At 50.6% G+C, this 121,896-nt stretch overlaps 1 protein-coding gene and 1 pseudogene across 2 annotated transcripts; both read left to right on the plus strand.

Annotated features, from left to right (window-relative positions):
- Window positions 1-17,536: 17,536 nt before the first annotated feature.
- On the plus strand, window positions 17,537-120,350 carry SH3PXD2B (SH3 and PX domains 2B). Of its 2 annotated transcripts, XM_087429413.1 has the most exons (14): window positions 17,537-17,695; window positions 48,637-48,717; window positions 61,542-61,617; window positions 67,751-67,827; window positions 79,519-79,610; window positions 85,877-85,902; window positions 94,547-94,681; window positions 98,336-98,440; window positions 100,019-100,102; window positions 102,424-102,541; window positions 105,633-105,859; window positions 108,023-108,072; window positions 108,991-109,116; window positions 116,281-120,350. In XM_087429413.1, the coding sequence occupies exons 1-14, from the start codon at window positions 17,621-17,623 to the stop codon at window positions 117,820-117,822; spliced, it is 2,814 nt and encodes a 937-aa protein (XP_087285539.1). In that variant the 5' UTR covers window positions 17,537-17,620; the 3' UTR covers window positions 117,823-120,350. The 2 variants fall into 2 exon arrangements, with proteins under 2 accessions (XP_087285539.1, XP_004428577.1); XM_004428520.3 differs by lacking the exon at window positions 100,019-100,102.
- Window positions 48,864-48,977, plus strand: LOC147917198 (U6 spliceosomal RNA; annotated as a pseudogene).
- Window positions 120,351-121,896: the final 1,546 nt, after the last annotated feature.

The raw sequence follows: 121,896 nt of genomic DNA on the forward strand, positions 1-121,896 counted from the left end.
TCCCCCAAGACAAAAAGAATCCCCTCCCCAGGCTTGGGAGGAGTGAGCGGGTCTGCAGACCCCTGGGAGAGAAGGGACCTGCGCCCGCCCCTGAGCTGCCCCGTGTGGAGGGGTGGGGGCTCTGCGGAGACCTGGCGATCACCAGAGACCTGGATCCTGGCCTGGGCCGCCCTCAAGCCTCCCCAGAGATCCCGTGCCTCTAGCAGGGTGAGGACATGCTGGGCAGGGGACATGAAGGGACCATGTGGGCCAGAGCCATGAGCCACTCAGCAAGAACAGCTGGACATGACGAACAGAAAGAGCAGCTGCTGGGACCTCGTTCAGTGTGAGAGCCCGGTGGAGCCTGGGGCGGGGTCCCCTCAGAGCGGCTGAGATTAACCTACCCAACAGGCCAGCACGTTGGGGGCAGAGTCAAAAATTAAGTTGATTTAAGAAAATTAGGAAATTAGGTCTCTCTTGGACACTGACATCTGCGGCCTGAGTTTCATACCTACTACACTGGATTGAGTAAAAGGGGAGATTACAGGGACACTGGAGTGTCTTAAGTAATCACAGGGCAGCGCTGCGGTCGGGCTTCCGGAAGGATCTGAATCTGGCCTGAAAAGAAGCCAGAACTTGGTCACTTCCCATTCTTGCTTTTCTCCGCAGGTCTCTTCGATCCCTCTCTCTGCCCTTTCACATGATCCTCCATTCAGTCCCCGTGGCAGGAGATGCCACCTCACAGCCCCCGAATGGACCACCCTGTCCCAGCCTGGGGTCCTGGGAAAGCAGAGCCCCAGGCCAAGGGAAGCACTTTGCAGGAGACTGGGATTCAGGGAGCAGGTGGGGGGGGGGCGCAGGAGGGAGCAGTGAAGGAGGGAGAGCCATACAAAGATGTGTCACCAAGTGGCCAGGGCTTCAGGTGACCGGTTCCTTGATCCCACAGGCCCACCTGGGGAGCCATCCTTCTTGGCGAAGGGAGGACAAGGCATCTGTCCATTGACTGCCATCCCTCACTGCCCGTGCCCATATCAGGTCCCCATGTGTGAGCTCCTGGAAGTTTCCAGGCATCCTTCCCACCCCTGGGAGGGAAGCCCTGGGCAGGAAAGGAGGGCAGATGGACAGCCTGAGCCATGTGCTGTCAGGTTGCCCCTGCATGAAGCTGGTCAGAGCCCACACAGAACTCACCTGCACAAGGAGTTTCAGGAAGAAACAAGTGAGCCCAGATGCTCTGAGAGGGTGCACAAGTCCAGTGCCACCTCCTTCTGTCAAGCAGCCTATCCAAGTCCAGATGGAATATCTCAGTCACTCTTCTAAATCTCCAGGAATGAGGATCCATTGGCCTGGGTTTGGGCCAGGTTTCATTTCTCCACCCAACAGTGGCCATGTAAACAGAGTCACATAACAGAGCCAAACATAGCTGCAAGGGGCTCACTTCTCTGGGTTAGTGTATTAGTTAGCTATTGCTGCATAACAAATTACCCCAAAGTTCAACAGCTTAAAATAACAAGCATTTACTATCTCACAATTTTTGTGGGTCTGGAACCTGGGCGTGGCATAGCTAGGTTCTTTGACTCAGAGTCTCTCACACTCAAGACATCAGCCTGGACTGCAGTCTCATCTGAAGGCTTCACTGGGAGATGGTTCATGTCCAAGCTCAATCATGGGGCTGTTAACAGGATTCAGTTCCTCGCGGTCATTGGGCTGACAGTCTCAAGGCTTTGCTCGCTTTGGGTTGCCATGTGGACCTCTGCATAAGACAGCAAACAATGTGGCAGCTGGCTTCTTCACAGCAGGCAAGTGAGAGGGCAAGAGAGGGTAAGCAAGACAGAAGCCAGAATCTTTTTGCAACCTAATCCTATCACTTCTGCTGTATTCTGTTAGAACAAGATGCTAGGTCTCGCCACGCTCAAGGGAAAAGGATTACACCAGGATGTGGGATCAGCTGGAGTCAACTTAGAAGCTGCCCACCGGGGCCGGGCCTGTGGCTTAGCGGTTAAGTGCGCATGCTCCGCTACTGGCGGCCCGGGTTCAGATCCCAGGCGTGCACCGATGCACCGCTTCTCCGGCCATGCTGAGGCCGCGTCCCACATACAGCAACTAGAAGGATGTGCAACTGTGACATACAACTATCTACTGGGGCTTTGGGGGAAAGAAGAAGGAGGATTGGCAATAGATGTTAGCTCAGAGCTGGTCTTCCTCACAAAAAAAAAAAAAAAAGAAGAAGCTGCCCACCACGGCGAGGGAGACAACGGAGGGGGTCACTGGTTCTGGACAGACACCCCAAATGCTGTCCACCACACCTACCCTTCAGGATATCGAGGATTAGGGATACAACCAAGGATCTGGCAACACTCTTGTCACACAGAAGACACTTATCAAAACTGGCTGCCATTTACACGAGGAGGTGGGAGCAGGGCAAGAAATCAGACGGAAAGCTCAAGTAAGTTTATTTCAGGGAAAAAATATTTTTCTTCAATCATTCGAGACCTCAGACCTAATATTGTCTAGCAGTAGCCTGAATGAAGAGGGTTTTTACTTATAGTGCTTCTAAAATAACAAGAAGAAGAAGAAGAATTGCAACATTTTCCTTTCTTAAGGCAACCTCTGGCTACTCTTTCTCCTCCTGACCCTCACTTGGGCTCCTAGGGTTGATATCCATTTTATATAACTCATCTCTAGTCCTCCGAAGCACCCAGCAGAGGAAGTAAGCATTGAAGGGTTTGAATAGATACAGAACTGAAAAGAACCTTGGTCTAGGACTGCCACTTCCAAGAAGACAGAGGAGACGTATTTTCCCCTATTCCTCTAAGTGCAATTAAAATGCTGGATATCATATATAAGAAAACTCCAAAGCGTGGAGAGAAGAAGGCACAGCTGGGGGCCTCAGGACCCAAGGGATGACACAGTGGGGACTTCCCTGGGTTGTTTTGTTTTGCTTTTGTTTTGGTTTTGCCCCATCTATCCCAGACTGGATACTGGAGAAGCTAGCAACCCAGAAATGCCAAAGAGTGGACTAAAAATGCCCCACGAACAGCATGCTCTCTCTAGCCAGAAGAGGAGGAAAGGGGCAGCTTGGTAAGACAGAAAACTTTTGCACAATAACTGCTCTGCCCCATCCACACACCACAGAAAACACTGTGTCCCCACCCCTCCCCACACCAGCCACAGCCAAGAGAAGAGTGTAGACTTCCACTCTGGCCAGGCTGTGACAAGTCGCCCTCACATACACCAGAGTGGGGTCAGAGAGGCTGAGCAGGAAGCTGGGACCGTCATCCATGCTGGTAGTAATGAGGTCCCCCTCTGCGGTGCCAGTGGACACTCTGTGGAAGCCTGGACCCCACCCCAACCCCGAGGTAACAAGGTGCCCCCCACCTCCCCACTAGGGTGATGTCAGAGGAGGTTGTGGTGGAGAGTCAGGAGTTTACCACCACTGGGTGATAACAAGGCCACACACATACACACACACACACACACAGTGTCAGTGGAGGCCACATGGGGAATAAGAATTCCCAGTGCTGCCCAGCTGTAACCAGAAGACTCACCCCTTAGGTACAAACAAAATCTGAGTGGAAAACCCAGACTTCCATCCTCACTTGGCAGTAACGAGGCACAGCCCCCCTCACCCCCACAACAGTGTCAGAAGATACCTGCTAAAACCTAAGATTTAAACAAGATCCAGAGTCTTATAATATCCAAAATGTCCAAGTTTCAATCAAAAATCACTCATTGGGGTGGAGGAAATGAGGAGATATCGGTCAAAGGGTAGAAAGTTTCAGTTACAAAATTAACCTGTTCTGAGGATCTAATGTACAGCATAGTGATTATAGCTAATAATACTGTATCATATACTTGAAAGCTGCCAAGAGAGTAGATCTTAAATGTTCTCACCACAAAAAAGAAATGGTAACTATGTGATGGGATGGAGGTGTTAGCTAACATGCCGTGGTGGTAATCATTTTGCAATATATAAATGTATAAAATCAACACATTATACACCTTAAACTTACACAATGTTATATGTCCATTATATCTCAATAAAGTTGAAAAACAATTTAAAAGAAAAACAGTTTTTTTAATCACTCATTCAAGAACAAGGAAGATCTAAACAAAATGAGAAAAGACAATCAACAGACACCAACACCGAGACGACACAGGTGTTAGAATTATCTGACAGGGATTTTAAAGCAGCGATCATAAAAATGCTTCAAACAATTGAGAACAAGCTTGAAACAAATGAAAAAATGGAAAGCCTCAGCAAAGCAATAGGTGATATAAAGAAGAACCAAATGGAAATGTTAAAAACTAAAAAGTACAATAACCAAAATATAAAACTCAGTGGATGGGCTCGACAGTGGAATGGACAGGATAAAAGAAAGAATCAGCAAACTCGAAGAGGCAACAAGAGAAATTATTCTATCTGAATAACAGAGAGAAAACAGATGGGAAAAAAGGAACAGAGCCTCAGGTACATGTGGGAGTGTAACAAAAGATCTAATATCCACGACACTGGAGTCCTGGAAGGAGAGGAGAGAGAGAGTGGTGCTGAAAATGATTTGAAGAAATACTGGCTGAAAATTTTCCAAATTTGGCAAAAAATAATAATAATAATAAAAGTCTACAGATTCAAGAAGATGAGCAAATCCCAAACAGGATACACCCAAAGAAATCCACAAGACACATCACAGTCATTCTCCAAAAACTAAAGACAGAGTCTTGAAAGCATCCAGAGAGAAACACCACATTATCAATAGGGGGAAACAATCCAGATGATGGCAGAGGGGGAAACAATCCAGATGACGGCAGAGGGGGAAACAATCCAGATGACGGCAGAGTTCTCGCCAGAAACCGTGGACGCAGAAGGCAGTGGCTCAGCATTTTTCAGGTGCTGAGAGAGAACTGTCAACTCAGAATTGTATATCCAACACAAAATACCCTTCAGGAATGAAGGGGAAATCAAGACATTCTCAGATGAAGGAATACTAAGAGAAGATTTCACCAGCAGACCTATTCTAAAAGAATGGCTAAAGGAAGTTCTCTAAACATAAGAAATGTTAAATGAAGGAATCTTGGAAGATGAGGAAGAAAGGAAGGCACAGAAACAGCAAAAATGTGGGTAAATACAGTAGATTTTCCTTCTCCTTTGAGTTTTCTAATTATTTATATGATTAGAACAATTTATATAATTGTTTGATGGTTGAAGCAAAAACTCTAACACTGTCTAGTATGATTCTCAGTGCATACAGAAGGAATATTTAAGACAACTATATTATAAATGGGGAAGGATAGAGGACATAAAAGGAGTTAAGCTTTCTATACTTCATTTGAACTCGTAAAATGTTGACACAGTAGACTTTGACAACTTTTGTATATAATGTAATACCTATAGTAACCACTAAAAAAAGCCATACAAAGAAATAACACTCAGAAACACTGTAGATCATCTTTTCAGTAAATGGTGCTAGGACAACTGGATAGACACACTTGAAGGCTGTGGGGGCCTGGTTCCTCATCCGGCTGTTTTGCTAGTAGCTGTGTCACACAGCTGGCAAGATGTTTATTTGAGATGGATATCTTTTGAAATGGATGCTTCAGCAATCAAAAGCTTAATGTCATGCACTTTTACTACAATCAAAAAGCTTAATGCCAGGAACTTACATCACAACATGTCTCCAATAAAAATATATATATAGTCAAGAAGCCCATGAAAAGATGCTCATCATTCATCACTAGGGAAGTGCAAATCAAATCAAAACCGCAGTGAGATACCACTTCACATTCTCCACATGGTCATAATAAGAAAATGGAAACGAACAAATGTTGGTGAGGATGTGGAGAAACTGGACATTTCATACATTGCTGATGGAAATGTAAAACGTTGCATCCATTGTGGAAAACAGTTTGGCGGTTCCTCAGTAACTTGAACGTAGAATTACCACGTGACCTAGAAATTCCACTCCTGGGTACATATCCAACAGAATTGAAAACAGGTGTTCAAACAAAAACTTATACTCAGATGTTCACAGCAGCACTATTCACAATAGCCAAAAACAACCCAAACAACCCAAACGTCCATCAACTGATGAATGACTAAACATTCATTGTGGGATATCCATACAGTGGAGTATTGGTAACAGCTAAAATTAAAAATAGTGGCACTAACAGATGCTGGAGAGGATGCAGAGAAATTGGCTCTCTCACACATTGCTGGTGAAAATGGAAAATGGTATAGCCGCCACTCTGGAAAAATAGTTTCTTAAATAGGTACAAAACTTATCAGACTCTGAAGGTATTTCAACATCCTTGAACTGAAAGTTTCTCATGGAAAATGCGATTGCAGAGGTAGTTTGAAATCTGAGAGTGCTGAGCAGAAGTTTCCCAAAGACTTGCCCTCCCCGAGGGAAGTGAAGAGGAATGCAGCAGGGTGAGCTCTGGAAATTTTCTCCAAGGAGAGAGGGGGACGCCAGCCCCACCGGTCTAGCGGTTAGGATTCAGAGCTCTCACTGCCGTGGTCTGGGTTTGTTTCCTGTTCGGGGAACCACACCACCCGTCTGTCGGCTGTCATACTGGGGTGGCTGTGTGTTGCTGAAAGCTCTGCCACCAGGACGTCAAACACCAGAAAAGCCACCCATGGTGGACAGGTTTCAGCGGAGCTGCCAGACTAAGACAGACTAGGAAGAAGGACCTGGCCGCCCACTTCAGAAAAAATTGGCCATGAAAACCCTAGGCAGAAGAGCGGAGCATTGTCTGATATCACGCATGGTTCACTCTGCTGTCCACAGGCTTGCTGGGAGTGGGAACCAACTCCACGGCACTAACAACAAAGCAAGAGGGAAGAAGCTGGCAGCCGCCTTTCTTGCTCTGACTTGAGCTGGCTGCCCATACCGGGAATATTGAGGGAGCTGAACTCATTAGGGCACAAGCAGGGAGCAACCTGATTTTACTCCCACCACAGTCTTCAAAACCACTGCCAGGCCTCCCTCCCCCTCTCCCGGCCATGTCTCCCGAAGACCTGTAGCTCTTGCCCTCAGGGTGAGCTTTGTAGGGTCTTCCCAGGCCCCCGCCACCCCCTCCACTACTGAGGCCCTTTTCTGCCCAGTTCCTGGCAGTGGTGTTTCTATGGCTCCCCTCAGAGACTGCTGCCCTCAGGGTACACCCCTCGGCCTCTTTCCAGTGGGAGTGACCAGGCACAGACCCTCAGAGGCCCCTTGTCCTTGCGCAGGGGGCTTTAGGTGGCTGTAGCCCTGCTTCCTGCCCAGAGTGTGTCCTGCCGGGTTCTGGAAGTGGAGTCCATTGCCTCCTGAGCTCTCTCTCTCAGTTCTGCCCTCATGACCTGCAAAACCAGCTGTAACCCTTGGCATTTTCTAGCACAGAGTCAGGTATAGGGGCTCTGGGCCCCAACTATTCCACGAGGCCCAGGCCACGTTCTCCAGAGGACTCCCACCCCACCCCACTGGGGCCCTCCAGGGTCTGCAGTGCAGCAAACATGGGGTTGTTGGTGAGCAGAGAAGGAGATGTCAGCGTCCCTCCTGGCTGACGCCCCCACTCTCTATGAACAGCTGTCTTGAAGGTGACCCCTTTCTAGGTCTAAGGAGCTGATGGGGAGAGAACTGAGAAAAGAGAAGGGAAACAGAGCCCCAAACAACTCTCTTTAAAGAAATCCTCACTACCCCCTCCCAATGACTCTTTGGTGTGACCTGGGGTGGCGATGCACTAAGAGACACAACTCCCTCTTATCCCAGGTATTTATTTCTTCCCTGAGCCCCAAACACACACAGCTGCTCCACCCCTCCAAAGCACCGGCATACTGACGAGCATGTCTCTCTCCTCCTTAAACATCCTCCAAAGGCTTCTCTAGTACACTTGGATAAAATCCAAAACGCTTCATATGGACCACCCGTCAACCTGCCATATTTCATGTCACTCTCCTCTTCAACGGCCTTCTCACCATTCCTTGAATGTACCACCTCTGGACCTTTGCACATCCTGTTCCTTGGCCTGCCACCCAATCCAGCGATTAGATAAGTCCCACTTATCCATCAGCTCTCCACTTAAACATGACCTGCTCAGGGCAGCCAACAGACTGGACTGCTTCCCATCATACTCCTTCACGCACCAGTCACGGTCGTGGCCATAAGTTCGTGTGCAGCCATAGACATAACAGCATCAACTCTGCAGGAAGACTGCTTCAGTTCAAATTCCGGATCCGCCCCTCACCAGCCGTGAGACCTTGAACAAGTCATTGAATCTCTCCGTGCTTCAGTTTCCTAGTCTGCAAAACAGAAACAAAAATACTACGTACCCCACAGGCCTGTTGTGAGGACTGACTTGTTATATCTAGAGTGCTTAGAAGTGCCTGGCCCAGGCACTATAATGTTTGTGTAAATAAGCAAGTAAGTAAAAACATATATGTGATATTAATGGTAGGTTATATAGTAAGATTAAAAAAAAACAAGGCTAGAAACATTTTAAAATCTCCCAAAAAGCATCAAAGATCTAACAATATATGTGTTCCCAGCTCAGGTGACCAAAGAACTCAGGGCCATTTTACCTGGAGGTATTTCCCAGTCTGACCAGTTGAGAGGCTGAATGTCCTTTTGTCAGCCTCAGAGTGCTAGGTGGACACAGTATAGAAGCAGGGCCTGCCAAGGGCAGGGATCTCAGTAAACCCCCTGCACACTTTGGGCTGGGACTCTGACAGGTTGCCTTCTAGGGATAAGGGTGAATGTGAAGGGAGTGAGCCATGGAATAGATTGCAGCCTGGCTTTGCAGCATCAAGCCTGGAACTTAGGCTAAGGGACCCCAAAATTCTTTATAAAGAAAGATAATGTCATGTTAGGCCTCATACTATTTCTACAAATACTTTATCAAATAAAATGTCCAGGAAAACAAATCAAAGATATGAGGAGACCAGATAAAATGAACTAGAAACAGCAGAAACAACAGACCATAGAAATAGACCCATAGAATTCCAGATGTTGGAATTCTCAGACACAGACTGTGAAAGACTGTATTTTATAACACCAAAATGCCACTAATTGTAAGAGACAGCATTATTTTATGTTCTACTAAAAAAAAAAATTAGGCTGCCAATAGGTCACATTAGCCTCTTATTGCTTTGAAATTTATGTCATCCATGTCGAGAGATTAGGCAATTTTTCCTGCCTTCAGCTGCATTGCTTGGTGAACGATGGGCAATCCTTCACATGGTTTCAGTATCAAAATGCAATGCAGGGCTTCTAGCCAAGGGGGAATAACAGAGACCAGATTTACCCTCCCACCTGCGACAACTGAAAAACGGGACAGAATGCATGAAACAATGGCATTCAAGACATTGGACATCAGACAACAAAGGACAGTGGCTCCTGAGGGACAAGAAACAAAGGAGGGGAGCCTCACGATGCCTTGATCACAGCTCAGGGAGGAGAAACCCTGGCTCCTTCCCTGAGCTGCAGAGAAGGAGCTGGGAGAACAGTAGAAGCTAAGGCAGCTAGAGTTTGCAGAGCAAAGTACTGGAGAGAAAGATTCGCACAGAGAACTCCAGAGATCTGCAGCGGGTCCCCTTCAGGTATCCAGTTGAGTGCTTGTCAGCACAGGCATATGAGGAAACTATGCACGGCCAGGGAAGAACCACCCTTAAAGACCAGAGGGAAATGTGCACAGAGCTCACACAGGGCCCAGAAGAGTGCTTATTCCCAACAGCAAGAGTGGAAACCTCACAACTCACAGGGCATCACTTAGGTCTCTAAGAAGGATCTTGCCTTGTAGTGGAAAAAATTAACCCTCGATTAAATGCAGCCTGGTTATGCCTAAAAAACAGAAAGGCAAGAGCCAAAAGGATCGAACTATTTCCAAATAACTTAACTGCATCCCAGAACAAAGCCCAAAGACATTTACACGAATATAAAAATACCCAGCACCCAGCAAAGTAAAATCCACCATATGCAGAACCCAGCCACATCCTCAGCATCTCTACTGCTAATCCCCCTGTCTGGGCCCCCATCCTCTCTCAGCTGGATGGTTACAGTCACCCCCTAGTAGCTCTTCCCCTTCTCCCCTGGCTCCTGCAGTCAGGATAGGCTGGGTTATGCTGCAGTAAAATAACGCCGAAAAGCCCAGGCACTTAGCCAACGAGGGTATTGCTCCACACGCGCATTCAACACAGGTCTGGAGAGGGGCGCTGCTCATCTGTCTTAGTCCATTCAAGCTGCTGTAAGAAAATGCTACAGACTGGGAGGTTTATAAACAGAAATTTACTCCTCACAGTCTGGAGGCTGGGAAGTCTGAGATCAGGGTGCCAGCGTGGTTGGGAGACTTCTCACTGTGTCCTCATCTGGTAGAAGGGGCAGGAGAGCACACTGGGGCCTCTTACAAGGGTACTAACCCATTCATTAGTACCCTAATTAGTACCACCCATTTGGGAGGACCTAATCACCTCCCACAGGCCCACCTCCTAATGCCATCACCTTGGGGGTTAGATTTCAACATATGAATTTGAGGGGAACACATTCAGACCACAGCCTTGTCACAGTCTCTCCGGGACCCAGGCTGGCAGAGCAGCCACCTTCTGGAGCAGTGCCAGGCACAAGCGCAGGTGAAACTGCCCATTGGCCCTTCTGCCCGGAAGTGAAACACTTTGCCTCCGTTCACATTTCAGTGGCCAAGGAAGTCACACGCCCCACTCTGAATGCTAGGCTGTGGAAGACTACGATCCACACATGCGCCAAGAGAGCTGAATGTGTTCTCACCCCCGCAGACAGATCATGCTGCACCCCTCTCTCCATTTCCCTCAGGGTCATAGCCAGAGCCCCCAGGGTCCCCACAAGGCCCGGTAGAGCCTCGTGCCCCGCTGCCTCTCTGACCCCACCTGTCCTGCTGCCCTTCCCTGCCCGCTCCCCTCCGGCACACTGACCTCCTCTCTGTTCTCAGACACGCCAGCCACGCTCCCACCGTTGCACCTTCTGGAGGGTTCCAGCATGGAGACTCCCCTCCTTCAAGTCTTTACTCAAAGTCACCTTCCCAGTGAAGCCCACCTGTCCCCCAGCCCCAGCCTCCCAGTCCCCATTAGCCGGCACTGCTTACTTCTTCATAACGCTCTTTACCGTCTAACAGGCTGTCCAGTTCCCCTATTGCTTGCTGTCTCTTCCCCGCTACAACGTGTGAGCCACAAGAAAAAGGACCTTTACCTGTTAGTTCCCTGATGTATCCCAAGCACCTCATACAGTGCCTGGCACATATTAAGTACTCAATAAATACTTGTTTACCCAAGTGGCAAATACTTGTATAGATAAATACCAGTGAATACATAACCAGGCTCCCTGAGCTACCTGCACTTTGCAATCATGCTCTGATACACTTTATCTGGGTAAGCAAGGCTGAACCATAACCTTCATAAGCAATGGAACAAATTTATAGGGTAACCAAGCAGTTAGATTCTCCTGGGAATGTGGAGTATGGGGTGTGGGAAGAGTTGCAGACGATTAAACAGTATTGGGGTCGGGCGGCGCTTTGGCGGCCATGACAGGTTGCCACCTTGTGGCTGAATGAGGAAATGCACCCAGTCTGACTTGGGGAAGCCCTTACAGGTGGCGACCTCCACCACTGACCACACTTCCTCTTTCTGCGAGTTTCTCCAGGCTCTGTGAACAAGGTGGGAGTCCAGCTCGGCCCCCCCAGAGTCCTGCGGAGTATGTGTCCATTGCCCTGAAATGTAACCCAAAGTTTTTTGTGATCAATATGATCTTTCACGCACTCAGGCATCCATTGATTCATCCATTCATTGCTTCCACCAACATTAGCTGAGCAGGCACCAGGAGTCGGACGCTGTGGGGAAGCAGAGGCCCTGCCCTTCTTGTGGAAAGGACGGCCACTCATTTATTCAACAACTGTTGACCGAGAACCTGCTGGCCTGTGCTGGCCTTGGCCAGTAAGAGCTGATGAGCCACACGGACTGAACTCCAGGTGACAGAGCTGGCGTTCCGGGTGGCAGATAAATAAAAGGATGACAACAGTGACACGTGCCGTGGAGGAAATGCACATGGAGAGAGATGGGGCTACTTTAGGGAAGGCCTCGGAAGAGACGACATTTAAACTAAGGCCTTAAGACAGGAATGAGCCAGTTAAAGGAAAAGCATTCCTGGATGAGGGAACAGCATGTGCAAAGTGGTGAGTTTTCTAGGAATGGAGAGAAGGGCAGAGTGGCTGGAGGGGAGTATACTAGGGGAGAGGGATGAAATGAGCTCAAAAGGTCAACAGAGGCCAGATCCTGCCGCGCTTTCAGGGCTGTGGTGAGGACTTGGCCTTTATCGATATTATCTAACTTGCCTTTTCTAAAGATCTATCTGGCTGGGGATAGAGAACGGCTTTAGAGGGTGTCTTAGTCCATTCAGGCTGCTATAACAGAATATTATAGACTGGCCGGCTTATAAACAGGAAATTTATTCTTCACAGTTCTGGAGGCTGGGAATTCCAAGATCAAGGTGCCAATTTTGAGTCTGGTGAGAGCCCACTTCCTAGTTCATAAACAGCCATCTTCTCGCTGTGTCCTCACATGGCAGAGGGGCGAGGGAGCTCTCTGGGGTCTCTTCTATCAGGGCACTAATCCCACTCGTGTGGGCTCCACCCTCATGACCTAGTCACCCCCCAGAGACCTTACCTCCAAACTCCTCACATTGGGGGTTCGATGTCAACATGAATTTTGGGGTGACACAAACACTCAGTCTACAGCAGAAGGGCATCCACTTCATGGGGGGAGTGGATACAAACATTAAGAGGACACCAGTCCTGTCCTCAAGGGGGCTCTGCCTTCAGTGGAAAGAACATGGGTCAGGCAGCCCAGGAGATGTGAGTTCAGATCCCAGCTCCCCCACTTCCCTGTGCTGTGACCCCAGGCAACTTCCCTAAGCCTTGGTTTTCTCACTTGAAAACAGGGAAACTAATACTCACGATACTGGCTCAAGACAAGGTTGACATAAGCGAAGGCATGTTGTAGCAGAGAACCCCTACTGTAACTTTGAATGACCTCTGACTAAATAACCCAGCTGGATCTGCACCCTCCAGGAGCTCTAACTGCTCTGTAGATTTGACGACCCCTGCTTGTGCGTGCACCTCCCAGCTGCGATAAGAAGATAACGTCGTTCTTTTGAGTTCTTTAGGAATGTGATGACCCCCAAACAGGGAGTCTATGCTGATAGCCATCATCAATGAAAACTGAAAGATCTGGTGTGGCGACTCCCAGTCTGTAACGCCAGAAGGTCAACACTCCTAACCCCCTCCCCTATAACCCACCGGCCTACATAACTGCCCCCTTAAGATGGTTTTTTTCACACATTAGTCGGCCATCTTCCCTCCTGCTAGCAAGCTGTAATAAACAGTCCTTTTCATCCTACCATGTTGCCTCTTGACTACTGGCACGTCTTGCGGCGAGCAGAAGGCCCCACGTTGGGCAGTAACACTCACGCTGCAGATTTGTTGGGCGAATAAGATAGAGAAATGGATATGGAAGGTCTGGTGCTACGCACAGCAGCTGGTAGGTGCTCAACAAAATTCCCATTACCACACACACACAACATCCCTTCACAAAGAAGGGAAGAGACGGTATACACACAACCTGTAAGCACACAGGAGCTAGAGGTGAAAGCAGTACTAAAGGGACAGGTCAAGGAGGCCTTGAATGCCGACCTAAGGCACATGAACATCTGTGAGCAGTGGGAGCCAGTGAGGGTTTCTGGGCAGGGGAGGACTGTGAACACAGCTTCCTTTTAGGAGGAAGGTAATTTTGGCAGCCAGGAAGAGAGAGAGAGAATGTGAAAGGAAGGAAGTTGTGGTCTCCTACCTCTGGCCCCTGAGATGTAACTTGACCTAACCTCCTCCCCACCCCCGGGGCTCTGCTCCCAGCCTGGGTGCCTGGAACTTTGCTTTAAGCCTCAGGATCTATTCCACAGGACCGTGTGTGCCCAGCATCTAAGCATTCGCAGCTTTGGCCGTGTTCATTATGAGCATCTTGCCACACCAGCCGATCAGACAGCAGTCTCAGAGGGAAAGTCTCTCTTTCCAAGGCCCCTGCCTTTGCCCTGGAAACAAGCCTGATTCCCTCTCAGAGGCAGCCGATGGAGAGAGGCAGAAAAGGAGCAGCCCCAGCTTCCTGGGCCTGGCTGTCCGTCCTGGAACTGGGACTGGGGAGAAGTGCAGCCTGCCACCCCGGCAGACACCAAAAATCATGAGAAGACCACAACCTAATTCAGATTGATGGACTCCATGCAGCTCGAATGTGTACCCTCCTCCCAAATAAACCTGCCATACGGAGCTCTGCGGTCCGTTGGCTCCAGCATTGATTTTCTATGGTCTGCAGCTCTCAAGCTTGCAAAACACCCTTCTGGAACAGGAATTTAGAAGAAGGAAGTCAGCTAAGGCAGCAGATTTACCTTCTTCTCTGCCCTGTCTTCTCCACACCCCAATAAGGGAGAAAGCCAGTGTTCCCAGAAGCAGTGTGGACGGGGAAGCTCGGCATGAAGACGCCTCTAGGGGACAGGTGGGGACAGAAGCAAGCCCAGCCCTGGAGGTTCCATTACAGCCAGTGAGGACTCAGGTTAGAGTTAAGGACACGGAGATGGCTTCATTCATCCCACAAGAATGTCCTTGGGGCCTCTCGGTGCTAGTCTGTACCAGATGCTGGGGGATTTGAGACAAATAAGATCCATTCCAGCTCCGTGGGAGCCCAGAGTTGGCAAAGGAGTCAGATCTATAAGAAGGCAATTCCAGCCCAGAATGATGGCTGCGACAAGGCACAGTGGTAGCCAGGCAAGGAAGTAATTACATATCCGGGAGGCAGGGCTGCCTGAAGGAAGTGACATCCAAGCTGGGTTTTGATGGCCAAATAAGAGGTCACTGGCAGACAAGGTGGGAAAGTGAATAGCTTATGCCAAGGCACGTAGGTAGGAGAAAGCAGAATATATTTTCTTCTGAAGATGACAAGTCATTTCTATTCTGGGGATGTGGGGAAAACGGAGGCAACTGGTAGGAGATGAGGCTGGACACTCAATCGGGGGCTAAAAAGAGGGTCAGGACTAGGAAGGAGTGGATGCAGCTCATGGCAGAGTGGGGATTAAAATTAGGTTCAAAATTTGATGCAGGTTAAAGGGAGATATTTGGCTATATCAGATTGGCTGGTAACAAAATAACAAAAATACACATGCTTTACATTTAGACCTCAGAACATGCCTGGGAGGTCAGTGGCTATTCTCTTCCCATCCTACAGATGGGGAGATGGAGGTACAGAGAGGTCAATGACTTGCCCAAGGTCACGCACGTGGTAAGTGGTGGTTGCCAGGGGCTGGGGGTGGGGGAATGGGGAGTTAATGTTTAATGGGTACAGAGTTTCAGTTTGGGAAGATCAAAAAAGTCCTGGAGATGGATGGTGGTGATGTTTGCACAACAATGTGAATGTACTTAATGCCACTGAACTGTATACTTACAAATGGTTAAAATGGTAAATTTAACGTCACGTATATTTTACTACAATAAAAAAAAAAAGACAAAAGAAGGGCGTGGAGAGATGCAGTACTGCATCTGCTGCTACGGGCAGGTGGGGAGGAAAGTCCGTCTTCCCGGGCCAGACCTGCCGCTGCAGAAGAGCGAACACGCCCAGGGGGGCTGAGGACCCGGCTTTGCTGCTAAGTGTGTGAGAGGGCAGGTCTCGTGGCCTTTCTGGGAGAACCGAGGAAGCTGGCTGATTCACAGATTTCCTCCAGCGGCTGCCTCCTGCGGCAAGGCCTTATTAGGAAGGCCTGGCTCACGCAGAGGATGAGGCAAAAGGCACAGAAAAGCCAGGCCTCCACAGACTGCACATTTCCAAGTCCGCTGACTTGCGATCCTGCTTCGGGAGAATGTGCCTCCCAGGAATTATATCATGAGGGTCCAGCTTCAAACAGATGGCACCCTCCAGCTCGGTCAACAGGGAAGTTTACTAAGTCCGTTTACAAACGTGTGGCCAGAGCTTAAGGAACCAAAAGGGGATAGGCCGTTACCACTCTTAGCGGGCAAAGTGGCTCCAGGAACCCCAAGAGGGCTGACATGGGGAAGGTCCCTTTGGCAAGGACAACCCTGCAGGAAGGGAGCCCAGGAAATGAATGCCCAGACCTCTCCCTCCTCCTGCCCTCAGCCTCCTGCCAGGGCCTCCCACTGGCCAAGCCCAAGAAGAAGCCAGAAGACAGGGAGCCCATCAGTGAAGTCCGCACAGGCCAGCCTGCAGGGCCAGAGCAGGGTGGCAAGGACCTCGGAGGGGCAAATGGAGGGGCGGATTGAAAGTGAATCCAAACTATCCCGCAGCCTGCCCACAGCTGCTGAGAAGCATCCTCCCCTGACGACCCCACCCTCCTTCAATGGCTGACTTCAGACCCAGGGAGGGAAGGAGCCCAGGGCTCTTTCAGGCCTGGAGGGGTCCTAGTGGTTTGTTGGAAAGAGCCCATGTTTACCAGTGTGAGAGCACTGGCCAGGGCCTACACCTCCTATCCACGCACTGATGCGTCCATTCACTCAGACATTTGTTCAGCCAACACCTCCTGATAATGACCGGGTGCCAAGCCAGGGCTGGAGGCACCAGATGAAGAAACGTGGGGCAGCCCCAGCCACCCTTAGCTTCAGCTTGTGAAATACGCCTCCAGCCACAGAGCGATGGGTTCTCTCCTCCAGTTCTGTGTGCTGGAGGCTGCTCTCAGTCACCTCCTCTGTAATATGAGTCAACCTCCTCGTCCACCCAGAGTTGTGCTGAGGATTCAAAGAACATTTCCCAGCAGCAGTAGGCCCTGCACCTGGCCTGGAGTAAGAGCTCCACATTTGGGAATCAATGGCCTTGTTAACAAGCACCCATCCACCCCTCACTCATTTTCACCACCCTATTACCCTGTTTTGCTGCTATTGTTGCAATTATATTGTACTATACTTGCATTTGCTGCCGTTTTTCTCTCCCACTCTCCCCAGCTCTCAGTGTAAGCCCAGGAGAAGACGACACCGGCCTCGTGCTCCTCCCTGAATCTCCAGGGCTTGGGGCCGCCAACATTTATACTGTGGCCAGACATTGCCCGTGGCTCCACATGCGCTTAATCGTGAGGACAGCCCTGGTCGGGAGGCAGTAGTACCAGGCCCATTTTATAGATGAAGAAACTGAGCCCAGAGAGGTTAAGCAGCTCGCCCAAGGTCACAGAGTCAGAAGCGGCAGAGGCGGAATTTGACCAGTGAGCCCGGCCCTCAAATCCGGCGCCCGACGGCGGCTCACGGGGCGAGCGAGCGCTGGAACGAACCGACCAGTCAATCAGTGAACGCGCGGCGGATACGCGCCCGTCCCCTCCCCCGGCCGCGGTGGCTCGGCGCCGGGACAAAGACGCGGCAGAGGCCGGACGTGGGCCAGCCGGGTCCGCGCGGGGGCCGGGGGTGGGGCCGGCCCTTTAAGGGGGCGGGCCGGCGGCGCGGGGGGCGGCGCGGGGGGCGGGCCGGGGGTGGCGGGCCGGGCCGGAGGGCGCGCGGAGCGAAGGGCGGCGGCGGCGGCGGCTCGTGCTCGGCCCGGGCTCCGATCGCGCTCGGCCCCGCTCCCGGCCCGCGGCGCCCCGCACCCGCGCCCGCCCGCCCGGCCCCGCGAGGAGCGGCCATGCCGCCGCGGCGCAGCATCGTGGAGGTGAAGGTGCTGGACGTGCAGAAGCGGCGGGTGCCCAACAAGCATTATGTGAGTGCGCCCCACGCCCCCTCGAGCGCGCCCCGCCGGGGCGACCGGGAGCCCCCGCTCTGCACATCTGCCTCCTGCGCCCCGCGCTCCCCTGCGCTCCCCGCGCGGCCCCGCGCTCCCCTGCGCTCCCCGCGCGGCCCTGCGCTCGCGGCGCGGCCCGCGCTCCCGCTCCTCCCCCTCCCCCTCCCCCTCCTCTCTTTTGCCCCTTCTCCTCCTTCGCGTCCTCCCGCCGCGCCCCCGCTCGCCTCTCTGCCGCTCGTCTTCGCCTTTCCGCCTGCCCCTTGTCACCCGCACTCCCGTCCCGCCCGCCCGTGGAGGAGTCTGGCCCCCGCGGGTGTCGGGCGCAGAGAGACGGGAAGAGGGAGGGAAGGAGCGCCTGTTCTCGGGCCGCCGGCCCTGCCCGTCCTGTCTGAGACGCGCTCGCACCCGCAGTGCCCAGCCACAGGTAGCCCTCCAAGTTTGGCTCTGTCCTTACGGAGGAGCCAACCTGAGCGATGGAGCCCTCGGAGAACGGATCCTCCGAGTGCCTGCACCTTGAAACGGTTAATCAAACAGTCCCTGCCTCTTGTCTCCCATCCTTCTGTTTTAAAATGTATGAAAGTTTTCTCCTGGTATCTCCCTCTTAAATGGGGCTCTTGTTTCGAGCTGGGGAGGACTGGAGAAAATGGGCCAGTAGCGTCATTTTGCGGCTGGGAAGGTTGAGGCTCGAAGGGGCTGCAGGTTCTAGACCTGGGAGTTGCGTTCAGGTCTTCCCTGCCTCTGGGAGGTGGGCCTGGGGCAGACGGTGACCCGCGAGTGGGAAGTGGCTTCCACCTAGCAGCCTAGGAGCTGAATGTGGGGGTTCACGGGGCCCTGGGACCACTTCAGAGGTTCCGGGTGGAGGATGACGAGGATGTGGGTTGTTGGGCCCAGGGGAGGCCTTGGGGTGGCCTCTCTGAGGAGGGAAGGGGGCTGTGGTGTCTCTGGTGGTGAGAAGGGGGCAGTGGCAGCGGCTTGCTGCAGAGAAGTTAACCAGGAAGGAAAAAAGAGCAAGAGGGAGGGAAAAACCCTAACAAAGAAGTGTAGACAATGAATAGCAGAGGGCGTTGGCTGGCTGAATTCAGCTGCTTGGCCTCCCTGCGGTCCTCTTTGGATCTCTTTTCTTAAGGGGCTCGTTCTTATACAGCAGATCTACATGCTCTCCATGAGTAGCCTGTAAAATTCTGAAAGGAGATCCCGGGAACCCACTCTGCACTCCACCAGAAAGGGTGTGCTGTGTGAGTCTGTATTGTTATTGGCTGGGCAGCCAGTTACTCAGCCCATAGCCAGGCGGTGGGAAGCTATTTCCTGGACCTGTGGCATCTTTAAATAGAGTGAAGTTTCCCTCTATTCCAGGGCTGAGCTAAATTGTCTTTTTGTCTTTTTTTTTTTTAATTCATTAACTGTTTCAAATGCTGCCAAATCTTGGTTTCTTGTTTGAGCCTGTTAGGTGTGTAACTGAGTTGCCTCTTTGGTATGAGGACAGTTTTCACCAGCATGGCAACAGGAGAAAGCTTGCCATTCTCCATGCTGCATCCCGCCAGATCTGTGAGCTGGCAAAGCCAGAATAGACACCGCCACCAAGACCTGGGTGTCATCGTCCACTTGTCCTCTGCCGCCTCTCCCATCGTGTGTGACTCAGGCAGAGGTTCTTAAGCCCATTTGACGGATGAGGAAACTAAGGCTCAGAAAGGTCAGGTCCTGGGGCCGGCCTGGTGGTGCAAACGCTTAAGTGCGCGCACTCTGCCGTGTTGGCCCGGGGTTCGCCGGTTCGGATCCCGGGCGCACACTGACGCACCACTTGTCAAGCCATGCTGTGGCGGCATCCCATATAAAGTGGAGGAAGATGGGCACGGAGGTTAGCCCAGGGCCAGTCTTCCTCCGCAAAAAAAAAAAAAAAGAGAGAGAGAGAGGAGGATTGGCAGATGTTAGCTCAGGGCTGATCTTCCTCACACACACAAAAAAATGGTCAGGCCCTTCGCCTGAGGTTATAGTCAGGCGCAGAGCAGGGATGTAAATCCAAGTCTGTTGGCCCCAAAAAGTAGCATTCCCCCAGACCACACCACTTCCCAGATCCCACACCCCACAGTTTCCCTGACAAAGTCCACTTAGAACCCGGGAGATCTGCCATCATTTGTGATCACCCCAAGGCTTTTCCTTCTCTGCTTAGTCAGATCCCTCCCTGCCAGTTTTTTGAAAGTTCTGCAGCTTTGAGGGGCATCTTTCTAAGCTTTCAACCGATTTTTAGGGGCCCCTGGAGACAGGTCTCTAAATGTTAAAATATGGATTTGGGTTCAGATCTTGGCCTCACAGCTTGCTAGCTGTGTGGCCTCTCCGAGCCTCAGTTTCCTGAGATGTAGGATGGAAGTTATGGTGCCCGCTTCCTGGGGGAGGGCCCATGTGACTGGCAAGGTTGGCATTCCATAACCGTTAGATGCCTGCGTCCCCGCCCCGTGGTGTCCATGTCACTCTGGTTGGGAACGTGGTGAAGTCATCTGGGGAGGGATTTCACCAAGAACTTGTGTTTCTGCATGTAGGTTTCCCTACCCCGTGGTGTCCGTGTCACTTTCTTTTTTTTTTTTTTTTGTGAGGAAGATCAGCCCTGAGCTAACATCCGTGCTAATCCTCCTCTTTTTTTTTGCTGAGGAAGACCGGCTCTGAGCTAACATCTATTGCCAATCCTCCTCCTTTTTTTTTTTCTCCAAAGCCCCAGTAGATAGTTGTACGTCATAGTTGCACATCCTTCTAGTTGCTGTATGTGGGACGCGGCCTCAGCGTGGCCGGAGAAGCGGTGCGTCAGTGCACGCCCGGGATCCGAACCCGGGCCGCCAGTAGCGGAGCACGCGCACTTAACCACTAAGCCACGGGGCCGGCCCTCCGTGTCACTTTCATTGGGAACATGCCAAAGTCACATGGGGAGGGATTTCACCAAGAACTTGTTTTTCTGCATGTGGGTTTAGTCACTTTTGTGATTCAAGGGGGTCCCCTCCCCTCTATCCGGCCTTTTGGGTTCATCAAATGAAGAGGGGCAGTGGGTTGAACTGAAGCGTGAGTCATCCACAGGAACAGAAAAAATTTAGTGCCATGATGGCAGGGAATCTGAAACCCACCAGAAACTGCTAGTGACCCCTGCTCCCATTCTCAAGCCATACCTGCCCTGCCACTCTAGAAGGAATGGGCATGGAGGCAGCTATTGGCGTGGCCCTGGACTTTCATCCCATTGGGTATCCCCCTTTCTGAACCTGGCCCAGCCACCCTAGAGAGAGAGCATGAGCAGAGGGGTTGGACAGTCCTGGGCTCTGCCACTTCCTGCTGTGTGACCTTGGGCTGGTCGATTTACCTCTCTGAGCTTCAGCTTCTATAATCTGCAGATTGTAAACACTGCTACTTCCCTCTAGGGCAGAATTTCTCAACTCTGACACTGTTGACATTTGGGGCCGGACCTTTCTTTGTTGTGGGGGGCTGCCCTGCGCATTGTAGAATGTTCAGCAGCATCTCTAGTTTCTACCCACTAGATGCCAGTAGCATCCTCCTCCCCAACTGTGACAACCAAAAATGTCTCTAAACATTTTGAGGGGGGCAAAATCACATACACCCCTACCGCCAGCGCCCTGCCCCAACCACTGCATTAGAATATACACATCAGTTATGGAGAGTTCTGGTCACCATGCCCCCTGATTCCCTCCCCCCCCCCCCATTTGCAGCTACTTCGGCCACCACCTGCTCGTCCGTCAGTTGCCTTGGAGGGAACAAGTCACAGGTGCCACAGATGTCATTGGAGAACTGCACGTGGAGCTCAGGGCTGCCTGTCAGAGGTGGGCCGCCTGTCCACCTGGAATGGTGTCTTCTCCATGATCAGGGGGGCATTCTCTCCATGCCCGGCCCCAGCTTCCTTCACCTGTGGGCAGAGACATCATCAGTGGGCCCAGGGGCAGAGCCACAGGCCAGAGCTGGAGAACGCGGGGGCAGAAGCTCCCAGGGCCTCTGAGATCCCAGCGGTGGGGTGGGGGTTATTGTTGACAGCACTATCAGTGATGTTGTTTGGAGAGGGTGCCCTTGGAGCCGCCCCCTCTGTCGGAGGCAGAGAGGGGAAGACTTGGGGGGCTGCTGCCTTTCTCTGCCAGCACCTTTCCTGCCCCAGAGCCCGGGGCCTTCTGAATGAATGGAAAGGGGGCTTTCAAGTGTGACACCCTGGGAGACCCTTTCTGGCCAGGTTCTCTTCCGGCCTGAAGGGAGGAGGAAGGACTCCCTGTGGGTTTTAGGGGTTATATTTCGACCATCCCGTTTCCTGCACTAGAGAGGGATGTGCAGAAGCCTGGGGCTTGGAACAGAGTCTCTGGCACCAGGGCCAGGAGATGCTGCTTGCTCTGTCCTGAGCTCTTGAGATGTGAAGAGGAACAAGATGGCGCTAGTAGTTAGAACAGCAAGAATCGTAATAATAGCTGAAGTTTGATCCGTCCTCGTGGGCCGGGCACTGGATTAAGCTCTGTGTGTGTATTTAGTCATCACAACAGCCCTTTCATTATATTCACATGATGTTTCAGGTATACGGATACATAGGATAAAATAAACGCTGTCTGTCCACCATCCAGCTCTATCAGATCTTTATATTTTGCCTTACTTGTTTCAAATCATTTTCATTTTTATTTTTTAAGAAATAAAATATTGCAGATGTAAAGCCCCCTGTGTGCCCTCCCCAACACCCGCCCTCCAAAAATCAGTGTTCTGCATTTGGTATTATCATCCCCATGTGCATTTTAAAAATAGACTAATAGATGTGATTTTTTTCCCTTATTGGCTTTATTGAGGTATATTTTACATACCATAAAATTCACCTATTGTATGTGTACAGTTTGCTGATTTTTAAAATAAATTTATAGAGCTGCGTAACCATCATCACAATCCAGTTTTATAACATTTCCATCACCCCCCAAAAAGATCCCTTGCACCCATTTGCAGTCAATCCCCTTCCCACCCCAACCCGGTGCACCTTTTAATGTTTTTACCTTTTTAACCCTCCCCCAAATCTTGTATTGAATATTTTAGAACTATATAAAGACATTACACATTTGAAATCTATGTTGATCCATGTCGCTGCTGTTCATTTCCACTGCTGTGTAATGTTCCTTTTATGAGTATTCCCCTGTTTACTCCAGCTCCTACTGGGAACTTTTAGCGTGTTCCCAGCAGTTCACTTCCGAGTAGCTGCTTCCTTGAGCACGCACCTGCGGTGGGATTGCTGGGTCTCGGCCTTCATGCATCTTCATCCCCAGGAGCAGTGTCTGCGGGTCCCTTTGCTGTGTGTCCTTGCTGACACTCCAAATTGTGAGACTTTTTCGTTCTTGCCAATCTGGTGGATGCTGGTGCCTGTTTGCATGTCCCTGCTTGCTACTGAGGTTGAGTGTCTTTCATGCCTCTGTTGGCCATTTGAGTTTTCACCCCCATAAATTACCTGTTTTATCTTTTGCCCCTTTTTCAGTATATTGGGTTATCTTCTATTAATTTGTACAATTTATTTGTACTCCTAATCCTTCAGTAGTTACGTTAGTGTTCCCATTTTCCCCTTGAGACTGGAGGCTCAGAGAGGTGGAGGCATGTGCCTGAGGTCACACAGCAAGGGGTGGTAGCGTGAGGATTGAGCCAGATGCCTATGTGTCCGGGAGAGGTGGTGGCTCTGTGATCCCACCCCTGAGTCAAGGGACCTGGGGGGGGTCACTTCAGCTTCTGGGGCCCAGTTTCCCCACCCTGGCCCTTCCCTCATCTCACTGTTCCCTCAGCCTGGATGATGAAGCGCAAAGCCACCACCAGCCCTCAGTCGTTCTCGCTCCAGGGAGGCCCTGGGTAGATGGTGCCCCTGGAGTGATAGGTTGGCAGACCCTGTGCTGCCGTGCGTGAAACCCCTCTCTTCCGTTTGCCAGGCTGTAAGAGCCCAGGGGTCACTGTTCTGAGCAGCTGACTTTGCAGGGTGAACCACACCCTTATCGGGCACTACCAGCATTCTCGGCTCAGCCTATGGGAGGCCTCAGGCTGGCGAGCTCAGGGGTCTAGTTCAAACCATGAATCTGCTGCCCAAATTAGCTACCTTCTGTTTTCCAGCCACCAGTTGCCTCCGCCCAGCCACCCCTGGCACCCCCTTTTGCAGAAACATGCAGAGTAGGGCAGCAAACTTGAGTGGAAAGAACTGGGGTGTTTGAGTCAAAGCTGTCTGGGTTCAAGTTCTGCGTGGCCCTGGGCGACTCCCTCAACCCCTAGCCTTAGATTCTGCATCCGTAAAATGAGTGCAGTGTCTTCCCTCTAAGACCGTTGTGTGCTTTTTTGATAATGTTTGCACTCGATCTATACTCCACTCCTGCTGGGGGATCGGTGCCTGCTACGAACACATTTCTTACGGACCCACGGTGCCCTTCGTGATGAAAGGATCTGGCATCGAGTCCTCTTCAAGCACTCCTGAGCTGGGCAACCTTGCAGACGAGCTACCTGAGGGCCTATAAAAAGGGGGGAGTAATAATACCTACAAGTATAGGGTACTTGTGAAGATTAACTCCTGTTACCCAATACTGAGCCTGAGGCCTCGTGTGTAAAATGCACTCCATCAATGGTAGTGGTCATGAAAAATAATATTACTGATAATAATAGCCATGATCCAAATCTCTGCCTCTTTCCTGCCCGCTGCCCTGGGGGCATGCGACGTGCTGTCCGCGCTCTTTCGTTCTTGAGGCACTTATGGGGTGCCAGCCCCAGCTGACCCCTGGCTGCCCCTGGGATAGGCCCATGAGCAAGGCTGAGCCTTCCTACCTGCTCCACAGGGGGTTCTTATCCTGCACCCTTTCTCTGTCACACAGAGGTAGTGCCCTCAGGAGGCATTAAGGCTCCTCAGGTAGGTTTTTTAAAAATGACTGTTGCCTCCTTCTGCTTGAAAAACAGTGGCCTCACCAGCCACCTGGTGCCATCCTGATCCCCAGCCCGTGAGTGCAGGAGCCAGGCCCCTCACCTCAGCTGGCGGGTTGTCCTCAGTGGGAGATGTCCCAGCCTGCTTCTCTTACATCCTGGGCTCCTGCCGTTGTCTCAGGATCAGAGGGGCGGTGGGACTGTCATATCTTCAGATTACTTAGATGTCACTTTAGTTCAGCCTTTGAATCTGTGCCATTCCATGCTTCTGGTAGGCAGAGAAAGCCTGGCTTCAAATCCTCGCTCTGCCGCCTACCAACAGTGTGACCTCAGACAAATTACCTACCCTCTCTACACCTCAGTTTCCTCATCTGTAAAATGGGAATAGGAATAGTTCCAATTTCCTAGGGCTGATGTGAGGATTATATGGGCCTAGCATATGTGTAGGCTCTATAACTATAAGCTATATTAGCAGTGTACAAACGTGGTGTCATTTATGATGGTAAAAAGTTGGTATCCACTGAAATGCCCATCAGTAGAGAACAAGATAAATAAAATGTACTATATCCACAGGCTGGAATACTGTCAAAATGGTAAGAACGCGCTCCGTCTTGTGTCATGGGAATATTAAACAGTAAAAGCTGATTGCAAAACAGCATGCTCAGGCTGATTCCCACCTGATGACAAACGAGGGGTGAAAATGTGTGTCTGTGTAAGCACAGACACATAGCTGATAAAATGTGTCAGTTTTTTTTTGCTCATCTGTGCATTTCTCTATTTTCCAAATGTTCTGCAGTGAACACATATTCCTGTTTTTAGTAAAAATTAAAAAATAGCAAATGCTCATTTTAAAAAAGAAGCAGTGCCGGCCTGTGGCGGCTCCAGCTAGGGTCCCACATCCTGCCGCCCTGTCCTGTCCTGAGGCCGTGGGGTCTTCTAGCTCCTCAGCAAGCCTGTCCTCCCCAGGAAGGCGCCAGCTCAGGGACCCTTCCCTACTGCTGCCGCGGAGGGAGGTCTCTGGACACGGCCTTCCAGTCTGAGAGTCCAGACGCGGGAAGAGATGAGTTTAAAATAGCACGAGGGAAGCCCCAAGCAGGTGCTTTTCTAGTTAAAATGCTCCTGGCCCTGGGTCCAGGCCCTCCTCCTCTAGCACTTGCAGCCAAGTAGGGTTGGGAAGAATTGCAGGCCAAGTTCTACACTCTGTACCCCAGGGTCACAGGGGCACCAGAAAGGTTGTCCAGGTCAGAGGTGTGCCCCGCCCCACTCCCCTGGGCATTTCCTGCATCCCTGTCCCCCACCAGGAGGGGCACGGGAGTCAGCACGCAGCACAGTTACCAACTGCCGAAAAAGGCCCCGGGGACCGCGCCGTTCGTGTACTTCTCCTCGGGGACACTCGTATCCTGGTTGCAAGTCGTGCGTGCTTTTGTCCTTGGCGAAGGAGCTGTGGTAGAGGGAACGCTCTTGCTTTGCGTGACTCAGTTTTCTCCTTCCCCTTGGAGATGAAGGCCAGCTGTGGGTCACCGCAGCTGCAGGAAAGAGGGCCGCCGGCCGAGCGTCCTGTCAGCCTGGTGGGTGCAAGCGGTGAGTCGTGAGCACCCGCCCTTGGCCAAAGGAGAGAAGACCAGGCTCATTAAGAAGGCCATGTGGCTGGAGGGCTGCGAGTGTGGCTTCTGCGCTCAGAGGCTGCGTTCTCGGCTGGTTCTATCATTCGCTCACTGTTGGCCCTGAGCCTTCTCATCTGGGAAGTGGGTGGCTTTGGTGGGGAAATTAAATGAGCTTTGTGCAGAGTGCCTGAGGAGGGATGCTGCTTGGACAGTTATCCTTGGAGCTTCCTGGCTTGGGGTGATGCCCAGAAGCGGGGGCCCCTGGTCCCTTTCTCAGAGCCTTTGTTGCTGGGGTCAGCTGGACCCTGGGTGAGCTGGCATCCCTGCCCCCTGCCGTGACATGGCAACCGGCTGGTGTGATAGACTCAGGAGGCTCCATGGGTCCTGCACTGGGCCAGCAGGCAGGGGCTGCTCCAGCTCACTGCTCCGGGCCTCTGCCAGGAGCCCGCCGGCCCCAGCTTTGCCCCAGCCATCCTTCCTCCACCCCGTTCTCCAAACTACAGGGCGCTCTCTCCTCGTGCTTGCTGGCCCAGATGCAGGCCTGCAGGCCGGCGGGGAGCCCACCCCCGGGCCTTATTTGAGCGCTGAAGGGAGACGGGACTCGAGGTGCCTCTGTCGTGTGCATGTGGCGGAGCTCCACCGCCTGCGTCTGCGGGCCCGTCTCGGGCCACTCCGGGCTCAGTGTGGCCAGATTTACCAAATGAAAAGACAGGATGCCCAGTGAAATTTGAATTTCAAATAAACATTCGATATTTAGGACATATTTATACTAAAAAATTATTCGTTTATTTGAAATTCAGATTTTACTGAGCATCCTGTATGTTATCTGGCAATGCTGCCAGAACTACCACTTTCAGAACACAACAACCAAGGAAACTTCGTCCTTTGTAATATCGACAGTGTTTCTTGAGGATTCACTGAACAAATGTAAGTCCCTCCAGGGGTCAGGCACGTCTAAGCCTGGGATGATATACAGATCCTCGAACCCGGGATTCAGACCTCAGGGTGGTCAGTGTCCTGAGAGAGGCAGGTAGACGGGGCGTTTCTGGGCTGGTCTGGAACTGGGGGATGAGCAGAGGCCTGTGCCCTTGGGTTCTGGGGAAGTTGGGCTTGGAGAAGGCAGCACAGCGGAGGTGGCCCAAGGCTGATTACGGGAGGGATGTTGCCAAGTGGAGAAGGGCAGGGAAATTTCAGGAGGGCACAGAAGTGGAAACTCTGGCATGTGGCGTGTCTGTGAAAAGCAGGAGAGATTTGAGTGATGGAGATGAAGTGTGACAGGTACCTGGGGGCCAGAAGGATCTGGGGGTTCCTGACTGGGCCAAGAACATAAAAAATAGAAGGCATGGACCCTACCGTCAGGAAGGCCATGGCCCCAGTACACACAGGCTGGGGGCTGGGCTCAGGACCAGAGGTGTCCAAGATGGAAGTCACTGGAGGAGTTGGGAGGAGCTGGTACTCAGGGGCACTCCCCCCGGCTTGATGGGTGGGTAGGAAGGCCTTTCACAGGAGAAGGGGGCAGAGCACCTGTCCGGATGGAGGACCATGTACAGACTGTGAAGATGAAGCTAAAGAGGGAGGGAGGATGGGAAATATTAGAGGGGACTATGAAAGCCAGTAGGAATTCTGAAATTTGGGAGGGATTAAATAACTCTAGACTTGTTCTCAGGGCTTAATAATGATTTATTAATATTATTATTATTATAGAATTTAATATGCTATCATTTATTTGAGTGCTTCTTATGTGCTCAAGGCTTTTCATGATTTGTGTCACTGAATCCGCTCAGCAGCTCTGTGAGGTGAGGGGTATTAGTCAGGATTCTTGGGTTACAAGTGACAGAAATGAACCTGGCTGACTTAAGCTATAGGGAACGTGTTGGAAAGACGACTCTGGTAGAATCAAGGGGATAGCTCTGCACCCAGTCGTGGAAAGGACCTGTGCATCCAGGGAATGGGCACTACCAGTGGGCATCAGACCATCACCGGTGACAGGCAGCTGCTCCATCCCTCTGTCCTCTTGGCCACTCAGGAGTCCAGTCCAGGAAGTGAGTATCTGATTGGCCGAGCCGGATCACCAGATCATCCTTTGGCCAGGCAAGGGCCAGATATTGTGATAGACAGTCCCACTGAAATTGCAGGTGGCTGGAGGGGTAGGGGATAGGCAGTAGGATAGATAGTCCCACTGAAATTGCAGGTGGCTGGAGTCTCCCCTGGTAGGGGAGACTCAGGGCACTGTTGCTGGAAGAAGGGGGCGTGGAGCCTGGGCAGGTGGAAACAATAGATATCTGCTACGTGAGTAATGTCAATAGCCCATTTCACAAATGTGGAAACTGAGGCTTAGAAAGTGAAGTCTTTTGCCCAGGATCACACTCGGCTCTACTGTGTATCGTTACTGTAAATAGGGTACAGTCAGCTCACCCCCTAGACTTAAGGGGAAATGTTGCCTAAACCACGTAGGATAATATTTTCTATTCTGCTTAATTAAGCAGAATTGCATGGACCCCCTGCCTACGGCATTGGCAAAGAAAGCCAGAAACCCACACGGTGTCACCATTTCCTCCTCCCCAGCCAAGGTGTGAATCAGCAGCCTGTGGCTTTGGGCCATCCTTGGCTGCCAGTCGCACAGATGTGGGTTTATCGTCTGTCCTGAGCCAGGCCTGGCCTGAGGCCGGAGAGAGGCTGAGATGACCGGGCAGCCTTCGTCCTCATGGAGGTCACCATCTGTTTGGAACACGTCACCACAGCATAGGGGCTATGACAGACACTGGCAGGGGGCTGAGGGGACAGGGCAGGGGTCTGAGGCCTGGGCTGCCCATTCCCTGCCGGGACAGAGAGGTGCACTCTGAGCTGGGATCGAAAGGAGTTGGGTGCCGTGGGGCGGGGAAAGCCGACTAGCAGAGGCATTCTAAATATGGGTAGATTTCAGAAAGTCCTTGAACTTGGAAGGGGGAAAAGTACATCTTTATTCTCACTGACCTCCAACAGTCAGATAGCATTGCCTTCCATTGTGAATGAAGGCAACACCTGTTCTCAGTGATGTTAGTAACACCTGTGACTGTGTCACCAGTAGAAATGCAGTAGTATTTTCATACCACTCTACAGTTGTTGGTGGATCCCAATAGATCATTTATACTCATCACTGCCTCAGATTTGGGGATATTTGACCCACCGCTAGATTTTTTATTTATCACATTAATGAAGGTGTGCATATATTCATAATTTTATTTTTTAAAACATTTTATTACAATTCAGTATAATTAGTGTCATTTGGAATCCTTGTGCTTTATTTTATTATTTTAAATCATTCTGAGAAGGAGTCTGTAGGTTTCATGAGATTGCTGAAGGTGTCCATGGCAGAGAGAACAGATGAAAGACTTCTGGGTAGAAGTTTCAGAGTTGGGGCTTGGAAGCCAGGTGGCATGGGTCTGACCTGGCTCTACCAGTGACTGGCAGAGTGTGTGACCTTAAGTGAGTGACTTATCTTCTCTGTGCCTCAGTTTCTTCATCAGTAAAATGAAGGTAAGAGAAGTAGCTACTGTGGGCTATTTCACATAAAGGGTGTAGAGCAGTGCCTGGCACATAGAAGTGCTGAGTAAATAGTTACTTATTAGTATCATCTTTACCATCATGATCATCGCCATTAGCTGCCCAGTGATGTGCATTTTTGTGTGTGTGTGTGTGTGAGGAAGATCAGCCCTGAGCTAACATCCATGCTAATCCTCCTCTTTTTGCTGAGGAAGACCGGCTCTGAGCTAACATCTATTGCCAATCCTCCTCCTTTTTTCCTTTTTTTCCCCCACAGCCCCAATAGATAGTTGTATGTCATAGTTGCACATCCCTCTAGTTGCTGTATGTGAGACGCGGCCTCAGCATGGCTGGACAAGCGGTGCATTGGTGCGCGCCCGGGATCCGAACCCGGGCCGCCAGTAGCGGAGCGCGCGCACTTAACCGCTAAGCCACGGGGCCGGCCCCTGATGTGCATTTTTAATAAGCTGCCCCAAGTGGCATGACACAGGTGGTCTGGAATGACCACACACTCTAAATGGACTAGCCCAGGATGCACCCCCTAAGGTTTAAAGCAGTTTTCCCCACAGATTTATATATTTGGATATTCAGCAGTGTGGTGATTAAAACAGTGTTGAAAGGAGCCTACATGTTTATCATTGGAGGCATGATTACATAAATGATATATAGCCTTACAGTAGACTATTAAGGATCCTTTAAAAATAGTTTGTTCAAAGAATTTTTAATAAAATGGGAAAATGCTCACCATATAACACAAGTGAAAAAGACAAATCGTGTATACGACATGATCTTAATTTTGAAAAATACTTCAATGTATAGAAAAAAGGACTGGGAAGAAATAGCCCAAAGCCTCGTCTCCAGTGGTGGCAACGTGGACAGTTGTTAGGACCTGGGACTCTGCCGTCAGAATGCTTGTTACCAGCTGGATGGGGCAAGTTACTTGCCCTCCCTGGGCTTCGCTTTCCTCCCCTGCAGAGTGGACACAGTGATGCAGCGCAGCCTCATACGAGGCACGTCTAGACTACTGGTTGTTGCGAGCAGTTGCATTCTGTTTTCTATTGTATTGTATGGTTATGTACTATCCCAGGTTTCTCTAGAGGGGAGGAGACGGTGCAGGATGGCAGAGTCAGGAGAGCTTCCAGGAGGAAGGGAGAGGAGGGACCCGGCTCCCTTTGCTCCCTTGTCTCCTGTCCCGTAGACTTGTGTGTCAAGCACAAGAAGCGGGCAGAAAGGTCCCCCCAGGGGCTCGAGTTGAGACTGGGAGGAACAGTCTGCCAGACGAAGAGCCAGCAGGGCGTGGGTGCAGGGGTGGTCAGGGGTACCCACTGGACCTGACCATCAGGAACTATGTACGACTTCCTGCAGGAAAAGGGGCTCCTTGGTGGTACAAGGTTTGGAACCGACTTATGCACTTCCGCCTACATCTGGTGCAGGAATCCCTGCTCCCCTATGACACCCCTAAGAGGTGGCTGTCCCCAGGGCCTGAGAGTTCAGTCCCTCTACATTCTCACCCTGCTCTTTTCTCCTCCTCCTTCGTGTCCCCAAGCCCGTGGGACAGGAAAATGAGGCTGGACTTAGGGGAGGGGGCGGTTGTTTAGGGAGCATCCTAGACCATCTTAGTTGGCCTCTTTCTGCCTGTCGCCCAACCACGGCACCAGCTTTGATGCTGAGGCGCCCAGTGGACCACCCCATCGTGGCTTCCCTATGCTGGGTCTAATCATCTGTTAATTTGTCTCCTTCTATCCCACCAGGCCCCAAGTCCCTCCTAGTCCAGGGCCTGACACAGAACAGGTGCCAAGTGTGTTCCTTGAATGAAGCCATATCTGCCTGGGCCCTCTCAGTCCCGAGGTCCCATGATTCTAGAGTGATGGCCACTGACACCCTTCAGCTGAGTTGGATTCCTCGTGATGATCTCCTGCTGGCACCAGACCGAGCAGCGTGTCCCAGTGGTTAAGGCACAGGCTTTGGAGGCAGGCAGACCTGGCTTTGTCACTTTCTAGTTGTGCTATTTTGGGTGGGTTACTTAACCTCTCAGAACCTCAGTATCTTCTTCATCTATAAATGAAGGAGTCATCCCTGTACATGACCCATAGTAAACACTCAAGAGAAAAGTAACTGTAATTGTTAGCCTAGTCCAGTGGACACAGATGGAATCCTCTGTGCTCCTGGGATGCTATTAGGTTGAACCATATGAAATTGTCAATTTTTGACACATACAAATTGCAGTTTCACTTGGCTCCACCTGGTCATCTGGCTTTGATTTGGGCCTAAGGAACCCACTGTATTTACATGGAAGGGGGTTAAGGGCCACCACTATACCAGGCGTCTTACAGAAATATCCAATTTACACTTTACAACACCCTAAGAGACAGGTCATACTATTGTTAGCATCCCCATTTGACAGGTGGGGAAACTGAGGCTTCTAAGTAGCACTCAAGAAAGTGATGTAGCCAGAATTGGAACCCAGGTCTGTCCAACTCAGAGTCTGTGCTGTTTGCATTGTTGCTGTCTTGAGACTAGGCTGCCTCTTGCACGTGGCGTGGCCTCACTTCGTGGCGGGGAGAGCTCCCAGCGTTCTCTTGGGCCCCCAGCCTGAGACTCGCTGAGCTGCTGCCTGTGGGACCCCATGTTCTCACCCTGATTTAGACAGTCTCAGCTCCTGCAGTTTTCTGCTGCAGTGGCTTTGGCTTTGGTTGGGGGACTGGAGGGTGATAGGAAAGTCTTGTGTCAATTCTCCTTCCAAACTTTGGGGGCGTTCTTCCTGAGCCCTCCTGTTCACTTGTTGAATTCAGGTCCTGGCATCCAGACTCTGGATCCAGGCACAGCGTCCCCCTGTCCAGCCTTTGCCCACAGCCTCACCGAGGCAGAGCCTCGCTGGAGGTCATCACAGATGACCGCTGGAGGCAGGAGGCCAGACAGGGAACTGTTGCAGAAACTCAGGCTGGTGATTGTGTTGGCCTGAACTAACAAGGCCACCAGCTTCTCCAGACTCAGTTACCCCATCTGTAAAGTGGGGATGACAGTAGGACCTGCCCTGTAAGAGTTTAAGGATGAATTGGCATGAGCCTGGTGATAATAAGGAAGTGTTCATTAAAAGTGAATCCGTATTGTTCTGCTGTTTTTTGTAAAAAGGGAGCCACTGAGAGACTCTAAGGAGGGGGGAAATCAGGTCAGATGCTGTGTTTTAGAAATATCCCCGTCGAGGTGAGCAGAGGGGCAGGAGGACCTTCAGGAGGCTGCCACCAGCATCCAGAATGAGGTGGGCTGGGCCTGAGCCGAGGATAGAGGAAAGAGGTGGTGAGGAGGCAGCATGAGGGCTGGAGGAGATGGGAGCGAGGGGGAGGGGAGGCCCCAGGGTGAGAGCCGGCTGCCAGGACTCCTTGCTCTGTCCTCTCTCACACCTTTCCAGCCACCCTGGCCCCTGTCCCCTCCACTGAGCCCCCTCCAACTGGGAGGTCCCTCCCAAGCCTGTTGGACCTCCTTGTTTTAGAAGGTGCCAGACTTTGGAAGTTCCCTGGCCCCTGGCTGGTAGGATCAGGAATAGCCAGGCCTCTGCACACATTTCATTGTCTTTGTACCCATTGACTCTGGGTAGGGGGGAGAAGTAGCAACAACCGCCCTTTACTGAGTGCCTACTGTACGCCTGGTGCTCTGCTTAGGGCTCTGCATTCGTTGAGTCAGCTGATCCTTACCGTCGCCTGTGAGGTAGACACCACTGTCACCCCACTTCACAGGTGGGGCAGCAGGCTGAGATGCGACTTGTGCAGGCCCATGTGGCTGGAAATCACAGGGTCAAGGTTTGAGCCCAGGCAGTGTGAGGGGCTGGCTAGGTCAGACCCTGGTTTCTGATCAGCACCCCCAAGTGTGCTGAGCAGCCAGGTTTGAGAAGTGCTGTGGGTGAGCGTGGTTGGAGCCGTGCACTGGCTTAGGAGCTCCTTGAACCTGCACGTGTAAAGTGCCAACTGCTCCCCAGTGCTGTGTTTGGCTTCACGTGTGTGGCCTCATTTACTTTTCGAAACGGAGTTGTCGCCCGAAGTCACCTGGCTGGTAAGTGGCAGAGGCAGGACTCGAATTCAGCTGTGCTGTTGCTGGGAACCGGGGGAGATGAGCACAGCCGCTTACGGTCCCCACAACTCATGTGTCTCCTGGTCTTCTGGGTTAGGAATGGGCATTCTGAAGTCAAACAAATCTGGGTTCAAATTCTGGCATCCTCCTTAACCTCGCTGAACATCGGTTTTCTCTGCTGTGAAATGGGGTGGATAATAAGCTCCACTCCATAGGGTTTCCTGAGAGCAGAGTGCCAGGGATTTAGCAAGTGCTCATTAGGTGTTGGTCCTCAGCTGGAGAACTCCTACTCATCCCTCAAGACCCAGAGCAGTTGTTTTTTCGTCTGGAAAGCCTCTCTAAGCTCCACCAGCAGAATTAGCCTCCTCCCCTCTGTATTCCCACAGTGGCTATAAAGTGCTTCCTGGTGGGCCTGTGGCCTGTGAGAGAATTCTCCTATGTCTTCTCTGTTGAGTATCTGTTATGTGCCAGGCACTCATACCCAAAGGAGCCGAGACCCATCTGACCACATAGCCTGGTCTTTTCCCACCATGTCACGCAGCCTAGGTTTAGATCTTGGCTCCATCACATGCTGGCTGTGTGACCTTGGGTGAGCCAGTGACCCTTTCTGCGTCTCCAGACCCCTTGACATTACATAAATGAAGTCCTTGGTGTAGTGCCTGAGCAGCCCAATAAATGCGGCCCGGTGTGATTCCTTTCCGTTACTTGAACAGCTTTACCCCGACTGCCTGTATGCCTTGCACACAGTGGTGCTCTTGGTGGCTGCCCTGTGCTCTCTAGGCAGCCCTGTTCACACAGGAGAGGCCCCAACTTGAAATCTCTCAGCTCCGCTTCCGGCGTTGCCCGGGGCTCCCCTGAGGCCTGGCAGCCTTGGAGATATCTACAAGCCCTAAGTGCCTGCCCTGGAGGCTTTCCTAGAAAGTCAGCCTTCAGGTTGGTTTCGGCCGAGCCTGCACTCCAGCTGCCAGCACCTCTGCTTGCCATTGGAAAGTTCCCCGTGCCGCTCTGGGCCAGATGTGTGCGAGCATGTGTGTTGGCAGCCAGAGGCCCGGCTGTAGCTGCACGCCCGGACCAGCAAGTGTTTCCACCAGTGTGTCAGTCTAGAAGAATGGAGGCGCTTGGCCCGGCCAGCCCTGGAAGCGGTTCCTGCTGCCCACCATCTGGATAAGACTCCGGCAGTGAGGGAAAGACGGGCTCCAAGGTGTGGGCAGCCCTGTGTGTGCAGGCGCAAGGGAGGGGGCGGTTGATCAGGTTTCACAACGTGACATTCCTGACTTGTCCTTTTAACATAGCTTACCTCGAAAGAGTTGAGTTGGCCCAGGGGAGACAGACTCAGTCTGAGGCTGCGGTATGTCGTGTCTGTAATGGGGCTATCAGTGATGGTGCTGGGCATTGCCTGTGGTCAGGCGGTGTGCCAGGCACCTGTTATGCTCACTGAATCCCTAGCCAACCCTGTAGAGTAGGTACTGTTATTCTCTCCATTTTACAGATGGGAAAATGGAGGCTCGGAGCTGTGAAGTGACTTGCAAAGTCACACAGCAGCTTCAAGCTATAGAGCCAAGATTGATTCCCAGGGACTCTAAAGCCAGTGCCTCTCTTTTACATTCAGGAGTGATTGTTATTTTTAATTTTTAATTTACATGCATAGAGGAAAATTCCCTTTTTTGGTATAGCGTTCTATGAGTGTTTATGCACGTGTAGGTTCTTGTAACCACCACCACAGACAGGATATAGAACGATTCCATCACCCCCGGAGAATTCCCACGGGCTGGCCTGACTCTTAAATGCAGTCGGATGATGCTTCCACTTGGAGTTGAAATTCCTCTGTGGGGTTCTCTTTCTCTCCATTGCCTGTTCAGAGAAGCCTTGGGGTGGAACGTGGACTTCTCGTCCAGGGTCGGGCCCCATGCCTGCATTCTCCTCAGTAACAAAGCCGGTTCTGTTTCTAGTACCCTTGGCAGTTGAACTGTTCATTCAGCCATTTCAAGAGCATTGTTACTCTCCAGACACAGAGAGCCTTGAGTGAGGTCACTTTGATTTATGACTATGTGGCCCTGTCTTGGCTTTCTGTCTGTCTGCCTGTCTCTCCGTCTGCCTGTCTGTCTCCCACCAGACATTTCCTGAGAGCGCACTGTCACCAGGCACTGGGAGGACCGTGGTGAACCAGACAGTCCTGGCCCCTGCCCCTTGAGGGCTCCCAGGGGAGTGGGGGTGACACTCACGTAAACAGACCAGCACACCCAGAGAAAGGTGCTGAGAAAGGGCAGCCCTAGGGGCAGTGGGAACCCAGAGGACAGGGGCCAGGCCCAGACTTGGAGTCTACAGCATGGCTTCCAAAAGGAGGTGACCTCTGAGCTGTCACTTGAGAAATGAAGAGTTGCTAAGCAGGGGAAGGGAGAGAAGATGTTCCTGCCAGAGTGCAGGGGCCAGGAGGCAAGGGAGAGCCTGGCCAGGCTGGAGCAGGAGGAGGCCCCCAACCCCACGGCGTGCCTTTCTTGTCTTCCCCAGCAAGGCGGAAAGCCCCAGGAGCGCAGGGCTTCTGTCTTCCACGTTAACGGCCATATCCCCAGCCCCCAGCCCTCGGAAAGGAGGGCCTGGGGCACAGGAGGTGCGCTGTCTGTATTTCCTGAATGAACGAGTGAGCAGAGGAGAGAGACACAATTCAGTTTTCACTTTAGAGAGACCCCTCCTCTCTCCCACTCCCGCCAGGCCCCTTCTGCACACAGATACAGTCAGAGGTCTCAGAGACCCTCAGCTCCGCCCGAGCATTCACCACGTGCCCCGTGGACGAGGAGGGTCGGAACACAGCCCTCGACGGGAGCACCTCATCTGCCGCTAACACCAGGAGCACTTGTTTATGGGCCCCATTCCAAGCATTCACTTAATTGAAAAAAATGGAAAAAAAGAGAAAATGGCAGCCGGCCACCCCCGGTGTGTCACTTGCTGTGGCGCCTGAGCTTGGTGATTTCTGACGCTAACGTGGGGACGGGAAAGCTGTAGCCTGCGGCCGGGAGAGCCGAGGCCTGGCCTTGGGGAGCTGGGAGACGGGGCTTCAGGGGCCGAAGGGGCTGGGCTAGAATCCGGCGTCACCCTCAGGCGTGGCACGTCACTGCCCTCTGCCTGGGGTTCCTCCCCTCCGGCCTGAGGGCGGCCCCACCGTCCTGGCAGGCGTGCTTGAGGACTGCAGCTGTGTTCCTAAAGCACCCAGCACACGGCCAGCGTAGCGGCACCTCCCCCAGCACGGTCGCTGATTTCCTCATGGGCCCCCACTCACCTTGGCCCTGCCTCGCGCTCACATCCCACGATTGCCTCCTAGGTCTCAAAGGCATTGTGACACCTGGTGGCATTTCTCCAGGAACAAATTTAATGTACTTTCTCTAAAGAGATAAATACGCACTCTTCACCACTTCCGGTGACGATGCTGCTCTGGGGTGTTGGGAAATCAAACGAACTGCTGGGTATTGCAATCCCAGAAAGAGGCTGGGAGTGCTGACCTACATAGGCCAGATGTTGGGCAGACTGCTGGGGAGAGCCGACAGATCGGAACCAGAGGGATCGCGTGGTCTGCACGGGGGGCAGCAGAATCATGTTTCCCATTAGTTCAGCCCTCGGAGCCAGCCAACTGCCTCTGCTCTCTCCTGGCTCTCCCTCTCACCTCCACCCTCTCTCTCTTTTCCTCCCTGCCTCCTACCCTCCCCAGACTGTGTTCCTCCACTTTAGGCCGGGGCAACATATTGCCAGAGCAGTGGATCTGGAGCCCAGCCAGTCATTACCAGGCTGTTCCCAGGATCCGCCAACCCGGAAGCTCAACCAGTGTGAGAGCTTTATTGAGGGGGCAAGGGGGGTCTCACCCACCTTTTTTTTTTTTTTTTTTTTGTGAGGAAGATCAGCCTGAGCTAACATCCATGCTAATCCTCCTCTTTTTTGCTTAGGAAGACCGGCTCTGAGCTAACATCTATTGCCAATCCTCCTCCTTTTTTTTCCCCAAAGCCCCAGTAGATAGTTGTATGTCCTAGTTGCACATCCTTCTGGTTGCTGTGTGTGCAACGCGGCCTCAGCATGGCTGGAGAAGCAGTGCGTCGATGCGCACCCGGGATCCGAACCCAGGCTGCCAGTGGCGGAACACGCGCACTTAACCGCTAAGCCACGGGGCTGGCCCTCACCCACCTTTTAAAGTTGGTTTCTTAAACTAGGGTCTGTAGCCTCCTGGGTGCCATCGGACGTATGTCCAGGAGCCTTCTCTGCAGGAAGTGGGTTCATCTGGATCTTGAAACTAACACTCCTGCTTGATTTCCGGGCAGCACGTGCTCTTGTGTGTAAGGTTGCTTTGGCTGCAGAGCAGGAGAGCCTTAGCTATCCTGGGCTGGGGACTTGCTGCAGAAACTGCGTTGGCCTGTGAGGGGAAGCCGTAGCCCCCCGGTATGCTGCGTGAGAGACAGTTTTTCCTCCCTCCATCTAAAAAGGACTCTTCTTTCTCGGATTGAGAGACTGCATTCTGCAGCGCAGCTCCCGCATCCTCAGCACCTCCCAAGAGGGGCCCTGGGTCTGGTTCCGGCTCTCCTCCCTGCTGTCTGCGTGGCCTGGCAAGTTCCCTCCCCTCTCTGACCTCATATCCCCAGCTACAAAATAAAGGATGGTGTAGAGCAGGGTTTTCAAATATTTTAAAGTCTTGGAACCCGCCACTGTTGGCCTGAAGCAGGGACGGGCTGTGGGCAGTGGAGGAACCCAGGTCCTGTCAGAAGGCCCGCTGATGGTTGCCTTGTGGCAGTGTGGATACACGTGGTCTGGCAGCAGGACCTACAGGCTGCTGGGGTACACCCTCTTCCATATATAGAAGAGCTAAAAGTGGCGCTGCCTAGTGGAAACCAGGGTTGAGAGCCCAGAGACCCACCCACCTCACCAGGAGCCTGGGGCTTCTTGCAGGCCAATTTGACCACTGGCCTAATCACTTCTAAGAACTTTGCAGATTTAAAGTTCTGTGGCCAAGTCATTGTGCAGGAGTCTCAGAGGGGCATGAGGATCTCGTAAGGAAATTTGGACACTGTCATGGAAGTGGAAAGAGTCCACAGCTGAGCATGTAACCCTTAGCAAGTTGCTACCCTTCTTGGCCCCTCCGTATCCCCGTTTGTAAAATGTGGGGGTTGATCTAGGTCAGGGATACCGAGTATGCAGCACGCATCCTACCAGTCCCCAGTGCCCGTGGCAGACATTGCTAATGGATTGCAGAACTCTGTCTTGCTGATGCTCCTTTCTTACCACCCCTGTGGGAAAACAGGCCCAGCCCCCTCTGCCCCACTGGTGCCCTCTCTTTAGATGCTTTCTTCGGTCTCCCAGGTCATTGCAGACCGCTGCCGGCATTGCAGAGCCAGGAGACGGCTTCCAACTTGAGAAATGTGGGCTCATTGGCCTGTAAACAACAGGACTCCAGATAGAATGAGAATGGCAAGGAATGCCACTAAAACAGCCCTGCCCTCGTCTCGATCCTGCTGCTGGCACAGTCACAGTGTTTGACACAGCCACAGACCCCCTGTACGCTATATGCTTAATTCAGCATTGTTCTTCCAATTCACTCACTTTTTTACTTACATTATTTTTAAAGGGAAACTTCAGCCGTCTACCATAAATGGAAACCCAGCAGGACGGGCTAGAAATAGAAGGAAACGAAATACAAAGGAAAAAGAAAATCAGTGTGTTCAAGTGCTTCCTGGCTGATGTTGCCTGTGCTGAGTCCTCTTTCTGTAAGGAAAGAGACCAGCAAGTCTCGGAGGGGGTGTTAAGAAGCCATCATTGCCACCGTTCTGAGCCAGTCAGGACGGCAAGAGAATGGCAGAGACTCACTCTCTCACCATGGGTTCCCTGCAGTTTAGTGCCAAGTCCCTGTATCGCCTAAAACCAGCTCGTGTACCCCCAGCTCCTGCATAGACCTTGAGACGCAGTGATCTGAGGAAAGACTACCACTTGGAAAAGCCCGCAGACTAGACTCTTCCCCACCCCCCAAGCCCTCCCCAAAATCAAACCTCTGGCTACTGCAACCCGGACCGAAATGTAATCACTTTGTCACATGACCAGTATGGCAGCCCCACACCTTCTAATTAATACCAGCCGGGACTTCAGCTGGGTTCTTTGCCAACCCTAGAAACCCCACTAAAGAGGTCTGCAAAGCAAAGTGAGCTTGGAGGACATTCCCCTGTGCCTCAGAGATTTTATTCACTGGGCAAAAACACCTTCTCGTGTTTTCAAGTTCACGTGATGAAAGCACATGAGATCACAGTGCTCCGAGGCGGGGCAGCGGCCGTTTCATATCATCCTGCCCAGGGGACAGTGTGTCGCTGGAGTTCTGGGGCCTTCCCAAGAGCCGCGGCCGGGGTTGGGAGGGGTGGAGATCTGGCGATGGGTCTGCGGGGATGGGGCATGTCAGGTAACTGGGTGCCAGTGGCTCGCAGAGGCGCTCGGCCCGTTTCTGGCCCCCCGCTTAGCCTTGCCCAGGCCCAGCTCCTGGTGTTTTTCACGGGCCTCTAAGCTTTGTTTTGGTTTAAATGTTTATTCCTGGACAAACTGACCTCTTGGTTGTTGTCACTTGGAAATGAGACCTAAATTCCTGTGTGCTTAATGGGGTCCTCCAGGCACTGGGAGCCCCTGCCCCGTTCGGCTGGGTTGGACCTGCCGAGGGCGGTGAGCGTGAAGCGTTAGGAAGCATTAACTGAATATTCTCCCTCAAGTCCCAGCCATGAGCCGAGATTCTAACCAATATAGATCCCATTTCTAGAGCTTTAAAAAAAACGTTATCTATCTTTACAACAGCCCATGAGGTAGGAAGGACAAGCATCCTTATCCCCATTTTTCAGACAACGCAGAGGCTCAAAGAGGCAAAGAACTTATCCTAACTCACAGAGCGAGGTCAGGGCTAAGGCCCCATCTGCCTACTCCCAGCCTCCTCCCACCCCACACTCCTACTGGGCCATCAGCTGGGCCCGTACCCAATAGGTGCTCCGTGATCTGGAAGGATGTTCTGGAGGGGTGGCCCCAGAACTGAACTTTCCCCTATTTAGCATAGAATTCTTTTAGTTGCACAAAAAGTTTCTCATGCCAAAAGGGGAATTAGCTGGAAGGCCCAGGCCCCTCTCATGCGTCATAGGAGCCATGGGTGCGCGGGCGGGCCCTGGAAGCAGGGACGGAGGGCTGGCAGGAGCCAAGCAGGCTCTCCCTCCCCTCTGTGCTCTCCCTCCTTGGTCCCTCTCTGCAGACCAAACATCTGTCACAGTGTGGAGGAGGCTCGGGCCGCAGCCGTCCTCCCGGATGGAGCCGACATGCTCATGTGTGATTCCAGGTTCCTGAGAGAGAACCTCATGGGCCAGGCCTGGATCAGGAACTCTCCCTGGGCCAGTCAGCTGTGGCTGTGGGCCAGGCAGATCAGGCGGCACTTCTCAAGCGGGGGATCCACAGGTGGACTCTCAGCATCTGCCAGAGGGCTTTTTTCCTTTCCTGTCTTCTAAAAGCAGTCTAAGTTGAAAAAAAGTGGCTTCTGGAGGCCCCAGGACAGGGTGGTCCTCAGAGGGCGGGGTCGCTGTGGCCCAGGCTAAGAGACACCTAACACCATCTACAAGCAGATGGGGTTCTTCGTCCTCTCTGTGGCAGCTCCTGGCAAGGTTGGACTGGCCTGGGACTCCCTGGGACGGTCCTCAACCCTAAATCAGGGAGGAGAGGCCAGGGCAGCCGAAGCCCTGGCTCCAAGCAGGTTCATGAGTGTATGTGGACCCAGCGGTTGGGCCAGACATGTGGATCCCCTCCCCTCAGACTGAGGCCTAGGAGCAGGAGTGGGGGGTGGCAGGGCCTTCCCCATAGACACCCATGGGACAGGGACAGGGCCCTGACTCACCCGCAGCTAAGAAACCTGTGCCCCAAGCTCAGGTGAGCTGGGCATGTGTCCCCAGCACCGTGGAGGGGCAGTCCCTCTGCACCCATGGGGTCCAAGGAGGACAGTGGAAGAGGCAGGGCCCTGGGGAGGCAGTGTGTGGGGACAAGGTCTCGCCCAGCTTATGTCCCTGTGTGTAGTGTGTAGTGATGATGATGATGGCTTCTCTTTATGGAACGTTTGCGGTGTGCCAGACACCACGCTGAGCACTCCACATGCATGTTCCCATTTCACCCTCACTGCAGCTGTGAGGTTGATACTAGTATGATCCAGCACCATCTCTGTTTTTCAGAGGAGGATGCTGAGTCGCAGAGAGGTTAAGCCACTTTCCCAAGACCACACAGCCGGTTGCGATGGAAGCAGAGGGTGAATCCAGGCCATCTTAACCCCTAAACTCCTCAGCCTTCTGGCCGACTCTCAGGAATAGGCATCTCGCCGCTGGCCCACAGTCCAGCTGTGGCCCAGCTTCTGGGGCAGGGGCATGAGTCCCTGCAGCAGTGAGGCCATCAGGTTAGAGGTGACCTGGGCCAGGGTAGCTCGTGACCTGAGGCAAGTCAGTGCACATCTGAACCTCCATCCCTCTCTGGGAAACGTGGGAAGTGTTGGCCTGGCCTGCAGGCTGGTGGAAACTGGGGGAGACCAGGCCCAGCCGTCTGCCCTACTCTGCCTCAAGCACCTTGGCCGAGGTTAACACCATCCCAGAGCCCTCCCCTCCACTGTTTCGTCTCTTCACTGACTTAGAGGAAGTGAAGACACCCAGCGCTCTGGCCCTGGTGGGAAACCTGGGCTTGGGGAGTCTGGACTTTGTGAATCATGCAGGCCCTGTGCTGAGGTTGTGTAAGAAGGGATTTCGATGGTGGCTAATTCCAGTTTAAGTGTGGTCTCTGTGCTTCCTCATTCCCAGAGCGGGGAGTCCCAGCTGCTCCCTAAAACTCACAGCTCTGGGCCGAGTGCAGGTCGGGGTGGGGGGTGGTTATGGTAAAGCAGGACGGGGCAGAGAGGATGGGAAAGTGGACCTAAGAGATCAACCAGGCTCCCTTCCCAGCTCCTATCTGTGAGGGCTTGACCTCCTGGCGGCTCAGTTTCTTCCTCATTTTCTTACGAAGCATAGATTTTCCACTGTGCTCAGTGCTGGGCATACAGTGACCGAGACAGGCATGCTCTCTGCTCTCACGAAACTCAGAACCCGGTGGGAAAGCAGGCGCTTAGCATTGCAGTAAAGTGTAACTGACTTTGTGATGGGAAGTAGCTGCCAAGCAGCAGGGAGACTCAACCTCATGTTGGTGGGGAGGGAGCACTGGGGGCAGGCTTGCTGAAGGAGGCAGCATTTGAGCTCTGCCCTGTTAGTAGACTTACAGAACATCCCACCTTCGGGATTTGTCTGGTTGTTGCCTTATGGTGTCATTTAGCTTGTTCCTCTGCCTGCTGTATTTCCTATGAATTGGGACTTCGGTCAAGAGGCTTGAGATTTAGGTTAAACATTTTGGGAACAGTGCTTGACAGAAGAGTTTATTTACTTCATATTGCATCACCTCAGGGGCCACGCAGGGTCTGATTGCCCCTCTATTGGTGATGTTGGGTTTGATCCCCTGCTTACGGTTGTGACCACCAGATCTCCCCATTGAAAAGGTACCTTTTTCCCTTTGCTGAGAAGGTAATCCGTGTGGTGATGCTTTCATACCGTGTCTCAGCCAGTGGTTCCGCATCCATCCAGGATCTTTCCAGAGTGGCTGTGCCGTCTTGCTTTCCCACCAGCAATGTGTGAGAGCTCCAGTGGCCCCACGTTTTCGTCAGCACTTGTTTTTGTCAACAGCTTTTGATTTTAGCCGTTGTCATAGATGCATGGTGATGTCTCATTCTGGTTCAGTTTGCCTTTCTCCATGGCTAACAGTGTGGGACATCTCATGTACTTGATGCCGTCCGTATATCCTCTTTGATGAAGTGTCTGTTCAAATCTTTTGTCCATCTTGTAATCAGACTGGTTTCCTTACTGTTGAGTTGTGGGAGTTTTTTATTAATATATTCTGGATTTAAGTTTTTTCTTGAATAGGCAGCATGTGTTTTGAGGGCTATACCATGGAGAAAGTTTTAGTGTTATTCCCAGGGAACATGACATGGGCTATGTAAATCTCTGCAGAAAATCTGTTTTCTTCTTTAAATTATTTTTTTAATTGTGTTAAAATATATATAACAAATTTTACCATTTCAACCATTTTTAAATGTAAAGTTCAGTGACATTAAGTATATTCACATTGTTGTACAACCATCACCACCATCCATCTCCAGAATTTTTTTCATCTTCCCAAACTGAACTCCGTACTCATTAAACATTAACTACTCTAGGTACCTCATATAAGTGGAATCATACAGTATGTGTCCTTTTGTGACTGGTTTATTTCACTTAGCATAATGTCCTCAAGGTTCACCCATGTTGTATCATGTGTCACAATGTCCTTTGTTTTTAAGGCTGAATAACGTTGCGTTATGTGGATGTGCTGCATTTTGTTTATCCATTCATCCATCGGTGGTCACTTGGGTTGTTTCCACCTTTTGGCTGGTGTAAAGAATGCTGCCATGAAGAAGTCTGCTTTTAATTCCTTAACACCAGGCCACTGAGTGTTACCTGGGTTTGGGATATCATCTAAAAGCCAAGGTCTGATGTGTTAGGATTGCTTTGGTTGCAAGTAACAGAAACTAAAACTGGCTTCAACAAGAAAGGGAAGGTTTTGGCTTGTGTCTGTGCAATGTTCAGGATGCTGGATCCGGGGGTTCAAATGTTGCCACAGGACTCAGCCCCTCTCTCCCCCTCGGCTCTGCTGGCTTCTGTGTGACAGGTACTTTCCACGTGGTGACTCGTGGGGTGGAGTTCTCCCAGCTAGCCGTTGCTGTGGGGAAAAGGCTCTCTTCCCTGACGGAGCCATCAGAAGCCCCAGAATTGAGTCTCATCGGCCCGGCTTGGGTCACATGCCTGTCCCTGAACCATTGTTGTGGCCAGGGATAGGCAGGGGAGGAAGACTGTCACAGAGACTAGAGGAGGGGGTGGGTGGTCCTCCAGGGAATCAGGTGCTACTACTGACAGGACAAAGTGGGGGCCAGAGGAGCAGGGGTGAGGGACAACCGCTATGAAGGAAAAGTGACCTTGGCGCACCTCAGGGGTGCCAGGCGTTGGGCGAGGCCTGTGTGTGTAGTTATTGTAGTGAATCCTCGAGGGAGGCTACTGTCCCCGTGTCAGAGAGAAGGACACTGCGGCCAGAGAGGTTGGCACCTGTGAGTCTCACCCGGCAGCAGGGCTGCATTAGAACCCAGCGCATGTGCTCCTTCACCAGCCTCTAAGCCCTGGGCATGGCCCAAGTCCCGCACTGGGACAATTCTCACCAAAAAGTGAGCTCCGGGCCTAAAAATGCAGGCATTGAATTATGTTCAGAGGTTGCTTCCAATAAACCAAGTAGGCTGCTGCAGAGTCCTTGTACTGTACGTACAGAACTTTACAAATTGTAAACAAGAGAGCAAGAATGAATTGTGTAAGCAGAATTTTTTTTCCATTTATGGGTGTATGCTTTTTGTTGGTTTTAAGAAAAAATAAAATCTTTGAGGATCTTTCTTTTTTTTTTTCCTTGTTTTTTAATCCACATCGGCATTGTTCTTGACAGATAGTCATCCAAACTTTGCTTAAACATCCCCCAGTGCCAGGACCTTTGGTATGGTATTTTCTGGGTCTCAGTTTACCCATCTGGAAGGTGGGGCCATTGGATTGGCTGAGTTCTGTGGTCGCTTTCAGTGGTAGAGAAGCCTCCTTACCTGGTCGGGTGTTCTAGAAAGGGAGCCTGTCTGAGGCAGCAACCTTTGAACCGAAACCTGAAGGACGAGGAGCTGGCTGGGAGAAGAGCTCAGGACAGGGTACTGCAGCAGAAAGGAAAGTGTGGATCAAGATGCGGAGGCTGGGAATGCTCCTCTTCAAACCATTTTCCACACAGCAGCCAGAGGGATACATATGGATATTTTTTAAAACAGAAATTAAATCACGTTACACACCTACCCTTACCCCTTAAAACTCTTTGATAGAATGAAATCCCAGCTCCTCACTGTGGTCTGCCAGCACCTCGCAATACCTGCCTCCCGGCCGCATCCGCCTGCCTCCCCAGCTCTGTCCCGCCATGATGGTCTCCTGTTCCTCAGACATGCTGAGCATTCCCAGCCTCCGCATCTTGATCCACACTTTCCTTTCTGCTGCAGTACCCTGTCCTCAGCTCTTCTCCCAGCCAGCTCCTCGTCCTTCAGGTCTTAGTTCAAAAGTTGCTGCCTCAGATAGGCTCCCTTTCCAGAACACCCAACCACCGCCACCTTCCCCCCTCGTGCACGATCATGGCAGGCTCTGGGCTGCTTCCTGAGCACTTTCTGTAACTTATGATTATATCCATATTTGCTTGTCTGTTGTTTTATTGCCCATCTTCCACTCTCCAGGGGCAGGGTCTGGGTCTGTCTTGCTCCTCGTGGTATCCCAGCACAGAAGGGTGCTTAATAAATGTTGTAGAGGGAAGGAAAGAAGAAAGGAATGAATGGGAGCCATCCATAATCTCCAAGCTGGAGTCTTGAAGCAGAATTGAAGTCTCCATTTTAATAAAACTAATGACTATTCCGGGGGCTTTGGAGACACAGCTCTTTTTGTTGGCGAATCACCTTTCCAAGGTGCTCTGCCTCGTACAGGATGCCTTGGCCTGTTCTTTGGCTCCGTGAGGTACCCAGGACACGAGTACAAACAAGCGAGGGGGTGGGCCGGGATGCCCAGATCCCTGGAGTTGAAATAGCCTGTTTTTATGCAGGCTACTAGTATTTCCTGAACTTCTCCTCTGTGCCGGGCAAGGGACTCAGAGCTTTGCCTTTGGTCATCATCACATCTCTGTATGAGATGGGCTCAATGACCCCATTTTACAGGTAAGGAAACTGAGGCTACAGGGGTTAGGAAACTGTGTGAGTGTAGAGCTTCTTGACTCCAGAGCCCAGGTTCCTTCCCTTCTGCCGTGCTCAATGGAAATAAAACCCATGTTGGATTTGGAGAGGTCATTCCTGGTAAGATCCTTGGCTCGGCATTCAAGGGCACCTCCCAACTTGTCCTGATTTGTCTTTCCATTTTTCGTCTCTTCTCACCTGGAGAACTGGCTCCAGACCCCGTTGCCGCGTTTTTCTGTATTGAATGAGGGTATCGTAGTAAGAACTCATTTGAACGGAGACTCTGGCTAAAATCCCTTTGGAAACCACTGCCAGGCGTAATCTCCCATCACCCCGAGCTGGTCTTTGCTCCGCCCTCCTCTCCCATCACCCGCGATCTCTTCCTTCCCCTCCTGCTGTCTAAATCTCTGTGTCCTTCAGGATACACCAGGATGACTCCAAGCTCCTGCCCCTTCCTGCATCAGTAAGGACTAAATTACATGTGTCAGAAACCCAACTTAAATTGGCTTCAAAAATAATTCGAGTGTGCATGTGGCCCAAGATTTCTGGCGCAGGAAACTGGACAGACCAGGAGTGGACTGAGCTTCAAGCAGAGCTGGACCTCAGGGTCAGGCTGTGTCATCAGGAATCTGCTGGTGTTGGCCTTGTTCTCAGGCATGCTCCTCCTGAGAGATGATGAGATAGATGGTGCCCACAGCTCCAGGTCCCCATCCTAACAGCCTGGCAACCTCAAAGAAAGAGAGCTTGTCTTTCTCAAGGGTGGGAGCAAAAGTCCCAGGGCTGATTCCTGCTGGCTCTGATTGGCCCAGTGCAAGTCATGTGCTCACTCCTCACCCAATCAGCATGGATAGTGAATGGTACCCACGTCTGTATCTAAGGGGCTGTGCTGAGGTGGGGAAGGAGGTCCCAGGAGAAAAGTCAAGGCGCTCTGGTTGAAAGAAAGGGTAATCAATACAGGGCAAAAAATAACAGATGTCCACAGGCCACGTGGTATTTATCTTCATTTATGTATGTGTTATCTCTCCAGCTAACCCTCGGCTCTTGGAGGGCAGGGGCCTGGCCTGTGTACCCCCATGGCCTCCAGCAACACTGAGCCCCTCGTGTTTATGCAGCATTTCTCTGTTTCCAAAGAGCTTTCGTGTATATATTTTTTACTTGTCAAACTACACTATGACAACAGATAATTTGTGCAAGCCAGGAATGGTTACAGTGTGCTGGTCGCTTAGCCTTTGAGTGTCTGGGTGGTGTCCAGGGCCACCGGAGTCCCTAGCCAGATGCCTCTGACCTCCTGCTGCCACCTCAGTTTGCCCAGATTTGTCACTAATGTATTATTTTCTGTGTGTGCCGTGACTAGTGACGAAGGTAGGAAACATGGCCCTGTGGTTGATAAAGTATTTCCCCATCCTCTTTCTCGTCAGATCCTCATACTGTCCTAGGAGGCAGAGGGAACAGATGCTGTTGCCCAGTTTACAGAGGGAGAAACTGGCGCTCAGGGGAGACAATGACTTGGCCTGGGCCCTAACTGCAGGAAATGATGTCACGGCTTAGCTTATGAAAATACCAGAGGGCCAAGAGCTGCAGGTCCCCGTGACTTCTGACAGAAGTCAAAGTTCTAAGAATGACTCTGGCAAAATAGCCAGCCCCATGCCTCTCTGAACTGAGTGGGGAGCAAGAAATCCTTACACTGCTGAAAATAACAGCATCTTCTGAGATGAGCGGGGTGCTGACACTTTGCCATGCTTGATTTCATTTAATGCTTTGCAGGATTCTCCGAGGTGCGGGTTATTACACACATTTTATTCAGCAGGCAGCAGAGGCTCAGAGAGAGCAAATAATCCATCCACAGTCACACAGCTGGTTGGCGGCAGAGCTGAGATTCAAACCTAGGTCTTTCTGCCTCTGTACCCTGTGCTTTGCTCCCGAGTCCTGGAGATGGAAAGGCCCCCCTTGGTGTTGACAGCTGTCTCCTCTGTCCCCCTCCGCAGGTCTACATCATACGGGTCACGTGGTCCAGCGGCTCCACCGAGGCCATTTACCGGCGCTACAGCAAGTTCTTTGACCTCCAGGTAAGGATTTGGGGTCTCCAGGGAGCTGCAGGGTGGGAAAGAGTTTAATTGGACTTACTTGCCATTTTAACTTCAGAGCTCAGACCCTCACCACAGCGGACACACGGTGTTCTTTTTTATTTCCTAGACTTGAAAATGACGTCCATGTGCTCGCTTCAGCAGCACATAAACTAACAGTGTAACGATAGGGAGAAGATGAGCATGGCGCATGGCGCCTGCGCAAAGATGACATGCAAATTTGTGGAGTGTTCCCTATTGTTTTTTAAGAAAAGATGTCCATCACTTTTGGGACATAGGTAACGTGCTTTGTTGCTTTCTGCTTTGATATTCAGTATTTCCCAAATAAAAGAAAGGCTGCTTGCTGACTGCTCCAGAATGGAGGGTAATCTGGAAATGGTTTCTCTGTGGCTTTGGCGTGTTTGTGTTGTGAACAGTAATCGTGTTTGCTGTCAGCTCAGTTTGTTGAGTGCGTTCAGAACTCTTGGGGCCGTTCAGCTCTGCAGACAGACCTACATCTCTTGCTCACCTGGGCCGCCTCTTCCCGTCAGACTCCAGGCTCGGCTCCTAAAGTGCCTACTGTGCTCTGAGGGCCCCACAGTCCCCCTCTTCCCCGAGGACTTTGCATTTCCCCTTCCTCACCTAGAACACACACCTCCGCCCTCCTAACCCACTCGCCGGCTCAGGTAACTCCTGCTGCCCTTCAGGACTCGCATCCTCTGGGAAGCCTGGTCTGACTTTGTTCCCCAGCCGGCGAGGGCTGCCTCTTCCGCACCCCCACAGCTCTGTGCGTCCCTCTGTCCTGACTCTGTATTAAAGTTGTCTGCTAGTCTGTCTCCCCCTCTAGACTATGGCTGTCGTGGGAAGGAACCACATCTCCATCATCCTTTCTCTCCTTAATGTTTTATTCAAGGACACAGGGTGTGTCCAGTCAGTGTTTGGTGACTGAATGAATGAACGAGTGGACAACCACCATGAACACTGCCAGTCTCATGGGAGCCGAGCCAAATGTGGACAGCCCAGTGTAGCCCATCCCCACTAGAGTGAAAGAAGTCTAATCTGTGGGGCAGGAGCTTATCTTGAACTCACCAAAGGCCAGCAAGTCGAAGCAAGTGTGTCTGTGAGAAGCCCCAGTGCCCGATAGGTCTCACCAAAGTTCTTTAGAAAACACGGGCCTCAGGAGGAGATGAGAACTCGCCCAGCTCCCTGAACCCGTGCGTCCTTCCTGCCACATGGTGAGGGGCTCTCGTCACCTCACAGGCCAACACAAGGCCTCATCCTGGGATGAATGTCTTCCTTTCCTCTGTGTACCAGTTAGGATGCTTCAGTTGATAGAGACCCAACTCTAACTGGCTTAAGTAAACAGGGGGATTTTTTTGGCTGGTATAACTGAATATCCCAAGAGAAGAAACCTGTGGGCTTCAGGCACAGCTTGATCTAGGGTTTTCCACAATGTCCCCTCACCCAACTCCTTCCTCTGCTTCTGCATTCCTACTTCCATGGTGTTGGCTTTATCCTCAGATCCCACGTGCTTGCAAAATACTCTGGGCTCAGACTCAGCAGGAAAGAGTGAAAGGTCACTTCCCAGAAGTCCCAACAAACAGGGTATTGTGTTTCATAGGCTTATCTCTAAGCCAGTCAATATGTTTGAGGAATGTGTTAGCCAGTGCGCTTATCTGGGTCCCTATTCCACTCCTGGAGCCAGGGGGGTGGAGAGAACAGCTGTGATGGGATGAGAGTGGCTCTGCTGAGCGTGAGAAGACAGCCCCCGTCCCCCCTCACCTGCTGTCCCTTCACCTCACGTCTTCTCCCTGAAGGTCGGGTGATATTCACCACAAGCATCCTCGGTTGTACAGACTTAATCCGTTCCTGAAAATGTCAAACAGAGAATTGTCGGAGCCTGTGTTCCATTATTTTAAAGGGGGAGGGGAGATGGTAGGGTGCTCCTAACCGATTTCCCTAGATCACTCATACAGTCACTAAAACAATCTCAGACTCCTACATAACAGCCTGCCAGAGTCACTGCATCATGTAAAGCAGTTGAGACACCAATTACCTAATTATTTAAAATGTAATGAACTCATTAGTGATGTTTTGTGTTCTCTGTGCAACAAAATCAAACAGCATCATATACAAATTATGTTTGTCTTCTGGTCTGCAGCAAACATGTACTGAATGTAAATATACAAGAGGCTATATGTGAAAGCTGCTGAGATACCATCTAAAATGGGCTTGGCAGGAGGAGCACAGGGGCCAGGAAAGGGCTGACCCCTGGGGGAAGGGAAGGGGAGATGACAGGGGTAATGCCCAGCACCTTTAGTCGCCATGAGCAGGAGGCTCAGCCCTGTGTGAGGATGACCAAGGTCCACACTCCTTAGCCAGACGCACGGTGATCTGTGCAGATCAATCACAGCAGGTCTTCAGGTCAGAGAGGGAATGTTGGGTACACATTTGGCAAGTTGCCAGCCTGACTTTTCATCAGTGAAGATCTGTGTAGGGAGGGCTACTTGTATTTAGCTTTCAGAGGCCTCTCGCCTACCTGACCCCTCCAGGGACGAGAAGGCAGGGCAGAGAACAGTGACAGGCGTGATTGCTCTCGATGGGTTACTGACACCCATGGAGCAGACGCCCACTCCGGAGCGTGGGCAGGAAGAGGGGAGTGGGGGTGGATCGATGGAGGCGGCAGCTGTGCCCCATGGAACCCAGAGCAGGAAATGCAGCCAGCCTGCAGGGGCCCAGGACCGACAACAGAGTGACCTTCCAGACGCCTGGCAGCTTGCAGGCCGTGTGTCATTGTGGCCACAGCATCTCCCATCGCACCTGCTTCCTTTTCCCACCAGCCTTTCTGCACCAGCTTCCGCCTCTTGCCCATGGGCCCCCGTCCTCCATGGGATCCCCAACAGCACCTTCAGTCCCCGAGTTAAAGCGTCCTTCCCTGTCGTCACCACACTGGAGTTTCTGAGTGCCGATTCCGGTCTCCAGGAGAGAGAATCTGATTGTCAGGGTCCTGGGTCAGAATCCGCCCCGAGCCTGTTAGCTGTGGCCAGAAAGGTGGGGGTCGTCGGCACAGCATCTGGAGGAGAAGGGAGGCGGGAGGATGCCCTGGAAGCATGTGTGTGTTAATTTCTGCCGTCTTGCAGCACACGGCCCAGGCAGCGAGTGAGGAATCTGACCCTGTTATCGAGTTCTCTGTTCCAGCCTAGCCCAGGGCGTCAGACCTTGACTTCTGGGGTCGGACAGACCTGGGTCCAAATCTCAGCTTGGCCTTTCCAGGTCTCACCTCGGTGTCACCTCTTGTGTGTTTCTGAGCCTCAGTTTCCCCATCTGCATACAAAGATTGAAAGCACTTTCCTCCTGCGTCTGTTGTGACAGTGAAATGAGTGGTGCCTCGCTCAGTAAGCACACCAGCTGTCATCTGCTGTCCCTCTGCTCAGGTGGGACTTGCCCGAGGGGACATCGTTTGGGAATGCTTGAGCCAAGGTCAGATCACGGGGCTCCCTGTCCCAAAGCCTAATTTCCCTCCACTCTCCTGTTCTGACTCAACTTTCTTATTTCTACCAGAACTTAAAAGTGAGGTTTTCTTCCCCACTCAGCGTAATTGGTAATAATTGGGGGTTTGCTATAACAGAAATAGCTCCTCCGACTCCCCTCCTGTAACCAGGTCATCTAAAGACAGAGGTTCAGCAGCTTTAACGAGTCCCAGATGGGCGACTGGAGTGGGAGAGTCCTGGAATTCCGGAGGGTCCTGCTGTCCTGGGAATGGCCGGCCCCACACCCCGGTGGGGGAGGCTGGGAGATGTTAGGACGGCACTCCGCCTACCAGAATCCGCTGTTCCAAGGCCAGCCAAGGAGGCCGGCCCACAGAGGGCTGCGACACCCTAGAGTTAGATGATTTCATGATCCCGCCCTTCTGTCTGGCAAGTAGCCTTGGTGTTTTCACAAGTACCTTGGCTCAGAGTATGGGGAGGGCTGAGCCTTCCTGGAGGGATAGCTGGGCCCATGTGGTGTAATGGAAAAAGCCGAAGACTCCGTCAGGAGACTCGGGGCCCTGCCACCTGTGCTGGGTGGCCTCGGGCATGCCCCTTAACCCCTCTGTGCTGACTGTCCTCCGCAGTAACATGGGGGTGATGATAATAGAAACAGCCGGCGTTCCTAGAACACTGGCTGCTGATTATCTAGATGTAATGACTTATTTAATCCTCATTTCAAGTTTATCAAATTATACAGATGAAGAAACCCAGGTTCAGAGAGATTAAATCATTTGCCCAAGGTCACGCAGCTAGTGAGTGTCAGAACTTGGATTTGAAACTGGGCAGGCAACGCTAGAGTCCACAGTCTTAGCCGCTCTGCTGTCCAGTGCTCCTCTCTCTAGTGGCTACTTCACAAGGTTCCTGTGGAGTTAAAAGTGATGATGTATCTACAAGAGGCAAGTCCCTGAAGACAGAAAGCAGATTAGCGGTTGCCAGGAGCTGGGGGAGGGGGAAAGGGAGAGAGACTGCCAATGGGTACTGGGTATCTTTTTGGGGTGATGAAAGTGTTCTGGAATTAGATAGTGGTCATGGTTGCACACACTTGTGAATATACTAAAAACCACTGAATTATATACTTTAAAAGAGTGAATTTTATGGTATGCAAAATATATCTCAATTTCTTTTTTTTAAAAGTGATGATGTGTGTGAGAGCAGTTCTGGGCTGTCAAGCCCTAGCAAATATCAGCTGTTGGGATTATTGATGGCGTGGGATGCTGCTAGGAATTGGCATAAAGATTAGAGCAGAAACTGATGCCAGTTTAATAGAATGGTTAAGATCCTGGGCTTTGATCCAAATCCTGCCACTTACTGGCTATGAGATCTTGTTTTAGAACTGTTTTAGTTGCAGGTGACAGAAACCCAGTCAAGATGGATTATTCAAAAAGAACATTGATTAGCTAAATGCAACTGAGAAGACTCAGGGTACTTGGTTTCAGGTGTGGCTGGATCTAGGGGTCTCAGTGTCAATAAGGACCTGCCTTTCTCCACTTCTTGGCTTTTGTTGACATTAATAAAAGAAACCTTAACTAAATTGAAGTTGGGAAGGCCTGTAAGGGGAGCTCTCATGCCCTATCACACGTGGTCAGTTACACCAGACAGGAAGAGCTAGAGGCTTGCGTCTCCAACAAGAAGTAAAATCACTTTACTACTGAAGGAAGACTTCTCTCCCAACCCGGCAACAGCGCAGCCAATGAGAAACACCGCAGCTCAGCCCATGAGAAGCCGTTGCGCCCTGAACTGCTACTTTCCCCCTCCCTACTCTCCCTTTCTCTCTATAACGGCAGCTCCCCTCCCCGTTTTCTAGATTTGCCTGTGGTTTGCCATAGCACGCACATCCGAATTGCCATCCTTTGGGCTATTCCCGAATAAATTCATTTTGAGGGTAAAATAACAGGCAAGTTTGTGTTTAAGTTGACATTTTCTTCGCGTCCAGGTGGGGTGTTGCCTGATTGGTGGCAGCCACGGCTCCAAGCTGTCCACCAGGTCAGCTCAGTGACTTCAGGGAAGAAGAGAACACCTGAACAGCTTAAGCAAATTGTCGTTGGTTCATCTTGGGTCAACGGGCCAATCAGAGCCAGCCTCGGGGCTGGAGTAGAATCAGCACCGCTGATGCATGTAGGCTAACAGAGGAGTAGAAGGTTCCCCAGACGACATCACAGCACTGCTGCCAAAGAGCGGGAAGTAGCCTGTAGGTGACAGAAAACAGTGAGTGTCCCCTCTGGGGGGGGCAGGACATTCAGGCAGAGGGGACAGTCTGCAGAGAGGCCGCCTGGGGGAGAAGGAAGGAGCATGACTCAGGCTCACTTGTGGGAAAGACTCACAGTCACCAGCAAGAAGGTCCCCTTTATGACAGTTCACCTTCCGATGTGATTTCCTACCTCTCTTGTCTTAGAAAAGCTGGACCCTGATAGTCATGCCCGCTGCTGCTGGTGGACATCTGGCCACATGTCTCACTCACGTGAGAGTTCGGGCCATAGAGCCCCGGGCTTGGAACAGGAAGACCTGGTGTCAGGTCCCAGCCCTCTGTCTTCCCAGCTGTGTGGCCTCGGGCAGGCCACTCAGCCTCTCTGAGCCTCCCTTTCTGCCCTAGCCTGGGCCCACACTGAAGAGTCCATGAATGTCGCAGAGGGAGCTGGCATCCGAGCGGGGCTCTAGGGATGCCCAGAATGCCCTAGAGCTGAGGGCAGCGCCTAGGGGAAATGTGGTTTGGTTGAGGGACATAGTAACGATATTGGTGCCCATTTACTGAAATGCCCCTGGTGCCCGTTTTATTATGCCATCTCACTTAGTTCTCACTCATAAGCATGAAGTCAGCACTGTGTCCCTGTCACAGATGGGGAACTGAAGCCCAGAGAGGCAGAGTCGCATACCAGAAGGCAGCATGGCTGGGATTCAAGCCCAGGTGTGGCCGAGTGTGAAACCCGTGCTCCTAAGGCTGTATCCCCACCTCCTTGCGGTCCAGTATGGCCTTCAAATCTGTGTCTACAAAGATAGATTTGTCCCACAGAGTTCTGCCTCCAGCTGCCCTGTGAAGGCCTGTTTGGTGCCTCCCTGTAAGATGTGGGCAGAGTCTATCCTGGAGAGGGCTGCTCTGAGCAGAACACGAGCCCTTCACTAACAGCCCTCTGTGCCTTGCAACCTTTGCCCTCTGAGTCTTCCCACTGGGTCGTTGTATTTCCTAGGCCGAGGGTCCTGGCCGTCACTGGAGCCAGGGCTTCCCTCACAGAAGGCACAGTTAAACATTTGCCGAGCCAGATCCCAGGTGTTCAGAGAGGGACCTCTGTCCCAGCCAGCGAGCTCAGGCAGAGCTTGCTTCCTGGAGGAGGTGACATCTGAGCAGGGTCTTGACAATGAGTCAGGAGTTGACCCGCCGACAGGATGGGGAAGGGCATTCCACGCAGAGGAAACCGTGTATGCAAAGGTGCAGAGGCGTGAGGGAGCAGGACTTGCAATGGCGGGGGGCACGGAGCCAGCTGAGTCACTCTGCCCGGCAGGGAGCTCTCGGGAGAAGGGCCAGCCACATGTGTCCTATAAGCAGAACACTCCGTGCTGTGGGGACCCCAAGAGGGCTGCTGCTAGGCACAGAGGCTTTCAGGGGCAAGCTCTTTGCTAGACGCAGCCCATCTCAGAAGACTGGCTGGAGGCACCATCTTGATCTGCGCCTTCGTTTCTCCCAGGGAAGGTTACTGAGATCCAGACACCGGACAGGCTGTCCCAAGTCGCACAGCAAAAATCCTGTTTCCAGTTTCAATTGAGAGAGGACTGACCTGTCCCTTCTCTGCGAGTTTGACAGCCCAGGCGCACTTATGAGCTTTGGGGACTGTCTGCCTAGAAGCCCCCACGCTCCACTACAGATGCCAAAGGGGAGCGTCTTCTCCCATCTTTTCGGGGGGCAGGTATAGGAGTGGCAGAACTGAAGAGTTCTCACACCCCAGGCAGGCTTTGCCCAGCTGAAGAGGCTTCCCAGCGAGATCCTAGCCAACACCTGGCCTGGGATTCCACCAGCCATGTATCCAGATACTGCCTCCGAGAGACCCTCAGACACACTCTTTCCCCCATACGTTATCTTCTGAAACTGGCGTGTGCCTCCCGCATGTTGTACACGCTTAATGGAATATTGTTTCCCTTCTGTCTGATAAGCTGTGGCCATATCGATGGTGTGTAGCTGAGAAAATACAGTAATTGCCTTTTTCCACACAGTTAGCAGTTCTTTATTTGTAAAGTAGAAAGAGGCAAGATTGCATTGGTCAACTGCATCTCCACCCCAGTCCAGGCCCTGTTGTCACCACCTGGAGCATGATTTCTCCCCTCCTGGAGAGTGGCCGACCAACCAGTTAACCACTTTTTTCATTTATTTGTTCATCCATAGATTCATTCATTCTTTGCACAAATTTGTACCAAGTACCTACCGCGTACCACTGAAGAGGTGGTGGGGCAGGCAGAAGGGCAGGCAGACCAATAAGGGAGTTGGGCTAAAAAAAAATGCTGACCTGGACTGGGGCAGGGCAGTGAGAGTGAAAGAAGGGGACAGACTGGAGGGGTGGCAGACTCCCATGGCATGTCCACCAGGACACCAGGGCATGCCGACATTTAGACAAACCGGCTCATCAAGGGGACGATCCCCAAAGACAACCAACCATGGATGTCGATCAGGCCCAGGTGTGTTGTGTCCTGCTCAGAGGACCATGTGGCTTCACCAGTCTGCAGCTGCACTTGACAATCACCCTGGCCCTTCTGCACTGCCTGCTCTGGCTCTTCTGGGACCTGGGCTTCTGTGAGGCTGAGGGAGTAAACCCCTCCAAGGCCCGTCTGCCGCTAACAGGAACCACGTGTGGACCTCAACGCCAGCTTCCACGGTATTTTCCTTGGACAGCTATCTCCTTTCCCTCTACCACAAGCTGATGTCTGGAGAACTGCTGATGGAGTGTTCTCTCATTCCCCTTTGAGGCTTGTGATGTGGCTACTTGACGTGGCTCCCTCTCCCTTCCTGCCCTCCAGACTGACTCACTGTCCTCCTCGCCCTGAGCCCCACTTCCTTGATTATCTGGGGGGAGGGGCGTGGACTCGCTCGTTTCCCAGGATAACATCTGCCGTTGGACTTTGCCCGGCTTGCCTCTGGTCCTGCTGCTGCAGACAGCCTGCAGTCTGGGGTCCCCATGGGGGGTCTGGAATGTTGCCTGTGTCTGCTTCAAAGCCTCTGGGTGCCAAGTGTGACAGTTCTCTGAATAGAAGCATCTTGTGGCCTATGGATCTGGACCCACTAAGACCAAAAGCAAAATAGCCCACAGGCCTCTGATCTCCTGTCCTTGCGAATAGCAATCTTACCGATTGCAGTTACGGTTGATAGGATTATTAGAAAATGAAATAAACTAGGTATGGCTAAAAGAGGAGGATGGGTATTAAGTCCAGCCCTGCACTGTCCCACATGGTGGCCACTAGTCATGTGAGGCTACTTAAATGTAAATTTAAATTAATTAAAATTAAATAAAATAAAAATTTCAGTTCGTCAGTCTCAGGAGCCACATTTCAAGTGCTCAGGAGCCACCTAGGGCTGGTGGCTGGCGTAAGGAAAGCACAGATAGAGAACATCTCCATCGTTGCAGGAAGTTCTATTGGATAGCCCAGCTCGGAACCCTGTGCTCGAGCCACTGGGGGGACTTGGATAGGCTGAGGAGTTTTGCCAAGCTTAAAACACAGCCTCACAATGGAATATTATTCAGCTTTAAAAAGGAAAGACGTTCTGATACATGCTACAACATGGATGAACCTCGAGGACATTCTGCTAAGTGAAAAAAAAGAAAAGCCAGTCACAAAAGGACAAATATGATTCCACTTACATGTGGTACCTAAAATAGTCAGATTTATAAGATAGGAAGTGGAATGGTGGTTGCCAGGGGCTGGAGGAAGGAATGGGGAGTTCGTGTTTAATGGGGATAGGGTTTCAGCTTGGGACGATGAAGAGATTCTGGAGATGGATGGTGGTGATGGTTGCACAACAGTGTGAATGTACTTAATACCTCTTAATTGTACACTTAAAATGGTAAACTTTATACTGTGTATATTTACCACAATTTTAAAAACCGTGCAGCCTCACAAACTACTAAAAATGATTCCCAAAGAACTTTGAGAATAACGTGTTCGTTATGGGCAGAGGGCAAGGAGGGGGGTTTCTGGTTGAGCACCTGTGCGCCCCCCAGAGTTCGCCTTCAGCGTTCATTCCCACAGGCGCCCTGCCCGGCAGGCTGTGCTCCTCGGTCTCTCTGCGGGTGGTCTCTCTGCGGCTGGTCTCCCTGCGGGTGGTCTCTCTGCGGGTGGTGAATCGGGCCCCAGGGCCAGGGTCTGGCCGAGGACACACAGCTGGCATGAGGAAGCGTCAGGATTTAACCCCAGGGGTATATCTGTGGCTCTTTGGGCCACACTTATCTGGGTAAAGTCAGTCGGGACAAAGGGTGAGAGAGTAACTTCCTAAGTCAGCAGTGAAGACCCCAGGGGGGACTGAAACACAGTGCTGGTGGGGCCTCTTCAGCCAGTGTGTACACTCAGAAGGGCTCGGAGGGCCCAGGGGAAGGGAAGAGGGGTGGTAGAGTGGAGGGAGTACTTGTTTAAAAAAGCTTCCCTTTAGGGGCCGGCCCGGTGGTGTAGTGGTTGAGTTTGCGCCCTCTGCTTCAGTGGTCCGGGGTTGGCGGGTTCGGCTCCCGGACACAGACCAACGCACCGCTTGTCAGGCCATGCTGTGGCGGTGTCCCATATCAAGTAGAGGAAGATGGCTAGAGCTAATCTTCCTCAGCAAAAAAAAAAAAGTCCCCTTTAATGGTGTTTCAGCATTGTCTTAAATAAAATTGAGAAGGAGAAAAGAAGATAGTGTTAGGCAAAACCTATAAATCTCTGCAAGACTCTGCAGCTGAGGCTGGTTAATCACTCTGCTTAAAAAGAAAGGCTGGTCACCTGTGTGTGGAGTCGTCCACTTACCTCATCCCAGGCTGATGTCTCCTGCTCGCATGACACTACAAACCCGCCTCAGAGAGGGATCCTAGGCAGAGAGAATGGGATTTAGATGAAGATCCTTGAAGTGGCTGGACCACCACCTAGCTGTGCAACCTCAGGCAGTTCACTATCCCTCTCTGCTCCCCAGTTTCCCCATCTGTGACGTGGGGATCGTACATCTATTTCACAGGGTTATTATAAAGGTCAGATAAAACCATGTGTGTGAGAAGGCTTGTTAACTGTAAACCCAAACAAATGTTAGTAGTGGTTACTAATTATTGTTTAATATTAGTAATATGAATATTATTAATCAGGGAACTTAGCAAAACCTGAAGCTGCCTCCCAGTGTTCACTCAGTTGCATTCATTGCTTTAGTCAGTTCTTATTGAGTGCCTACTGTGTGCTGGCAAGCTTCTGGATTCAAAGAAGGAAGCCTGCCTTTTGCAGCGAGGCACGCTGGGGCCTCACCTGTTGCTGAATGACGGTGGAGAAGCATTTCCCCCTCACCACGCAGCACAAAGTAGGGGCTAATGGGAAACCGCAGATAAAACCACGGCCTCTGTGCGCAGCCCTTCTCAGTGCCGGCCACACTGAGGCTGACCCATCCACCCAGGGGGCATCACGTAAAACAGCACTGAGGAGGCAGGGAGCTCCAGCCTGGATAAATGGCCCTGTTTCCCAAGTGCTGAGGAGCAATCCTTTTTAATTGTCTTCACAGCATCTCGGAGGTGGGACAATGTGATGGCAGAGAAGCCTTGGGCCTCAGTCTGTGGCCCCGCCACCTGCTGGCTGCAGGCGCACGGCAGATTTCTTCACTTCTCTGGGCTCCAGTTCCCTGGATAACAATGCCCACCTTGAAGGAGTATTCTGAAGATTTAGTGAGAGAATGTGTCTGAAGAATCTAGTCCCTTCTTGGCATATACATGTTTCTGTTCTCTTCCACTTCAGGTCTCTCCTCCCTTCCCCTGTGCTTATTTCTCCTGGGCTATTCTAAGCTTCTTTCATTCTATCCCAGGGACACGTCTTGAGTGCCAGGGTGACTTTCTCCTTGGGGTAAAATGATGGGCAGGCTTTTCACATTCCAGCCATCGCTTGAGGAGGCTCAGTACTCTCCTTCCCTCTGCTTGAGTCCTGAGCCCATGTGCTAATCAGGGTGGGTTAGGAGATGCTGCTATGACAAATAGCCTCACTGTACAATAAGGGTTTATTTCTCACTCAGGCTACATGACCATGAGAGGTTGTGGGGGGCTCTGGACCCTCACTGCAGGACCCTTGCTGGCAGAGAAGCCACTCTTTGGAGTGTGGCCAGTCACCATGGCAGATGGAAATGGAGAGTGGTGAATCATATGCCGCTCATAATTCTTCCACCCCGAAGTGACACATATCTCTTCCGTTCACATTTAATTGACCACATCCCACTTCAAGGGGGTGGGGAAGTCCAAATTTGCTGTACGCTCAGAAGAACCAGAAATCTGATGACAGCATTATGACAGTCACAGTAACTGCACAGCCCAGCTTTAATCAATAAAGTAACACTGCAAGTTGGTATCATTATGCCAGCTTAAAGATGAGGCCCAAGGTATGTCACTTCCCCGAGACCACACGTAGCAGATCCTTGTGATTTTGTATATCAAATCAAATATTTCACATTAATTCCTCAAGATGTCAGAGAGGCATTTATTGCACTATTAAGGGTTTTCATTTTGGGTCCTCAGCCCCCGTTCTTCCTCTACCCCCACAGCAGCCTACACCTACCTCTCAAGGTGCTTCCTACATCACCCTGTAATGATCAGTTTACTTTTCATTCTCTCTCTAGACCATGAGTCTTTTCATCGCTGTACCCCATGCGCCTAGCTGTCTGTTGAGCCAACCTGGGGAATTCTGAGTGGGGCAGGGGACTGTAATGATCTCATGGGCATGGACCTAACCAGATTAATTGTTTCAGTGGTTTGTTCCTTAATGCAACCTGGCAATTCTTAGGAAACAGGATGACCTGCTGTCCATGGAATTCTGGTGGCTCTGGGGGTGTTGTTCAGATTTCAAGTCCTGTGGCTGGAGCCCCCAGGGAAAACAGAATGGTCTCTCCCAGCTCTGAGCCTTCACTCCTCGAGCAGCTGTGGACATAGAGAATTGTTTTCATGGAGATCGTAGGTCCAATTGACATTGCCTTCCCTGTTAGTTTGGGTTTCTGAAAAGCTGAACAAAATGAGCTTTTGTATATCAAATTACATATTTCACATAATTCCTTTAAAATGTCAGAGATGCATTTATCCTATTAAAGGCTTTCATTTTTGCTATTCTCCCCCTGTTTAGATGCAGATGTTGGATAAATTTCCCATGGAAGGAGGACAGAAGGACCCCAAACAGCGGATCATTCCCTTTCTGCCAGGTGGGTGAGACTCATGCTCTCAGATGGGGACACTGGGGGGTCCAGTACAGCTCCCAGGTCTCTCAGCACATCCTCCCTGGGGCATTGTCCCAATGACCAGAGTCTCAGCCATTTGTAGAAATTAGTGCCTAAGAATACGGGCTTTGCGGTTAGATGCTACACCATTTACTCACTGTATGACCTTAGGCAAGACACATCACCCCTGGGAGCCTCAGTTTCTCCTGTCTCTAAAATGGGAATAATTAGAGTTCATAAAGTTTTCGTAGTGAGTGGCATCTATTATTATAGCTACAGTATTAGTTTTCTATTGCTATGTTAACAAATTACCACCAGTTTAGCAGCTGAAAACAACACCCATTTATTATCTCACAGTTCTGTTGGTCGGAAGTCCAGACAGGCTCGGCTAGGTTCTCTGTGTAGGGTCTCACGAGGCCGAAGTCAAGGTCTTGGCCATGCTGGGCTCTTATCTGGAAGATTTGGGGAAGAATCCACTTCCAGCCTCATTTAGGTTGTTGGCAGAACTCAGTTCCTTGCAGCTATAGAATCGAGATACCTCTTTCCTTCTGGCTGTCAGCTGGGGCCCCCTGGGCTTCCAGAGGCTGCCTGCGTTCCTCATCCATCTTCAGGCTGTAGTGGGACATGACGTCTTTCTTGTGCTTTGAATCTCGCCGACTTGCCTTTCTGCCACCAGTTGGGGAACACTGTCTGCTTTTAAGAGCTCATGCAATTATGTTGTACCCACCTGGCGAATCCAGAATCATCTCTCTCTCTTGCAGTTAACTATGGCATATGATGTAACATGATCCCAGGAGTGAGATCTCATCATATTCACAGGCTCTGGGGCCCTGGGGATTAGGGTGGGACATCTTGGGGTGGCTGTTTTAGAAATTCTGCCTGCCTGCCTACCACAGCTACCAAGCCCTCCTGAGTGCGGGCACCACTCCAGGTGCTGTGGGGCAGTTAATGCAATAACAGCTCGCCCTGCTCTCAAGACATTCAGTGTCCCTTTTTCCCCAAAAAAATTCCTTAACAAAGGAATAGCATCAGGGCTTCAGCTGAAAAAAATGGATTACCCAAACCGGTGTTATTGCTTCAAGTAATCATAGCTACCGTTTATGGGATGTCTACTGTGGGCTGGTTGCTGGGCTAAGTGCCTTACCTTCATTACCTCATTTAGTCCTCAGAACCACCCTGCAGGGTAGACATTACTGTACGCATTTCACAGATGAAGAAATTGAGGCACAGAGAAATGATAATCACTTGCACAAATGGCAGGTCTGAGATTCAAACGCAGGTATGGCTGGCTTCAGCATTCATACCTAAAGTAGACGGCCCCAGTTCAGATCCCAGTGCCCCCACTCATCCACTCTGGTCCCTTGGGTGAATTACTTAAGCATACCACGTTTCGTTTCTTCATTTCAAATTGGAGATGATAATGGTGCTTAAATGATGGAGTTGTTATGAGGATTAGGTAAGTGCCTGGCACGTAACTAGCAGCAATCAAGTACTTACTGTTATTTTTAGGTACAGATAATCAGCAAATTGATGATCACCCTAAATCACAAATATTTAGAGCTGGAAGGGCTCTTCATATCTTTTTCATTTTGCGGACGAGGGAGCAGGCCTAGAGGTGGGGAGACTGCCCCGGTCACACAGGAGCCCACTGTCCCCTCCCCCCTCTAGGGTTCTTCGATCGGCACATCAGTGTGTGCTTCCAGATGTTGTCATCACTGAGCGCGTTTAGAGACAGGGTGGATGTATGTGCCAGGCCCCCATCTACTGGGAGAATCATTTGCCTAAAAAAGCTAATGTTTTTAGTTCTTCCACGGGGAAAGTGTACAGTCACACTGGAATTTTTTGCTATTGGAGGAGACCCAGCATGCCAGCTGTGACAGCCAAATATCAGTGGCCAGAGCATGAGCTTTGGGGTCAGACATCCCCAGCCCTGTGACCTCATGTAAACGACATCCCCCACCCCGAGCCTCAGTTTCCACATCTGCAAAATGGGACAATGACCCATGTGTCGCTAGCTTCTCTCCCTAGCACTGAGTAGGTTCTCAGTAAAGGCAGACGCAGGGTCCCAGGACATTCCTTTGGAATTTCTTGATATTTCATATCTTGGAGTCCTACTTAAATGATCGATCTGGAGATTCAAGTTGAACTGGGCTCTAAATATAGGTTTTTCTTCAAGGAAGGAAAGGAAAGCAGTGAGTTATAACTCTTTACTGGATGAAAAGCAAAACCAGCTCTGGAAAAACTTCCCAGGACAGGGAAGAACTTGAGCCGCCCCTCTCCTAAGGCCCTGAAAGCTTTCGTGGTTACGTAATCCTTTTCCACCCACAAATTCATGAAGATGCTGTTCTCAGGGACTTGGCCCCATTTTCCCTGCTCAGAGTTCCCACTTGTAGCTCAGAGAGGTCCCCTTGGGCCCCAGCACCCTAGAACATCCTTTCCCAGCCCACCTTTTGGCTTTTCCTCGAGGCCAAGGCCAAGGGCAGGGACGCCAGGAGTAATGTCCCCTCTCCTCGGGGTCAGTTTTCTGCCAGGACTGCCGCGTCAGCAGAACAAAAGCGCGTCTCATGTTAGCACAAAGGCAGGGGGAGGGGAGAGCAGTCTGTGCAATTTTCCATCCCAGCAAAAGCTGGGAAAGCCAGCTTGGCAGAGGACGCGGCTTGAAAAATAGGAATTACAGTTTGGCCTTCCTCCACTGTGGAAAACAAAAGCCTGCCCGTTCCCACCGAAGGCTGTGCTCTCCTCGAGTACCCTTTCCACTCCAGGGAGGCTGGCCTGCCAGGAGGGCCGGGTGCAGTCTCGCCCTCCTTCCCCTCGACTCACACAGAAACATTCACAGCAGGCGCAGACCAGGGGCCACGGCCCCATCGGCATTTCACCAGAGGTACTGGCCAAGCTGATACGGCCATCTGGTTCTGCCCCACAGCCCAGGGCCTGAGCGGTCACTCCAGCTCTGCTACGGGTAAATGATGAATTAGCCCGTCGGAGGCAGGTCTCAAGAAACCAAGCTAGGGGCTGAGGAAGGAACATGTGCTCTTAATTTCAGAGTTTGAGACAGTATCATCTAACCTATTTTTTAAAAAAAGTAATTACCCTTTTGTGAGCACCCAGGAAGGGCCAAGCCCTGTGCTGGGTGCATTGTGGAGATTACTACTAAGAGATGGGGGCTGCTTTCCCGTTTTACAGAAGAGGAGACTGAGGCTCTGAAAGGTCAATGCATTTCCCAAGACAGCACAGTCAGTAAGAGACCACCCTGGGGTTGGCCTGAGGCCTCGCTGACTGCAGAGCCTGTGGCCTCCCCAGCGGTACCATTGCTGCCGCGGGGCTTCCTGTCCCCCATGCTGGCAGGGCACCTGACATGCGCCCAGAGCCTCCTGTCCCACTGAGGCCACACGGGGACAGGAGAGATGCTTTTGTTGTGTCTCACACCCAGGAGACATTGAAGGCACCTGAGTTCTCCGTCCTTCTCTCTCAGCCCCTGCGGCCCGGGCCTTGGATGAACTCCCTTCGGTGGCGGTGGCTCCGGGATGGGCCTGTGCTGTTCCCGGGGGCTGTGTGCTAGCACCAGGCCTGTTGTGAATATTTTGAGTTAGGTCACAACCTTCTCAGTAAGAGGCCCGTACACCCCACTCTCCACCCTTCCTCTGATTTACAGAGCGGAAATTATACCAAAATGGGACCAGAATGTTTTTGGTAGGAAGTCTTCTCTCATTTTGAGAAACAGATTAGAGGGCAGGACGCATTTGCTGTGCAGGATTTCTCTTCACAGGCACACGTTCCTTATTCTTCCTGAAGGCTCAGGACTCTCTGAGGGGTTCTAACTTGCAAGTGGCCCCACCCAGGAGGGCGGTAATTTGATAATCGCAATGACTGGTGTGGGGTGCTGGGAAGGCTCCCAGCGTTCTCTGGATTTGGCCCAGGGATGCGGAACATCCAGCAGGCTGGGGGACGCTCCCACCCAGGAAAGGACCACCCCACCCATGTCCGCAGGGTCCCTCCCTGTTGGGAAGTGCCGACCGGCAGTGCCAGGAGGGCAGTGCCTGGCACAAGGGCTCAGGGAAAGACTGCACCTATCGAGGGAATGAGGGGGTTCCGGGGAAGCCAGGTTATAAACCCTTTCCCACTTTGCTGCATAATTTGCTTTTTTTATTCTAAATGACATGAGAATGTTCTGATTCTAGAAGGAAATAAATGTTTATGGGAGGAACTTTGGGGAAAGTATAGAGAAGAAAACAAAAAGGCTCTGTCTTCCACCTCTTAAAGACAAGCACTTTGAACCCTGTGATGCATTTTCTTCTAGATTTTTCTTTTCTAACAAGCATGGCGTATCAGAAATTTGACTGACTCATAGGAGCATTAAAACCATCACCATTATAAAGACAGGAGATTAAGGAATATGTATTTCATCTCATTTGTGGGTTTTTTTTTTAATGGGTGGAAATGAACCAAAAAAGGCTCACTATTAGGCTGACAGTGTCTACCTGTTCCTAGTAGTGCTCTTTTGCCCAAGAGCAAGTTCTCCAGTTATTTAAAATGTTATGTTAACCATGTGGTCTTTTTGGGTGGAAATCTCCCTTACTAGCTTGCTTTGCAAATCTTTACATCAAAAGGCTGTTTCCCATCATCCCTTTCGATTCTGTCCTGTTATGAAAACTGTTTCAGACCTTTCCTGCCATCCTGTTCCTGCTCACCCGAGCTTCATCTGTGGAGACGGCCGTCTCACCAGAGCCGTCTTAGAGCAGTGGTTAATCTCTCCTCGCCCTGCCAGCCTCGTGACCCAGGTTCCTCTCCTTAGCCTACCTTCTCGGACCAGAAGTAGGTGAAGCTCTTAGTGGGTCTCTGTGCTCTGCTGTCGGGAGAGCTGTGGTCTCCTGTGCCTTCTTCTTTACTCTAGAGACCTCCTGGTGGCTCTACATAAGTGTGGCAGAGGGGCTTGTCTCCATCCCCCACCTCTTTGGCCATCCTTGATGTCTTATTTCTGACTTTGCCCACCCCCTGCCTTTGTGACAGATCCCAAGTGGTGAACCCAGGCTGTCTTAATCCTCAGTGCGTGCACTTTGCCACCATCTCCCCACCAGAGGATCTCCTGTTAGACTCTCAGGAACCACTGCTTTGCTTGAAACAAACTTCACCCATAACATTTCAGCATCTTGGCTATTTCCAGAGACCCTCGGTGGCATCATTTATATATTTGTCTTTGCCCGTGACCCGCATCCTCTGCCCATATGTTGGACTGGAGGCTCTGTTACCACACCCCGCTGCTCAGGATGATGCTCTCAGTTATTATGAGAGGGGAGGTAGGAAGGCTGGGAACCCTTCTGTTACAGACACCTAACTGGGGAAGGAATTGGAGGGATTTGTCATTTTGGCAGGTAGAATGCACCTTCGTACATTCATCAAATGTTAGTGCCATGTGGTGAGGGCACAAAATTGACTAAGGCCGGCCAATCCCTGTTTGTGCAGAGCCCCGTGACTAGTAGGAAAGAAGAAGACGTGTAAATCAATAATGTGATATGTGCAGTCAGAAAGAGACAGGAACTCTTAACCGTTTAAAGTGGGTACAAGTTTCCCAACGGGGATGGTGGATGAGGTGCCCTCTGGGGAGGGCATTCCAGACAGAGGAGAAGGCACAGATCATGCAAGAACATGGGCTGACTGTTTGGGGAACGTAAGACTAGAGCAGAAAGTATATGAGGGAGGAGGAGGAAAGGAGACTGAACTGTTCGGTTAGGGCGTATCTGAGTGTGGACTATACTGCTCACCCAGTCTGAGGATCCTAGAGTTGGGCGAGGGACCTTAGACCAGGAGGTCTAACCTTCCTTCTTCATTGGTAGGAGCCCCTTCCTTCTGTGGACTGGTTCCAACCTCTCTTATCTCACCAGAACTCATCCCCTGGGTCCCACTCCCTCAAGCTCTTGCACTAGAGCTGTGAACAGGGCTTTGGAGGGCCACACATGGGGTCCTCCAGGCCCTCTGGACATCCAGCAGGGGATGTTGATGGCAGCCAGGAATTTGGGTACTACTCAGACCTACCAAAGACATTCACATCCACATCCTCCCAGATTGCTGAGAACTCGTCACTGCTCCCTTACAACGCTGTGTGCGCTCTCCTCTTCTGTAGGCAAAATTCTCTTCCGACGAAGCCACATCCGGGACGTGGCCGTCAAACGCCTGATACCAATTGATGAATACTGTAAGGTAAGTCTGAGAGATGCTAACACTGCCCTGTGTCTCGTGTTTTCCCTCCAGGTGGTTTTTTTTTTTTCCCCTTTCTGGCTACAAGATGCTTATTGCGAAAAATCAGTACAGTTGAAAGAAATGTAAGGAAATTAGAAAATACCATCACCCATGATCCCTCAACTCAGGCAACAATTACAAAGGCTTCTGCATGTTTCTTTTGTGTCTTTTCTCTCTGCATGCATCTCTTTATGAGGTTGAGTCCATCCCGTGTGTATTATTTTTGTTGCTTTTTCTCTTTTCTTTGATATTATAATTGAAGAATTTCCCCATGCTATTAAAAAATCTTGGAGCCAGCCCTGACGGCCTAGTGGTTAAAGTTCAGTGCTCTCACTGCTTCAGTGGCCCAGGTTCACTTCCCGGTCATGGAACCACACCACCTGTCTGTCAGTTGCCATGCTGTGGTGGTGGCGCATGTAGAAGAACTAGAAGGACCTACAACTGCCCATCTTCCTCTACCTTATATGTGGGACACCTCCCACAGCATGGCTTGATAAGCGGTGTGTTGTTCAGCGCCTGGGATCTGAACCCACGAACCCCAGGCTGCCGAAGCAGAGTGCACGAACCCAACCACTATGCCACCAGGCCGGCCCCTTATTGACCCTATTTTTTAATGGCTGCATAGTATTCCATTGTGTGTGAATGTTCAAAAAGTTATTCAGCCAACCCCTATTGATGGGCAGCGCAGCTAGCTTCCAATCCCTTGAATGTTCTAAACCACATGGCCTGCCTTTTGGTTACATATCATTTGATTTGGGGCTGTGGTCAGGAAAGAAGCATATTTTTCTTTTGTTTAGCTTCCTTTATCTTTAGTATTTATTTCTCTAACTTAAAATCACTAACACTTCTGATACGAGAAGGGTGGGAATAGCAAGAAATGCCTTGAAAATGGAGCAGCAAATGCTCTCTCCCACTAAGATCAGGAACAAAGCAAGTATATTTGCTCTTACCACTTTTGTTCTCCATTTTACTGGAGGTTCTAGCCAATGTAAGCAGGCGAGAAAAAGAAATAGAATGTGTATAGGTTGGAAAGGAAGAAGTAAAACTGCCTTGATTCATAGATGACATGATACTCTTATAGAAAATCATAAAGGATCCACAGAAAACCTACTGGAACTGATAAATGAGTTTAGTAAGATCATAGGATACAAGATCAGTATACAAAAATCAATTGTATTTCTACACGCATTGAGTAATGAACAACTCAAAAATGAAATTAAGAAAATAATTCCACTGACAATAGCATCAAAAAGAACAAAGTACTTAGGAATAAATTTCACAAAAGAAGTATAAGGTTTGTACACTGAAACTACAATACATTGCTGAAAGAAATTAAAGAAGCTTTAAATTAATGGAGAGACATTCCATACTCATAGATTAGAAGACTCAATAGTGTTAACATGGCAGTTCTCCCCCAAGTGATCTGCAGATTCAATATAATCTCTTCAAAATCCTAGTAGGGTTTGTAGAAATTAACGAGCTGATCTTAAAGTGTATGGAGAAATGCAGGGGATCCAAAATAGCCAAAACAATTTTGAAAAAGAACAAAATTGGAGGGCTTGTATTACCTATTTTCAAAACTTCCTACAAAGCTACAATAATCAAGACAGTGTAGGGCCGGCCCCGTGGCTTGGTGGTTAAGTGAGCGCGCTCCACTGCTGGCGACCCGGGTTCGGATCCCGGGCTCGCACCGACGCGCTGCTTCTCCGGCCATGCTGAGGCCGTGTCCCACATACAGCAACTAGAAGGATGTGCAACTGTGACATACAACTATCTACTGGGGCTTTGGGGGGAAAAATAAATAAATAAAAATCTTTAAAAAAAAAAAAAAAATCTTAAAAAAAAAAAAAAAGACAGTGTAGTACTGCCATGAGGATAGGAAGATGGATCAATGGGACAGAATTGAGAATCTAGAAATAAACTCTTATAAAATTATAGTCAACTGATTTTCAAGAAAGGTGCCAAGAAAATGCAAATCAAAACCACACTAAGATATCACCTTACACCTGTTAGAATGGCTATAATCACCAAGACAAAAAGCAACAAATGCTGGAGAGGCTATGGAGAAACGGGAACCCTAATCCATTGCTGGTGGGAATGCAAACTGGTGCAGCCTCTATGGAAAACAGTATGGAGAGTCCTCAAAAAATTAAAAATAGAAATACCTTATGATCCAGCTATCCCACTACTGGGTATCTACCCAACAAACCTGAAATCAACAATCCAAAGAAGCTTATGCACCCCTATGTTCATTGCAGCATTATTCACTATAGCCAAGACATGGAAGCAACCCAAGTGTCCCTCGACTGATGATTGGATAAAGAAGATGTGGTATATATATACCATGGAATACTACTCAGCCATAAAAAAAGACAAAATCGTCCCATTTGCAACAACATGGATGGACCTGGAGGGTATTAAGTGAAATAAGCCAGAAAGAGAAAGCCAAACAGGGCATGATTTCACTCATATGTGAAAGATAAACCAACACACGCACAGATAGAACTGTTTGGTGGTTACCAGGGGCTAGGGGGGTGGGGGGTGGGCACAAGGGGTGGAGGGATGCACTTATATGGTGACTGATAAACAATAACGTACAACAAAAATTTCACAATAAGAAAAAAGAAAACAAAGAAAGGTGCCAAGAAATTCGATAGGAAAAGGATAATTTTTTTAACAAATACTGTCGGATAATAGAACAGCCATATGTCAAAAAAAAAAAAATTAAGTTGGACCCTTACCTCACACCATGCACAAAAAATCAACTCTAAATGGATCATGGACCTAAACATAAGAGCTAAAACTATAAAACTTGTAGAAGAAAACATAGGAGAAAATCTTCATGACCTTGGTTTAGACAGAGTTCTTAGGTACGACGCCAAAAAAGAAAAATTGATGAATTGGACTTTATTAGACTTACAAACTTATGAACTTCAAAAGATACCGTGAAGAAAATGAAAAGACATACCACAAATTAGGAGAAAAAAGTTGTAAATCATATATCTGATAAGGGTCTTGTATTGAGACTATATAAAGAACTCTGACAACTCAATAATAAAAAGACAACCCAGTTTAAAAACAGACAAAAGATTTGAATGGAAATTTCACCCAAGAAGACATATGATGGTTAATAAGCACATGAAAATATGTTCAACATCATTAATCATTAGGGCAATGCAAAATAAAACCATGATGAGATACCTACATAGCCACTAGACTAGCTATAATCAACACGACAGACAAGACCAAGAGTTGGTGAGGATGTGGAGAAACTGGAGCCCTCATTCTGGTGGGATGTATGACGGGAAGCCACTTTGGAAAACAGTTTGGCAGTTTCTTAAAAAGTTAAATTTACCATATGACCACTCTTAGGTATATACTCAAGAGAATTGAAAACTTATGTCCACACAAAGACTTGGATGCAAATGTTCATAGCAACAGTAATTCATAATAGCCCAAAATTGGAAGCAATCCATATATCTATCGTCTGGTGAATAGATAAAGAAAATGTGGAATATCCATACAGTAAAATATTATTCGACAATAAAATACAGTGAAATATTGATAAATGCTGTAACATGGATGAATCCCAGAAATATGATGCCAAGTGAAAGAAGCCAGATGCAAAAGACTACATACTGTATGATTCCACGTATATGAAATGTGCAGAAAAGGCAAATTTATGGAGACAGAAAGCACGTCAGTGGTTTCCTGGGCCTGGGGGCGGTGGAAGTGGAGATCGACTGCAGATTAGGTTGGGGGAAATTTTTGAGGTGATGGAAAAGTTCTAAAACTAGATTGTGGTGATGGTTGCCCAACTCTATAATTTGCTAAATATCATTGAATTGTGTACTTACAATGGGTGGATTTTATGGTATGTAAATTATACTTCAACAAATCTGTAAAAAAGTTTAAGGGGGGCAGTGTGGGGATAGATGACCCCTGTCTTGGCAGGAGGCGTCATGGCAGGGGGGACAGTCGTTCCTGACCGAACGTCTTCTCTTTGCCAGACGTGACCTCATTTCGTGTCTCCAGGAACCTTGAGAAGTAGGTTCTGTTGTTCCCATTGTGTAGATGAGGAAATGGAGGCCCAACCAAGTTGCTCACAGTAACAGTGTTGGAGGATTGGAGAGTTAAACCCAGGCCTCTTAGGCCTCGGCACTCACAGAACACTTGTGGCCTGTCTAAGAAAGTGAAAATTCAAGAGGTCAGAGTATTCAAGCGTGTATTTCATAGAGACAGATAAACTCAGACTCCTCTTTCCTGACGACATCCTTAAAAGGGGCGGAGACAGTCAGGCAGGCAGAGACACCACTGCTGCCTCCCAGCTCTCAGAGGAAACTGCAGATCTTCTCCTCTTTGTCCCTTTCCAAGCCTCTGGAGCCTGAAATTCCTTTGTCCAGACCCTATTGGCAAGACCCTTGGGGTCATCTTGCCCAGCTGGAAAGTTCTTGCTTGTACCTTCCCCAGAAACTGTTTTCCCTCAGCCCAAATTATGCTATCCTGCTTCTTCCCAGCCCACCCAACTTCTCTCCAGAGCCACACTTTCCTCACACGCTGGGCTTCACAAGCCCTTGGACGTTGGATTTGGGAAAGGGAAATTTAAAATCCTGAAGCGATAAGGGATAGCAGCAGCTGCCTGCATCTGGCTGATACTTGGATTGTCAGAGGTCATGAATTCGCCTGGATTAACCATAGCAAAGAAACTGCTTATGTTATATGAGCCACATGGAAGTTACCACTCCCTGCTATGAATGCATTATAAGAAGCAGAGTGGGTATTTTGGGGTTTCGGTTGGCCAGATTCCCCTGGGCTAGGCTTCAAAGGGACTGTCCTCCTGGAAGGAGATGAAACTATCCCTTTTGTTACAAAGTCTGCGAAGTGTTTTACAGACTGCGTAGGCTTTTACATAACATTTGGGTATCTGCTATTGACATCGTTGTGAGCTGACTTAAGCCAATTTAATTTATCACAATTAGCTTTATTTTAGTAGAAATTGGTAGTGTCCAATAGGTAAAGATAGATGAGGGCTGTAGATATCCCCAAACCTAGCTACCAGGTACATGTTACAATGGAAGAAACTTTCTGCTCTACCAGACCTATTGCAAAGTTACAGTAATTAACATAGTATGGTGTTGGCACAAGGTTCGACCAACCACTGGAACAAAGTAGAGAATCCAGAAACAGACCCATGTGTATTTGGGCACTTGGACAAAGGCAGCCTTGCAGATCATTAAGGAAAGGTTGGATTCCTTAGTAAATGGGTATCCCTATGGGAAAAAAACAAGAAAGATAATAACCCCTACCTCACACCACACGTGTAATCATTTCCAAGAAAATTAAAGACCTAAATGTAAGAGGAAATGCTATAAAAAGTTTTGAAAGATAAAAATAGGAAATCTTCATAATCTCTAGGTATAGAGCGATTTCTAAAGACACAAAAAGTACCAACCATGAAAAGATTGATTTATTTGAGTATATGAAATTTAAGAATTTCTAGTCATCAAAAGACACAATGAAAACAAGACTCAGGGCCGGCCCCGTGGCTTAGCGGTTAAGTGCGTGCGCTCCGCTGCTGGCGGCCCGGGTTCGATCCTGGGCACGCACCGACACACCGCTTCTCCAGCCATGCTGAGGCTGCATCCCACATACAGCAACTAGAAGGACGTGCAACTATGACATACAACTATCTACTGGGGCTTTTGGGGAAAAAATAAATAAATACAATTAAAAAAAAAAAAAAAAAGAAAACAACACTCAGCCAAATCCTGCCACACATTCAGCATTTATTACCAAGCAGCTCCCTAAACAGCCTCTCAAGTTGTTCTGTAAGCTCATTGAAACACCAGCTGTCCGTCTGACACTACTTTGCATGAAAGTTTCCTTGAGACAGATGCCACCATGTCCTAGTGGCAGGACCAGCTAATCCTAACTGTGGTCTGACAGTAAAATCCTCAAGAAGAGGCAGAACACAGAGGGTTCGGAATCCTAGACCCAGGGCGCCATTCTGAAGGATATACAGTGCTGGGCTCGCCGAGTTCTGCTTCTTCAAGGGCCAGAGTGTCTGAGAATATTTCTAGAACACCCTCTTTTTGTCAGTAAAGAAAATCATTTCTAACAGCTGTTAGGCTAGTGAATAAAAGCTGTGGTGTTGGTCAGAAGTGAAGTTAACTGAAGCCCTGAAGTATGAAGTAGCCTTTTCTGAAGTGAGGGCTTGTGACTAGAGTCTTTTACTTGCTAAAGCGCCCATTCCAGATGAGGGTACTTCGCATGTTAACTGACCATCATAGGGTGTAGCTTCAGTCACACACACACACACACACACACACCTGTGAGTGTGCAGGCCCATGCCGTAGTATTTTACAGTAAACTATAGGCAATATAACAGCAGTGTTTACCAGACTCCAGTCACTTGAGACTTCCCTCCAAGATTTTTATGGTATACTACCACCTGTATTATTATTAATATTTTTCTTTAAATTAACTTGCTTTTTAACTTCTTAAAAAATATATATTTTAGAGGAAATTTTATATCACAACCATAATATAAAAATGGTATCACATGCCATAAAAGTAAAAATGGAAACAATGAAACAACAGCAACAAAAAATGTTTTTCAATCTAGCCAGCTGCTGTTGCCTGCCTACCCGGGGCTCTGCAGAGCCCGGTTCTGCTCTACGGAGACAAGTAAGAGAAGTGTTTTCTTCTAGGAATTTTGTAGTTTCGGGTCTTATGTTTAGCTTTAATCCATTTTGAGTTGATTTTTTGTGGGTGGTGTAAGATAAGGGCCCAATTTCATTCTTTTGCACATGGATATACAGTTTTCCCAGCACCATTTGTTGAAGCAACTGTCCTTTCCCTGTCGTGTGTCTTGGCACCTCTGTCGAAGATCAGATGACCATATGTGTGGATTTATTTCAGGGCTCTTGGCAGTGATTTCATGGATATGACACCAAAAGCACAGGCAACAAAAACAAAAATAAATGAGTGGGACTACATCAAACTAACAAGCTTCTGCACAGCAAAGGAAATAATCAGCAGAGTGAAAAGGCACCCTACAAAATGGGAGAAAATATTTGCAAATCATATATCTGAGGGGTTAATCTCCAAGATATCTTAGGAACTCATGCATCTCAATAGCAAAAAAAAGCTAAAACCCAATTGAAAAATGGCCTCACAATTTGAATAGATATTTCTCCAAAGAAAATATACAAATGACCAACAGGTATATGAAAAGATGCTCAATGTTACTAATCATGAGGGAAATGCAAATCCAAACCACAGTGGGATACCTGTCAGGGTAGCTATTATCAAAAAAAGAGAGAGAGAGAGCAAGTATTGGTGAGGATATGGAGAAATTGAAACCCTTGTACACTACTGGTGGGAATGCAAAATGCGGCCGCCATGAAAAACAGTGTGGATGTTCCTCAGAAAATGAGAAATAGAACTACCATATGGTCCAGCATGGGTATTGATCCAAAGGAATTGAAATCAGGATCTGGAATTGATATTAGCACTCCCATGTTCATTGTAGCACAATTCACAATAGCCAAGATGTGGAAACACTCTAAATGTGGTTTCTGCATAGAGTGGAATACTCTTCAGCCTTTAAACAAGGCAGTCCTGCCATATGCGACCGTATGGATGAATGGGGAAAACCGCTGTGCTGAGTAAAGTAGACCAGTCACAGAACGATAAAATCCTGATTCCACTTACATGGGGTAGCTAAAACAGCCCAATTCACAGAATTAAAGAGTGAAATGGTGGTTGCTGGGGGCTGGGGCTACGGAAAAATGGGGAGTTACTGATCAACAGGCGTAGTTTCAGTCAAGCAAGATGAAAAAGCTCTAGCGATCTGCTGTACAACAGCCAACAGGACCATGTTGTACACTTAAGAATTCGTTGAGAGGGTAGGTCTTATGTTAAGTGTTCTTACTACAATAAAATAAAATTTCGAAAACATAGAACTGTTAACCCTCTGGAGCCTTCTTTTTGAAGTTAAAGAGGATTAAAAAAGAACTGAGGAGGGCCGGCCCCGTGGCTTAGCAGTTAAGAGTGTGCGCTCCGCTGCTGGCGGCCCGGGTTCGGATCCCAGTCGTGCGCGCCGACGCACCGCTTCTCCGGCCATGCTGGGGCCTCGTCCCACATGCAGCAGCTAGAAGGATGTGCAGCTGTGGCATACAACTATCTACTGGGGCTTTGGGGGAAAAATAAATAAATAAAATTAAAAAAAAAAAAAGAACTGAGGAAACACGAACTTTCTCCCTAGCCAAGGCATTGTTATTTAACATTACCATTGTGCTGGCTCGGGAACCATCTCACTGTTACAGTTGGTACAGTGGAGACAGCCAAAGGGTTAATGTATGTTTATCAAGCAGCTAGTACGTGATGGAAACCCTACCGCCACTTCCTCACTTATTCTGTGGCACAGCCCTCCAAGGTGGGTGTTAGTTATTTCCATTTTACTGGTGAGCATACTGAGGCTCGAAGAGGTGATGGGACTTGGCCAGAGTCACACAGGTGGGAAGTGACAGAGCCAAAATCGGGAGCTGGAACTGTTTGACGTTTTGTCATCACCCTGAGCAAGCAGGACCTGCTCTCCTTCCCCTCTCCTCTCGGCCCTGCTTCCACCAGCCGCATCTGTCCCAAGGGCTGGGATTCCTTCCAGGGCAGAACCGAGTTTTCCTGGGACTGTAGTTCTTTGTCATTACTGACCAACACAAGACCATTCCAGAGTATTTCAGAAGCAGTTTATTTCTCTGCCCCAGGTCACACTTTTACTGCCAGCCTGTCCTGACAGAGTGGAAGGGGCAATGATGAAAGCATTCAGTGCCGCCTTTTATTAGTAACTTGGCGTTATTTTATGGTTTGGGGGTTTGGTTTGGCTGTTACTTCCTAGGAATTACTCAAAACAGAAAGAGAACGTGGCCTTGCAGGGAGGTTTCCGAGGGCCGCGTTGTCACCTCCCTTGCTGGTCCATTCGAGGCCTCTGCCCATTTCAGCAAGGAGCACCCTGCGAGGGCCCCTCTAGACAGAGACCACGGCCACCTCAGGGCCCACCCAGCTCTCCCCAGACAGGGCCACAAGGCCACGTCCAGGTCTCTTTCTCATGTCGTTTATCCAGCAAATGCTTTTCCCCAGGCATCAGGGTCTCCCCAGCACTGTCTGGGCGTGTAGGGAAGGTGCAGGAGGAACAGCCGTGTACCCCTGCCCTCTGGACTTGGGGTGGAGGAGCTGGAGTTGGCCAGTGCTGGGCTCTCAGTCCTAGTCGCTCCACCAGAGCCTCCATTTCCCCATCTCTAAAATGGGCCAGCCCTCCCAGGGTGTCTGAAGTGACACAGACCAGCACATTTCAGGAGCCATCGAGTGCTGAGCCAACATAGGGGAATGTTGCTATTGCAGTCTGGGGCGAGCCACAGAACAGCTGCCCGCAAGCAGCCAGGACACGCCGCGGTCCAGCATCTAATCTGCTCCTTCATTTTGTGGTTCCAACTGCAAGAGCTGCAGGCGGAAGAGAGGCCCACGGGACCCCCAGGACAGAGCTTGTCCAGGGCAGGAGGATGAATACTCGCTGCTCCAAACCAGAAAGAGAAGGGGCTCAGAGACCAAGAGCGGGTGGGGGAGTGCCTGCTCTCTCTCAGGCTCTCTGCCTCCGGCCTGGGAAAGGTCAGTCCCTGGGGATTTGCTGCAGAGCAGGAGCTACTTCAAGGCTAATAAAAAAATCAGTGAGCCACAAATGTCAGGCCCTTAAGGTCAGCATCCTTCACCCCAGAAGGACAGAGAATGGACCGTGACCAGGGAGGCACCTTACTAAATCATGTCCACCCACCTCACAGGTGGTCTTCCACTCTGGGTCTGGGGCAGGTGGCACCTGGGTTTGGCTTAAAGTCAGAGCCTGACTCAAAGGCCATGTAGAGTCCACAATTCAAGTGACCATCGATGGGTGAACCAATAAACAAAATGTGGTATATACATACAATGGAATATTATTCAGCCTTGAAAAAGAAGGAAATGCTGCCACGTTGATGAACCTTGAGGACATTATGCTAAGTGAAAGCAGCCAGTCACAAAAAGACAGATACTGTATGATTCCACATATATGAGGTACCTAGAGGAGTCAAACTCATAGAGACTAGAAAGTAGAATGGGGGTTGCCAGGAGCTAGGGGGAGGAGGAATGAGGGGTTAGTGTTTAATGGAGACAGTTTCAGTTTGCAGGATGAAGGGAGTTCTGTGGGTAGATGGTGGTGATAGTCGCACAACAGTGTGAATGTACTTAATGCCACTGAACTGTACACTTAAAAAAGGGTCAAGATGGTAAATTTTGTTATGTGTATTTTACTACAATTAAAACTTTTTAAAAATCGGAAACATCACGTAGGGTCAAAATACCCCTGAATCCCTGTAGAAGGTGCCACATTGGAGACCCCATCCGTCTCTCCACTGGGCCACCACAGCCCAGTAGCAGGGGAGTTAGAGGATGCTGAGCTTTTAGAGGCTTATTATTTAGAAAGTACAAGACACGTCTTTTCCACTCCAGACTCACACTTAGCACAGCAAGAAGGCACGAGAGGCGCCAGGGAACTGAGGCCTCTGCGGAGAGAGCAGAGTCCCGCCTCACTCCCGAGCATGTGCTGGTGCGGTGAGATGGCTGGCAGGATTGTCTGTGCTGTTAAAATTCGTGCACACGCACAGGCACTCTCCCTGCACAGAAGTTTGTAATATCGTGCATGCATGCATGAAACAACTCTACTGCACTCAGGTCTGCGTCCTCGGGACCTGGGCCAGAGGGGGCTTAAGTAAATATTTGTTAAACTGAGCTGTTGATGCATTGTGGAGCCGTGTCTTAGTTGCAAATCCTTTCATAATCGGGGTGTACCCTATACTTCTCTCATATTTGGCACAGAAACCAGTGTAGTTCTTGTCACAAAGAGAATGTCCCTTGAATGACTGGATGAGTACCTGTTGGTAGATAAGCCCACACAACAGATGCCTGGTCCCACTTCGTGCCCTCCACCCACTTCCTTGTCCAGCCCGTTGGCAGAGACACTTTAGGGTCCTTGAACTGATGTGCTGGGATGGCAAATTAACATACCAGATGTCTCAACCCCTCCTCAGTGTGGGAACTTCCAACCTCTGCCCACATCGTAGAACAGTCCCTTCCCTTTAACACGTCAGATCTGTGAGTCAGGACAGAGGTGCAGGCATGTTGACAACAACCTAAACGTCCACTGGTAAGCAGCGCGTTGAATAAAGTGTGATACCTCTTACAGCGGACCCCCAAGATCCAGTGTGGATGATGTCATAGAGGAATAATGACAGGGCATGAAGTTCACACTTGATTGTTTTGTCTAAATACGTACATGTTATTTGTCCAAATATGCCTGTAATATATATGTGTGTATACATACGCTCTGTGTGTGTGTGTGTGTGTGTGTGTGTGTGTTCCCCAAACCAGCAGCAGCAGTGTCACCAAGGAACTTGCTAGAAACGCACATTCTCAGGCCCCACCCAGACCCACTGAATCAGAACCTCCGGCCGGGGGCACAGCAGTCAAGTTTTAACACCCCGGGTGGTTCTGATGCAGGCCCAAGTCCGAGAACTCCTGGCTAAGGGCGTTCTTGACTCTATCCTTTCTGTGTCTCTTCTCCAGGCCTTGATCCAGCTGCCTCCCTACATCTCTCAGTGTGATGAGGTGCTGCAGTTCTTCGAGACGAGACCTGAGGACCTGAATCCCCCCAAAGAGTAAGTCAGTTTGTGGACCTCCCCAGAGCGTGCCCTTGCAGCCTCCCTCCTGCCGGGCCAGCCGGCCCCAGGGGGAATTGGAGGAAAGGCAAGTAAAAATGAAACTGGAGTGGGCCGGCCCCGTGACTTAGCGGTTAAGTGCACGTGCTCTGCTACTGGCGGCCCGGGTTCAGATCCCGGGCGCGCACCGACGCACGGCTTCTCCGCCCATGCTGAGGCCGCGTCCCACATACAGCAACTAGAAGGATGTGCAGCTATGACATACAACTATCTACTGGGGCTTTGGGGAGAAAAAGGAGGAGGACTGGCAATAGATGTTAGCTCAGGGCCGGTCTTCCTCACAAAAGAAAAAAAGAGAAAAAAAGAAACTGGATCCCACTGACTGAGCCCCTGCTGGGCCTCGCTTCGTGTAGCCCTCCAGTCTCTGTCAGTGGGTAACGATAGTGGAGTTGTACGGGGAAAGGGAGCTGGCCGAGTGTCACTCCTAGGATTCCCGAACACTCTGCACTTACCCATGGGGCTTGTCCGAGCTTGTTGGAACTGAGACTATGAGCCCACAAGGCAGGGCCTGTGCAGTAGACTCATCTCAGTGCCTCGTCCGTGAGGGGAGATGTGCTCAGGACTATTAGGGGTCTGAATGAATGAGTGACCGAGACCTGCTCGAGGTCCCATCACTAGGGAGTGACAGGGCCAGGATTTGACCCTGGTCAGTGGGCTCCAAAGCTGTCCAGAATGTCACTGGCAGCCCCGGCTCCCCTGTCTTATCCCTGCGGAAGACAGGCCCCTCTCCCAGACGCCTGTCAGTGCATATCCCCAGCCGCCTGTGCACATCCCACAGAATCCCAACACCACCTGCCTGCCGGCCTTCACACACCAAGAGTTGATGCCCCAGATGCCCTGCCAGCGTGAAACACTGACATACGTACACGGGGCTTTTAGAAAAGCCCTTTTTGGGGAAAGGCATCATATTTGTCTGCAGAAAGAAGGGGTCTAGCTAATGGAGAAATTGCGGTGGGGGAGGAGGATACCAGCCCACCAGTGCTGGGGCTGTCCTGGGGTCACGGGACCAAGAGCTGGCAGGGTTTAGGGTCCATTTGGGCCCCGTCAGGAAGGGCTGAGAAGTGCCAGCCAGGCTCTGTTACGGGAGAAGTCTAAGTCTTAGCTCTGACCTTAACCTATTACCCCAAACAGCAGTCATAAAACCCAGGCTTACGTTTGTTACAGTTACAGTGTGCTAAGCACTTTGCATATGCTGAGCTACAAGGGCTCACGTTACTTTGTGGAAATAAATCTGTTGAAGTCAGAACACTTATTTTTTGAATACACCTGTAAGGGGAAAGCATCAGAGAGTTTTGACCAGCGTATCGACACAGATGGGAGAGAGCCAGGCCAGGGGCAGCCCGCTGTGACTGAGAAGAGCCTGGGCATCTTCGTTCAGGAAGGAGGGATTCTCGGGGGTACAAGGTGGGAGCCAGCCCTCGAGAGGAGCTGGGATGTTGGCGAGGCTGTGTAGTGGCTGTGTCACGCTCTCTGGTGGCCGTGGCAGGACTTCCCCACCTGCTGGCTGGCTTGGGCTCGTAGAAAGAGCATAGGACCGAGAGTTCTAGGCCTGGTGCTACTCCCAGCCGGGAGTGCCAGTACTGTGCGTCTGTTCAACACACAGGTATTGAGCGTGGTGTGTCTAATAATTCAAAGGAGAGACCTTTTCCCTAGTTTCCTGGAGTTAGAGTTTTATTCTGATACTTTTAAGGAGCATCCGTTTCCTCACTTCTTAAATGGGAGTAATGGTAATACCTACTTGGCAGGGTCATGGTGAGGTTTGGATATATAATGTGTGTGAAGGGCTTAGCACAGAGCCTGGCACACAGAAGATACACAACCAGCTTTCACAGCCCCTTGACTGTCGGGGCAGAGATGCTTGGGTTTGCAGTCTTTCACGAGACAGTAACGAAGAAGCTCACTGGTCTGTTTAATTTGTGTGAGTCTCTGGAAGGAGAGGGTACCACGTGGAGATGCTTGTTCTCCTATGGGAAGGGAAGACCAGAGTCTTTCCTCCCAGGCCTTCCAGATGGCTCTCCCCTCCCCCACGTCTCTGGCAAAAACCAGCAAAGACAGGGTCAGCTCATTCAAGTGCCTTCATTCCCCGAACATTTCCCGCAGCTGCCACCCACGCTGAAGGCCAGAGGAAAACACGCCCAGTCTCTGCCTTCTGGGGCTGGAGGGCTGGTGGGCATTTCTTGAGCTAGAAAAGAGTCAAGCTGGTTGGCATTAAAGTTATAGAGAAAAAGGCTCTTGATTCTAGACTAATCATAGTTGGAAGGGAAATATATCTTTGCTCATTTTTCTGTTGGTTTTACTGTTTTTATTACTAATTTGTGTAGGCTCTTTAAATATGAAGGAGATTAGCCCTTGTCGTATTTGTGGTAAATATTTGTGCCTTTTATTGTGCATTTATATTTTGTTTCTGGATTTTCTGATGTACGTAAGCTTTATGTTTTTGCAAAGCCAAATCTAGTAACTATTTTTCAGATGTGACTTCTCCCATTGTATTTAGGCTACAAAGGGCAGTCACCATTCAGACTCAAGATAGTTACTTTAATTTTTTTCTAGTTCATTTGTGGTTTAGGTTTTCTTTTCTTTTAATATTTACTCATTAAATCAGAATTCATTAAAATAGAATTCATTTTGATGTATGGCATGTGGTGAGAATCTAAAATTTTTTTCCTGAAGTTAGAACCTTTTGACAAGCTATATTTTATTGCTCCATTCATTAAAAAAAAAAAAAAACAGACCACACCCTGTAGTGTTTAATGATCACTGGCCATTCTTCCTCAGGCAGAGTATAAGAGAAAAATAGCTCCTGCCCCTAGGAGGCTTCTACACTGGTGGGAAAGGCTCCACGAACACGTGGATACATGTGTGGGTACACACACACAAATAGAACATCCACTAAAAATACAAAACACAGCCTAGAGGGTACCAAAGAAAGTACAAAGTAACAGCTGAGATAAGCTGACCAGCATCCTACTGGGGTAGGTATCTGGTCCCAAGAAGCTTCCTGGAAGGAAGGGGAACGTTCCACTCTCTTTGTCCCTTCCCCGCTGTGTGACCTTGGACAAGTGACTTGACTTGTCTGAGCTTCTGTTTCCTCATCAGTAAAGCGGGCACAGCTAACCTTGCGCACATCTTGGTTGTGAGGAGTAAGCACCATCCTGCTCACACGGGATCGTGTCTGACACATAGCAGGTGCTTACCTAGTGATGCCTTCCTAGCTTTTAAGCCAGGCTTTGAAGGGGAAGGAAGGAAGGTGAGCAGGTGCCGAGGGCCCGAGGGGCAGCTCTGGGGCCACGGCAGGCAGTCTCAGCTGGGCCTTGGTTGTTGGTTTAGGCATACTGGACATCGAGGTTGACTGCTCAGTAGAATAGGTTCCTTGATCGTGAAGCTCACGCCCCATTAAGGGCTTGAGATGGAAACTAGGGTCTTGCCCAGCAGTTTCTTGGAGAGAAATGGTGGGTTCTAAATAATGCTGTTAGAAGAAGGTTTTTGCTGCCATGCTTGGGAAACTTGGGACCACCCCAAGCGTGTCACCTGGAGAAGATAACTCGCCTGCTTAAGCCTACACATGCTGCTGAGGCGTAACCCGAGAGCCGCCTGCTGCCCCTAATGCTCTGCTCCAGCTAGGACAGTGGGACAGCTAGCAGGGTGCGTGGCGGGGCAGGAGCCGGGACTTCAGGCAGCCTGGCTGTGCTCGGGTCGCAGGCCCGGATGGCAGCTGGGGAGATGGTGCTTCACGTGGAAGCAGCTAGGAGAGGAGCTTCACCCACAGGACGGTCCAGGGTGTGGTCAGGAGAGTGGGCTCCAGCCGGGCCTCCCAGGTCCCGATCCTGGGCGAGGTTCTTTACCTCTCTGGGCCTCAGTGTCTCCACTGCAAAATGGGGTGACCCTCAGGGGCCGTTGTGAGGATTCACTGGGTCAGGGCAGGTACAGCACTCTGACCAGGACCCTGTACACAGTGAGTGCCAGTAAATGCGAGCAAGGATATTCCACTGTTACCTGCTTCGTCCCCTGCACAGCGGCAGTGAAGTGTGGCCTCACTGGGTTACGCCTGGCCAGAGGACGTCACGACCGAGCAGCCCAGCCCAGCACTGGGGCCAGGGCCTGCTGCTCCTCCCAGACGCACAGGAGCACAGCCCAGGCTCCAGGGGTGGTCTTAGCTCCCTCACCCTCTCCCGAGGTTACACTGAAAGCAGTATTACGCGGTGGTTAATAACCCAGACTTTAGCATCAGACACTGAATAGACATTTCTCCAAAGAAGATACACACATGGCCAATAAGCACATGGAATGATGCTCAGGGGGCCGGCCCCATAGTCTAGTGGTTAAGTACGGCATGCTCCACTTCAGCAGCCCAAGTTCAGTTCACGGGCGCAGACCTACACCACTTGGCAGCGGCCATGCTGGGGCAGCGACCCACATACAAAAAAAATAAAGGAAGGTTGGCACAGATGTTAGCTCAGGGCTAATCTTCCTCAGCCAAAAAAAAGGAAGGAAAAGATGCTCAGCATCATTAGTCATCAAGAAATGCAAATCCAAACCACAGTGAGATACCACTTCCCGCCCACCAGGATGGCTAGAATCAGAAAGAGAGATAGCAACAAGTGTTGATGAGGATGTGGAGAAATTGGAACCTTCATACATTGCTGGCGAGAATGTACAATGGTGCAGCCGCTGTGGAAGACAGCCTGGCAATTCCTCAACAAGTTAGACCTAGAGTTACCATATGACCTAGCAGTTCCACTCCTCCATATATCGCCAAGAGAAATAAAAATGTGTGTCCACACAAAAACTTGTGGACAAATGTTCATAGAAGCGTTATTCATCATAGCCAAAAAGTGGAAATACCCCACATGCCCATCAGCTGAGGAACAGATTAACAAAGTGTGGTTTATCCACACAATGGGATATTATTCAGCCATAAAAAAAGAATGAAATACTTATACATGCTATAACATGAATGACCCTTGAAAACATTATGCTACATGAAAGGAGCCAGTCACAAAAAGCCACGTCTTGTATGATTCCATTTATATAAAATGTCCAGAATAGGCAAATCATTATAGACAGCAAGCAAATTAGTGGTTGCCAGGGGCTGGGAGGAGTGGGCATGGGGAGTGACCACTAATGGGTACAGGGTTTCTTTTTGGAGTGATGAAAATTTCTAGACTTAGATAGTTGTGATGGTTGTAGAACCTTATGAATATAGTAAAAGCCAGTGAATTGTACACTTTAAAAAGGATGAATTTTATGGTATGTGAATTACATCTCAGTTTTTAAAAATTAGATAGACCTGGGTTCAGATCCTAGCTGTGCTATTTGCTAGCTGTGTGACCTTGAACAAGTTACTTAACCTCTCTGTGCCTCATTTTCCTCATCTGTAAAATAGGCATAAAAAGAGTACTTATTTCTTAGGGTTATTATGAGTATTAAATGAGTGAACTAAAAGTACCTATCAGGGTACTGGCACGGGGTAGTAGCATTTAGTAATTATTAGCTAATGTTACTGTTGCCACATCCGTCTCAACCAAGCCTCCTGTCACCTCCCTTTTCTCTTTATAACACTGAAAACCTTTTCACCAATGAGATAGTATGCTTAAAAGTACTTTGTAAACCCTGGTTTGTCATACTGTATTTGTAGTGCAATTGTAGTTATAAACTCTGCAGTGGTTGACAGACGTGAGGGAGTCGTTACTCACTGTTCCGTGTGGATTCTAGCCCATAGTCCTGTCCCTTGTGTCACCAGTAGGGAGATGTGCTGTGTTCTCTGTTATGCGGACTTCTACCCAGTTTTAGTGTGTTCCACTTACCACCTACCACCAAGCGCCGTGGGGGCTCAGGGGACCCCAAGAGGTGGGGCAGGGCCTCCGCTGGGCCTGACGGGGTGGGCCTCAGCCTCAGGGCAGTGTGGGGGCCTGACTCCTCTTTCCAGACTGCATGCTCCCCTCTCCCCACCCACCCCCCTTAGCTCCTCCCCAGGGCCCTGAGTGGAGATGCTGGTCGCCGGGCGTCAGAACACTTATCAGGCAAAGGGAGAAAATTAGGAGGAATCTTTGTTTTTTAAGAAGTCTGGGTCCTTGGGGCTGGGAGTTTTCCTCCTTCACTGGAGATGTTGTGGGATGGAGAATCTGAGTTTCCTAATGGAATAACATGTCAACACCCAACAGATACTGACTCATCACTCTTTCCCACCCCTGTTCTTTCCTTTACAGGGAGCATGTTGGGAAAAAGAAAGCCGGTAAGAGTATTTTCCATTTTCTCCTGTTCATTCAGTGTTCAGCCTACCCCTACTGAGCACCTACAGTGCCCCAGGCCTTGGGCACGACATTGGGATACTGCTGTGTGGATGGATGGATGACGGATGGATGGGTGGATGGGTGGATGGGTGGATGGTTGGGTGGGTGGGTGGATGGGTAGGTGGGTGTGTGGATGGATGGGTGGGTGGGTGGGTGGATGGGTGGATGCTTGATTGGTTGATACTCCACTCTGTTCCCCAAAGAAAGCATTGGAGGTTGTTTTGTCCTATACCTAAAAATTACAAAGTGCATGAGACCTGCTGTCTGTCCCTGAGGTTGCCTCAGTGGCCTAGGGGAGACAGACAGCTTCCTAACCGTGCTGTAGGGTGGTGTTAAATGCCTCAGTTCTGCTTTAGACCAAGAATGTGGGAGCTCAGAGCTAAGAGCATTCTTCTCAGGTGTCAGAAAGGGGTCAAAAAGGAGGGACCCTGGGTCTTGAAGAGTAAGCAGGAGCCTCCTACACAGGGAAGGGCATTCAGGGCTGAGGGCATAGCACACAGGCTGGGAGGGATGAATATGCAGTAGGTTGGGGCCCATCCAGTGGCCGTCCTCAGCTCCAGGCCCACCTCTACACTTCCCGCGCTCAGCCACTGTTCTGGGCAATGACAACTGCTATGTCAGGCATCTCCTATACTCACTTCCACCCTCCCCAAAGTGAGGTCTCTTCCTCCCTGACACTCTTTCCATTTCCTGGACAGCAACGCTCTTCATGCGGAGTGATCCTGGAGAAAGAGAAGGTGGGAATTGGGTGTGCACAGGGGAATGACTGCATTCTCACAGGCCTTGGGCTGATAAATTGAGATTTACAACTGCCCAACTTTTTCTTCCCACAACCCAAGATCATCCCCCACATCTGCAGAGCTCTGCCCCAGCCCGTGCTGCACCTGGAGCCAATGTGGTCTTCAGAGCTCCTGGAGTTCTGAGTTCTTTTATTTATCTAGGACTCCAGGAAGTTTGAGCGGGTTGATAAGGATGTGGGGAGAGGGAGGCCGAGCAGAGATCCCAGAAGTGAAAAGGGAGGCCTCTTCTCATGGGCCTCAGTTTCCCCATCTGTAAAATGGGGATAATAATAGTAATCTACCTTGTAGGATTATTAGAAGATTTATAATAATAATATGTATAAAGCACTTAGAACAGTGCCTAGCATATAGTGAGGGAGATAGGTTTGCTGCTGTTTTCATACTACTGTTCATTCAAAGCGCATGGGCGTCCCTGTGCAGTATCAGTAGCCATTCCAAATTCAGCAGCTCTGGTCCCTTTGCTGCCCCCTGGGTACAAGGCCTGTGGTCAGCTTTACAGGCCACAAAGCCATTCTTGCAAGGAAGAGTGGAAAGGAACTGGATCTCTTCTGCTCAAGGTGTGGCCTCTGGAATGAATTCTAGCCTTTCCCAACCAGTCTATTTACAGCCCTGCTTTCTGGTTTAATAGTTACTGGCCAGAGCCATGGCATCCTGTTAAAGCTGCAAATAGTCCTTGAGCCCTGAGGATAATGACATGCTTCTTAGAAAAGAGCAGAGAGGAGAAGAGGAGCGTCCGCTCTTAGGCTGGTCACAGAGTTTCTGGCGTTGAGTGTGCAGAGACTTTCCTGGAGGGGACGGGTGGGAGGAAGCGAGGCAGGAGACAGCTCTGGCTTGTGAAAACAGTAGTGTCCGGTCAGAACAGGCTTGATGAGGGGACTGGTCTGGAAAGGAGAGCAGAAGCTCTAATTTGTGGTGACCACTGTTACATCATTCACCTGCGATGATGGGGGACGGATTTATTTATAGTTCAGCTGGGTGGAAAATAGCATCTCTCTTCATTCAGCATAAGAGCCCATGCTGGGATTAGCCTTATTTTTTATCTGACTTTTGAACATTTACTTTATGTTAGAACCAGCCTTCTTGATTGAATTTTAAAGGGAGTTAAGATTGACAGCCCAAGCCCTGAGATTTCTGTGCCAGAACTCTGAGTTGGAGAGGGCTTATCTGTCTCCAGAATTTCCCAGTCGTGGCTGCCTGGCTGGCTGGCTTCTGCAGACTTTGGCTAATGTGGTCTCAAATTCTGCTCATCCTGCAGGAAAAAGTCCTCCCACCAAAATTTAACAGGTCATGTGATTATTTAAGGAGCATCTTTCTTCCCAATTTTTCTGCCCTTTAACTTACTGAAATATTCTCTCATTTAGTGAGTCTTTCAGCAAGACTGGCAGTCTAGTAAATTTCTAGAAAGAAAATCTCACTTTACCGTTATTCATTGTATTCATTGTATTAGTCTGCTCAGGCTGCCATAACAAAATACTATAGACTGGGTGGTTTAAACAACAGAAATTTATTTTCTCACATGTGTGGAGGCTGGAAGTTTGAGATCAGGGTGCCAGCACGGTCGGATTCTGGTGAGGAGCCCTCTTCCTGGCTTGCAGACTGCTCACAAGGCAGAGAGAGAGCAAGAACAGGCTCTCTGATGTCTCTTCTTATAAAGGCACTAATGCCATCCTGAGGGTCCCATCCTCGTGACCTCATCTAAACCTAATTAGCTCCTTAGGGCTCCGTCTCCAAATACCATCATGTTGGGGGTTGGGGCTCAACATGTGAATTCTGGAGGGAGACAATTCAGTCCATAGCACTTACCATTTTAAAAATTTAAGACACGTCATCATGAATAAAAACATACCCAGCTAGAAAATTCTGTGGTAGCTTAGGCACTCGATGTCTTGAGAATAGTTTATAGCACTTCCTCGATGATAAAATCACCCTTCCACTGTCAGATCTTCTCCTTTCTGCTGACCTTTTCCTTCCCTCTTATTTCCTGCACAAAAGTGTCATTCCTTGCTTAGGAATACTTTGATGTCACACTTGCAGCTCCTAAAACTTAGCTAGCTGCATCAACTTTTAGGTATTGCAATTACTGTGCACTATAGAGCTTGGTTGCGTGATCACAGTCTGCCAGTAGGTGTCTCCCCCTAACACCTAAATGACCTGAAGCCTAGCTTGAGACTCCTAGTAGATCAAAGGAATGAGGTTTTGATGAGCGCTCTGGGTAAAATAAAGGCAGCCTGCTGTGGAAGAACTGGTGCAGAAAAAGCAATCCATGCACTCTCTTCTGAACCACTTCATAGCAGGGAGCTACAGTCTACAAGCTGCTGTCGTAGAAGAACAGGAAGGAGATGTAAGGCTTGGACCTGGCCCCTGAGCGCGTCTTGCAGGAGGTGCCAGCCCTGAGCGTTGTGCCAGTACTGATCTGCCCATGCCAGCCCAGAGTCCTAAACCCTGCTCCCTGCCCTCGTTTCCTGGCTTCATGTCTTGTTTACAGTGAGTCCCCTGATTCCCTGATTCTGTCACTGTTCATAGTTAGCCCTGATCCCGTTGGCAGCCTGGTTAGGAGAGTTGGTGCAGAAATGCATATATCAGTCCATCGATCAGAGTCCTGAAAATTGTATGTGGTACAGCTGTGCCACTGTCAGTTGTTAAAACTGAGTGGCAACAATTGTAACCTGACTTAACTGGACTCTGACTTAACCGAAGCCTCTGTCCCTACTTACAGGCAAGAAGGAGTCGTCTTCATTGTCCGTAAGATGGACAGGTGCTACGGACGAGTGTCAGCACCATGTGCCTCCAGGAGGAGCCTGGAGCGTGTGGGGCAGGAAGGGTTCTAGAGGCCTCCGCTCGTCCTTCGTTCATCCACTCCACAAATGTCCACTGAGTCTGTGCCACGTGCAGAGTGAACAAGACAGACGCAGTTATCATTCAGTGTTTATTAAGCACCTACTGTGTGCCTGAAATGCCCCAGGTCCCCCATGCAGAGGTGAACAAGCCGTGGGAAGTGTTCTCAGTCTGCTAGAAAAGGCAGATGTGTGACCAAAATTAAATGTTATGGTGCTGTGGGAAGGCATTGTCATTTCTCTCAGACGGAGGAAGTCACTTAAAGCTGAGTTTTAAAATACTTATTTTTTCATTCAGATATTTATTGAGCCCTAGTTGGTACCATCCATGTTCTAGGCCAGGGGTTGGCAAGCCTTTTCTCTAAAGGGCCAGGTAGTAAATACTTTAGGCTTTGCAGGCCGCATTCAATCTCTGTCAATCGATTATAATAACAATTTTTCCTCTTCCTCTCATTCTCCTCCTTCTCTACAACCATTTAAAAATACAAAAAACATTCTTAGCCCCACCTTGCACAAAAACAGACCAGGGCCTGTGAGCCTTTAGGCAGCATGAGTCCAACAGTGAACAAGAGACTGAATCCCTGCCCTCATGGGGCTTCTATTGTAGGCTGGAAAATAGACAAGGAGACAAGTAAATATACAGAATTTCTGAGAGTTAAAAAGAGGAAAAGCACTATGGCAAGAAAGGAAACTGGGTGAGGCAGTAAAGGGGAAGGTCTCACTGACAAGATGCCACTTGGGCAGGAACTTGAAGGAAGCGAGAGAGGGGGCCATGCAGATATCTGAAGAAGGCTATTCCTGGTGAGGGAACAGCAAATACAAAGTGCCCTGAGGTAGGAACATGCTTTGCATAGTTAAGGAATAACAAGGAGGCTACTGGCTGGAGCATAGTAACCAAAGGTTTACAGGTGAATTAGGTTTGACTGCAAATGGCAGAAAACCCAAAGTAATTGTGGCTTAAACAATTTAATTTTGTTTCTTCTTAGTTCAAACTCCATAGATAGTTCAGGAGTGATATAGTGTTTGATGGTAGCAGGGACCCAGGCTCCTATCTTGCTGCTCTGCCATACATGGCCAGCGTTCCCAAGGTCACCTTATAGCTGAAGACGGCTGCTGCAGCACCAGCCATCACTTCCACATTTCAACCAGCAGTAACAAGTAAAGGGTGACATATGGCAAGCTCCCTCCTTAAAGATTTTTACCAAGCAGTTACATACAATTTTACTTACATCCTATTGGCTAAAACTTAGTCATGTGACCACTCCCAACTATATAGGAATCTTATTCCAAGTGGCCCTGTGTCCAGCCAAAAAGCAGGAGTTCTATTTACTATAGAAGAAAGAGAGACTGGAGGATAAGTGGCCATCTGTGCCATGTCAGGGAGAATGGAGGAGAAGAGATTATCAGAGACAGATTAGGCAGGGCCCTGTAGGCCACTGGGGCTTTTTCTGAGTGAGGTGGAGGCCGTGGCAGAGCCGTGACCTTTGAGGAACATGATCTTCTACACCTTTTAAAAGAGTCCCTCTAGCTGCTGTGTCGAGAGCAGATTGTAGGAGTCAAGGCTGGCCACAGGGACCGGTTAGGAGGCTAAGAACAGGGGGTTCCCATTGGAATGGCAAGGAGAGAGGAGACATCCCAGCCAGAGGAAACAGCCAGGGCAAAGGCACCTTACACTTTCCAGTGTTACAGGTGAACCAGGGATAAGGTGGCCAAAAGACAAGCAGAGTCCAGGTTGTCGAGAACCTGAGAGCACTGGGGAGCCATAGCAGGTGCTGAGCAGAGTGGCATGATCAAAGTAGCATTTTTTGAGCTAGTACTCTGGCTATAGTATGGAAGACAGACTGGAGGGGCAGGATGGAGACCGGTTACAGGTGTAACTGTCTGGCCGCATTTCCCTGGCCCCAAGAAGCCTCTCGGAGCCTGGTGCAGAGGAGGTGGTTCAGCAGGGACATGAGTGAAGTGAGATGATGGAGTGCTAGCAAGCAGGTCCGCCAGCATCACACCTGTGGCTCTGTGAGCAAGTCCTGGCGGCCACTACAAGGGGCAGCAGAGAACCCCAGGCGTGAGCCTGACCCCACCAGCCTGCTGACCGCCTGCCTGGAAGACCTGGACGTGTCTCTGAGCATTGACCCGCGCGGCAGGCACGGGCTGCAGCCCGACTGTGCAGGGAGTGCTTTGCTCCTCTCTCTCCAGATCTTTCTCAGCTTGAGGCCGGGGTGCGGCCCACCTGAGGGCCAGACCGCAGGGGTGGCTGCATTCCTGGGGTCGTGAGCTCCAGGCAGGCTGTATCCTGGGGTAAAAACTGCAGACTCTGGTCTCTGCCTGTTGCGTTCACTGGGGAGAGTGTCACAGTGACCAAGACAGGCGGCCCGGAGCCTCCAGCACGCCCGTGTCCACACTCCCTCATTCACGTGGTGGTACCTCTTACCAGCACAGGGCCGGGTGGTCGAGGAGACAGTCCGGACTGCTGCCCTCAAGAGCTCACTGTCTAGGGGGGCAGCAGGGAGGGCAGAAACCAGCCTGCTCTCTGGCCAGGAAAGGCGTCGCCGCTCAAGTGGCAGGCTGGCTTGGGTGAACTGTCACACTGGAAGCTAGCAGCCTGACCTCAGGGCAGGTGGTGGAGGAGGAGAGGGCTGGCCATGGCGAAGAGAGCCCTGCGAGACCCAGAGACTCGGCCTGCCCAGCCCCTGGGGGGTCCTGGGGACCCATGGGGAAGGAAGACGTGCAGGCCTCAGGCCTCCCCCTTCCCTCTCCCTAATCTTTTCTTTCCTCACCCACCCGCTGCCACGCCCCACCACAGTGGAGAGCCTCTGAGCCAGGTGGACCTGGGTCAAGCCTGGCTTTGTCGCCAACCAGCTGTGGGATCCAGGGCAAGTCACTCGACATCTCTGAGCCCCTGTGTTGTCTGTACAGTGAGGGTGGCAGTACACCTTCCAGGGCGGCTGTGTTGAGATGGTCTGGGTACAGTGTGTAGCCTGTCGTGGGCATTCATGTGGGGCTGTTGCCGTCCCGCCCTCTTCTGATCCTCATCAACATCTTCTGTCTCTTTCTGCCCTTCTCTTTCTCTGTTCTCCTCATGCCTTCTCCACCCAGGGTGCAAGGTTGCCCTGGGGCCCTCCCCAGCCCAGAGGCCCTTCCATTTCCCTCCATTAGCCTCAGCCGGGAAGGGTGAATGGCCAGAACATGGGCACAGAGCCAAGGAACGGTGACCCTTCACCCGGCTGCAGTGCCCTGCTCTGGTTTTCCACGTCCACAATTGAGAGCACATGGTTCTAACAAAGAGCTTTTGTGCTGCTTCTGAATGCCGGAGGCTGGAGTGCACTGGCGTGCTGGTGGAAATACTTCCCAACCAGCTCGCTGATGCAAAGCCCTTCTGTGTAGCATTTGCCCACTTCCATGGTATAAACGCTCCCACCATGGCCAATTTCAAGCTACCAGTAAGACACCACCCAGCAGCGTCAGGAAGAGATGCGCAACATCAGCTCAGCGTGAGCGGCTCTTGCACACCGCTCCACTACTGGGCGTATTTGGACGCAGAAGGTTGGGGTTCCTGGATATTTCAGTTGTTTATGGAAACAATAGGAGGGAATAGTTTGAATCCGGACTTGCAGAAAACCAGGGCCCTGTGGCCACAGATGTCAGGCTGCCCTCCCATCACATTCAGCCTGGTGCTCTACAAGTGCTGTGCCCTTCTCTTTGGAGTGTCTGAGCTCGGATGGCCCCTGTCCATCACCCAGACTCTACAGTACCTTTCATTTATTTATCAGATCTGTCTTAGTGCTTATCCAGGGCCGCACAACTCCAGAGGGCGCCACCCACACTGCATCCTGTGGACTCGGCCTCTCCTGGAGCACCTGTCCCCACTGCCCTGGTCCAGAGCCACTGTCATCTCTTGCCTGACAACTCCATGACCTCCACCTGGTCTCCTGCTTTCTTTCTTTCTTTCTTTCTTTCTTTCTTTCTTTCATTCTCCATGTGGCAGCCAGAATTATTTTTTTAAAGATGTAAATCTTCACTTATCGTTCTGTTCTTAAAGCCCTTTAGTGGCTTTCTACTTCAGGGTTAAGAAAGTCCAAACTTCTTGTCTTGGCCCAGCAGGCCCTGCCTGCTCTGGCCCACGCCCCCTGTGTGACCTCACGCAGGACCGCTCTCCCCTCGCTCACTGGGCTTCAGCCACCCTGGCTTCCGTCCAGTTCCTAGAAGGCTCCAAGTCCTTCCTCATCTCAGAGTGCCTGCACTGTTCTTCCCCATTCCCCTCATGACTCCTCCTCTCCCAGGTCTCTGCTTTGTGTCCCCACCGCAGGGAGGTCTTGCTGACCACCGCATTGAACGTAGCACCCCCTTTCTTGTTTGTTCTTTGTTAAGCATCCTGGGTGTTTCCAGCAAGGCATCTGTCAAAAACTAATGCTTATATTATCCTGTATACTTAGTGATTATATATACTAGCGTGTGTGTCTGTCTCCCCAGCTAAACTGAGACTTGAGGCTGGAAGTCATATCTGTTTCATTGACTTTAATACCCCCAGCACCTAGTAGAGTGTCTGGAACATCATTGGTGACTTCATGAATTAGTAGATGGGTGATTTTGGATGGATAGACAGATGGATGATGAATGGATATTTAGTTGGATGGATTGATGGGTGGACGAATGGATGGATGGATAGATATGAATTAATGAACTTTCCCACTAGGCTGTCAGCTTCTGCAGGACAGGTACCATTTCGTAATCAACTCTGAACCCTCAGTGCCTAGCACAGTGCCTGCACAGGACAGGAACTTGGTAGATGGTGGTGGTTGAGTGAGCAAATGGATGAAGGAATGAATGGATGAGGTGACCCTGAGACAAGTCCTGTAACACCTTCTTTATTTGGAATGTCCTCCTCCCCTGGCTCCTGCTCCTTCATGCATGGGTTGTGGCCAGATGTGACATCTGATAGGGTTTTATATCCACAGGGGGCGACCTCACCTCAGTGGACCCCATGGTCCTGGAGCAGTATGTGGTGGTGGCAGACTACCAGAAGCAGGAGAGCTCCGAGATCAGCCTCAGCGTGGGGCAGGTGGTGGACATCATCGAGAAGAATGAGTCAGGTAGGGGACCTAGACCACCTCCCTCCCCGCCCTGCACTGTCACCAAGCCCCAGGGACAGGAAACACTTGGAAATGCAGAAACTGCAGTAGCCTGTTCTGGCTGGTCAGTTTCCACAGATCTGGCTGATGACCTCCTAGAAAGCTGCCCCTGTTTGGTCATAGTGCTCGAATATCCCACTTGGTCAGAACTCACAGCATCCTGTTAGGTCACATGTTACTGATTCATCCTGAGGTTCACATTTCATGAACATTCCTTCTGCTTTCAAAGCACCTGGAGACACGGAGTCCAGCATTCCACTAGAAATTTGCTCTGTTGATTTGCCTTTCACTACCATGAGAGTCTTCACGAAGGCTCCATCATCTGTGGGTCCTGGAGAACAGACACACTGCCTCTGCCCAGCTGCCATCACAGGGACCACTGGTCACATACTGCGGCCAGGACAGAATGTGGTCTGATCAAGACACTTCACCTGGGCTTCCATCTGAACTCCACATTTCACAGCAGTCCAAGTTGCTTCATCAAGGTTGACGCTTCAAAGACTAAATGAGATAATATGTAGACAGTGCCTGAACCTGTGTTTAGCACACAGTAGGTGCTCAAAAATGTGGGTTTCTTTCCCTTTGGCCTTCCTTAGTCACAAAGCAGCCATTGGCACCGTTGAAGGTGAAGAGCAGGGAGCAGGGGATGAGTGGAGAGGAAAAAGAGGCGTAAACCCGCTGGCTTTGTTATGGCTCAAATGTGACATTGCCTAATAATATCATCAGTGGGCCAATCTCTGTGATACCCCAGTGGCTAGTTAAGGCCAGCAAATAGAGGAAAGACTATGTTTCCAGCAACATTTGGGTCATGTTACCATTAGTCATGAGATCAGCATTAGCCAACCAAAGTCCTTAATGACTCAATAAAGGAATTGTTGTCCCTGCTTCACAGCTGAAGAAACCAAGACTCTAAAGGACTTGGTAACTCACCCAAGATCTCGTGACTGGTTGCCGAGCTGGAATTCCAAACCAATTCCAGCTGGCCCTGAGACCATGTGACTTTCTAATTGCTGGGATTGAGTACATTCGGATTATGTGGAGTGGCTAACATGTGCTGTGGGGAGTAAAGAAGGGAGCACCCCCTCCCCTGGCCGCCCGCTCGAGTGAAGTCAGGAAGAATGCACTGCCAAAAGAGGAGTCAGGTTGGGTGTTGGGGACAAGCCGGGTGTGTCCAGAGGGCAGCAGAAAAAAAGTGGTGGATGGTCACATCTTCAGGTGGCCAACAAAGTGGCAAAATATTTATTTTTAATTATATTTTACTTACCCAAGTAATGCATGGATACATTCTTCTTAAAACCTAATGATAAAATTAAAATCTATTTTTTCCACCAGCTGCAACCCTAGCCTCCTTTCCAAACCCCAGATAGCTCTTCTGTCAGTTTGATATGAATCCTTCTTGATAATTGTATATACACAGTGTGCGTGTGTGAATATACATAAATACGTATATAATATACATACTTATATATATATACACACATCATATTTCACGTGAGTTTATATAATTTTGTGGGTTTTTTAATCCCAGTGCTATCATTCCATACATTTTGATCTGCAACGTGCTTTTTTTAGTCAACATTTAGCTCTTCTTATTCTTTTAACATCTGCACACTATTTGACCTGAATAAGCCATGTTTTTCTCTAGTATGACCAGTGTATCTGTGTGCACATCGGTGACTGTTTCTTTAGGTTAGATACCGAGAAGTGGAACTGCTGGACCTACTCCTGTTTTAAATTGTGAGATAGCGCCGAATTCCCCACTTCCAAACTGTGCCATACCAATTCACCCTCCCTCTGGCAGTGCACGAGCCATTAGTGCAGATGGTTAAGAACGGAGGCTGTGAAGCCAGATGGCCTGGGTTTGAGTCCTGGCTCTTGGACAGGTCACTGCCCTCTGAGCCTCAGCTCCCTCGTCTAATGAGATCAGCATTAGCCAACCAAAAGTCCTTAACTACTCAGTATAGGAATTGTCATCCCCACTTCGCAGCCGAGGAAACTAAGTCTAAATGACTCCGTCACTCACCCAAGTTCTCGTGACAGGTTGCCGAGCTGGAATTCCAAACCAGTTGGGGCAGTAATGGTGCACAGCTCCTGAGGCTGCTGTGAGGATCCATCAGTAGGGGATGTGAAGTGCTGAGACGGTCTGGCTGTGTCACTGCTGTCATCGCTGTCATGACAGTTTCTTATCCCCCACACACATACCTACAACTAGGAGTCTTAAGGAAGGCAGAGGACATATTTTCTGATTTCTGGTTTTCCACGGATTTATCAGCCCACTCATTCTCACACACTCGAGTTCCCAGTCACCGTAACGTGTATTTTAAAGGAGCGTCTAGTCGCTAAAGCAGAGGTGGCTTCCACTTCAGGGAGGTCGAAAGCACAGCCTCCCTGTATGACCCGGCAGCTTGCTCAGGAGTCTGCCCTTCCTGCTCTTCTCCTTTGGGGTCTCCAGGGCTGGGAGGTGTGTGATCTTGGGGAGCAGATCCTGTTGTTTCATCTGTGTTGTGCAGAGCCAGTTGGGGTCTGTGTTAATTTCCTCTTGATCCTGTAACAAATTACCAAAAACTTAGTGGCTTAAAACCACACAAATTTATTATCCCACAGTTCTGTCTGTTGGAAGTCCAAAACGGATCCCACTGGGCTAAAATCAAGGCATTGGCAGGGCTGCGTTCCCTTCTACAGGTTCTGGATAGGATCTGTTTGCCTTTTCCAGCTGCGCGAGGCCACCCACATCCCTTGGCTCGTGGCCCCTTCCTCCGTCTTCAGGGCCTGCAGTGTTGCACCTCACTGTACCTTTCTTCCATGGCCACCTCTCCCCTGACTCTTCTGGCCCCCTTTTCCGTATTTCAGGGCCCTTGTGACTACATTGGGCCCACCCATATAATCCAGGATAATCCCCTATTTGAGGTTCAGCTGATTTGCAGTCTTAATCCCGTCTGCAACCTTCATTCCTCTTTACCACATAACTTAACACATTCTCAGGTTCCGGGGATTAGGATGTGGACATCTTTGGTGGGTCATTATTCTGCCTGCCAAGGCTCCACACGAGCCCTTTCTCTGAGGAGAGAGGGCCTGAGTCTGGGTGTGAGGCCTCTTAAGCAGTTCAACCTGCAGCCAGATTTACCTTAACATGAACTTATGCAAAATCAGTGTCTCAGATAAGTCATTAGGGCAGTGGCTTCAGTATCACAGTCATGGGTGCACATCACAGCTCAGCCATGGCCGTGTGAACTCAGACAAGTCTACTCGCCTCTTGGAGCCTCAGTTTCCTCATCTGTGTGATGGGGACGATAATATGAAGATTATATAAGACGATGCAAGTAAAAAGATTAGCGCCTCGCACACCTTTGTGAAGGTAGCTACTTTCTTTACTCTTATCATTCAGGATGGTCTTTCTCTCCCCTGTCCAGGCTCAGGAGCAGGTTTCTCCTGAGCCTGCTTTACCAGTTAGCACTCAGCTAACATGAGTGGTTGTGTTCCACCGATAAAATGGTGTCCTTTTAGCCTGACCCTGAACATTGATTCATGTAGTGGTTGAATGAATCTGTTGTTATATTCTGACCCCCGGCCTCACCCCGACCCAGCTAACATCCGTCTGCACTCTTGTTTTCCTAGGTTGGTGGTTCGTCAGCACCGCTGAAGAGCAGGGCTGGGTCCCCGCAACCTGCCTCGAAGGGCAGGATGGTGTGCAGGATGACTTTTCCCTACAGCCTGAAGAAGGTAGGTGGGAGCTCGGGCCTCCAGCTTGCTGGGGAACCTGTGCCAGCCATCGCCCATGTGGGGCCCTCCTCACCCGGTCCCTTCCCTTCAGCCTCTGCCTCTGAGTCTCAGCAGCTCAATGGCTCAGGCCCCGTGGTCCTGACCTGAAGCCAGGCCATGGGGTTGGGGCTGAGGGCAAGTCTGCCCTCTCTTAGGGGCCTTTGGGAGCCAACCCAGGTGATCCTGGCTGGAGCTGGGGCCCTAACTCCTCCAGGGGACCCCAGGAGGGCCCAGCCTGATCGCTGTCTACACCTCACTATTCCTCCCTTGAATTACTCTGATGGCCAAGATGCTGGGCTGCTTCTGCTCATTTTCAAGACATCTGAAGCCGTCTGTAAAGATCTCTGCTCCCTCTGTTAGTTGAATGGCCCTGACCGGGCGTCAGGATTGGGGCTGACCCCCTCCATTCACCCACACGGGCTTCCGTATCCTGGAGAACTTCCCCTACAGGGATCCCCAAGGGTGGTTCCTGTGATGCCAGAACACTAAGGCCCAACCGACTCCCATTCCCTGGAGAAGCATTCCTGAAACTAGACGATGAGTCCATCTTAGCTAATAAACAGAAGGGGTTTAGAGTCAGACAGACCTGAATTTGAATCTCACCTGCATCCCTTACTGGCTGAGTGATCTTGGACCAGCAGCTAAACCTCTCTGTGCCTCAGCCGCCTCCTCTGATAATGGAGATGATGATATCTCCATCATGGGTTTTTTTTAAAAAAATGAGATCCCATGTGCCGAGCACTTGGCAAAGACCTAAAACAGTAAATAACTAGGAACAGTTATTGTCAGATAGTTATGCCTTACCAAGGGCTGAATATTTGGGGCTTTTAGCTGAATGTTTCGAGAAAGCACAAAGCCACTTTAAGTATATATTTATCAGAAAAGAGTGTGAGAAGGGGGTAGTTCTGTGCTCAAAGGTTAGCAAAAAACGTGTATGTGGTTCTGCATTTAGTTTTATTTCGGCCAGCACCCATCTGAGTAAATTATCTGTTGGTTTGCTCTGTTTGTGGGGCCCACCAGCACTAGGGGCTGGGCTAACACGAGATACTTCAAGAAACAACTCAGAGTTGGGTGGTAGTGTGCTGCGTGGAACTATAGCTCCCTGAGACAGTTAATGATGAGCACCACAGACGTGCCTTTGTAAGGGACCGATTATTATCCCCATTTTACAGCTAAGGAAACAGGCTCAGAACAGTAGAGACACTTGCCTGGGGTCACACAGCTAGAAGGTGGGAAAGGAACTGCGTTTCCCTAAGGGCTTGTACATTTTTCTTCCTCCTACCAGGAGGGCTTCTCTCAGTGCCTCTTAATAATCATGCTGGGAAGAGAATTATGTCTTCTGGATGTCTCTTCACTCAAGTTCAAGGTTAATACTCAGGAACTGGGCCCTTCTGAGACACCTGGGGCTTGACATAGACTCAGAAAGAATTACTCCTAAATGGGAACATGGGCTTAGTGCCTCCTTTGCCTCGAGACACTGGAAGTGCTTTCTTCTCACCTCTGCCTTCTGCCCTTTGCCTCCACACGCTGCCCGTCTAGTCTCATGGAGGTACTGGTCTTTGCCCCAGCCCGTGGGCCGCCGCCGGACCCTGGGGGACTTGTATGCCAGCAGCTGGCGTCCAGGTGCCTCCCTTGGCATTTTCTTCCCGGGTCGGTGTTTGGAGCCGGGTCCCTGCATCTGCATGCGCCCCCCTGCTCCGGGACTGCCCGTGCCTGTTGCATGTGAGAAACCGTGATCTTGTCTGTACCGTGTGTGCTGGCATGTCGGTCTGGGAGGAGGGAGCCGGGGGTATTTCTCAGCCTGGGGCTCTGTAGTTTCCCAAGTTAAAAACTGGTCCTGGGGGCCTCTGAGCCAGTGACCTGTTCATCAGGCAAGTTGCAAGGAAGAGAAACCCACGTCAAACCAGCTTAAGCAAAAAGGGAAGTGTATTGGCTCATTTCACAGGAAAGTCCAGGGTAGGGCTAGCTTCAAGCCTGGCTGGATCCAGGGACTGGAAAATGTTGTTGGGACCTGGGACTCACCCTCCCCACCTCTCTGCTCTGTTCTCTACCTCACTGACACTGTTCTCTCATGGTGACGGCAGTTCTGGGCCCTCTTCGGGGACAGCCACGGAAGAAAGTGCTTCTCCTCCAACACACGTCCCAGGATTGGTTCCGACCAGCCCAGTTGGATGAGAAGCCATCCCTGAACCAATCACGGTGGGCAGGGGGTGTAGCACTTTGGCCAGGCCAGGGTCACACACCTGCCCCTCCCTCCATGTGGACGAGGCTGGTAGTCCACCAGAGAAAGGGCAGGTGGATGCTAAGCAGGCAGTGTCAGCAGGTCCCCCCTGCATCTAGCAGGTTCCCCACCTTGAGCTTTGTTAGCCATCACTGAGCATCCCAGGGAACCCAGAGAGCCTCTGAGTGCTAGAGAATCCGTGTGTAATTCAGTCCAAGGGTGTGGGCCCCCAGAGTCCAGGGCCTGCAGGACTGACTGCACTTACTCTAGGACCCAGGCAGCGCCCCTTCCTGCCCAACCAAATGGAACTTCTGTGCATCCAGGGGCTAGAATTACCCCCTGTGCCCCTCCCAGCACCCACACCCCACCTGCAGCTTCCAGGAGTGAGGGGAACAGCTGACTGCTGTACACAGGATGTGTGCAACTTGAGTCAGCTCAGCCCCCATGGAGCAGGTCAGTAGGCTAGATCAATAAATAAATAAACGCCCTGTGTGTTTTCCGCCTCCCTTTGCACCAGCCGGGCAGGCCACAGACAGCCTGTGGTGTTTTCCCAAAGAGAGAGAGTCAGCCCCAACACACCAACCATCACCCCAGCCCTCAGCTGGCTCGGTTGCTCCCTGGGGGCTGGAAGGTAACCAACACAGGAAAGTCCTCTCCTTGCTCGCCGCCCTCCCCTGGGACGCTTCTCCATTGTCCTCCATCTCAGCAGCCAGAGCAGACACTGGCAGGGATAGGAGCTGTTCTCTTGCTCTCTGGAGGGCCCTGCCTGAGTGAGACAATGAGCAACCCTCCCAGCCAAACCTGGGCCATCAAGGGAGGCCGCCATGGCAGGGACACAGCTGGAGGCATCTCTCTGGGAGGAGGATGGGATCACAAGGATAGTCTTTTGGCTTTGGTGGGGGGGAGCAGGGAACCACAGAGAGTGGCGTGGAAGACACCCCAATCACTTAATGAAAATTGAAGCTTCAGGCATGGTTGGATCCAGGTGCTTGAAAATAGTTAATGAAAAGTGAAGATCAGTTACCAGCTAGGTAATGAAAATTGCTAGCTGTCTCCTCCTTGGTAGTGATTTCAGCCTGAAACCACATGCTGCCAAATCCGGCTCATCCCTGACCTGCCAACCAATGAGAACTGAGGGGGAGCCAAGGAGGTTTTAACCCCCTCAGCATGAGCAAGTTGGTTCCCATCAGGCCTTCAGGACTTGTTCATTTACTAAACATTGACTAACTTACTAAACAGTTACTAAGTATTCCTGGTACCATACCCAGTGCTGGAGATAGAGGAATGAACTTAAAGACGCAGATCCCTGCCTTCATGGCGTTCATAATCTAGCAGAGGAAACAGACACGAAACACAATAAATAAGTAAATTACATGGTGTGCTAGAAGGTAACTCCCAGTATGGAGGGAAAAATAAACCTGAATATTGCATAAGGCAAGGTCGAGGAAGGTAACCTTGAAGCACAGATTTGAGGAAGATGAGGACAAACGTGTGACGCTGAGGGATTTCAGAGGGATTGAGGGCTGCCCCCTGTCCTGTGTCCTGTTGCTGCTTGCACACGGTCATCCAGAGCTAAGTGAGGGCTTGGGGGGTGCACAGAAATCTCTGGAGGAAATCCTTCCCTCCGATGGACAAGGGCATCTCACAGATCACAGCCTTAGCCATCAGCATCCCAGGACTCTCAGTGTCCTTGGCTTACTCCCACATCCCTTTGTCCCCACAGAGGAGAAATACACAGTCGTCTACCCCTACACAGCTCGTGACCAGGATGAAATGAACCTGGAGAGAGGGGCCGTGGTGGAGGTCATCCAGAAAAACCTAGAAGGCTGGTGGAAGATCAGGTACCCGCTACAACTGGGTGGGGTTCGGGTCATGTGGGTTCCAGCTGCACAGAGGCCTGTAAGCGATTGCAGATGGGGGGAGGTTTCAGTCTGAGTCATAAAAGGATGCTTCTCCTCTGTGCTGTTTGGCTTCCCTCCCTACCCATCTCCCTCTCTAAAAATCCATAATAAGCAAAACCTTCTCTAAACACACTGAACCACAGATAGCAGGAACCCCATTGAGCAAGACTGGTCTCTACCTCCAGATGTTTCTCATAACGAGTAACTGGAGGCTGAAGCTGCCCTGTATGAGTGATTTCCCACTCCAGCCCTGCTCTGAGATCAGTACGATGCGTAACACCACATGGACTGTAACTCATCCTGGAGCTGGCCATTTGCGCTCATCTCAGGGTCCAATAGTGAAAGCAGGAGACCGGCATTTCAGACACTTTGGCACAGCTCTTTCCCCTATGTGATGAAATCAGAACCTCAGGTAGGGTGGCCAGCTCGTCATGGTCTGCCCAGTACTTTCCCAGGTATAGTCATGAGAATCCTGGGAACACCCTCCTTGTTCACCCTAGTGGGCAGGCTGTGACCACAGGAAATCAGGGCAAAGGAAGAAGCCTGAGATCTACACCATGATGTGAGGCAGGGCATTAGGGCCACTCACATGGGGCTGAGCCTGTGGCACTTCATGGTGTGAGCGCGTTCATTCAACATGCTCACACCAAGAGTCTGTTCTGGGCCAAGCCCTGTTCTGGGAGCTGAGGAGTCAACAGTGAGAAAGACACAGTAGTTCACACCGACGGGCGCAGGAGACAGACGCTGACACGGTTACAGGGCAGGCAGGAGCGGCGTGTCTTTGGAGGGGGCCTTTGGAGCACAGAAGAGGGGCTCCTCGGCCCAGGGGTCAGGACGGCTTCCTGAGGGAGGGGACTTCAGAATAACCAAGGTTTGAAGCAGGAGCAGTGACAATGACGCCTAACATATATTAAATATAACCTTACCTTGCTGCATAACGAATTATCCCAAAACTGAGTGCCTCTGGAATCCGGGAGTGGCTTAACTGGGCTCCGAGTCCCTCATGAGGTCTCAGTAGGATGTCAGCGAGGGCTGCAGTCATCTGAAGGTTTGGCCGAAGCCAGAAAGTGACAGAGTCAGGATTTGAACCCATGCCTTCTCACCCCAAAGCCCACTCCTCACTGCACGTGCTGCCTCTCTGCTTATGTCTCATAGTGAGGGCGTGAGTTGTGTAAAGCCTGACGTTTTTCAATTAGCACAAGGTTTATTCCCTCTCAGAGGGTATTTTAAGATTGACAGGGGCTGGCCCAGTGGTGGAGCGGTTAAGTTCACGTGCTCCGCTTCAGCGGCCCAGGGTTCACAGGTTCGGATCCCGGGCGCACACCGAAGCACCGCTTACCAAGCCGTGCTGTGGTGGCATCCCATATAAAGTAGAGGGAGATGGGCACAGATGTTAGCCCAGAGCCAATCTTCCTCAGGAAAAAGAGGAGGATTGGCAACAGATGTTAGCTCAGGGCTAATCTTCCTCACCAAGGGAAAAAAAAAAAAGATGGACAGACGCCAAACTGTAGATTTCTATGTCCTTATAAATTTGCATCCAGTTATAAAGGACCCTTTTTTCACTGAAACACAATGCTATTTAGTTCTTAAAGTGTTTCTTGACAAAAGGTTTGGTCCTGCCCTATGTCCTCTCCAGTCAATCAAGTCTGTTCAATTTCCCCAAAGGTGTGGGCACCTATGTTGTGGGCCAGACCAGTGGCATGCTGGTAAATGCGTAACAACCAGCTCTCCAACAGAAAAATGCTCTTGCATTGTGGTGTTTGCCAATTCCCCTAGTGTAAATACTCCCACTGTGGCTGATTTCAAGCTACCAGTGTGATGTCACTAAACGGGGAGTTCTGGAAAGGTGTGCACCGTTGGCTGTCACAAGCTGGTGCGAGCCAGCTCCAGCACACATCTGGTCTGGGTTAACCCCTCTGGTCCTGCTGTGAAACTGAGTTCTGTCATGCAGAGAAGTAAGAATTCAGTAAGCTGGTCTGTCGGGGTTTCAGTCACTCCACAGTTCAGTGATGTCCAGCTGACCCTTGGCAAGCCGTGGAACCAGCCCCCGAACTGCTTCATTCCCAGCTGAATGCACGTTTAATCTACATGTTAACCAACATGAATGGAGCCTGCCTTGTCTGTGCCAGGCTTTGTGCCAAGCGCTGGGGCTGCTGGGAAGAGGCAGCAGAGCACAGGGGTTAGGAGTGCAGGCTGGTGCAGCTGCCCAGGTCTGAATCCATTCCTACCCCTTCCCAGCATCGGAGGGATGAAATCCATCAATCGCAGTCAAGTGCTTAGAACAGGCCTGACACAGAGTAGGTGCCCTCTGAGTGCCAGTTATCATTATCATTAATTATTGTTGTCATTGCTGCAATGACCGTCAGGGGACAATGACTGTAGCAGAGCTTTCCGGCTGCTCACGCTCGCCAGGCCCATTGGCACTTTGTCCACTTGTCCTCTTATTTTTTCATTCACACAGAGATGAGTCAACCGCAGTCCCCCCAGAGCTCGCATTCTAACTGGGCAGACAGAACCACCACAGCCAAGTGTCAGTGTGTTATAGGTGCCGGGATTGCGGTGGGCGGGAGACAGCAGGGCACTGTGGAGGGCAGGCTTCTTTCTCTGTAAGCCTCAGGAAAGGCTAGAGAGAGGCAGTGGTCTTAAACAGAGCTGGGAAGGAGGAGCAGGAAGGAGAATGGGAAGGGGCTTTCTAGGCAGAGAGTTTCCAGGAGCAGGAGCCTGGCGGGTGAAAGATGGTGGTGCATTTGGGAGATTGCAAGCCACTTCGGGTGGGTGGGACGTGAGGGTTGCTGTGAGAGACGAGGCTGGGGAGACAAGGAGAGGCCAAGTTGGGAAGGCCTTGAATGCCAAGCTGAGGGCTTAGGCTTCATCAGGAGGCAGCGAGCAGTGTGCCGGCCTCTGGCCCTGGGCAGTTGTGACCCATCGTTCCTGCCATCTGGGACCCGAAGTATGATTCACAGTAGGAGCGCAGCTTCTTCCCATAGGCCTGGCAGAGCAACCTGACCAGCATCCTTCCTCCTCCTCCCAGGTACCAGGGCAAAGAGGGCTGGGCCCCAGCCTCCTACCTAAAGAAGAGCAGTGGGGAGCCCTTACCCCCAAAGCTGGGCCCCGGCTCACCCGCCCATGCAGGCGTCCTTGACCTGGATGGAGTCTCCCGGCAGCAGAACGCAGTGGGCAGGGAGAAGGAGCTGCTCATCAACCAGAGGGACGGCCGGTTTGAAGGCCGCGCAGCACCTGAGAGCGACATCAGGCAGCGTGAGTGATGCCCACCTGAGCTCCCAGCAGCTGAGGGCCTACTGTGTGCCAGGCTCTGTACCCCAAGCTCCTCACATATTGTCCCTCATCTTTACAACAGCCCTGCTGCCCACCATCCTGTAAATAAGAAAACAGAGGCTCAGAAACCCCAGGGAACTTGTTCCAGATCGTTCAGCCAGCAAGTTGCAAGACCTGAGTCAAGAGATGTTGCTTTCCTACTCCACACCATGTTTTTTCCACGATCTCATGATGATCATGATAGCTACTGTTTCTCAAGCCCCTACTGTGTGCCAGGAGTCTTATAATTAGTCTCATTGACTCCTCGTAACAACCTTTGAGGGATTTATTACTTTGTTTTACAGATTAGGAAACAGAGAGATGAGGTGGTTTGTCCAAGACCAGCCAGCTAGTACACAGTGCTAGTACACAAGTCCACAGGGCCAGGACTTGAACCCAGGCCCCTCTGACTCCAGCACCTGTGCTCTCTGCATGGTCTCATTTCTGAGCCAGAGGAAGAAAAAGTTGACCCTGTGCTGGGTTTCCTCCAACAACAGTCCTTTACACATCCTGCTTTTCAGAGCCTCCCTGTGTATATTTTACCATGTAATGCTCCCAACACACCTGGTAATTGGGTTCATTACTGTTGTCAGCTGTGTGCCCAGGACTCCAGCCTCAAGCATGTGATCCTGTCGTGGTCATGCAGGGCAGAAGGAACCTGTCTCTTGAGAAAAGACTTCCCTCTAGCCACAGGGATGCAGTCACTTGCCCCTGGCTGGGCTTCTCCAGCTGGTTATAGTGGCTCTTAGAACTTCTCGAGTCTCTCAGTTCTCTGCTTAGCTGCTCTGAGAAAACACTGACATGCCATGGCAGGGGTTCTTCCCAGCCCCTGGTTTCTGTGATTCTAATCTGTCGTGGCCGAGAGCCCGGGAGATTCCCATTAATACCAGAGGAGCAAATGAAAATCTGAAACCCCACATTTTTTGTTCATTAGGATGTAGATTAGGATGCTCAAGCAAAGATCACACGCACAAGGGCGCATGCAGAGAGACACACACACACACACACACCCAGTAACAGTGGCTCAAATAATTTAGATGTTTATTTCTTTCACACAGAGCAGTCCAGGTATACGTCCAGGGCTGCTATGGCAACTCCACGCAGTCAACAGTCTTGTTATGCTGCATCTATCTTGTATTGCGCTCATCCACCTGGTCCAGGATGGCTCACCACTAGTCCAGCCAATGAGGGAGGCAGGGAGAAGTGTAGAACTCAGAAGTTACACGCTTTCCACTCTCTCACATCCCATTGGCCAGAACTTATTCACATGGTAATACCTAGCTGCAAGGGAGTTTGGGAAATGTAGTCTTTATGTAGACAGCTAAGTGTCTGGCTAAAACTCTGTTGCTATTTATTCTAATGGAAGACTGCTAATCTCTTAAATACCCATTTGTAGTAAATTAAGAGATTAGCAGTCTCCTCCACACCCCAACTGCCAAAATACCCCTCTTTGTGGACCCATGCTGAACCAGCTCTGGCAACAGATGGGGTGACTTCCTCCATGTTCTGCCTTGAGCCAGGAGCCTTGGACCACTGCAAAGTCATCCTCCTCCTGACCCTGAGATCCAGAGCGAGGGCAGCCCAACTCCAGAGTAAAAACCCCTGAAGCCATCAGCCCACGTGTGTTTGGTTCTGTTTGTGTGTTGTTAGATTTGGGTTTGCCCTAGAGCACCAAGCCAGGAGCCGTAACATTTATTTCGTGACTGCCACCTGGAACCTCACACGTATTGTTTCCTCTCCACTCCATCACTGCTCCTGGGAGGCAGGCGTCATCCGCCTCCTGCAGATGACGGCCTTGGGGCTCAGAGAGTCCAGTAACTAGTTGTGACCCACCTCTGCGTTCCTCTGAAGCCTACACTTGTTGCCCTTCCTGGAGAGCTTTCCTCTGCTCCAGCACACAGCGTGCTGGTGTCCTGAGCCAAGTCTGAGCAGCCCCTTCCTAATCGGGCTCTTCTCACAGGAAGCGCCGCAGCGGCTCACTAACGCCTGTGCAGGGCGTCACGCCTGACCTTCTGTGGGAGAGAATAGATCTATCCTGGTGTCCACCTCAGAAATGTTATCTGTAGAATTCTTCAGTGTGTAAAATAAGATCTTATCTCTTTATAGGATCGCCCAAGATGAGACAGAGACCCCCTCCTCGCCGGGATATGACCATAGTAAGTGGACACTTGCTGTTGGGGAGGCAGGCCCTGACCTGAGATTGACCCTCACACTCACCTCACCCTTCCTAAAGATGCTCTTACCTGTCTACACAGAAGCCTCGAGAAGCTGGCCGTACAAGTGCTAGTCCCCATTAACAGTTGGAAAGACTGAGGTCCAGGGAGGGGAAACAGTCTGCCCATGGCTTTGTGACCAATGGGCCTCAGGGTGTGCTCTCTGCTTCCTGAGCCCACCTGGCTTTCTTAGGTCAGTCTTCTTAAATAAGGTCACTTGCATCTGAAACTGGGGTAGGACACAAATGTCGCTTGTGGGGCCATTCTGATATCTTCCTTTCATGCTCCATTTTTAATTCTTTAGGTACCTTTCTAGCCAGTATTTTGAAAAATGGGCCTTCTTTTTTTAATGTCTGCCATTAGTTGAGCGTCTGTTGGGTGCCATGCGCTGTGCTGGGTGCTTCCCTACGTTAACTTATTGAATGCTTACAGTGACCCCCACCAGCTAGAGCCTGTTATAATCCCCATTCTACAGGAGATGAAACAAGGCTCCAGAAGGGGAAGTGATTTGCCCAAAACCCTTCACATAATCAGTTTCCAACCCAGATGGGTCTGACTCGCAAACCTGTGTTCTTTCCACAACCCTTGCTGCCTCTTATATTCAGAATATATTGTCTTGCCCCAAAGTTTCGTGATTATAGGCGTATGTCCCGTGTTTCTTCTCATCGCTCTAAAGCTGAAGGGCCAGTGACCCATCTAGGAATGAGTGGTCCTCTTTGTTTTGTCCTTTAGAATCCAAGTGGGCCCACCAGTATCCCCCAAGGGTGACTGTGCCCCAGTCCCCTAGCGCCCCCCACACCCCCCTGCAGCACGGCAGTAGCGCACTCACATTGGAGTTTGCACTGTGTTCAATTGTACCAGCCTCGAGGTCTCAACCTGCCCAAGCCCCCCGTCCCACCCCAGGTGGAGGAAGAGTATTACACCATCGCCGAATTCCAGACGACCATCCCCGACGGCATCAGCTTCCAAGCGGGCCTGAAGGTCGAGGTGAGTGGACCTGGTGTCCCGCTGCCTACCTGGGATTCTTGATTCTAAGCAGCGCCCTACTTCTCATCTCCTGCTTCTCTCACCTCCTACTTTTATATTCTTTTTTTTTTCTGTAACAGCTTTATTGAGATATAATTCACATACCATACAAGTCACTGATTTGAGGTATAAAATCCAGTGGTTTTTAATATATTTGCAGAGTTGAGCAACCATCACCAGAATCAGTATTAGAACATTTTCATTCGAAAAAGAAACCTTGTCCATTAGTCACGCCCATTTCCCTGCAGTCCCTCTCGGTCCCTTCAGCTCCAGGCCTAGGCAACCATTAGTCCACTTTCTGTCTATAGGTGTGCCTGTTTTAGACATTTCATGTAAGTAGGAACATACACTATGTGGTCTTTTGTGACTGGCTTGTGTTCTGTTTTTATCACCTCCTACTTCTTGCCTCTCCTCTCCTTGTCTTCCCACTCCTTTCCATGTCTACTCTGTTCCCTGAATAAAGGCCACCATAAATCCTTTCTACCCTTCATTTCTCTTTTCTTTCTTCATGGGGTTAGAGCTGGAAGGTGTTTGTTCCCAGGAAAGCCTGTGAGTCACGGGATAGCGGCGAGGCACCAGGCACTGTACCAAGCACTTGACACGCAGTAGCTCGCTTGGTCACGTGATCCTTCACTCTTGTGAGGCCGGACTCTTACAGTCCCCATGTCTCAGATGAGGAAGCCTGGGCTCCGAAAAAAGCTACTGTCCAAAGTCACATGGCTAAAAGGTGGCAGAGCCGGGATTTTAACCCATGTCTGTCTCCAGATTTGAGCCAGGGGTGTTGACAGCCTGTGGTTATTTATGTGCCGACATTTGGGAACTTCAGGATGGCAGAGATCATGTCTGTTCCTCAATCCTGTATCCCCACAGGCAGTGCAGTGCCTAGAACATGGTAGATTTGCGATAAATGTTGTCGAATCAGTGAAAATTGTCTCCCCACCAGCCTCCTGCTTAACACGCAGAGGCCGGGGTGTGTTTCCTCCATTCTGGCCTGTAGCCCTGGTGTTGGTCCGTAGTAGGTGCTCAGTAAACCACTCCTTTATGAGTGAAGGTTTGGGTGAATGAAGGAAATAAGGAGTGAATGAGTGGTTATTGAGTCAACACGTCAGTGTGGCAGTCTCCTAAGGGTCTTTACTCGCTCTCTGAGAGGCTTCCAGAGCACCCCCTCTTTCCCTCCAGCTCTGACACTTCCTGCCTCTCTCTCTTCCCCTCGCATCCCGGGGCAGCTGCCCAGTGAGCCTGGCAGAGGCGACTTCCTGAAGGTGCATCCTGGGCCTCACCAGCACTGATTCTGCCCAGGGCTCTCCAGAAACTTCTCCTCAAGCCAAGTGTCCTTCAGCCCATTGAAAGAGGGCTGTCTGCAGGGGTGTTTAAAGAACCTGAGCTGAAGTCTCTCAAGCTAATTTTTGTAAAATGCAAATCCTAATCCACACAGAGAAACTTAGGGGAAAGCAGAAATACCGCCAAGGCTCTAAAAGGCTTTCTTTCTGCTCCCTTTTTTTTTTTGCCATTTTGGTCTTTCCAACTTCAAATACACAGAGAGAACTCACAAGGCATATTGATTGTGCTGCAAGAGAATTCTATGCCCAATTCCCCCATCTTGCTGTTTGTAAACATATGTATCCTATTCTGACATGAAACATGCCTCTTTCTTAACATCTTTCCAAGCCGTTTTTCCAGAACATCATCAAGAGCTGTTCCTGCTACCATTGCTTTTCAGCCTGTTTCCACTGCTTTTCTCTGAACCCCACAGGTCCAGCTGACCCTTCCCCACCTTTCTTACTCTCTCTTCCAGGAATGACCTTCCTTTAACCCAGCTCGTAGCCCTCTACCTGCCTTCTCATAGAAGGCACTCAAGGCCATTTTTTGAACTGAACTTGGCGTATCAAAACCCAACTGTTCCTCAAATCTCTGCTTCCTCCGGGAAGCCTCTCCTGATTCGCACTGGTTTCTCTTCCCTCCCCTGTGTTAGCTGCTCCAGGGCCACGTGTCTCAGTTCTTAACTAAGTGCAGTCCCTCACTTCTGTACATGATGCTTTCTTGACATGATGAGAATTGAATGTTAGTTCCCCCTCCTTCTTCAATAACTGAGTTTTTTTTTTTTTTTTTTTTTTTTTTTTTTAATTTTTTATTTTTCCCCCCAAAGCCCCAGTGGATAGTTGTGTGTCGCAGCTGCACATCCTTCTAGTTGCTGTATGTGGGACTCGGCCCCAGGATGAACGGAGAAGTGGTGCCTCGATGCGCACCCGGGATCCGAACCCGGGCCACCAGCATCGCAGCGCGCGCACTTAACCACCAAGCCACAGGGCCGGCCTCAATAACTGAGTTTTGGATTCCGAGTTTAAAGTCATCCTCCCTCGGCGCTTTGAAAAGATCGTCCCCTTCTCTTCTTGCATCTAGCATTGCTAGGAAGCACTACTGTCTACCTGATTCTTGTTCTCTTGTTCGTTATCTGTCGTTTCTCTGATTCTCTCAGGAGTTCCTCATTATCTTTAAAGTGCTGATGGCACCGAAGTGTGTCTGGGTATGAGTTTATTTTTATCCTGCTTAGTGTGTGGTTGGTTATTTCAGTCTAAGGACTCGGGAGGTCTTCCTAGAAAATTCCCCCTTTTACTTCCTTAAATATTGACTCCCTTCACTATCTTTATTCTTTCCTTCTGGAACTGTTATTAAACAGATATGGGAACTTTTGCCCCTATTCTCCATGTCTCAGCTTCTCTTTCGTATTTTCCATCTTCATCCCTTGTGCTGCATTCTTAGAGCATTCTGCTTCATCTGTTAGCTCATTAATTTGCTCTTTAACAGTTCAGTTTATTGCTTATTTTAACAATTATAGGGGGCCGGCCCCGTGGCATAGCCGTTAAGTGCGCGCACGCCACTGCTGGCGGCCCGGGTTCAGATCCCAGGTGCCCACCAATGCACCACTTATCAAGCCATGCTGTGGCAGCGTCCCATATAAAGTGGAGGAAGATGGGCACGGATGTTAGCCCAGGGCCAGTCTTCCTCAGCAAAAAGAGGAGGATTGGCAGATGTTAGCTCAGGGCCGATCTTCCTCACAATAAATAAATAAATAAATAAATAAATAAATAAATAAATAAATAAAAACAAAAATTAAAAAAAAAAAACAATTATAATTTTCATGTCCAAGAGTTCTTATTGATTCTTTTTCATAGTCACCTGTTCTTGTTTCATAATAGCTTGTTCTTTCATGAATTGGATGCCCTTCTGTATCTCTCTAAGGATATTAAGTATGTTTAATTTAAGCTCCTATTGAGATTGTTCATTATCTCTTTCCTCAGTTGCACATCCTTTGCCATGGTATTGGTATTTATTTCAGTTCTTTTCATGGTGTTAGTACTTGCCTGGGGCTGTGTAAGAAGTGGCAGCAGACAGTTGGGGAGTGTACAGAAGTAGCTGGTCAGCTTCCACTGGTTTCAGTGCCAGATTGGGGACTTCTGAGTCAGCCACCGAGCACTGTCGTGTCTCTGTGACCCAGGCTCCCATGTTCACTGTTTCCACTTGTGAGCAGTCACCTTCTTTACTCCACCTGTCCTACAAGAATGGGATACAGGGCATAGAGGGGTCAACCAGCCTGGCTGCTTCTGCCGTGGTGTCCCAGTTAACCCCTGCCACTTGCTCCTGGACCTGCCTGTTCCTGGGTTCTGCCCCCTTGAGGTCTGACCGGCGTCAGCACTGCTGCCACCTTTTGCCTCAGAACCCCCTGGGCCACAGCTGTCTTCTGCAGCTTATGTCAGTCGTTCCTACCAATTCCTGGCCCACTAACCTCTCCCCTTCCTCCTTCTGAGCTTGACTTTGTATTCATTTATTTGTTTCCCTGGATTTGTTGCATAAAGGAGGAAGCTGCTGTTCACTCCATCTCCTGTCTTAAAAACAGAAGACTGAATTGCGTATTATAAAGGGTTTTTTTCCCCAGAGAGTTGAAAAACATTATAAAACCTTCTCCTTTAAGATGATGAGTTTCCAGCATTTTGTGCAAACACACACATTGTTTGAGCATGCTGGCAAACTGAACATTTACCGATCACCACCACCACTCCCTGGCTCAGAATGTTCCAGAATCCGCCAAGGGTGGCTCAGGATGTCATGGACAATGCACTGAAGCCGAGGGCTGACTCTGCGAGTGGTAGGGAGTTCGTGGATCCCTGGGGCTCCCTGGAGGTGTTGGGGAGTTTCCCTCCAGGCTCCACCCACTTCAACCAGAACCATTCCCCTTTTTTGTGTCTGGCTTTTAGCCTGTCTATTTTTGCTGAAGCTGATCCAATAAAAAGCTCAATACCAAGCATTCTTTTGCGGAAAGCACAGATATAACCCATCCTTGAGACGTCTGTGCTTACTGTTGCATGATGTCAGCACAGGTTCTGCAGTGGTAACTTGAGGGACTCGAGTGGGAAATAGTTGCCGCTGAAGTTTTTGGCTTAAACAGGTATTCTTAAGATAAATACTGTATCTTCTTGTTTCTTCTCCAGTTTGCTTCCTGGTTCATTTCAACATCGTATTAGGCTTCAGAATTCACTTATGGAACCACAGTGTTCCCCTGGTGCTACTAGGAACACCTTAGTTTCTTGCCTGGTCTGTATATCTTCAAAATGTGTTTTACTGATGATGATATGGTGATGACATAGGCATCTCTCCATGCAGGTGCCTTACACACTTGATAACTCATCTTCACAGAAGTCCCGAGCGGTCCATATCTTTAGCCCATTTTACAGATGTACCTGAGACAGAGAGGTTAGGTGAATTGCCCAAGGCCACATAAACTAGGAAGTGGTGGAGCTGGGATTTGAACCCAGGTCGCTCTGGTTTTAAAGCCCAGGCTCTTTTCTTTCCCCTTCGTTCTTGTGAATTTGTATTTGCTTTTATTCATAATTGCTCTTGGTTTCTCTCTAATAAACAAAACTCCATGAATTGTGATTCAGAACACAAATGTTTAGAGCTTCTGCCATAGTACTCTGCATAGAGTGTAAGCTTAGCAAATCCTCACTGATATATTTTATTTTGATTGGTGTCCTATTTTCACTTGCTCACATACGTAAGTGTTAGAGTTGGTGAATTCACAGATGTGCCGACGATAACTTGTATGCCCAGAATCACCTTCGCTTGTTACCAGAGCTACCAAGTGTTGATAAGATGCTGGTCACCTTCACATGGAGGGTGTACATTTATCAGTACCCTTCCCTGGAGAGACTCCTGTGGGACCTGTCCCGTGCATCCTGCTTTCCCAGTGATCTCCACAATAATTTAAGAACAGCTAATGTTTTCCTGTCAGTGTTCACCAAATGCTGTTGCACATTAGCTTATCTGGTCGGCGTGAAACTCCTGCGAGTGGGTGGTGGTGTTCTTACCGTCATCCCCGTTGTGTGGTGTGGAATCTCAGGCACGTGGCTTGTGCAGGCCATTCCAGCAGTAGGAGGTGGAGGCAGAACCAGAGCCCGGGATGGCAGGCCCCAGAGCCCAGCCTCTGCCTCCTGCTCTGGGTCTGTGGCTGCCATCTTCTCTGAGTTGGGCGGGCGGCCGAGTGCAGCAGCAGAACCACGCCCTGGGCCCTTGTTGCCCCCAGCACTTTCTCACCCCAGGCACGGCTGCTCCCCAAGCAGGGTCCCCTTTCCAGGGCACGGTCGAGTAGTGGTAAAGGCTCGGGCCCTGGAGCCCCCCAGCCTGCCTCTGACTCCCACTTCCACCACTGACTTTCTGCGTGACCCGCTGTGAGCTCCTCAGTTCTCCTGAGGCTCGATCCTGCATCTGTAAGATGGGACGATAATTGCCATCTCATAGGGCGGTTGTAAGCATTAATCAGATCTCCTCTGCACAGAGCCTGCCAGAGAATTGCAGTGTGTTAGTCTGCTCACGCTGCCATCGCAAAATACCACAGACTTGGTGGTTTGGACAACAGAGATTTATTTTCTCACAGTTCTGGAGGCTGGAAGTCCAGGATCAAAGTGTTGGCAGGTTTGGTTTCCCCTGAGGCCTCTCTCCTTGGCTTGCAGACAGCTGCCTTCTCACTGTGTTCACACCTGGTCGTCCCTCGTTCTGTATGTTCTCTGTGTCCTAATCTCCTCTTCTTATAAGGACACCAGCTATATTAGATTAAGGTCCGCCCTAAGGACCCCATTTTAACTTATTTGCCTCTTAGAAGGCTCTATCTCCAATTACAGTCACATTCTAAGGTGCGGGGAGGGTTAGGGCTTCAGCATATGAATTTGGAGGGGACGCAGTTCAGCCTGTAACATGCAGCATGCACACCTTTCACCCGTGTGAATTCAGCCATACAATACTGAACAAAAACGAGACAGGAAACATGAGATCTTAAATAACGTGAGCAATTCCACCCGCCATTCCATTCAGTGGGAGTGTGTCCCAGAGGGAGAAGGAGATGGGATGAAAGTCTATTTTACCTCCATCAGCAGCGGTTCCCCTGCATCTAAACATGAGCTGAGTGTGTCCATACAGCGTGACCCAGAAACACCAGCCAACCACTCCGTGTGGGGCTCAACCAAAGGAGCAGCCATCAGGGCTCGTGTCGGGTGTACGTGGGTTTTGCCTTGTCCTTTAGACTTGTAGCAGATGCTGCTGGTGGCCTGCCCTGCATCTCGAGCCCCCGAGCTGACCTGCAGCTGCACACAGGTGCCTGCACCTGCGTCCAGCCCAGAAAGGGGGAAAGCTACTGCCCTGTGGGGGAGGGACTGGGAGTGAGGAGATTACTGTCCCCACCCCCAGTGGGCTGAGTCTGATTCTGCATGGTCTCTCAGAGGGTCCCTGGCAGATTAAGCCCCAGAGGCCAGAGCTCATAACTGGCTCTCACTTTCCCCGTGCCTCACTTGTGCTTCCTGAAATCACCTCTCAGATTCGCTACCTACAGCCAGGTCCATGTCTCAGGGACTGCTTTTGGGGGAATCCAAAGTTAGACAAGAACCTAGCCCCATCTAAGATGTTCCTGATACACAGTCAAGTCTCCAGAGATGGGCCACCAGAGATGTTGTCTGGGAATCTGCCGAGTCCAAATTTCTGCTTCTAGAAGTCCAGTTGCATTGGGTTCTCGCAGCCCACTGTGGTCCACTGGCCCTGAGACCATACCTACTAAGTCCTTTCTTCTGTCCTCCCTTTCAGGTGATCGAGAAGAACTTGAGTGGCTGGTGGTACATTCAGATTGAAGATAAGGAAGGATGGGCCCCAGCAACCTTCATTGACAAGTATAAGAAGACCAGCAATGCCTCAAGACCCAACTTTCTGGCTCCCTTGCCCAATGAGGTGACCCAGCTCCGGCTGGGGGATGCAGCCCCGATGGAGAGCAACACGGGCAGTGAAGCCACTGGCCCCTCCCGGCCCCTGCCCGAGGCACCACATGGTGCTGTGGACTCTGGGATGCCGTGGTCCAAAGACTGGAAGGGTGGTAAGGAGGTCCTGAGGAAGGTGTCTTCAGACACGTCCTCATGCGCAGGGTACGAGGAGATCTCGGACCCCGACTTGGAGGAGAAGCCCAGCCTCCCTCCCCGGAAAGAATCCATCATCAAGTCGGAAGGGGAGCTGCAGGAACGGGAGCGGCAGAGGATGGAGCAGCTCAGGGGCTCCTCGCCCAAGCCTCCTGGCGTGATTTTGCCAATGATTCCAGCCAAACACACCCCCCCAGCCCGGGACAGCAGGAAGCCAGAGCCCAAACCTGACAAAAGCAAGTTGTTCCAGCTGAAAAATGAGATGGGGCTGGAGTGTGGCCACAAAGTATTGGCCAAGGAGGTGAAGAGGCCCAACCTCCGACCCGTCTCCAAGTCCAAAGCCGACCCCCCAGAGGAGAAGCCAGAAGCCATTCCCCAGAATCCCTTCTTGAAGTCCAAACCTCAGGTTAGGCCAAAACCAGCTCCTTCCCCCAGGACAGAGCCACCTCAGGGCGAAGACCAAGTGGACATCTGCAACCTCAGGAGCAAGCTCAGGCCTGCCAAGTCCCAAGAGAAACCCTCGTTGGATGGGGAGAGCAGCCACCAGGCTGTCGGGGGCCAAGACCTGGCCTTCAGCCGGAGCTTCCCCCCAGGGGAGGGGCCTGGCCGCGCCCCAGAGAGGACGGGCAAGCAGGATGGGCTCAGCCCAAAGGAGATGTCCTGCAGAGCTCCTCCGAGGCCAGCCAAGACCGTGGATCCTGCTCCCAGGAATGTGCCCGTCCCTCTCCAAGAGGCAGCCCAGCAGAGACCCGTGGTCCCACCCCGGAGACCACCACCCCCTAAGAAAACCTCCTCCGCGTCCAGGCCCCTCCCAGAGGTCAGAGGACCACAGCGTGAGGCCAACGAAGGCAAAGTGGCTCCTGCCCCAGGCCGGGCCCTCCTTGTCCCTCCAAAAGCCAAACCTTTTCTCTCCAACTCCTCAGGGGGCCAGGATGACATGCGAGGCAAAAGTGGGCTGGGGCCACGGGGGCCAGGCAAGATTGGAGAAAACAGGGATAAAATGGCTGCAGCCCCCGTCCCCAGCGCTGACGGCCCGAAGGACTTGTATGTGGCCGTGGCCAACTTTGAAGGAGACGAAGATACCAGCAGCTTCCAGGAGGGGACGGTGTTTGAGGTCCGGGAAAAGAACAGCAGCGGCTGGTGGTTCTGCCAGGTCCTGAGTGGGGCCCCCTCCTGGGAAGGGTGGATTCCTTCCAACTATCTCAGAAAGAAGCCGTAGCCGCCTCCCTCCCTGCCTGGAGGTCCCAAGCGTCCCTGCTGGCTTTACCCACATATTTAATATGCCTCTTAATTTATCATCCTCCACGCAGCTTCAAAGGAAGGAAGACTGGAGTACCGTGATTTCTTCCCTCCCATGGGTGGAGAGTGATCCCTCCCATCACAGCATCCCCTGGAGGCTCAGAGACACACCCCTTGCTTTCTCTCCACTCAGCATCCCTGCCTTAAGGCCAGTGGCATTCCACCCAGCCTCCCTGCCCACCCAGCAGCAGGACCATGACTCTCCAAGGTCTCCAGGACCAGAACCCAGCATCTGGAGAAACTGCAGAAAAGGTTTCTCATGGCTTGGACCAGGCATAGGAAGGGACAGCCCTCCCTGGCATCCCACCCAGTCCGTGACAGCTTGCTCTAATTTCTCCGTGTCTCTAAGAGCCCAGTGACTTTGTTCACTCAGTTTCCAGGATGCCTGGTACCAGAAAGAACTTCATCCTATAGAAGTTGGCTCCATTGCCAATCCCAGGGAGGTTTCCTCTTCCCCGAGGCCTCAGGACCATGGGCCTCTCAGGTTCAACCAGATGCAGCTGCCCCAGGAGTGGGGTGGAGGTCCGCTCGGCCATCCTGCCTCCCATCTTCTTCTGTCCTGGGACTTTATTGGTCCTAAGGAAATAGTTCCAGCTCTGAGCATGCTTCACTTTCCTGCCGCAGGCTCATCAATCCTAGGGCTTTTAAATAAGAATCCCCACTTGCCTTGGGGCGTTTTCATTTTTGTCTACCTGGAGCGAGTGCTCAAAGTTTGTTTGAATAAGGGGGCCGTTCCCTTTGCTGAATAGCTAGTAGATGCCAACACTGAAATTGGCACTTTACATTCATGTTTTAACCCTCACAACCACCCTCTCTTACCATATTATACCCATTTTATAGATGAGGAAACTCGGACTCAGTGTCCCCAAGGCACTCTAGCTAGGAAGAGGAGAAAAGAGGATTTGAATCCAGGCCTGCCTGACTTCCATGCCTATGCCCTTCCCACCCCCACCTCCCCCACCCCGTAAGAGGCAAACCAGGCAGGGCAGAGGGAGAAGCTGGCCGGGTGCCGGGAGCAAGCGGCCATGTGGCTTCCTTGTGGTGTGGGTGAGGGGATGTCTGTGGCTGCTCCCACACCCACCACCCCTCTGGCCCACTGCAGCATGCCCCAAAGGCTGCCCTGTCCTCAGCAGCTGCTCCATGCAGGGGGACGCCCAGGGCCCTGGTGGCTGCCACAGAGCCCTGTTTCCTGCACCTGTGCTGGTGCCCCCACAGGGGGATGGAGCTTATGAGCAAAGGGCACTGAAGTGGTCCCACATGCCAGCCTCGGGCAGCCTGGTGGCTCAAGGACCAGCAGCTGGGTCTCCGCCAAACTGAGCCTAGCAAGCAGTACCCCAAAAAGAGACAGGAACCCAAGGGTCAGGCAGATGTCTCCTCTCCCTCCGTGCTGCTGCTTCCTGCTCCTCTCTGGCATTCGGAGAGCAGTTTTCTTTTTTTCCCATGAGCTCTCCCTCTCTGTTATCTCACTAGGAGGAACCCAGGGCAGCCCTTAGGGCCATTTTGACAGATGTGGTTCACTGAGGCACAGCTGCATTGCAGAACTAGAATCAGGACCCAGGGTTTCTGGCTCCCAGCCCAGAGCTCTTGCCTGTGGACCAGGCTACTAGCGGGTGAGAGGGCAGGGCCCCTCCGCATCCCACCCTGCCCTGCAGGGGAAGAGGCAGCGGCCCTGTCCTGCCCCAGAGATGTCCAGTTCGGGGTGTTCATCTACTGCAGTGCGTCTGGAACCACAAGGCCAGCTTTCCTGGGGACACTCACTGTCCACCTGCAGTGCCAAAAATTTACATGCAAACAGCCCTCTTCTGCTCTCCCCGCCACCGCCACGTGGGCTCTGGATGCTTCTACAGGAGAAAGAGTGTCCTCTTACCCACAGTAGCATCTTTATTCCTTGCTTCAGTCGGTCTGTAAATCCCATCCCTCGGGAATCTTGGGGCAGAGCTCTGAGGTGCTCCTGCTTGCCCCTTGACTCTACACCCAGAACCTTCGAGGGAGGAAGGGAGGTGGGGAAGGGCCACCCACCTCTTCAAGGTCCCCTCACTTAGGAGGAGACACCATCGCACGTTTTCCTGAGTTTTTGATTCATTTTGGCTTAAACAGCTTTTGTGAAGCTGTTGTGCAGGATTTGACTACATTTCAAAAGACAAACTAAATTTTTTTCTTCTGATTCACTTTCTGCTTCATTGACCTTTTCAAGTATTCTGTCAGCACCTACTATGTGCTAGGCGCTGGGTAGACCAGGCTGCATGTGGCTCCGTGCCTGGCTCTAAGAGCTGTGATTTTTGTTTGCTGATTCCACTGAAGGGGTGGTCTTCAGCCTCATTCCCTCCTCCCAGGGGTCAGCTGGGTGGGAATGGACTGGTTCCGCCTGACTCTGGGCAGAAAGTTTTCCTGCAAAGAATTTGACTTTTTATTGTTATTATTATTATTATTATTCTGACATGAACTGCAGGTACCGAAGCCTCATTCCTCTCTGTTCACCTTCCTTTCTCAGGACACTTCTATGGCCTGAGGCTTCCTCTCTCCAGCTCCTTTTTGCCACAGTGGCGGGCACTTCCCCAGGCAACTGGAAGTGGGGGGTCTTGATGGCCCCCTGGCTCTCCTTGCCTGAGGACTGGGGGTGACACCATCCAGGACCGTGGCCACTATTCTGTGAGCGATTGATGGAGCATATGCAAAACTCTCCTGGAGTTACGGCCGTGGAAAATGTCCAGGGCTACAGTTATAACTCCCATGCCAAGCTCCGGGCAGGTCACCGGTGCTTAAACACGCTCCCTCCTTTAACTTAATCCTCACAACAACCCCGTGAGGTGCATAGGATCAGCCTCGCCCTAGAGTGAGGAAGTTGAGGTTCAGAGGATGAAGCCACGTGCCCAGCTCCATCCTAATACTGACCAAGCTGACCGTTTGCTCCCCAGTGCCCGTGACTTCCTCTGCCCTCTGCAGTGAAAGGTGCGTGGTGCTTCCAGGGAAGCAGTGACCCTCCCTCTTAATTTAGGTTTCTCCTTCCCCCACCCCATGATCACACATGTCAGTGGGCCAAATCCTAGGTCAAATGCCAGCCCAAAAGGCAGGCAAAGGTGGGTTTTTCCCATACGTCACCCCTGCGTACTTCCTTGTGACTATTTGATCTTACATCCTAGGGCAAAACTACAGCTTGTGGTGCTATCAGATCTTCGGAAAATCTGAGTTTGAGGACCACCACTTGATAAAGTAGATCTTCGCTCAGATTTTTCGCTCAAAATCTCTTTATCATTTGGTGGGTTAATGTCCTTGTCTCAGTCTGAGACTTGGGGAGACCTGGGCGCCTGCTCGAACCCCTTTTAATGCCGTACCCTCCTGAGGAGTTGCTGGAGCCCATATCAGGCTTCCAATGGTCATTTTAAGCCTCTACCACAGGGCCTCTCCATGTAATCGATTTCTTAGGCAAAATTCTTAGCCTTAAAACATTTCTGAGCCCACTGGGGATCTTGTTACCTGGTGGAATGTAGGAAAACAAACTTGCCATGTTAAAGGTCAGGTGCCATATCTCCCCAAGGTTTGGAAGGACCTTAGGCTGAGGGATGGACGGTCTAGTACTTATTCAGCCTGTATCAAGTACCCAGCACTGAGTGGGAAAAAGAAATTGCTCCCGCCCTCACATAGCTGGCAGCTCGACTTCAAGAACAAAAACCTTAGTGGCTTGGCTCCCATCCTTGCGTTGTGCCCAAGTCCCTAAGTGTTGGGTCACACTGCTCCCTGGGAGGTCTTCCCATTCTCTGGACTGTGACGGTGGGCTCAAACAGCCTCAGCCATGCATGGCAGTCTTGTCCCCCTTTTGGTTGTCCAGGCCCTTCCGGGCTTTTGCTGCAAACGGCCATACCATACCATAGACCAAAGATTACCTAATGTCACACTGTGTGGCCCGAGTGAGTGGGAACTTGGCTCGCATTGAGGCCTGAGGGTGCAAGGCACCCTCCCTCAGCCAGGAGGAATTGCTCCTAACTTAGCTAAGGTT

The sequence above is a fragment of the Ceratotherium simum genome, chromosome 4 (assembly GCF_057802395.1).
Source record: "Ceratotherium simum simum isolate JZ-2026a chromosome 4, ASM5780239v1, whole genome shotgun sequence".
In the NCBI taxonomy this organism is placed as follows: domain Eukaryota; kingdom Metazoa; phylum Chordata; class Mammalia; order Perissodactyla; family Rhinocerotidae; genus Ceratotherium; species Ceratotherium simum.

Coding starts and splice junctions, on each gene's coding strand:
- SH3PXD2B (XM_087429413.1), top strand. CDS start 17,621: ATGCCGCCGCGGCGCAGCATCGTGGAGGTGAAGGTGCTGGACGTGCAG. Junction 98,441..100,018: donor TTCCCTACAGCCTGAAGAAG/GTAGGTGGGAGC, acceptor CTGCCCGTCTAG/TCTCATGGAGGTACTGGTCT. Junction 100,103..102,423: donor TGCCAGCAGCTGGCGTCCAG/GTGCCTCCCTTG, acceptor TTGTCCCCACAG/AGGAGAAATACACAGTCGTC.